This window comes from Aythya ferina (assembly GCF_964211825.1).
Source record: "Aythya ferina genome assembly, chromosome: 20".
Classification (NCBI taxonomy): Eukaryota; Metazoa; Chordata; class Aves; order Anseriformes; family Anatidae; genus Aythya; species Aythya ferina.
Genome location: NC_140318.1, coordinates 398,866 through 527,868, shown reverse-complemented (window position 1 = coordinate 527,868; position 129,003 = coordinate 398,866). Strand labels below are relative to the sequence as shown.

At 42.9% G+C, this 129,003-nt stretch overlaps 1 protein-coding gene across 1 annotated transcript; it reads left to right on the top strand.

Moving 5' to 3' along the window:
• Positions 1-20,976: 20,976 nt before the first annotated feature.
• On the top strand, positions 20,977-127,283 carry LMX1B (LIM homeobox transcription factor 1 beta). Its single transcript, XM_084494115.1, has 8 exons — positions 20,977-21,436; positions 21,816-22,002; positions 118,326-118,558; positions 122,233-122,411; positions 123,420-123,497; positions 123,901-123,967; positions 124,945-125,106; positions 126,903-127,283. The coding sequence occupies exons 1-8, from the start codon at positions 21,298-21,300 to the stop codon at positions 127,058-127,060; spliced, it is 1,203 nt and encodes a 400-aa protein (XP_084350241.1). The 5' UTR covers positions 20,977-21,297; the 3' UTR covers positions 127,061-127,283.
• Positions 127,284-129,003: the final 1,720 nt, after the last annotated feature.

Sequence of the window (129,003 nt, the reverse complement as noted above, 5' to 3'; positions counted from 1 at the left end):
GTGAAAGATCTGCTTGGCTTCTGCACTCACTGCATCAGTGCTTTTCAGTGCCAGCTAGGAAAATGCTTCACCCTCGTTTCTGATGGTGTCAAGAGTCCTTAGCTTTGCAACAGCACGTTTAGCAAAGCAGGGAGGAGAGCCAGCCCATCAGCTTACAGCTCTGACATTTATGTTTATGGGTTAGGAAAGGAAATTGGTCTTTGTGCTCATACCATGACTGAGCATTTCACCAGCAGCACTCAGCACAGCAACAGCCCTCCCCAAACTTGCTTTCCTCTGGCTTAGGCCCTTTTTGGCTTTGCCATGTGAGTTGCCCCACCACATTCATTTTGACTCCCAGCCCCTCACCTCCCCACGTGCCCCCGCTCTGGCTGCCGGATCCTGCTGGGGCAGGGTGGGAGGGGGCCCTGGGCAGGTGGCAGGGTGCGTGGGCACCCGACTGCTGCAAGCCACGGGGAGGGCAGCACCTGAAAGCTTTGGCCGCTTTCCAAAACCAACAGTATCCCCACATCTTTGTCTTCTGGATATACATATTTCCCATGTTATTCACTTAATTGCTTCTCAGTCATGTCTGAGCCATTGAACTGCTCTTGTGTTCAGCTGGAGTTTCTTGCTCTGAGGACTCTTCTTTCAGTCTGAGGGGCATTTTAAAACTGACATTTTACCTAAGCTTTTTGCTTTTGCTTGCTTTAGGATACAGGTGAGGAGTTGTACGAGTTAGGCTGACCCTAATTAGCCATCACTACAGGCTATGTTGTGCTTCCTTCTGAGCCTGGAACTTCTGCTCAGAGGAAGCGCCTCCTCTGTGCCTGATCCTTCTCCATCTCTGCTGCTGCTTCCCTTTCAGCACTGTGTAGCACAAGGCCATGGCTCAAGAACAGAGTGAAAGTTCTTTCTTGACAATGTGCAAAGAAGACAACCCCAACCCCAGTCACTACTAAATGCTTTGACTAGTGACTTTAGCAACACCTTAGTGCACAGATAAACAGCCTGTGCTGGAAACAGAGTTCTGCCAGAAGAAGGGAGATTAGATGGGCAGAGAAGGAAACTAGATTTTCAAACTTCACAGAGTGGTTTGTCAGTTATGAAAACTATTAAAGCCCCATGCTAGGCAGCACACCAAACCTGCCTTGTGACTGGGGCCCTGCCTGTGGTGCAGGAGGGTGCGAGGGTTGCGAAGCCCGGCACTGACGCAGCCTGCATGGGCTTGGGGAGTGGGGCCCCACCAGCTCCCTGTTTGCAGAGTGGCACTTCACACAGAGCCATAGCATAGACAATGTGTAAACTGTTGGGAAAGAAGAAAATGATTTTGGGTTGAGCGCTTTGTCTGAACTTTGTCCTTTTCTCAAGCAAAAGAAAATATTATTTCACCCTTTTAAGAGCCACACATAATAAGAGGCAAAATGTCAAGACCAATGTTGATATAAACCCCCAAGGAAAACAAACATCTATGTGGCTTCTCCAAAAGGTCTCACTTCCTCACCCTTCTCCCCTAGTTTAAACAGATTCAGTAACTGAGGAGGAAGGGGGAGGGAGGGCATCTCCCCTGGCTGCTGCTGAAGGTCTTCATATGGACCCAGTCCTGCAGCCTCCTCTGTGGGGTCCAGGCCTGCACAGAGCACCAGGTACAACACGTTCCTGCCCCAGTAAGACCCCTGCCTCTCCTGAGAAAAGCTGTGTGCGTGGGGCAGTGTGGCAAAGCCCCAGGCCCCATTTCACCACACAGGGCAACACAGACTCGCAGCAGGAAAATGAATGTCCTATGCTGCTCAGCAACATGAATGCTTACCAGTATGTTGCTGCTTATAAGGTTGCTGCAAAAAATTCCTCAGATCTTACTAGAGGCTCATCCCAACAGAGGAGATGAGCATGCTGAAGTCAACAGACCTATTTGGACCTGTTGGCTTTTTCAAGGAGTTACATGGAATTAGAGCTGTTTGGCTGCTAGCACTGAGAAATAAAGATTTTGTTATACATGTATGTAGAGTGATTCTATTCTTCTAATATCTTTAGTAAGAGGTAACAGTGAGGCAACCTGGAAGGTGTGCTGAGTGCAAGATATATGTGATGTTCCTGGAAGAGCTGGACCTGTTTACCAGAACCAACAGAAAAAAAAAAAAAAAAAAAAAAAAAAGCAGCCCCTGCAGCTGGAGATGTCTCCATTCCACATATATGTGCAGCTAGAAGGGATAAGGGACAGTGGACCCTGTGGATTGTGATGGAAGAACACAGCTGGATCCTCAGCGCACATCCTTGCTGTGAGCATGGTGCAGAGGAACCACCGCAGAGACAAAGCCATTGGCTGTGAAATCAGGGACTGGCCTCTTGCAAGAAGATTGAAGCACACTGAGGCTCTGACCCAACAAAATGAGCATGGTAGGACTGTGGTACAAATACATGCCAGGAACATTCTCTTGTGATGCTGGGTGTTCAGAGGGTAAGGGTGCAAAGGGTGGAAGCTAGCCTCACAAGCAATTAGGGACATTTCTTGATGTTTCAGCTAATGTAAAAAGCTTCAGGTCTGTGAAATCAAGAGCCATCATCTTCTATTGCCAAAGCTGAGCTACAGCCTACAGTTATTAAACAGGAATCTCTAAATGTGAATACATGTGCCAATATTAGTGACATTAACCACCTGAAATGCTGTGCTGCTCTCACTGGACATGAGCATGGCCTGCTTGTCCAAGCAGCGTGGGCACATGGTGCCACATGGTGGCACATCCTTGCTGATGGCCCCACTTCCAGCCATGCTGCGAAGGTCCTGAGGCATCCTTCGTTCCCACTGTGTTCATGGTTCCCTTTGAGCTCTGCACCCCTCAGCATCCTGATACTGCAGAGGGCCTGGTTTTATATGACATTTGTGCCATTGTTGTGGACAGGTTCAAGCCATTCCAAAGCTATTCAGTGTTTAGCCTAAAATATAAAATTCCCAGTGACAAAGTTGTTACCAGCAAGCACAGGCACAGTAATTTCCACCCACAGCAGCAATAACTGTCACATGATGCCACACAAAGTACAGAAATTAATAATTAAAAGCCTTGAACAGGCTTTGGAAGAGCTGTGTTATTATGTGCATCAGCAGGAGGATAAATCACAAGTAATTCAGAAGTATATTCCCAGGTTCACTCATAACCATCATGGTATTTGGAGTCCCTTTGGGAGCAATAAACGACATAGAGTCCATATTATAAAAATAAACATGAACTTAAGTGGCAAGGATTCATTTAAACCGAAAGGAAAAAGACTTTACTACTTGCACCATCAGTTTAACATAAGTAGAGCAAGTTTCACTTTGGAGCATATGCCCAGTGCTAGGAGAAGGGCACCACAGTGCAGGGAAGTGGTTGGCAGTGTCTGCTTCTTCTTGAAGCTGTTTACCCTGATAAGAACTATGTCTTTTCTTCTATGTTCTGCAAAACATGAGCTCTCAAAAGCTCTCTTTGTTGTTCCAATTTGAAAATAAAAAGGCAAAAATGTGGCTATTTCCCGCTCCGCTTTCATTCAGCCTTTTCTTAAAAGAGTATGACCCAGCCCCATGTACAGTATTGGGGTTTTAGCATAGGTGTCATGGGATTTAATAGTGCTTTAAAGTCCCAGTTCCAGGAGCCATGAGGGTATATGGGACTCCTAGTGTTTAATTTAAAATGTGAGATTCTAGTCCCTATGCTTAGAGCTAAAAGCGGTCGATATGACTATGACTACTCCAAGAGCAGGAAGAAAACTCAAGCATTGCTTATTGGTCTTAGTGGTTTCTAGTCGAATGAATTTTAAGAGCTTGATTTTTATATGTATATATATATATTTATATTTTATTTTTTTTTTCCTGAATAAATGTTTCAGCATTTTGTCCCCAAAAAACTTGCTCAGGTATAAATGAGGACAGGCTGACAGGCTTTTCCAATATCATGTTCCTTTTATTTTTATTTTTTTTCCTTAGCAATAATAATATCCTAATAAGAATGTCCTGCAGCACAGATCAACAAAATAATGATAATCAAACAGTACTACTAGATAAAATGTACAATTTTATCACCTGTTTGATTGTTTTGCACAGAGGTAGGGAGCAGGGAGGTTGAGGGCAGGGCGGGTGTATGACTTGGCTCCATGGTTAGATTCTTAGCAAAGTGGAGAATTAACTCAGAAGAGCCAGGGAAAGACTAAGTGCCAGCACTTGTGAAAGCAGACTGGCATGCACATCACAGGAAAATTACCCAGAGGCTTGAGCTAACAAGCCTTTCTCTGGCAAACTGCTGAGTGACTTCAACCCATTCAGTTCAGTGGGAATTTTGCCTGGGCAAAGGCTACTAGATCTGGCCTCATGTACACTCTTCACTATTTCTGCCCACAAACACTGCCTTTTCTCAGATCTTAACTGTGTCTTGCCTCTGATCTTGGGCTCCTCCTTACAGGCTCTATTTCAGTTGGCTCTGTAAATAAATACAATTCTGATGTGTGGTCTCACAGTGGATTATTGAATGGGATCCAAAATGCTTTTCACCATTAAGAAGCTAACTTTCCTCTGGGTTATCATACCCTGTAATTCACTTCACACTTCTGATGTAAAAACCCCGTGGGGTAAACATACACAATCACTTGTCTTTCCCTTGATAGCATTTTTTTCTAATCTCTTGAAAAATTAACCTTAAAATTATTATTGATGGAAGACGGAGCATGTCTGGTTATGTGCAGCACAGCTCTGCAGCCATGTGCAATCTGCTGTAATATCAGTAGATGGAGCTAAGTGAGAAAAGAAACAGGGGTTTGTTTCTCTGATGGTGCAGGTTTAGCTCTTGATTTGACCTGATTAGAAAAGAATCCCTCATTTAGTTTCTGATGCTTTGAAAGTAATATAGGGAATAATTACATGTAGCTCTGCCAGTGCAATAACCAGTGGCAAACAGTGACTTCTGCAAAAATAAAGATTTGGAACCAGTTTATTCTGCAGGATGATATGTACAGGAGACAGCAAAGGGGACAGTTTTATTATTTTTCTGGGAAGAGAAAGATGAGTAATCTGTGAGGGTAGCAATAGGGTTTTGAGCACTGGAATATTCATTCTTTCTCAGTGAGCCCTAGAAGGTTATTCAGCTGGACTTTAATTATCCTCATCATCTCAGAGCTTGATGTGACAGATTTGGGAAGTAGATGTAGAGAATCGATGCAGTATCAATGCTGTCATCAACAGTCATAGTCTTTCCCCAGAGAAAATTGCTTCTTCGGAGCCATAGCAGCAGGTGCAATGGAGGTGAAATTCATCCTCTGCAGAAGGCTTGCACAAACTTGCTATGGAGATATCTGGTTTGAACAAACTGTGGTTGATGAATGACAATGAAACATTAACCAATCAGTTTACAAAGCTGTGGCATGCAGGAAGTATCCTCTGCAAAGCCCTATTCCAAAAGGCTTAGGGGATAAGAATGTAAATCTGAAAACTCTTAATGCTGCTTGCGTTTGTGTAAGTGCTCGCATATCAATTTATACTCCAAAGTCATCCGTTATTTTTTGTCATATTTTGTGATTTCTGGTAATCTTTTCCAACTTCATGACTGTGATTTAGTTTGACTATACCTTCTTAGCAGCCCTTTTCTTTCATTGTATTGACCATAAGAAAGCATCAGATGAGAACCCAGGAGTAGCCCATGTTACTACTGTGCAAGATGTAATACAGACAATACAGGGATTAAAAAGCAGGAAAGCTATGACTGAATTCCAAGAGCTGTGATGCCTATGTGGACATATATGCCTTTTCTTTTGCTTCTTTCTGCTACAATATGACAGTAGTAGTCTGTGGAGAGAAAGGATCATAATTGCTTGAAAAACAGCGGAATTTCCTTTCTGAGGTCTTTTCTGCACAATGAGTACACAATACGTAAGTACCTGTTATACTAAAATGAAAAGCCATGTCCACATTGACTATCAATCTAGTTCATTGAGAAAGATGTTAGAATGACAATGTTTTGACCAAGGCATATTTTACAATATGTACCACTCTGCTTGCATCAATGTGTCTCCATGTTTGTAGAAATAAAAATCCTTACTTAGAGAAATGGAAAACCTGGGAAAAACAAACAAACAAAATCACAACAGCCAAACAAACAGAATTTCTCACAGAAATCTGTTTTCTATGCGGTGTGTTTACTGAATTAATTGATGGTTTACATGAGTTCTCTTGCTCAGTTCTCAGTTGCACCTCATTAAGAAGGAAGTGCCCCAGAAGGGCCCAGTCCCTTTCACTCACTGACGGATGCTGCTGGCACAGCTCTGCAGAGTTGGGTCTGGTGTGCTTGGGTGAGATCTCATCAAAAAAAAACAGGAACAATTGCCCCTTGTGAAACAAGGATGGCAGGGCAGAGTGCTGTTAGGGAGCAGAGAAAAGGACCATCAGTATTTGCAAGCCTCTGAGCAGCTCACAGCCGTTTGTTAAAGGTATTGTTACTGGCACTGAAGTGATAAAGGAGATAGTGTTAAATCCTCCCTGCAATTCAAAGAAACAGAGACTATTTCTTTGTTTAATGTATCTAATTATTTCTAGCTTTTGTTGAATGTTGCTTGCTTATGTAGATGCTGTTCGTTTTGGAAGTTGCTGGTTTTTAGTGGTCAGCAAACATCTCTCTGTATATTTCTAAGTCCTTGTGAATGTTATATGGTAATAAAGAAAGGCAAGGTGTAATTTAGTATGGTTTTCTTGTTTCTGTATTTGTTTTATTTTCAGTATCTGAAATTTAAAATCTTATTAGGAGCCTTTCTGTGTAAAGAATAGGGAAAGCAAATAATGTTCTGAGCTTTCTCTGCCCTTCCTCCCTTCCTGAGCCTGACTTGTATGTGATAAGGTCAGCACCACTTCATATCTTGGAATCTTGAGGGCAAAGGCTGGCCCGTATGTCATAATTACCATAGAACATACTTTTACATCATTAGTATATGATCAGTGGTACCAGCAGATGATTTAATGAGGCTTTGGAAAATGCAGTTTATATAGTTAAATGAGTTTTTAAAACAGAACCTAACTCAATCTATTGGGCTCTTTGTTTCTGTGTATTCTGGTGATGGAAGAGTAATGCCAAGGGAGGAACCCACATGTTCTTTCCCTTTTCAGGTTCCCTGGAAAGAGCTGAGGGTATAAGCATCAGCACAGGTGGTTGCAGAGAGGTGAGTGGCTTGCTCTTCGTGGGTTCTCTTTTCTGCATGCTGGAGCCAATTGCTGAAACAAATAATCTCCCTTAATGCACATAGGGTGCACACAAAAATACTCTATTTCTTCCAAAAGTATTCAGAAGACACATAAAAATAGAGTAGAAGGGCAGAAAAGCCCTCTAAAATTTCAGCTTTTTTCACAGTCCATTACTGCAAATAAATCGTGCCTGTTGTGCTCAAATGTAACATTCATTCAATGTAACTGGGGAGGAAAAAAAAAAGAAAAGATGCTTTACAGTTGTAATATTTATATGCTAAGTGTAGAACATTTGGATAATTACATCCTCATAAATAATGTTGTCAGGTCCATTTCATTTTAACTGTATTGTATTGTTGTTAAATGAAACAAACACCATATTTAAATTTATTTCCCTTGCAGTTCCATTGTTCAGCTTTACTTTGATTTCTTTTAAAAGACAAAGAGAAGCACATCCATCCTATACACCAGGCCACAGCCAAAATAAATGCACATCAAATAAGTTTATTTAAACAGACATGCCCATAAAATGTTAACAAGACACCAAATAATTACAGGAAAAGGCTGAAGTCCAACTCTGTACAGAGTCCAAAGGTCTGAATTGTATTTAAGACAGACATCACATAAAATGCGTATTGACAGTATAACACCAAGTCTCTATCATCAGTGATGCATCCATTTTTTTCAAGGCCAATAAACTTTAATGTGCTAGCAGAGTTGTATCCAAATCACATAAAATACCCTGCCATAGAATGTATAGAATAGAGTAAAATAGGTTTTATGGTTAAAAATATTATCCCATTATGTTTTTGTTTTTCTCACTTCCATTTTGTGATAGGGGCTAAGTTATTTACTACATTATGGTATTTTAAATGTTAGTGTTTGTACTACAGAAAAAAACACATCCTTGTCATCTACAAACAAATAGTGTTTGTTTAATTAAATTGGGCTATGGGTTATGCTGATGGCTTCAGGTTCCACAGGGCTTTCTCAGTGGTTAGTTCTGATCATGAGCCACCCGCTCTGTGTGCAAGTCTCCATTACATAAGATGCAATCCCCTGTGCAAGTAGGGAAAGTGCTTAAGTCTGGGGGGGGAGGGCAGAAGGGGGGGGGGTTACTGCAGGATTTAGGCTGCTCGTAATGCCTCTCATTTTTGCTGATTGGTAGTGCTTGTTCATTCTGTGGTTTTCTTTTGTGTATTGTGGTCTAATGTCAGCTTGGTCAAAGCTTAAGAGCCAAAGAACTCATGTGCACTTGAAGTCTCTGGGCTCTAAATAAATGGCTTATTCACTATTTCAATTTCCTACCTATGGAAAGGGTTAAAATACTCTCCCCTTAGTAGTCTCCTTCAGCTGTTCCCTCCAGTGGTCTGCCAGATGCGGATGCTGCACAGAGCATGGCACAGCAGTATGTACTCTTCCAAGGTATAGACAGGAGAGAGAACATTGCTGTTTCCCTGCTTGTGGATGCACAAGGATATGATGTACCCAAGGCTGGAAGCAGACAGAGCGTCTCTGCTAAAGCCAGGAGTGACTTGGGTTGCACAGTCAGAGACCGTCCCTTGAGTGCAAATGCTAATGTTTGCTCTGGCTCCATGGTCAGGGGCTGTCCGCCCACTTCTCTTTCGGTCTGCACTAACTCCATGTGGAATGCCCAGCAAAGAAGCTCACAAAAGCTGAATTAATGTTTTACCCTAGAGGTTAAGAAAGTTCTTACTACTTCTGGCTGAAAAAAGGAAAAAAAAAAAAAAAAAAAAAAAAAAAAAAAGGTTTAAAATCCTATGCCTCTAAACCACTCTTGTGGTGATCTTAAAGATAAATGATGTGCTTTTAACACATTGGCTTAGTGATATGGAAATCAAATTCCTTTCATTGATTTTTGAATGCTCTAATGTTCTTGTCTCCACCTGCTGGTAGAGAGAAGATGATCTGCAGGTCTTGGCCGGATGGTGCTAGAGAAACTTTCTTGCCATTTTCATTTGCACTCCAAGTTAAGAGTCTGATAGATATTATTTGCATGTACTAGTCTCTGTAGATACTCCAGGTGTATTGGGATTGTAGGATGCCTGGAATGTATATGTTGGCAGATGTTCCTTTTACAGTATTTCTCTATAGTGAAACCAATGCTGTAATTCAGTCCTTTTTCTCCAAGATGCCTATATCATTTTAGAATATATAAACAAGTTTTAAATTGTTTTCCCTGAGCACCAACAGGATTAGAACAGCAGTTTCAGAGGTGAAAGGCCTGTAATTAATACAGCATGTCAATCAAATCCCATCAGTGAAATGCATTTCATTAATATTTGTATTTTTTTTTACTATTAAACCATGTTATAAACATTTTAACAGTTCACATCTGTCTCTCATAGAACAATTGTAATTGAAATTAAAATGCTAGTTTTCCAAGGTAATTATATTTTAGAAGTGTATAGTCTTGCTGGTGGACACTTGATGTTTCCAGATGTACATCTCAGCACTGAAAGTTCTGTTTGGACATCAGTAATAACTGCTCTGCATGTCTTTCACCTGACAAAAAGAAACAAAATGTTATCCTTAAAATTCCTCCCCACTTGTAACATGTTTCAATCTTCATGGTTCCTGTTATCTGCCTCTTCCCAGCCTTTTTCTAGCACCTAAATTCAGAGTTTCAGATTGTCTTTGTCATACCCTCCTCCCTCTACCTCTTTGCAGAGAGTTCAGTCCTTGAACAGGAGCTGGCTATGGCAGAGTTTTCATCCTCTCCAGAAATAATGGGGGTTCTGGTGTCTTATCTGTCCTTGGGTGCTGGATCCAGAGATATTTTTAAATGACAGCAGTTGCTTCACACTGAGAAGTGGCTTCTCTGGCAACAAGAGATGCTCTAAGAGTTCACAACGACATGTTAATGTTGTGCAAATTTTTCTTTCTACCTTCTCTGGCAAACTGAGCATGAAAATACAAACTGTTACAGGCTTTACAACTGTCCCTTCCTATTTTAATAGCAGAATCTTAGTACCTTCTTTTTATCTTGTTTTACTAATTAACCACACTTTTCTTAGAGTCTTTGATTGCAACTCCACACAAAGTCAAGGATAATTTCAAGCATGAATGATGCAAGGAAAAAAAAAAAAAAAAAAAAAAAAAAGGAAGTGTGCAATATGACTTTGAAATGATGTAATTGGTATCTGATGCTTTCCTTGCTTTATCACATAGAGTGATTTCAGAGAAGAATGAATCTAAACGTGTACAACCCTGGATCCTGTCACTTCACCAGCTTTCATAGCTGAGGAAAATGGGACATGAGAGTCCCTTTAATATACTGCATTAGTCTCCTGAGTAACCTTATAATCTGTAATATAAAGTATAACTACACATCAATACACTCAGTCTTACACTAATTTTTATGACCAATGGGTTTATTCCTTGACACTAGCAAAAATCAAACCCCAGGCACTCATGCTGTTGATATTGAAGAACGTGAGCCTAGCTGTTTGTTCTGGGAGGTCCTATCTCAGCAGGCACTGAGGAGCAGGAGCCTAGCTTGTGCTTGGCTCCTGCCCAACACAGGGCAGCTCTCCTACTGCTGCCGGGGCTCTTGGGAGCTGCTGCAAATTGTGAGTTTCTGCTGGAAGATATGCACAGCTGGGACTGGAAAAGCCTGCAAAGGCAGCTCATGGGAGTGAGCAAGGAGGAAGGCTCTCTTTCCTTCACCCCACCTTCTCTCTGAGCCTGCCATGCTCAGCATAGCTCTTACATGTAAGTACAGGCTGAAATGCTGTGCTAGATTGGGATGTTTTCCTGAACTGAGGTCTTCTAAAGATATGGTGGTCACTTAGGCCTGTCGAACATATTTTTCCACTTTAGTTTAATAACCCAGTTGCTCTAATCATAATGTTGCATCCCAAATCAGAAATGTAAATACCTTTATCTACTGGTTTATATGACAGGCTTCAACCCTTAGCATTAAGGAAATCCTGATTTAGGAAAGGGGGTAGGGGGTGAGGGGGGAGGATTAACTCTCTGTGGGTAAGTGACTGAACAAATCATAATTCATGCTAGCGAAGTCACTGCTTCAGAAGTGTAAGATCATCATTTGAGGGGAGAAGTAGGGGAGGGGATGGCATGTATCACCCAGGTTTTCAAGTGATTGAGACTGTGACCAAATGCATTCATGTCCATTGAGATCACATTGAAAATCACTTTGAAGTTCTCCGTCCACTCTTCCACTTCACTGCTTTTTAGTCCCTTTTGACCCAGGTTGAAAGGGTGCTCCAAATCTGTAGTAAATGTGACTGCTTTGCCACACTTTTATCAGATGACCTGACAGTTCTTGGGGAATACCTCTTCTCCCCAGGTATTATACAAATATTGAACTCCACAGATATCCAGGATATCTCTAGGGGAATAGGGAAAATGACACTTCGGCTGGGAGCAGTCAAACCAGCTCCGTTGCCCTTTGATTGTTCTTGATTTTCTACGTGCAGAGCTACAGGACACTGGAGTGTACAATAGAGCCGTTTCTCTACCAAAAATAATGCAGACGCTAGGCGTTCCTCTACTCTGACCAAGAGTAAGAATGGTGAAATAATTAGGGGAGCAAATCTGTGGTGCGAAGAGGAGTGTCAAATTGGCTCATCTGCCATTGTCCAAATGAGGCTAAAGCTGAAAGTGTTTATTGTTTGTGACAACCTTTGAGCCTTGAGATTAGCTGATTTCTTTTAGGACAACACCATGAGAAGTGGCAGCTGACTGAATGAAGAGCAATCCCAAACGAGTTTATATACACTTACGTTCTGAGCTAACAAGAAATAGTAAGTTTTGTGCTTATGAATAACGGCGGGGTGGGAAAGTGGGGGAAGTGTTCTCCCATGCCTCCTGGCTCCTCAGAGGGACAGAACCATGAGCAGATAACGTAGTTGAGGAATACGGTGAGGGCAGCTGTTTTTTTTTTTTTTTTTTTAAAAAAAAAAAGTATAGGGCTGGTATTTGCTGATCGAAGCCCTGACTTCTAATAAAGACCTCCGAGGGCTGCTCCAAGTCTTGTCTTGCCAGCATCCAGCATGTCAGATAAACGATAAACAGAGACATGCAAGAGAAAGAGAGAGGACAAGAAAATGCTGCCAGAAGAGCCTGCAGCTTCGTGTGCATCTTTACAGTGATCAGTTGGCATCAGGTGAGAACATGTCATGTTGTGGAATTACATCACGCAACTGCTCTTCATGACAAACTGCCGGATGTGTGTTACGGAGTTTGGAAGCAGTAGCCTGTAAGCAAAATGGATATGAAATGGAGAGAGGCGGGAGCAGCTCCGCCGGCACTCGGGATTGCACAGTGGAGCAGGGAACGGAGTCTTCCCCACGCAGGTTCTCCTGCCTTTGGCTATTCTGGGTTTTTGTTTTGGCATTTCTCCTCTTTTTGTGTGGCACACACACACCAACGATTTCTTCCCCTCTTGCTGTACTGTGTGTGCTTAGAGTCCCGAAGCAAATATTTCCACCCCTGCATTCTTTAATGACAGTGCAATAATCACTAATATAAACCAGAAAGGAGCTCTCGGCTTTGCTATTCAAGGGAGTGCACAGACCGGCAAGGTTAACAGCACTATTTATTTGCTCTCTTTCTGGTATTTCCCCATTTCATGTGATTATTTTCTATTTACAAAGCTAGTTCAGGAGACCCATGGCAGAAAAGCCCGACCAGATAATGTAACACAACTGCCTACAACTTATATTTTCTGGTAGCTATTAATAACTTGCGTAGAAAGTTATACTATCTTATATACAAAGCCCTCTCTTTCTTCTTCGTACGTTCGGTCTTCATTTTGCATTCCTCCCCGTGAGGAGCAACAAGCAGTGCAGGAGTGCCGGTTGTGGCCATGCAAAAGGGGAGCCCCGTCGAGCCCGGCGCAGCTCCGGCAGCGCTGGGACAAGCTTCGGAAGCGAGCGGCGACCGGTGGGCGCGGAGCTCCCGGCGGCTCGGGGGTGCCCCCGGCCCGGGCTCGGCGTCCCGCCCGCCCCCGGGAGGTGGGCGCTCGCCCCCGCTGCGCCCGGGACGGGACCGGCCGGGCCGCGGGCTCCCGAGCAGAGAAGAAGCCGAGGGGCCGGCCCGATCGCCCCGGCGCTGCGGGGACGCTGCCGGGCCGGGCTCCTGGACGCGTCCTGCCGGCGTCTGCGCGGCCCCGAGGCAAGGCCGGGCCGCGCCCCCTCGCCCCCGGCTCGCGCGCGGTGCCGGCACCTGGCGGGGCTGCGGGCGGGCGGCAGAAGCGCCCCGGGCTCGGCGGGCCGGGCCGCTCGGTCCCCGTGCTCGCGGTCTGGGGCCGTGCGGGGCGGGCTGAGCGCCGAGCGGTGCGGCAGGGCAGCGGCGCAGCCCGGCCGACGAGGCCCCGGCGGCCAGGCCCCGGGAGCACGGGAGCCCGGGCGGGCAGCGGAGCCGACTTCGGTGGTGCACGACGCCGTCGTTCCCGTGCTCCGCCGAGCTCGGTGCTGCGGGGGAGCAAGGAGAGCGGCTGAGGTCTGCGCTCCTGTAAGCCAGAAACGTTGGTCGTAAGCGAGCGGCTGCCCAGCCAGAGCAGGAAACGGTTTCTCGTTGTTGGAATCTTTCTTTTCCCTGAAAATCGGGTTTTATTTAGATTTTCGATTACATGTGTAGAAGTGATTCCGCGGTGCGTCCGCAAAGCCGAGGAACGGGCAGTTCAGTCCGCCCCTCCAACGGGAGCCCGCTCCCGCCCGGCGGGCAGCATCGCCGCCGTCGGCAGCCGCATACGCGCCCCCGGGACTGCCGCACGCCAGCGGAGCCCCCGGTGCCGCCTCGAGCCGTGGCGCAGGCGGCACGGGCCAGCCTCCTGTACCGGGAGCCGGCAGCGCTGCGCGGCGGGCGGTGCGACCCGCTGCTCCCGGCGGCTGCCCCCGCGGGCGCCGAGCCCGGGCGGCCTGGCGCGGCCGCTCCCCCCGGCACAGGGCGCTCCCGGCGCGGCTGCCGCGGTACCGCCCGCCCGTCCGAGTGAAGGCCCGACGGCCCGGCCCGGCCCCGCGGTCAGCGTCGGCCCGGTGCCCCCTCCCGGGCTGGTCCCACGCACCTGCCGATTTGCGGGAGAATGAGCGGAAGATTCAGGGTCCCCTCGTCCCTTCCCGTCCCTCCGACAGACCCTGCTGGACGTACGGTGCGATTCACGCCTCTGCAGGAGGGTCGGCTCTGTGGAGCGGGTCCCGTTTTATGACTGTGGAGGCGGCTGCCCTGGAAATGACCGGTCGCTACCGAGCGCATCCCTCTGAGAGGGAGAGACACCAAGACAGGCAGCTCCGGCAGCCAGGTTAGGTGCGCGGCACGGCTACCTGGGGCGCCCGGGGCACCTGCCGTGCCCCCGCCGAGGGAGAGGCCATCGAGCTGGGCACGGCCTCCGCCGCGCAGGCACAACTCGCTCCCACGGGGCCAGTGGAGCTATGGGCCACGCCAACACCCCCGGCACTTTGTGGCCGGCGGCTGCAGAACCCCTGGGACTGCGCCGTGGACCCCGAGGGGGAGTGCGGACGCTTCGAGCCCGACTTGGCAGCCCGGGTGGGGAGCGACCGCCGCCCCCTCCCGCTGCCGACCGGCGGGGCCGGTGCGGCGACCCCGCAGATGAAAGGCTGCGCTCGCAGGCGCGCCCCGCGCCGGCAGGCCCCCCCACCCCCCCGCGGGTGCACATGTCAGAGTTCACAGACCTGGCTGCTGCCTTTACAACACTGAGCTGTAAAAGAGCGGATATTAAACCCCTATAATGGATCCAACTCCAAGGAGAGGTTAAATTTCCCAGTGAAATGAAGGTATTTGCCCTGAACTGGGGAAAGAACCCCCGCCCTCCCTCGGGCTGGGAAACCCGGGGAGCCATCAGAACCTGGCGGTAAACTCTGCCCCCAGCCCTGCACCTGGCACCGGGCCGCCGCCGGGGACACATGTGCGCGCCACGCCGCAGCCAGCCGGAGGTTCCTCCTGGCCCGGCCGCCCCGTCGGGCCCGGCCGCTCGCGAGCTCTTCCCCGAGCTCGCGAGCGCGGCTCCCGGCGCGCAGAGAGCCCAGGAGGGCGAGCGCAGGTCGATGGAGCGGAGCGGGCGAGGTTCGACCGGGGCCGAGGACCGGTTCGGTCTAATCCGAGTCGGAACGGGAATCGGGAAACCTCGCTGGGACCCGAGCCCAGTGTCCGCCGCCGCTGCCCCGGGGGCTGAGCCGCCTGCCCGGCGGGTCTGCTGGGCCGGATACCACGGCCCCTCCGCAGCGCGGCTGCTGCGAGCCGGGCAGCGCTCGGGTGAGGCGGTGCCTGCCCGTACGGGGAGCAGCTCCTTGGCCGGGGCGAGGGATGCGACTGCGCTGGTAACGCGGGTCGCGGCCGGCCGCGGGTGCCTGAAGGGCTTCGAGGGCTGGAGCCGAGGCGAGTGCGGAGGCGCCCGGGACGGCGCAGAAGGGCGCGGCCCGTCCCGGAGCTCCCGGCGCCGGGTGAGCCGCTGGCCCGCGGCGAGAGGGAGGACAGCGCGGAGCCGCGCCTGTCGCCGGGCCGGATCTAGGCGCGCGGGGCCTGGCTCGGCGCCTCCCGCGGGGCCGTGTCTGCGACGGAGTGAGAGACCGGGCAGCGAAGCGGCAACGCTCCGGGACGGTACAGCCCCGACGGGCCCCGGCGCCCAGGCCCGTCCGCGGCGCCCTCGCCCCGAGGGGCGGGCGGAGGGTCCGAGACCGCCGCGCCACCAGGCAGCACGGCAAGGCGCTCCGCCGGCAGAGAGGGGACGCGGAGTCCAACTCTGTCTGCCGCACTGCCCTCAAAAATCCACTTAAAAAAGATGAAGGCACATGCAAATGTGTGGCGCCTCCTTGCTTGTGCCTTTAATCATGGTAAATTGACTATAGTTCCTCCAGGCCCCCCGAAAATGTACACAGCGCGCACCGCACCACAGCAGAGCTGGAACTCCCAGCGCGCCGCGCACATTCACACACGCACCCGCTGACTTCCCCGGGGCTTTCTGGCGCTGCTCTGAGCAGCTCAGACAGTCCATGTGATCCAGCTTTCTCAGCAATTTTCCTACCCAAAAGCTGCCGTGAAGGGAACAGCGCACAGAGATAGCATCAGGCTGCATATATCAAAGAGACCCTGCTTAATTAAAATACCGGCTCGCTGCTCGCCGCCTTCCACAGAGAACAGCCTTCGACCGCGGCCTGCCGGCCCGCTCTCGCCGAGACGGCGCGGGGGTTCCCGGGGCTCCCTCGGAGGGGTCGGGCCCTTTGAAAGGCTGCGCCGGCACCGATCACTGCAGGCCCGGGGAGCGGGCCCGTGCCAGCTCCAGGCCACCCACCCACCTACCCACCCACCCACCCGCCGGCTACACCCCGGGCCACCTGGGCACCGGCCCTGCTCCCTAGCACTGCTCCGGCCTCGTCGCTGACCGGTCACCTGTTCCACGAGGCTGCCGGGCGAGAAGGGTCCCTCCCCGGGGCCAGAGCGAAGCCCCCACCCGCTGCGGGCCGAGCTCCATCGGCCTTGGCGGGCCGTCCCCGCCAGCTGCCCGCTGGGGACAGGCCGGTCCCCGGGGAGGGGCGGCTGCGAGGCGCGGGAAGGCACCGCGTGGTTCACGGCGATCGTTTGTTTGTGCTATCGAGCAACAGCACGGTAATTTATTGTTATTGTTATTAGTAACTACACTTTGCAGCTCGCTTACATTTATTCTTTCGAGAGAGGGAGAGCGGGCTGCATCACTCATCGCCGAGCGCACCCGACATGCACTCTTCCCGGGCTGAGGAGCCGCTCCGCTGCGGCTCCCGTTCCGGCGACGCTGGACGCTGCAAGTGTCCCCTCAAGACGACCCAGACCCGTCGGCGGCCTGCGGAGCCGGCCCGGGGGCTAAGGCCGTCGGGGAAGAAGCACCGAACGGCGGGGTGGCGCCCCGGGCGCTCCGTCGGGCTGAGCCGCGGGCTGCAGAGCCCTTCTGGGGAGTGGCCGCTGCTCGGGGAAGGGCTCCGCGGTTCTCCTGCACCGATGCGCCCCCGGTGCGCCCGCCCCGAGCTGTGCCTGCCCGCCGTGCGGCCGGGCCGGTGCGCCACGAGCAGGGCCGGGTTCCCTCAGCACCGCCCGCCCGCGCCGCGGGACGGTCTCCGGGCACCGACGGTTCGGAGTCGGCCGCCTGCGAGCGGCAAAGGCCGTGGTTCCGCGGAGCAGCGAGTCGCGGAGTACAGCTGTGGACAGAGAAACAGGACAAAGTGAGACGGAGCCGACGGCACCTAGTGCAGCCCCGCGGCACCCCAATCCCCCCATGTCCCGCGTCCGCATCGCAGCAGACGGGGCCGGTGGCCGCTGCGCCCGGGCCCACGCGCCCGGTCCGACGAGAGGCTGCTCCGCACCGGCCGGGGGTGAGCAGCGCGGCCGCCGCCTCCCCGCGGGGCCGCCCCCGGGCCCTGCGCTCGCCGGTCCCGGGCTTCCCGGGCTCGCCTCGCCCCGGCTGACCCCGGCCCGCTCTCGGCCCGGCCCCGCACCGCCCGCGGCTCGCCCCGGCCGTGCCGCCGCGCGCCGGCAGGGGGCAGGCTGCGCCCGAGGCCGCCCTGAGCAACCGAGCCGAGCCGAGCCGGGCCGGGCCGGGCCGGGCCGAGCCGGGCCGCGGTCGCAGAGCGGTCGCCGTCTCCAGCGGACCGGGGAGCCCTCCCGCAGCCGGAGTTCAGGCCGCGCGGCCAGGCGGCACGCTCCGCAGTGGCTCGGCAAAGTCCGCACCCTGCGGAGCTCCCTCCGCAACCCCGCGGGTTGTGGACACGGCTCCAGGGGCAGCGGCCGCTGCGCGTCCCGCGCCCCGACGGACCGCACGCACGCACCTCGGGGAACGTCGCGCTGGGCCTGGCGGGGCGGCCCGCACGCACCCCCCGGGAATGCAGAAAAAAGTACGGGCACAGACGGGGCTGCACCCACATGCACGCAGCCAGGATGCGGAGACACACACACCCGACCAGGGGCTACACGCTCACGCAGAGAAAACAGAGAAGTTCTCTCCTTCTTCTCCTTCCTCTGTTTCCTCTCCTTCCTCTCTTTCGTTCAGACCGGGGCCCCTCGCCGTCCCGAGCACGCACACGCAGCGCGGAGCACGGCGGGTCTCACGCACACATCTGCACACTCGCGGGGAGAGGGTATCGCCGCGCACCCACGGCCGAGCCCCCCCCCGGGCTCCCCGGCGCTCGGGCACACGCGTGCACGCGCCTAAGCAGTGCCGACGACGAGGGAAGCAGACGGGAGCGCCGCTCCCACGCGGGCGGTCGCTGCTTCATCCTCGGCCGCAGGAGCTGTGCGAACCCACGCGCATAACTGCAGCAGCCACGAAGGTTCCTTAGGTGGATTCAAACCAGCGTTATTTACTCCTATACCCTATTCTTCCCTGCCTTGTTTAGGAAATACAGAAGGGTGACTGGTTGCTCAACTCTCAAAATTAAAACAAAACACCTCAAAACAAAAAGATTTGTCTTGCAAATAAATACGGAATTAGAACCAAGCCACGGGGAGGAGGGGTTGTGTCAGGCTTGGTTATGTTTTATTTCTGTGATGGTTTTGCGCGTGGGTGTTTTAATTGTATTTTGTTTTTCGTTAAAAGCACTTTATAAACCGAATATAACACCTCATCGAATTGTTCTCGGGGTAACAGGCAGGGATAACAATTATCCGGTGCAGTGTTCGTACACACACATGGCAAGAAGTAACAAATCTTTGGTGTGATATTTGTGACTAAAAGCCCACGAACAAAGATTGAATTATTGCTGTGGGTGCGAGTTTGGGAGGGTTCCCGTTCCTCTCTCAACGGTCCCGCCGCAGAAGATTGCTTTTTTTTTTTTTTTTTTTAAATTTGAAGTTACAAAAACTATTGCGGAGAGGACAGAGGGACTCCCATTTTCCTCGCAATTGTCAAACACAGTTTAACATAGCCGTTGTGTGATGGAGAAAACTGAATACTTACACGAAAATAGGAAGGGAACATAAAAAATTAATGTAAACGAGAAGCTTTTTTTCTCTGCTGATTGAACTCTGAAATCTAAGCAGCTTTTATCTTGATCTCAGAATTAAATAATCATATATTATTTTTTCGGTATTAGCTACAAAGGTTTTCAGATTTGTATTGTCCCGAACAAAAATCAAATAAGCTCTACTACTTATAACCCTTTCCAAAATATTTGACTAAAACATAATCATGAATTTCATTCAGAGATGTTTCTGTACGAAGAGAAAGAAGGCTTTGCCTTAAGACCCAGAAAAAAAAAAATAGTATTAAGTAATTCAAGTTAACACTTGTCCTGCTTATTAAATATCAATATTTTGGGAGCATTACAAAATAAACTGTCTTCCTTCAGCAGGGTCACAGCATATCACGGGTCACATTAAGAAACCTGGAACTGAATCCTTTCCAGACTTTTATTTCTTTAGATTTAAAATTTTAACGGTATCAGCAGAAAAGCAAAAACGAAAGGAAAGCCCCAAACACGGTATTTCAGGAATTCTCTCTCTAGCATACAGAGATCGGTGGGTATCGATTTTCTTATATGTCTCTTTCTGAACAAAAAAGAATAGAAGAGCGCAGTAAATTAAAATATGCTTTTTTTTTTAATTTATTATTATTTGCACATGCATATTGCGTGCAAATATGCAATTATATATATAAACAGAGCATATACGCGTTCAAATACTTTTGCATTTAAGAGAACGAAACAGTACAGCACATCCAAAGCTCTCTGCAACCAGTCGCGTTAAACGGTATTTACACAGTACGTGCGGGCACAGCGCTCCCGTGCGCGCTGAGCGTTCCCGGGCACCGCCGCGGGACGGTCCCGCCGCCCTCGGTCCGGGCGACGGCCCTGCGGAAAGGAGCGGAGTCACCGGGCGCTCCCTCGGGCCGGGCCGGGCCGGGCCCTCCGCGCCCGCATGCCGAGCCCCGCGGGGCGCCGCCCGGTAGCCCTGCGGCGGCCACCCGGCCCCGCGCCGCGCCGGCCACCGGGCCACTCCGCGGGCAGCCGGGGCGCAGGGCCCCAGCCCCACGCTGTAGCGGAGCCGGCCGGCAGCGACGGGTGTTAACGGCGCGGCCCCGCGCCCCTGCCCCGTCCTCGCCAGGTGCCGGCGGGGACAAAGGCGCGGCCCCGCCACCCGGCGGCTCTCGCCCGAGGGCTGCCCGCGGCCGCCCGGGCCCCGCCGCCACCTGCCCGAGCCCCTGGCCGGCGGGCCGCCCGCGCCGCGGGGCCGGGGGCGCAGCTACGTACCCCGGGGCAGGAGCCAGGAGCTGCCGTCGGGCCGAGCTGCCGGCTGTCGGCCGCCGCCTGGCCGGAGCGGAGCCCGGCGGGGGCTCGGGGCGCCGCTCGGGGCCGCTTCTCGGCGGCCGCGCTCTCTTCTCCCGGCCGCTCGCCCGAGTCCCGGTCCCGGCCCCGGCCCCAGGCCCGGGCCCCCGGCGGCGCGCCCCGGCCCCGCGCGCTGCCTGCGCGCCCCGCGGCCGCCCCGAGCCGCCCCGGGGGTGCGCGGAGGCCGCCCGCCCCGCGCCTCGGGCGCCGCCGCGCTTCGGGGGCTGCGGGGGCCCGCCGGGGCCAGGGCACTATTTGACGTCGAGGAGACGGATCACCGCGGCGCAGCGATACGGCGCGCACCAATGGAGTTCAAATGTCAGCAAGTTTGAGGAGGGGTGAGGCGCCGGGGGGTGTGTTCCTCCGCCGCGGCCCCTTCTCTAAACGGCGCGGCTCCTCGGGACGCCGCATGGCACATGGGCTGCGGAGCGCCGGGGAAGCCCCGCCGCCCCGCCCGGCCCCGCCGCGCCGCTCCGCCCGGCCCCGGCCCCGGCCCCGGGAGGGCCCTCCGCGGAGGGCGTGGGGCTCCGGCGCTCCCGGCGAGCAGGTGACAACGCGGGCTGCCCTGCGCCGTGTGCGGAGCATGTGCGCGCCTGTGTAGCACGGGCTGCCCCCATGGGCAGCGGCGCCGGCTCCTTCCTCTGCCCCCCGTCTCTGGAAGTTCAGGCAGGAAACGCTCCTCATGTCTCCCAGATAAAAATAAAAGCGACTCCCTCCTCCCAGCAACAGAGTGTCCCAGAGCTCGGCCAGACGCGGGGCTGAGCCGGCCCCGCCGCCCGGCAGCCCGTCTCCCCCAGCCGCCCCGGAGCGCCGGGCAGCGCCGCCGCCTGCCCCATGGATATTGCAACAGGTCCCGAGTCCTTGGAAAGGTGCTTTACGCGGGGCCAGTCGGACTGCTCAAAGATGCTGGACGGTATTAAAATGGAAGATCACCCTCTGCGCTCGGGTCCGGCCACGTTAGGAGTGTTACTGGGTGAGTTGCTGCTCGTTTCTCGGCTATGCCAAAAAGCAAACCCTGCTGCTCCCCTGGCTCCGCTCGGTGCCCGGGGCTGCGCTCTGACGGAGCCCGAGCCCGGCTGGCTGCGGGCTGAGCAGCCTCGCCCCGGGCTGCAGGCGGGCGCGGAACTCTCTAACTGACACTTGTGGGGCGCAGACCTGGAGACGGCCTCGCTTGCCCCTGCCGACGTCCGAGGCCGGCCGAACTGCGCTGCCCGCCGCTGCCCGATTCCGGGCGCCGCGGCGGGGCCGGGGTCGGGGCCGGGACCGGGGCCGGGGCCGGGTGGGAGAGCGGCGCGGGGCCGGGGAGGCGCGGGCCCGTCCCGCCGCTTCACGCTGCTCTTTGCCGTTCCCAGGGTCAGACTGCCAGCACCAGGCCGTGTGCGAAGGCTGCCAGAGGCCCATCTCGGATCGGTTTCTGATGAGGGTGAACGAGTCCTCCTGGCACGAAGAGTGTTTGCAGTGCGCGGTGTGTCAGCAAGCCCTCACCACCAGCTGCTACTTCCGGGACCGAAAGCTCTACTGCAAACAGGACTACCAACAGTAAGAACACTCCGTGCGTCCCGCCGGCCTGGCCCGGCTCAGCTCGGCCCGGCCCGGCTTGGCAGGGCCCGGCTCTGCCCCGCGGTGCCCGCCGGCGGCGACCGAAGCCCTGGCAGCGTGGCCCGGCCCGCCTCGGAGGCACGCTGCGAGACTCGGAGCGTGTTTCTGAGCGGGCCGCCTTTGGCAGCTTCCCACCGCGACCGTGCGAACGCCCAGAGCCCCTCAGGGACGGGGGGCAGCGCCCGTGCCGCGGGCCCGGGGCTGCTGTGGGTGGCGGCCCCGGCTAGCGGGGACCCTGGCGCCGAGGCGGAGCGGCCGCCTGGAAATTAACGTTGCAGCGAGCGGCGCTCAACGAGCGTTGAGCCAAAATGTCCTTCCGAAGGGGGAGCTGCCCGCCGCGGGCTTCGCAGCGCTTGGACCCGTTGCGGTCCGGGGTCCTGCGGTGCCGTCGGAGGGGGGCGGCGGCGGCTCGGCTCGGCGCGGCGCGGCCCGGCCCGGCCCGCCGGAGCTGTCGCCACCTGGGCTGCGGAGGCACCGCAGGGCCCGTCCGCCCGGGGTCGAGCCCCGTCTCGCCGGCGCCCCGGAGCTGCGCGGGGCCAGCCCCGGCGGCCGGCCCGCGGTTAGTGCCGGCCGCGCCCGGCGCCGCGCAGGGAGCCCGGCGGCGCGGCGCCCCGAGCGGGCGGTGAGCGCCGGGGTCCCCGCGCGGGGCTCGTCGGGGCCGTCGGGGCGCACCCGTCGGGGCGGGACCGGGCGCGGGGCGCCCGTCGCCGGCTGCCGAGCCGCTGTCGGGGCGCGGAGGGCACGCGGGCGGCCGTGCCCGCGGGTCCTGGCCGCAGGGTCTGGCGCCGGCCGAGCCTCCACGGCAGAGCGAGCGCGGCGCTGACTCTTTCCTCCCGCGGCCGGGCGCTCGCCGCGCTTTATTTTATTTACACTTTATCCCCCAAATGTCAGGCTTTGTCGGGAAAGCGGCCCCCCGCCGCGCCGTGTCCTTGTGCGGAGACAGAGCTCCGGCCCTGCGTGGCGTTTGTCCTCTCCTGCAGAAGCCCACTTCATGCTTGTCACCGAAATTGAGGATCCTTTTTGTGCCGGGAGGGGGGCGAACATGGGCACTTCAATCACTAGGACATAATATGGCTCTGCTAGAAGTCTGGCAACAAACAAAGAACAACAACTATTGGTTTGCATCAACTTTTGTCAGGCATTCAGCAGGCTTCCAGAAAGGCCTGAAGTGGCTTAGTGGCAACAATGTGCATTTCATAGCTACAGCATGAAAATCCATCTCCATGGAAACTGGTAGTAAATGCTAACATGACATGCTGAGTATAAATATTGTTAAGGTTATAACTCTTGTATAAATGGCCTAGATAAATGTCCCCCTGTTTAGGAATTACAACAAAACGTGTTATTTCATACTGCAGCCCTTACCAGCAAGCTATTAAAGAATCTTCCACAGTCCTGGGTACTTCACATGAAAGTAGACCAGAGTTTGCCTCAGCTAGTTTGCTGCAGTCCTGCCCTTGTGGGGACTGAGATTTTAATGATATTTGTATTTTCTCTTGCTTGTATTTGGGAAGAACCTTCACATACTTTGTCTTTTACTTCTACACAAAATGAAATACAGCCGACTAGCTAGAGTGGTAGGTCGATGAAAAAGTTTTGCCAGTGTAGGTAGTATTACCTTTGATATTTTTGTTAATTAAGAAAGAATTTAAAATAGCATTTAGGCTACCTAGAAAAGCATTATTTGGCAATGTAATTATTTATGTTTATTATAAACAAATGTACCACTTTGGTCCTATCTTTAGTTTCTGTAAAATAAAGGACACTATTTTGTGAGTTAAAAAGCAAGATAATAGAGTACTGCTTTGTAAAAAAAAAAAAAAAAAAAAAGTTACTGACTGAAAATAGAAATGTAACTGGTTCAGAAATTTCCATATTATCAAAAGTGTCCCATTGTATAGGGGGAAATGGGGTAACCAGGCTGACGAGCAATAAAAAGATATCAACATGTTAGCCTTTGTTGAATCCCAGCACCTAGTGTGACATTACATGATAGCCTGCTGTGTGTGCCCCTAAGGACTGACAGCAGAAGTTGCTCATGGAAAGGGGAGGGGAGACATGGTAAATCAAAATTTGTTTTCTCTGAAATTTTATTAGCCCAAAAGAGCAAACGTGAAACTATGCTGAAACTGTTTGCATGCTTTCCCTGTCTGTAATGTTTTAGGCTTAGAGAAACATTCTTTTATGATAGCTAAAGTATAGAAATATCTATAAAGACATGAAAACTATTTTCACGGGCTGTACGATGCAGATGATGAGTTTTATCGGTAAGAGTGTGGAGGAAGGAGTGAAGCCAGGAGCAAATCGTGCAAGTCATCTCCAGCATGCTAGTACAACCGTCATCCAAGACTGTAGCGTACCATGATGTATAACACCTATGTGCTAGGCAAATGTGCTTTGGAGTGCAGAGGTGAAACAGTACCAGTACAGAAGAAGACAATATCAGTAAAATCAGGTGCTTTCTGTTATCCTGAATCCTATTTACAGATCTCTAGAAAATAAAATAAGAGGGAGAATAGAGATTACTTAAATATCTTAGTTACTGAAATTAGCTTTAAATAGATTTTTCTGTATGTAGTAATGTAATTTAAAGGTCAGATTTCTCCAGAACTCCCAGGACTATAATCAAGTGCTGTGTGTATATCTTTGGAAAACTGATGTCTCGTCTTTCTAATGAAAGCAAGCTTCTGATGGGTCAGATATCAGACCTTAAACCTTTCACTGGGTCAGGAATGATTACTGCCCATCCTTGGATGAGGGCATTTCACATTATGGGGGGAGGGTAAAAACATTTTTTTTTCCCTAATAAAAATGCTGGCTATTTGAAGCTACCCCTATGCTTGGAATGTTAGAATAAATCCTGGGGGAGGTGGATTAGTGGCCCAAGCATGGTTTGAAGTAGTCAGAGGTGCCTGATAAATGTAATTTATTACAAAAATATCATTGGTTTATTGTGGGACCAGCCTCTACGCTATGCATGAATTTTACACTCCTCTTACAGAATGCAATTCAACTTTTTTTTTTTTTTTTTTTTTTTTTTTCATGAGTACATACTGATCTTTTGATTTTACGTGAAGTATTTATTTTGCTGAGATGTAATATTTTGAGGGTCACTGTACATTTGATTGCAAGGCTTTTAAGGAAAAATACAGAGAAGTACAATGGCACCAGGAAAGCTGACTTTTGCAAGCCTGCATCAAACAGAATCTCTTTGATTTTAATGAGAGCTTTGCCAAATTGCAGTATTGTTGCACATTTGGAACCTCACACGCACTTTTTTTTCTAAAAAAGAAGTTTTCTTTCTGATAAAGTGAAGCCTTCAGAGTGAATGTTTCTCAAAGAGGTGTTTGGCAGTAGTTACTTTCAGGTTATTTGCTTAAATTAATTTATTTATTGTATCTCTCATAACACTGCTTCATGCTACAAGGCATTAGTAATTAGAAATATTACATATCTTTTTCATTTTCATTTCTTTTTTTTTTTTTTTTTTTTGGTGTGTGTGATTATGCTTTTCTGCTTTGTTTTTGTCTCACTACTGAGTGTTACATAATGATTTTCTCTAGTTATTGATGATATTTAAAAATATAAATTATATGAATAATAATTACTTCAGATTACGTTTTTACGTATGTAAGTAATAAATACAATTTCTAGAAAGTTCCATATTTTTCTAGCATTGAAAATAAAGGCTGTGGAGGGGGTCATTTATTCAAGGAATAGGGTAACAATCACAATTCATATTTCATAATTTTTCATCTATGCATTTTAATTTTTGCCCAGGGTAAGAAAGAGAAATATTTAGATTTTTGTTAGATTCTTCAAGATGTGTCAGGCATTGTTTTAGCGTCATTGTTGGATGCTATTAATAAAAGTACTTTCCATGTATTTCTGGTACATATTGATACTGTTCTTCATCTTTCGGTCCTTTCTTGGCTGTGACTCTACTTACTTTTTATGTAAAATCAGCATGGAGCAGCATGTACCTAACAGAAAGGAAACAAAATGCTGTGGAACTTCTTTGCTGTGTGTAAATGTTAATCTCTCTAGATTCTGGAAATTCTATCACGAGTGTAATACTGAGACTTATGTTTCCCAGTTCTTTTGCATTTTATATTCAAAATATAAAAGCTTCCTATTAGTAAATGTCTCTAATTTTCATGAATGTTATTTTTCTTCCAGAGAGAGAGAGTGAGCATTTCTGTCATGAGAGCAGGCTGTGGAATGTAGGCAGAATTCGTGGTACAAGAGGTGACTTGAGCTCTCAGATTCTGCTACACGCAGAATGGGTAATACTATTTACTAACAGGAAGATTTTATTTGTTTTCAGTTTTACATATTTTTTAAACTGAGGAACACCAGATTTATTGTTATGTTCATCAGTACAATTGTTCATCATCTGAATTCGGTAAAATTTTGCAGAGCAGTGGTGTCCCAGTCCACTCCATTTTCGTCTTGTATTAGACTGTCTCTAGTCCTTGTGAATGTGTCATTAGGAAATAGCATAAAACTGATTGAAACTTAGCAATGAAGAGTAGCACAAGCACATACCCAGGACATAGAGTAATGATTAAAGTTATGTCATCCACTAAAAATGCTTTTAAAAGTGTCTGAAATACTCTGGCATTTTTTTTTCTGAAAAACCAAATGTTCCTGCATTATCAGACGTATCAGCCCAATTAAAATGTCTTTGTAAGATCAGGCTTTACTAGCACCTCAAAACAATTCCAAAAGCAGGAGTGTTACAGAAATGTAACTTATTTCTGCAGATAACATCAGCAGAATAGCCAGAGATTGGGCAGAACCCCCTCAAGTCCCCCCTGTGTCAGCAGGAATTCATCTCCTTGCAGCACGTAGAAGAGGTTGCAGAGGAGATAACTGCACAAGTTTTGAAATGGCACTGGACCAACAGAGCCAGCAAAGAGAACGGAGTTTGGTTAGAAGTTAGGCTGAATAAATAGTAGCAGAGATATGGAGTGGAATATGTTTTAAGAATTTGGGGATATATTTTGGTTTCCTTCAACAATCATGGTAAACTTACTGGACAAAATAATTACAACAGTTATATATAAATTGTACTTATCCATGGTAGAAAATGATAGGGAAGAACTTTTTGCAACATAGGCAATATGCAATTAGATTAATAAGAGGATAATTTATAATATCTAACTTCCATCCTTAGAAGAAATAATAAACGTGATACACACTGTGAAAATTTCTTCACTAAAATATATAATAAACAGGAGTATTTTGTATTCTGCTAAGAAATCACATCTATTATTTGTTGGCCTAACATTTTAAGCTAGTTCAAAGGCATACATTACACCTTTTCAACTATTAGTAATATATCATGATGAAATGTCTGGATTATAATGTATTTTCTTAGATCAATTACGTTATTAGTGTATTTCACTTCTAAATGTATATCTTCCTTGCCTCTGTTGTGGAGCAGCCTATAAAGCACGATATGTCTTAAAGCACTTACTGCTCTTGTGATCTTTAAAAGTTGGGGCATATTTAATAACAGTTAGAGCCTGCTTAAATTAATCAGATAGTTGGGAAGAAATTTTCAGGGAAAAAAAAAAGTATTTTTTCATAATGTATCTGTTAGTTTTATTTTTCATTCCAGACAAAATCCACAAAACTCAAATATATACTAAATCTGTTTTTCTTCCCTACTGTTCTTGAAACAAGAATTGATTTCATTTTGTTTAATATCTCCTTCTACTGGAATGAAGAATGCAGCAGATAAAGTAAATTATTAGTCATGAGCCTGAGTTCCCTACATACGCACAGTACAAGTCAGTGGGAGATTAGAGTGCACAAGAAAAGAGGATGGGGCCTTCAGTGGGTATAATGAAATACATACTTAAAAACAAACATGCTTGCTGTCCTGCATTGTGAATTGAGTGTGTACACGCAGTTAGGCGCAGAGACATACACACACACACCTCCCACCCCAGTACCCATACACAAAGAAGCTCATAGACTTCTGCTGACATGCTCAGTGGGGTAATTTTGGGGGGAAGACAGGATTAGTAAAATACTTATGCTCAGTGGGGTAACTTGAGGGGGAAGAGAGGATTAGTAAAATACTTCATTTTTCTTATCATTGTTAGGCTGAAGAGCCGAAGAGTACATTTTATGTTTGGTTTACACAATACTTTTTGGGCTGTTGGTTTTTGTGTCAGTTTTGGAAGAATGTGGTGTGTAAATATAATAGTAATATTTCAAGATTTCACAAATTGCATAATGTTCAGATTCACAAAAATACTGAATTTTAAACCCCAGCAAAATGGAAAAGAATGTTACAGTATTTTTTAAAAAGGGTGTTTCAGGTCAAAAGACATACTTGCAGGAAAAAAAAAACAACAACCAAACAAACAAACAACAAAAACAAACAAACAAACAAAAAAGCAGGGATAAAGCCTTCTTTTTGTCTGCATTATTTTTTCTTGTATGATAAGTCACGTTATTGCTCAAGTAAGGTAAGAAAGCAAGCAAGTAAATAAATAAAACTGTGAAGTGAATTGTACAGTAATCTCCAGTAAAGGTAAACAAGCCGTATATTACTCTTGGATGGTTTAGTGTGGTGGAAAGATTTTTTTTTGGCATGATTTGTGGATGATTGCATTACTCAGGAAGCAAAGATTGACTCATAATGAAATGACAGTGTCTTGTTCATTACAAAATATCAAAACTCCACATTAGTTCTGAAACAAAGAATAAGGTTAGATGTATGTAACAGTGCCATGTGAACCTTGACAGCTGAGCCACTGGCAGCCAAATTCTGAAATTAGAGGAGTTACCATGGATTTAGATGAGTGCAATTAAGAACACAAATTTCCTTTCTTTAACTGAATTGGATAAAAATATCAAGTGAGCAGGGAAAGATTATTCAATATACACCTTGCAGACCTACGTAATTGTGGTATGCTGTATCTAACGCTGTTACTTAAAACAGATTTTAGCTTAATAAAAAATGTTAGATTTATTTATTTATTTATTTTACAAAACAGAAGTGTTTTCTGAATTAAGACACTGTAAACATGTAACAGGGAGATAAGATTATTTTGCAGAGAACTTTAACAGCACTGGTAATGTTTAGGGATAGAGACACTACCACTAGTAACTAAGTAAAAAAAAAAAAAAATCACATGAACAAATTCATATCTAATGTAAAATAAATCCTGAAAGTAAAGTTAGACTTCTGAATTCAAGAATATAGAGCATGAAAGAAAAAAATGAAAAAAAAATCAGGTAGAACAAGCTGACCTTTGGTTTTAAATATAATGTTCTTTGGAGTTTATAACATGCATGCTAAAATAGATCCAAATATGTGAGTCTTGCTTGCCATGTTCAGCAAAAGTATTCACCATTTCTAGATGCTTCTTTAAATTCAAAATAAAATAATAAAATTGAGGCAGATTTTATTATTATTATTATTATTATTATTATTATTATTATTATTATTATTATTATTATTATTATTATTATTATTACTACGCTTGCATTTTCTTTAAGTTCCTGAACTTGCTTTGGCTAGACTGATACTCCTCAGATGAAATTTTGTCTTGCTTTTGTTTTACCTTTTGGTATGCCTGCAATTGCTTTGAACATATGTTGACAAACTTGTCCAATTGCTCTGACTAAAGCAGTCACAGAGATCAGATTCAGCCACTGGCATCAGCGGGTTTTATAAAAAGTAAGGCAAATTATTATGCTAAAGTGATGTGAGGAGCAGATGGGGATTTCTGTTCCCTGGAAGTGAGCAGTCAGTTGTCAAAACTGCAAAATAGGCTCTGATTCTTACCAAACAAATTACCAATAACAAATATTGTCTCCTTTTATACAAACAACACATACATAGACTATGTGTTGCCATTGCCCTTTATTGGATATTGAATGCACCTTATAAGTAGAAAGCACCATGTGTGGCAAATTATGCCGTTTTAATGGAGATTATATAGGAGCTAACCCTTTAAAGTATCTTGTATGCAACATCAAGTATACACTGTCTTTAGAAGATAAAGTGTTCAGATCAGTATTACCAGAGGAACTCAGGATCTGTAACAACTTTTCAAGACTGAGATGGAAATCTACCAGCCCAGCTAAAACCTACCTGCATGTTTCTTATCGCGATGCTCAGACTGAACAGAGGGAATTTTACTCTCCTTTCAAAAACTATTTGCCGTGGGCAACTGAACAAGGAGACATTTGCAAGATTGTATTACAGTAAAGGAATTGTTAATATGATTAATTCCAGTTTGTTATTTTGTTGGTTTTGAAAATTTACAGTGATCTTTATTATAGATACAGCAGAACTGATACAGCACAGTTTGATTAAATGCCCTTTAATATCACCATAGACAAGGAATAACATATTTCTTAGGAACTTTATAAAGGTTTATACTCCGGTGTTTCTGTAACAAGCCAACACATTTACAGAAGACACTTGTCATGGAGGTCATTTGCTTTGTTTCCAAAACATACTAAGTATTTAATTTAATATGCAAAAAAATTTTCCTTTGCAAATGTTGACATAAACTTGTGAACATGCAATTCCTATTGACTTCAATGAGAGCCATCCTTGCTCATCAAAGGATAGAATTTGGCTCTTGATTTTACTGCAATCAGTATATTATTTATAATGTACAAGCATGCACATGCACTCTCCCAGTAAGAGCTAATAGAATTTATGTGCACATGCTGAGGACCAAATCCTCCTGGTAGCTGTTTAGGAAGTTTGTTTTCATGTGTTTGTTCCTTAGTGTAACCTGAATCAGCATTCACTGATTACAAACACAAAAAACAGAACTAAAAAAAGAATAGAGGCCTTTACATAATCACCTACACCAGTGCTATTTTTCACATTTCTTACTATTATTATCATCATCATCATCATCATCATCATAGGAAGCAAGCAAATTTGAATTTGCAGAAAAAAAAATATTAATAATCTCCTAAAGCATTTATTACAACCAGTGATTACTCATTGTTCCATCAGACTGACTCAAACATTGCTACTTCTTGCAGTAGTTTCTCTTCGAAATTTAGCACTAATGCAGTCCTTGTATATTAGAAAACATGTTTCTTACAGAATGTGCATGTGACACATGTGACTGCGAATAGTGTTTGTTCTTCAGAGGTCAGGCTCAGCAGAGCTCTGGGCATCGCTGACTTCCACAACCAGCGCTTGGGTCACCAGGAGCTCTGCAGGACTAGACCCTTAGGCTGCCATGTGATATGTGCCAAAACCCATTAGTGAGAAAGGTTACAATTGTCATTAACATCCATTCCACAGAACAGTTGTTTTCAACCTGTGTGATCCTATCCTTCGACATAATCAGCTTGCCTACAGCTAGCATTTTTCTATCACCTGATAGAGCCTACTCCTTTAACTTCCCACTGGAAACAGCTTCTCTGATTCCTTATTTTCTGTCTTATGTCACAACTTTAATCCAGTTTCATGGGAAGGAGGGTGTTTGCTGAGGTTTCTTTTGATAATGCATGTGAAATGAGACAAGTATTTAATTCTGTATTGTACAGAACAGGCTTATTAGTAAATCAGAATAAAGCACGGTAGGAAACCAGGAAACTAAGTGAATCGCAAAACACACAAAAAAATGCAAAACAAAACACTGAAATGACCACAGAATAGGCAAGCTGCCTCCAGTTGGTAGAAGCTTTGGTGCAGTAGGGTACAGCTTTATGTGGTAGTCTGGTAGCTCTAGCACTACCCATAAATATTCAGGATATTCTGCAGACATTTCTTTGTAGTTAATGATCAGTGTTAAGCAACCTCTACTGCAACAGCTCTTCATTTATATATTTTAGCAGTGCTGTGCCCTCAGAACTGTGGTAGATCTTGGCCAGGAGCAGGACAACCTTCCTGTCTCTGTGAACCTTGTAGTGAGCTTTTAACCTGATCAGGAGCCACAAAAGGGATGATTGCAGATGCTGCGGGGAGCTGTGGGAGGACATTGAGCTGGGAGGAGTGAGTGATGCCTCCAGATACCCATGGTCCTGCTGCTGCAGCACAGCCTGGAGCTGGCTGGGCACACAGCCTTGTTTTCGCCTGATTTATTTCTTCCAGCAGCTGGGGATGTAGGCTACCTAGTTCATCCTCCCTGTCAGTCAAATGATGTATTCAGGGTGCTGGAGCTGTGCTTGAGCTGCTCATGAACTGCATATAGATCAAAAGACCCCAGCTTGGCTCCTCCAGGCTGCGGCAGGGGAGCGGGAGCCGTGTGGGCACACAAGTTAGTGCACACTGTGCATTTGGGATGCAGTCACACATGCTGTCTGTTCAGAGGTGTCTGCATGGTCATTGGGATGTTTGTGTTTCTGACTCTCCGTGAAATAAAAATGATCCTTCCTCCCCTCTGACCTGGATATTAATAATCATGGCTTGCCAACTGAATTTCCTCTCTATGAAGGTTTGTACAGGCAGGCTTGATTCAGTACCTATCTGTTGCACTTTTGGAGAACAGTCCTCATGCTGCCGGAGCATGTAGCAGGCTGTGGCTCTCGCTGAGGTCAGCAGTGCATTCCTGATGCAGCTGTCACTGGCACATGAAGTGCTCCCTGCATGAGGCTGCTGATGCTGCCAGGTCATTGGCCCCCACAAGGGCCTGAGCTGGCGAATCCTCCCTCACAGGGCTCCTTAAGTAATAGCTGCTTAAGGAGCCAACTTCCTTGGCAGGCAGTGGCTTGCAGTATCATGTAAGTCCAGTCTACCTGACAGCAAGTATCCAGAGAGAGCTTGGTGGAGCTGTTCACTTCAGTTTTTAGGAATGGGGCTCTTCACAGGCCAAAGCTGCCCCAAGAACCTTGTTTGACATTGTGAGTTGTCCTCGCAGTTGGATCTTGGCATGGGCTTCATCTGGAGACGACAAAGGTTTTGCACATGGAGCATGACCCCGTGGGTCAGCTTCCCCTCGTGCTAGAGCTGATGAAGAAAGTGTGATGGGGCCCTACACAAATGCTCATACCAGCAGTAAGGCTTTAGAAATCCATCCTTTTCCTTCACTAAATGGCTTGACAATGACAAGCTCCTATTCTTCACAACGCTGGTGGCTCTGTTGTCCTTCACAAGCTGCTTGTCTTCTCTGTGCTTATGTGCACTGGGGAAATGGAAATGTAATAATTCTAGTGCTTCAGTCAGCTTCTGATTATTAATGATTAGACTCCAGAGTCATAAAGGAAGAAGATATAGAGACAGAAACAGCAAAACCTGCCCCTGTGCAGAGCCAGACTGTCCCAAGTCCCAGTGAATGAGTTTTGCATCCCACACGTAGCTCTCTTGCAACTGTAGAAGAAAAAAATCCGAAGTGATTCTATTGATAGTAACTTTATGACTCGTTAATATGTTTTTTGTTACATGCAAACAATCACAGAGACGCAGACGCGGGAGAATACATGCCTTTCCGTGTTTTTAAATGGCTTTTTCTCGCTTTTAGGTTTTGGTGCTTTAAACACCAAGTACTAACAGTAGGTGGTCAAGGAAGACTCGGCGAAGGTCAGCGAATCAACGCCGTACGGAGCAAGCCCCCAGGCGGGCCGCAAGTAGAACTTGCGTTCGCAGCTGGGGAGGGAGCGGGGCAGGGGCTGCAGGACCTCTGCTGCCGCCAGCCCTGCGGCGGGGGGTGCGGGCCCCGCCGCGCTGGGCAGCGGGCACCGGGGGCGTGCTGCCCGGCGGCTGCGCCCGGCAGCACGCGAGGAGGCAGCAGGCCGCCCCGGCCGCCGTCGCGCCCTGCCGAGGGCCGCCGGTGCTGCGGGCGGCTGTCCCGCCGTCGGCGGCCGCGGGAGGGCCGCGGGGCTCGGGCTCGCCTCTCCGCGCGCCCCCATCCTCGGCGGGCGCCGGGCCTCGTCCCGCGGCTCGGAGGCGGCCCCGAGCCGAGCGGCGGCCCCGGCGGGGCGGGCGCGGGGAGCGCCGGGCGCCGCGCCCCGGCTGCGGCGGCTGCGGAGCGCGGGCTCCGCGGGGCCCGAGCGCGCTGCGGGGCCCGGCCGCGGGGTGCGGGGTGGAGGGCCGGGGCCGGCGCCGGGCCGGAGGCACCGCCGGCCCCAGCCGCCGCCCCCGCCGGGGCGCGGTGCTCCCCCGGCCGCGAAGGGAGCGGTCCCGCGCTCCCGCTGCCGCCGCGCCCGGCGGCGACGCCGCTCGCCCGAGGACCCAGCGCGCTGCGCGCCGGGCGCGCGGAGGCTTCGCAGAGCCTGGATGCTGGCTCGCTCCCCTTTACACGCGCTGCCGAGAACAACTGCGTACTTCGTTGCGTCTTTTCCCCCGATTTTCCCGAGCTGCGAGGATGCTGTGCACACATTTCACCTTACAATAATCGCGAAGGGGCGACAGTACTGGTGTGGTATCCGCGTGCAGTTTATGTTGGCGTTTGCATTGGCACTGATCCCTGCACCACATATGACAATGACCTGTGTGCGCTCTGGTTTGTACTTGTACAAAGACAAGCGATGCTATGGTTTCTTACAGATGGGACACAACGATGGGGGTACTTGTAGTACAAAATACAGGTTCTTATTAAGAGCAATATATGAAGCATTACAAAATTACAAATGCAGTAAAAATATTTGAGGGAATAAATGGAATGTGAGATGTTGCAGCAATGCTATCACTTCTTGGCATCATGGGTTTCAACCTGCCTGGCTTTGTGGTTGGAGCTGTAACACACAAGCGAGCCAGCCCATAGGAGCAGAAGGTGTTGCTGCCAGCAGCCACATTGTTCGTGGAGGGACACAAGTATGGTGCTGCAGCTGCTGCACCGTGGTTACTCCTGGTTGTCACTGCCTGGTGGGAACCACGGTGGGAGGGCTGTGCATGGAGGACGTGGGGTTTGTCTCACAGCTGCAGCTTGCCACGTGCCCAGCTCTGGGGGAGGTGACGCATGTCCAGCTGCTTGCGGGGGTCTCCGAGCTGGGGGGCACATCCCATCTGAGCGGAGCAGCCAGTGCTGGCAGGGTAAGCAGCTCCTGTTAGCTTGGCCCTCAGAGCCACGCTGCCTCAGCCTCCCTGCCCGTGCCTGGGCCAGTTCCCCAGCATGGCTTTGTGGGTGTGGAATAAATTAGCCTTGATGGCGCCTGCATTAATTTTATGTGGGAGAATCCCCAGCGATTCCAGGGCAATTAAATGGAGAGGAGCCTTGCCCAGCACAGCTTCCTTCCCATCCAGCCGCCACTCCTGCTCAAGGAGATGGGAGGGCTGAGTGATGGGCTGCACTTGGTGCCCTGCCACCTGCCTATTGGCTGCAGTCAGAGCAGGGTGGTCCACGGCCCATAGGGGCCACGCTCCTCAGCTGGGGCAGGCAATGGGACTGCACAGTGGCTGAGATCAATAAGCTGATGCTTGTGTTACAGAAAGGATGTAGAACAAGCCCAAGGCAAGCTAGCTGTCTTTCTTTCATACAAGTTCCATGAATACTGGTTGTCTAGTATAACTGAAGCCTGTTTGTGGCTTTTTTTTTTTTTTAACTTAAAAATTCAACTCATATTTTGGCAGGGGTTGTCTGAGTGTGTAGCGGATACATTCAATGACAAGAGCTCTAACAGTCAGTTTGTTGGATGCCACAATTAAACCTCGGCTTTTTCTCCCAGCCATTTGAAAGCCAGTGGCAAGTTGTCACTCAGGCAAGAATACATACAAACAAGGTCAGTGCATAGCCCCCAGATCCTAACAATGTGATTTTCATCACCTTACCAGTCTTTGGGGAGTCTTCAGCTCCCATCTGGAAGTACCTTCAACCCTTTCCAGCTACGGATCTTGAAATAACGAGAACAGAGAGAAAACCAAAATTACATGGAGTTTATTGCCATTTCAGAAGGGAAAAAGTGTTTGAAAAAGTTTATTCAGGAAGCCAGGGGAAGTTAAGTGGGAGACATTTGCCATTTCATCAGTCTGTTGGTGATAGCCATTCATGTCATAAATGGCTTGTGTCATTTGATGCCAAAAATAACACAATTTTCCTCCCCAAAGGCCTATAGGGTTTTTTTTTGCAATAAATGTTTATTTGTTAATAATATAATTTAAACAGCCCAGTCTTGACCTCAAGTCTCCAAAAGAATCCATCTTCTCTCTGAAAAATCTTACATAGTTTGTGTAATTTTTTCTGGGAAGGTGTAATTGATGGTGCAGTGAAGGGTAGTGTGTTTGCTTTAACTACTGCAGCTGCGTGGATTAACTGTTTATAAGGGCCTACTGTGCTTTGAATGGCAACTTTCTTAGATTTCAAGCCGTAATTGACAGCACTTCCTAATGGTTTTGTGGATTTGCTTAAGTTTGGTCAGTAAAAATAAATTTCTGCATTTAGCTCACTCATTGTTCTTTTCTCCTGGCTGTTTTGAAATCTTTTAAATGTTTCTTTGTGATAATTCTGTTTCATTGGTTAGCCTACAAAGTGCAGCATTTCAAATGGAGATGACTGATACAACTACCTTGTAGATCTGAGCTTGGGTTTGGTCTAGTTCCACATCTTGTGTTAATTTCAGAAGCAAATGTAATAGAAATTTGGGTACATAGCAAATAACCTGTATGCAAATATTTCTGACAGGTTTTCTCAATTTAGTTATTTGGAGTCTCTACAGTTTAACACAGAACTGACAGGTATGAAATAGATGCAATTAAATATTTGAAAACTTAAAAAAGGATTTTGTAAATATGCTTAATGTAGAAACTATTACATTGAGGAAAAAATAGTAAGTCAGGTAGTTAATTTATACTATCTTACACTGGTTTGATATTGTCTTCCCAAAAGCTGGAGTTAGACTTCCCCTGGCAAAGCGTTTGTGGAATGTCAGTGGTATGTGATCTGCAGCCCAGTAATCTAACAATTGTCTTTTCATTAAATTACCAACTACCATTGATTTAACCAATCATGTTTTTGTTCTACTATCTACCACTCTGATCCTTCTCTCTTATGATTTTTATGTAAATTTTTACTAAAAACAAAAACAAAAAACAAACAAACAAAAACAACAACAAAAAAAAAACAACAAAACAAAGTATTAAGGCACTTGTCAGATTTTTTGCTCGTTCTTAAATGCAAATGGGGTTTTCTTGAAGAAATACATAGGCCTTATTTTCTTTAAGAATAACTGACCTATGGAAGAGAGTTACATATTTAATTTCTCAAAGCATTTCAGCTTAAAGTGCTAGTTTGTTGTCAGTCAGACAGGCACTTGGATAAAATAAGGAACAGTATGTATAAAATGAATTGTATTTATTTTTTTCTTTAAACATTTTGCATTTGTGAAGCTAAATTATTTGGATAGTATGCATGCTCAGGTACTTTATGTAAAACTTACTTTAGTGGGACTCTGTGCTGCTAAATGGCACTAGTAGTTAACAGAGAGTATGTTTGCAATGCATTAATTGCGACAAGTATATAGTGATTTTAAAAAATATATTTTTTGAGAAGCACAGCTTCTAGCTTGGCTTGTCATCCTGCAATAATAAGGTGGTTAATTTTACCCAGTTTCTTCAGCTGTTTACAAGATAAAGTTACACACACAACTAGTTGAAGAACTAGGGTCTTAAGATAACTAAACTGCACGGCAAATGCCAATTTACTTCCCAGAGGTATTTTCAGGGGCAATCTAAGCCACTGTAACCTGAACAACTCTCCTCTTCTGTTGCTGGAAAGGCTTGTCTTGTCTTTGTGTCCAGTTTGATTTTTGCAGGACAGACTTCTTGACCTTAAATTTAGCCTCTGTTGGATCAGTCCTGTTAAAACAAGATCAAATCCAAGCTTTCTTTCCCAATTTGAAAATATTTAGAAAATAAGTTTAAGACTTTTCACAGCTTCCTGCCATCCTGCTGCTTCTGGCACTGCTGGTGAGTTCGAGCCAGAGCAAACAGCCCTGCTGCTGCTGGTGGGGGCTGCTCCCGTGGGGCCCCATGGTGTGCATGGGGCTGTGGGGGCTCTGTGGCCTGGGGGTGTTTGCAGCCCAGCAGTAACGGCAGCCAGCATAGCTTGTCCTGTCTGAGGAGTGGAGAGGAGAGGTGCACAAGGTGTTCCTCAGCCTATGACGTGCACGTGAGCTGCCATAGCAGGCACTGCATGCAGCGGTTTGTGCCCCACTGCTGACCAGCCAGGCCATGTGGCCTGCCTCACTCATCTCCCAGTGGTGTGCGTGACGGCCTCCAGTGACACAGAGTGATGTCTGGGCTGTCTTAGGAATGTTGGGGGACCACGCATGAGGACATGAGTCCTGTGGTTGCCTGGGGGCTGTGCTTGGCATGGTCAGGATGCATGTGGGCTGCTCACAGGGCAGCCATGTGGCTGCGTGGATGTCTAGCTACAGCATGCCCAAGTACAGCTGTGCCACAGCCTCTGCACTAGTGCTATGGGTCAAGCATCCTGTCGCTCTCCTCTGTCCTCAGAAGGCAGCACTGTTCAAACCTCATGTGCTTCCTCTCAGGCATGGGAGGGCTTCCATGCTGCCAGGGCTCCTCTGGTCACTCTGGCCTGTGTGTCATGGGCTGGACCTGCCCTGCTTCTAGCCAGACAGCTGTGCTCCCTGGCTTATCCCTATGGGCACCAGTAATGTCTCTCCGGGTCCTTCCAAGGCAGTGCACAGTGACTCATGCTGTCAGCATTGGCTGCCTGTCTGTGAAACCAAAAAGAAATCTGAAATTGGCTGAGAGCAAAACAGCCACATCTCTAAGGCTAACATGGATTTGCCACTTTAAGAGGATATTAAAAGTCCTCCTTTGTTATACAGAGACTGGGCTTTGCAATTTTGCAGTCTTTTTGCCAGCTTACTTTTGCTTAAAAGCAGCTGACATAACATTTACCTTTATCCTTGTGCATGAGTATTCCTGCTAATTAATTCAGTAACTTTTGACCTTTTGTTTAAAAGATCACAATTGATGGTGTTCCTGAAGACACTGCCATCCTTCAGAATGCTTAGTCATTCATTTATTATGAACATAGCTGTAGCGTGATGGCTTGCATCTTTGTCCTGTTATATTCTTGTAATAGCTAACATTAACAAAGTCAATTGGACAAATGAACAAGAGGAAAAGAAGAAAAGCAAAGGGGCAATTAAATGTAACTTTTCATCAGGAAAAGGATTTCACTGGTTTATCTTCTAATAAGATTATGTCACCGACACAAGTACCTAGAAGCCCTTGATTGACAGCCTCCTGTACTTTTATCAGGCAGTGTGACACTAAACCTCAGGACCTTTTGTCCGATAGAGTGAGCTCACGGAAACTTGCCATCCTAATCCCTTTATTCATGTCAAGCACAGAAAAGAAGTCCTGATCAGATGGCACCTTACAACAGTGTCACCTCCACCCCCTCATAGCTGGATGAACATTGGACATCTCCTGCTTAGTTCTCTGACTGCACTTTGCTCTGTTAGACATATTATACATTCCCACTCCTGATTGCTCTAAGTTGTGATTATTACATGTTTTTGTTGTATCATGCCTTACACTGCTATGAATGACTTGCATTTTCTGTCCTACTTCCATCCAGGGGAAGCTGGATATGTGGTGCAGAAAATCCCAGCGGGATGATAGGAGGATTCTTAGGCTAACTTTTTGCATTTTAATTTTCTTAGCATTTCTCAAAATAAGGAAAGGCCTTTAGGAAGGTATTTCCTTTCCCTTCATGCATTTAAGACTATGTAGGGAGATGAATCAATCAGCTTCTACAAATTTTCTGTTGAGAGAATGGAGTAAGTAGAACTAAAAACAAATGATCTTTTCATGAGTGTAGGGTCAACATGAGGTGCAAAATATTGTTATTGTTTAGTGGCAATTGTTAATAGGTTTAATATTTGTCCAAAGCTCAGAACAGACTTCTATGTAGTCCTCAAGGTATACCTCAAGGATACCTATATGATTTGCTCCTAAGCGTTGTAGAAGTCAACAATTCATCCCAATAGATGGTATTATAAGTTTCATAGCTCCAGCTCTTTCTCAGTTGTAGGAATTCCTTTGTGCATATCCCTGCAGTAACCTATTTCGAGTAGGGGTTCCCTGTGGTGCTTTATTTACTTGTCCAACTGTTTGGAAGTCTGTTAGTCTAAAGATCAGATGCTCTGAAACAAATCTTATTACTTTAACCAGCTCTGCAAATTCTTCTTTCTCCATTTTTATTGACTTCTCTTCAGCTAGAACTAATACATGTGCAGCAGGTGGGCAAGCATGTCTCTCAAAGTTTAGCCTCTCAGATTTAACATGAGAAACAAGAAATCTTTTTGTTTTTCTTGGAAAATGTGGGAAACCACAGGTATTTGAAGAGTTGCCCCTTTAGTGAATTTGTGAAATTTATACTGGTTGCTGCAATTTTTGAAACAGAAATCTGGGAAATTTTAAAAGAATGCTGCATTCTGGTGTATAGATTATTTTATTTTATTTTATTTTATTTTATTTTATTTTATTTTATTTTATTTTATTTTATTTTATTTTATTTTATTTTATTTTATTTTATTTTATTATTTTTTTTTTTTACTTTCGTTCAGCCTGGCACTACTGGTAGAGATACTTCAATTAATTTGCTTCAAGCTAGTTTACTCAGCACTACTCACCAGTCTTAGTTTTAGAAGGTGTGTCCAGCTCCTCTGTATTTTTCATCTTTATGAACATTTTTTAGTAAGTTTAGATGTTAAAAGTCAGTGCTAATTAAGTGTTTTAAGAAATTATCTTTCAGGAATTCCCCTTCCCCCACCCAGTCTCCTGGCGACCTTGTGCTCCCCTGTCTGAGCACACATCTGATATGCAGGAAATAGCTGCATCTCCCATGGCACTTAGCTTCAGCAGATATCAAAGTCCTTTACAAAGCGACTTGCCCAGGGTTCCTGCAGGCTGGGGCCTGTCCAGGGAGCTCTCCTCCCTGGGACACACCATTTCCCATGTCTTCTGAGGACCTGGGCAGTACCAGCCATCAGGATGGGAAAATTCCCGTCTGAGGTGCACAGAGGAGTTCAGCACTGTTTCCTTTAGATTTGTTTGTTCCACCTTAAACATCAGTGGCTTTTGTCTTACAGTGCAAGCAAATGAGAATGTACACTGCATTGTTTAAAAAAAAAAAAAAAAAAAAAAAAACAGCAAGCAAAGGAATCTGGAAAGTAGTGATGCTTCCCTTTGATCAGAGGGCTGGAACACCTTTTCTGTGAAGAAAGGCTGAGAGAGCTGGGGATCTATCTTCAGCCTGAAGAAGAGAAGGCTCCAGGGTGACCTCATTGCAGCTTTTCAGTACTTAAAGGGGTCGTATAAAAAGGGTGGAGAAGGACTCTTTACTCACGTAGATAATGATAGGACAAGGGGGAATGGTCTTAAGCTAAAAAGAGGATAGATTTAGATTAGACATTAGGAGGAAATTCTTTACTCAAAGGGTGGTGAGGCACTGGAACAGGTTGCCCGGAGAATCTGTGGATGCCCCATCCCTGGAGGCGTTCGAGGCCAGGCTGGATGGGACCTTGGCCAACCTGATCTAGTGGGTGGTGTCCCTGCGTATGACAGGGAGGTTGGAGTTAGATGATCTTTGAGGTCCTTTCCAACTCAAGCTATTCTATGATTCTATGATTCCCTTCAGCAGAGCATGTTTTCTTTGAATGCATAACTCTACTCAAATCTCAAAATCTGTATCACTTTGGTGGCAGTCTCTATAGTGAGGAAAGGACTGGATGAAGTGATCTGAAAAAAAAAAAATATATATATATATATCCAGCTAATCAGTAAGGCTGGTGAAGGACTGTCTATAAAATGCCTGTAAACTTTTAAGGTCAGTTAACTAATAGCTGAATTGTGGCAGAGTGTGCTTGGGGAACAAGTCTTAGTAAAACTGTAGACAGTCTTAAAATCAGTAGACAACTGATTTTTCAAAGAAACCCTCACTTAAATGCAAGAACAGGAGTATCTTAACATAAGAGAAATGTTAAATGCAAACCAAAAGAATGCAGTAAGAGGCTGTGAATACTTCAGAAACAATCACTTCAGAAAACCATCTGAAATGCTATTTATCTCATGGATATGGCATGAAATGTTGAGGCTCTTCACTGTGCCAATTTGTGCATACAAGGCAGTAGCTCAGTCACTCATGGTTCCTGGTAGGATTTCACGTAGTAAAAACTAACAGGTCTGTTTTATAAAGAAGCAGACAATGCAACATTTTCTGCATCCACCAGAGATAAGCAGACCTTACAGTCTGCAGCATGTCCTGCAGCTTTATAAAACAGCCCATCAGATCTGCTTGACATGTCTTGCCCATCTCTTGAGCAAGCGGGTCAGTAAGCAGGGGAGGCAGCGATCCACCCACATGAGTGTAGGGAGGTGCTGCTGCATTAGCAGCACTTGATGCTAAAGCACTCTCATTGAAAGAAAAATAACTTTTGTTTGGGCCAAAAAAAAAAAAAAGAAAAAAGAAAAAAGAAAAACCTTTGGGGGATTGAATTTCAGAGCCTCCCTGCCTTTCTCTCAGCCCCCTCCAAAGGCTGAAATGATTTGTGTGTGAGGGCCTGTGACCCAGGGAGGCATCGAACAGCAGAGAAGGGAAACATTTGGAGTTCAGAGGGACAGTGGGTCTTGATGACCGGCATAAGACAATGCAGATGTTTCAGATCAGGAGGTCACCGATGATGACAAGAAAAGGCCCCCAAAAGCCTACAGGCTTGGTTCTTTTCTACAGTCCTTTTTTATTTTCCTTGATGCCACACCTCGAAGTATTACGTTTTTAGGACTTATCATAGAAGAATCTCTGTGTTTATTGTATTGAATAGCTCTGGAAAGTAGGGTGGGATTTTAATTTCTCCCTTGGGAGTCCATTACAAGGTGTGTGCCATGGGTGTTGATGGTGGCTGAATGCACCCAGTCCTGCTGCCTCCTGTCCCAGTGGCAGCTGCAGAGCTGAGCCGTGTGTGCTGCAAGCCCTGACAGTGGCCCATGAAAGAGGATTGTCTGCAGTAGGAGTAGAGCCAGTGGAGGAATAGTTTTTGGACAAGAGTCCAACAATAACTGCATGTCCCATTGCCTTGTCTGATATAAACAGAGATTTCCTGGAAGGAGGACAGATTCTGGGACAAGGAAAGAAAAATACTGGCAGAGGGAAGGAGGAGGAGAAATTGTTCAGGATCCTAATCCAGCAGTAGGTCTGCTGAGTGTCTGTGTGCCAATGTCCTTTGTGTTTCTGCACATGGGAGAATTGGAGAGAAACCTGAGCCTTGGTCCTGATATGTGGGCTCAGCCTGTGTTAACAGCCAGTGAGAAAGTACCTCAGCACCACAGGGCTAGAGATTAGTTCAGATTTTATGTCTGGGCTGTGCTGTGAAAACAGTGTAGCAACACTATATACGTAATATTTACATGAGCAACAGAAGAATGGCGTGGCCTGCGGTGTCCAAGCTGGGGAAGCAGTCCCTGATTGTGGCTGGTTGAAGGCTTACCACTCCAGTAACAGCAGACAGCAGCACTGCTGTGTTTAGGTGCGTGCTGATGTCTGTGGGCTCCCCAAAGCCATGGGAGAAGTCATGTCCATGCTGCCTGCTGGTAGCACTGGGTATGGGCTTGCTTTACTGGGTTCATGGAGTCTCTTCTTCACCAGTAAATCCCTGAATTACATGTCGGCAGGGAGGAGAGAGGAGAAAGATGTTAAAAATACTGTTTGCTTAAAAAATATATATAGTCTTTTGGTTTGAGGGGGTGCAGAGGTTGTACAAGGTCCTCCCTGCATCTTGCTAGGAAGAGGAAGGATCCCCATGTCCATTGCATGCTGCAGCAGGAGGTGAAGAAGGAGCTGTGACAGAGCTGGGCAGAGCTACCCCCTGCTGCTGCTGACCCCAGTGCAGAGCTCAGGCGCGAGCTCCAGCCCCAGCCTGTCACCGCTGCTCAGGGCACTGCTGCAGAGCACTGCCTGCGCCCCAGAGCAGCGGCAGCAGCAGTGGATTTACTTCTTGGCACCGCTGCAAGAGGGACTCTGGCTGGAGTGCTTCCCGCAGATGCTGCCAAGATGGAGCCTGGCAAAAGAGTTAGTTTCCTAACTGTGACAAATGCCTGCCTGAAAAAAATGTGTCTTTATTTACAAATGTTGTGTTCAATTAGCCTTATGCTTTGCAAAAGCTATCTTGTCCCTCTAACAGTCTGCCCTGCAACTTGAACCACTCCTTCTCAGAAAAAGGCTAGGTTTTTATTTTTTTTTTAATGTTTAGGAATTCTTTATTTCTGGTGTGCCACAGCTGCCCAGCTTTAACCTCTTCTGGTGACACTAATCAATATGGTAACTTCTTGGTTGTAATTCTACCACAGGAGCCCCACCAGTTAAGCTTTTCATTACCTTTTTTTTTTTTTTTTTACAGTGTTACTGTTTTCTTCTCAGGTATAGCTATAAAAAAAAGGGGGGGGGGAGGGAAGAAAACCAAAACATGGTCCCTAGAGAACTTCTAGGATGAGGGGTTATAATTAAGAAAACATTTTCCTGTTCTGTTTTGATTTCAGAAAAAAAGTGACCACCACCTCAGCATGATTTCTCACCAATGAGACTGATACAGCTTTGCCATTTGATTTTGGCACTTCCTGTTGGGCTTATAATACAAACTGAACATGGCCTTTGTTATCACTATGGTTGAAAGAGCATTAGCAAGGGCACAACTCAAGTTTTGAACATATGCTGGAACATACCCATAAAATATTAAAGAAAAGTTTTCAATAACAATTGTACTTAGAAACAAATTATCTTGGTTTTCCATTTCTGGGCTGTTCCTTGTGAAGCCAAATGGTTGCTGTCCCAGGGATAGTCTTTCTACAGCATCGAATTTGGGGTTTCAGACACAAGAGAAGCAAAATGCCTACTTTAAAATGGTGCTGAGCTAGCAACAATGCTTCTGAGGCCAAAACAGCTTCACAAAGTACCATCTCTGGTAATCAGCTGATTTTTTTTTTTTTACTTTTTTGGGTCATATGTAAATTAAGAACACATCTGCTTTCCATATGTCCCACATACACAGCTTACATATGTTTTTGGATGTATTATCTTAATCATATTTATTGGACAAAGCAAAAAAAATGAAGTTTAAAATATTTTTGGATTCATATTATTATAAAACCAACAACTATAAAGCAAATGAGTCATGTACTACACTCCAGTTATAGTGTACAATTACAGCATGTATTTAAGAGCTATATTTCTTAGCTGCAGTGAAATCTATAGGCAACAATGCTATCTCTCCTGTATTTTTGTCTAGCAGAGATCTAAAGAAAAATTAATTACACTTCTTTGACTGATTGTTATTCTGCTGAAGTATGGTTCTAATCCTTATTAACATTCTCTAAAGTCATGCATGAAATATGACTTTTGCACCACACTCTGTGGCATATGTTTTCTCTTTCGAGAGTATTTTTCAAACTATCTTCAACCCTCACTGCTGTTCATTATTTTAAGATAGGTTTAAAGTTTGCCACAGTCTCAAAACTGATCCAGTACAGAGCGTTGCAAAGGAAAAAAAATGACACATCATTCTGCTCATGAACACAAATTGCTTCTGATTATTTAGCTTTGAATGTTCTCCTCATACTGTTTTTATTAAAAGCCCCAGTATATTTACTCTTGATAGTGTCTTCAATTAAGTTAAAAAGAGTCCCTTTTCTATAGCAGTATGTAAAGAAAATAGTTGTTACAACCGCAAAATTACCGAAAAAACCTGGTTCTAGTAAAGTACTACTTCAGTTCAACAACCACAGCACGAAGTTTGCTGTTTTCTTGTAAACTTTCCAACCATTAGATAAACAGTGTCTGTATCTTCACATAGAAAGAAGCACCCTCTCTTTGTTTAAGGACAGTTGTTTTCTTACAGCTCTCTGCAAAGTATGTATGCCATTAATCCATTTATCAATACAGAAAACTTGCTCTTTCAGAGCTAGAATTACTCTTTTTGACCATTTGTGAGGTAGGTCTTTGCTCAGCGAACAGTTTTGGTAACAAATTGCTAAATGACTTAGGCAGAGCACTCTGTTTCTGTTCATTTGCCTCCTTGTGAGTGCAGTTAATTTAAGCTGTGACAAGGGGAAGGAAAGTTGTTACAAGTGGGATCCTGTGACTTCAGCACACATTGCACACAGCCAGGAATGTTTTCCTTTTCCTTTTATAAAATAATGATTTAGGAAAATGCTCTAAGTTTAGCAGTTTCTGGAGCTTCTATGCTGTTGGCTTCACAATAACTGATTTTTCTTTTGAAAACATTGTCTTTTAATGCTGTGATGTCACAGTCTAATATTGTACAAAGGCGTAACTGGACTAAACATGTCAGGAACATGTCAGTAACTTTCCATAAATTATTCCGTCTCTTTGGGAAAACCCCTAATTATGTGTTAACTCATTTTCTACTTCAGAGAAGTTTTTGTCTTGAACTTCAGAATCCAATTCCTAGGGATCTTTTCTTTCTTTCTTTCTTTCTTTCTTTCTTTCTTTCTTTCTTTCTTTCTTTCTTTCTTTCTTTCTTTCTTTCTTTCTTTCTTTCTTTCTTTCTTTCTTTCTTTCTCTCTCTCTCTCTCTCTCTCTCTCTCTCTTATTATTTTATTATTTTATTATTATTATTATTATTATTATTATTATTATTATTGGGGGGGTTACTGTATTTCTGTTTAAAATTCTTTCTGTGTGAGTTCTGACAAAGAACTGCAAGGATCTGGCAGTAATGGGATGGTAAAAATCAAAGAATGGATTAGAGGGTGTCATCTTTAAACTCCTTCAGAAAAAATCCTGGAAACGTGCAGGATGCTAGCGTCTCTGCAGAGCTGCACTCTTTCCTCAGCTAAGAGCAACTGCAGTGCATCCCTGAATGAATACTTCACATGCTCCAGGCTATAAAGCTGTTTGTGCTTTGAAGGCAATGGGATACGGAGGAAAGGACTGTTTGAAACATGTCACTTTGAACTGTGCCGGAGGGTCCCAGGGAGCTGGCCACCTCCGTCCGCCCGTGCTCCTTCAGAGGTCTGGTTCCAGGCTGCAAGCCCTGGAGCCAGCCTCATAGTCTGGTCAGGTGGCCCCACTGTGAGATGTCAGGCTGATAAGTGAAAGTAGTGACGTTCTAGGGAAGATCAAGAGTTTACTGCTTGAACTGAATCTCTTGCTATGTGTGTGTAACAGTTCAATATGGTAACAAAAGGGTTTTCCTGCCTGCAGAGACAGATGCTGCCTTTTCAAAATGTTGCTTTACATTTGAAGCCTCAGCACATGCTGTAATAAAGGCCATCCTGAAACTTCAATGGATTGCATCATGAGGAAATGCAGAGAGGAAAGGGGTTTAGGTGGATCTGCAGAATCTCTTATGAACTCATACCCCATTAAAAAAGCAGGGGTCAGTCACTGCTCAGAATCGGTGCCATCTCGTGTTTCAGATACAGTAGCACTCCTGCGAAGATGACCGGATGGGTGAGTGGGGTCTGGGACACTGCTGAAACACCACAACTTCTTGTGGAGAAAAGAAAAAAAAATTCTTGATCCTAGATTTCATGCCTAAAAGATGTATCATTATTATTAGCTGATATGCAGAAGTTACTGTAGGTACCGGAGAATATCGCAGTTGCCATACCAAGAAGTGGAAAATAACTGAATCTTCAGATTTGCATACATCTTCCTGTATTACCAAGACTTTCAGCAGGCTGATGTGAGCATAATTCTTTGGCCATTGTGCTACAGTGCTTCTGGATGCTGAAAAGACTTGCAGCCTAAGGAAGCAAATGACCTGAGGCAGTCCTATTATTTGTCCCCCTGCCAGGAGAGGCATTGTGGTAGCACTCGCTGTGTTCTGGGTAGAAAAGGGTGAGAAACATTTCCCTTGGCTTCTTATTTTAAGCTGTTGTTTTCAATATGCTTTTGCATATCTTTTCTGAAACATTCTGGTGATTAAGCTTTACTTTTATGTGTTTGTGAAAAACAGAACAAATTACAGTATTCTTATTTATTCTTCAGAGTGAATCTCACAATGTGCATTTAGTAATGCTGCTATGCTATGGTAGGGAATGGGAGTTGTCCAAAGCAATGCATGAATGCAGTACGCTGTGACTTAAGCGTACAATTCTTGTGGTTAGAATACAGAGAGTGTTCAAGAAAAAGATACAGAGTAATTCTCATATGGAAGAGAGGTTACAAAGATGTGTGTATACTTTGATTACCCATAATGAAAAGAGAAAAGGGTGTAAATCAACAGATAGGTTATTTCTTTTTAGTGATTTGCTTTGTGACAATTTTGAATGGAGGAAGGGCTGTAAATTTCTGATTGTTTTAGTACTGACAGTAGGGAGCAGTACTAAGCTGGCTGCCAACTAGAGTCATATGGACTGGAATTAATTTGTGCTTAAAATTATAAGAAATTTCAAAAGAAAATAGTTTTGCCTTATCTTTGATTTAGGTTTGTGTTATGCTAAGACTTTGTAGAGGCTAGATTCATAATTTCACATTTTTACAGTGAAATTTTTGTTTCACGGCAGTGTAAATCTGCAGTACTTTCACTGAAGCAGTGCAAAGCCTGTGTAAAGTTTATGCAACTTTATCTAGCACAGACCTTCCAGAAAAAGGCTGTCAGATGAGTGTGAGCTCTCAAGCCCCTGATAAAGATGCTGTTATTGAGTATAAATACAGAGTCGTTTTTAATAGCTGTAATTAATAGGTGTTGTTGTTTTAAATGAATAGCAACTGGCTTTGTCTTTCTATTTTGACAGAAGGGGATTTACCTGAGTCACTGGAAGACCTTCAGAAGAGTCAATGACTGAGAGTCAGAGCGGGTGCCCCAGCCCAGTGTGCCCCACCGGCAGTGAGGGGTGTCTCAGAGCAGGGGGTGGTGAGGCAGGGCAGAGGACTGCCACCGCCCTGACCTTGCCCAGCCCTGGGTACCTCATGATGTGCCAGCCTCCAGGGCCAGGGACTGCATCGTCAGGAACTTCGGCATGTACAATTTCAACATCTAAACATTTATTTTAAAGCTAGAAGTCAAATCCTTTTTTCCATCTCATTCTCCTGAAGAATGTACACACAGACAATAGTCAGGGTGTATCTATTGCTGATATAAATAATGCAATAATGTAGAGAAACTGAGCTAAGTCTGTGGGCATTATTTGTTGCTCTAGCGGAGGACTGTGAGGACAGGGGGTGGTTTCACTGTTAGCTCTGCCACGGGCAGCACAAGCTGTGCTGCATCATACTGGAGCAGACTGCAATCCCTGGACCTTTTCTGCAGACACCAGGAAAACATTTTTTTATGGACGAGGTGGGAGAGGATGATGGGGCTTGCTACTCTGTTTGCAGTGTGTGAAAGGGACAAATCCACCACACCAGGTACAGCTGGGCCCCTGTTGGAGGCAGGTAGCTTGGGACCGAGTCAAGGCAAATTCAGGTGTGTGAAGCAGTCTTGGAGGCAGTGTGTTCTCCGGGTACCTGTGCAAGGTGTGTGGCTGCATGCCTACCTGGGGCAGCACGTGGGAGTGCTTAGGCTGCCCAACTTCCCCAGAGACTCCTTCTTGCACCCAAGACCAGGGGAACCCAGGAAGGGGATGATCCTCCACCTCTGCCCCTGTGGGGGCAATGTGGTAGGCATGCTGAGAGCTCACTGAGCACACTGACAAGATCAGGTTTTGCACAGAATGCAGAGGCAGCCAAAACTTTCTCCTAAAGCACTGCCAGAGGAGGAGCTGGTTGTAATTCTCCTTTCCCGAGGCAACCAGGCATGCTGGGTGCTTGGCTCAGCCCTGCACCTTGCTCCTCACCATCAGCACCTGACCTCAGACATGCTGGTGTGGCAGCGCTGGCAGGGATGGCAGCCTGCTGGCCTCTGCCAGGTGAGTGCCCCGCTGTGTGGCACTGGCCACACTTGGACTCTCACCTGGTGTCTCCTGCTCTGCATGGTGGAGCAGATCTGCAGGAGGGTGGAGGTGGGACCTGCCCCCAGACACCTTCTAGCTGCAGGTGAGGGAATTCTACAGGGTTACTGAAGGTATGTATTTGAATCCCCTCAAGGAGAGGAGAGAGTTTAACTCCTGTCTCCCATTTCCTTAACTCAGGAACTTGCAGCCCACAGTCTCATTTTTACAGCTTACAAATGAAGGCCTCTCCATAGTACTGCATAGTTGTGTCCTAATTATCTTTTGCATTGATGTAGGATAGCATGGGTTAATGTGTGTCCCACAGAGGAATTAGTGATGTCCCATGCAGCTCCAGCAGCTGCAAGGACGTCTTCACACTCCACCAGAAAAGTTGCTCTGTGTATTTTATTCTGGGCACCTCATCTGTCTGCAAAAATAGCACACACAAATAGCATGAGCATCCAGTCTTCACCTTTCTCTTGCTAGGACTGTGGTATAACTGTCAGCTATTGGTACGAAGGCAACATCATCTTGTAGAGGATGCTTTGATTTGCTGCAGATTGTGATATGGCACATATACACATCCACATTCTTGGACACAGATGCACACTGGAGAATGAGTAGTAACATGGTGTTAAGCTCTTTCCTTCATGAGGGCTGAGAACATGAGGCTATGAGAAGACAATTAGACAGGCTGGCCTTGTGCAAGCTGGAGGTGCCTCCCCACTTGCACCAGTGCTTTCACTGGGACTGCTGCCATGCCTGGGGTGATAGGGTGCTGCTGGTGGTGCTTTAGTCCCAGGGGAAACAACTGGTGTGTACGTGTGAACCTGACAGGCTGATTCCTGCACAGTACTGAGCACGAAGGCATTCCTGAGGCTTCCTCAGGACAGGCTGAGTGTCAGCTAGCCTCTGTCAGCAGTTCCTAAGCTGTTTCACCCCCTGTCCCACTTCCAGGTGAGCTTGACTCTTACGCCCCCACTTTTCTCAGCCTGGGCAAAGTGCCGTGCTGACATGGCTGTTCTAGCTGCAGGAGGTAATCCAAAGCCCCCAAGCATTCGTGCATCCTGTCAAGAGGGAGTGCCCATGGTTTGTAAGTATTGGCATGCATGGAAGATATTGGTGCTGTGGCCTGCAGAGCTCCTGGAAGTTGTTACTTCTGCCAATGCATGCCAGCAGAGCCAGCAGGTTGTTAGGAGAGGTCCTGGTGAGGTCACCAGGGGACAGCCATCAGCCTTGTTGGAATGTGTGCTGGTGTCTGTAAGAGCAGTAAGCTGGATCCCAGCTGTGCATACAGGACTTGCATCCGTTCAACCATATCTGTGCACCCATGCAGTCAAGCAGGCGCACCCCTTTTCAGCAGAGTCCCACTGCATCCCTGGGCAGTGTTCTCTCTTAGTACAGCTCCTCTACAGCTCCTTCTTGCAGCTTAGGAACTCCTGCACCTGCTGCTGGAGCGGCTGAGGTTCAGGCCATGCAAGGCTCTAAGGCACAGAGTTCTCTCAGCCTCCTGATTTTCATGGTTAGATGTTGAGACATTTGGAGTGTCCAGACCCAAACATCATCTAGGAACATGTAAGCAGTATGACTGACATCTGTCACATGCTGTTTGTTCTCCCATGTCCTTCTCACAAGGAGAGGCATAGCAATTATTTGTCCTCTTTTGATGAGGTTCTTGGACAAGTGGTTACGCACTCAGAAAAGGCAATGTTGAGAAAAGATGGATAGCAAGAAAGCGAGGATTGGGTCAGTCCTTTCTTCTGCAGGAGATTGTGATACAGGTTCACTGAGAAAGTTTTTTCTTCTTCCCTCTCTCTTGTTCATTGACTTCACCACTATCTTACTCATGTGACACAACCTGTCTACTGACAGGTATCCAAGCACTGAGTTCCTCTGGAGACAACACATACAAAATTTAAAACTTATTTTTTCAAGCCATCAATTTTATTCTACATACAGAAGCAAATAATGTCTGTATAAAGATGTCACAGAAGGAGTTGATCTTTGTGGGGATCATAAGCAGTGGAGATGAAGTGTATCATCACTACCTCTTAGAAATATCCCTGCAACAAAGGTCCTAATCATCTTACATGTATTACTCATCCCTGAGCCTCTATTCATTTTCTCCCAAGAAGCATAGGTGAGCGCTGAAGCTCCTCATTAGTAGCTTCACATGGTGCAGAGCTCCTCAGAAGTAGTAAAATGGAGGCAGGCCCTCTGGTGAGCATTGCCTCACTGATGTACTGGGTTTCAGGGCTAGAGCGGCACAAGAGTAGAGCTGCTCTTCAGGGTGCCCAGAGCTTCTAAACAGATGAATGTGCTCCACTTTGAGAGTGCAAAGAAGTTATTTTTGTAAGTAAGCCACAAGCATTTATTAGGGCCTGCAGGCTAGTAGTTGTCTGGCTACTGCTGTAGAAAGAAGGATTGTCTGTCCAGACAGAAATAGGCATAGAGTGTCCTCCTTACTGCTCCTTGGCTGAAGGTCAGTTCCAGAGTGCAACTGAGGATGTGTGCAGAACCAGAGAAGGACGTAAGCCCTGGGAAGGAGCTTAACTTCAGGGATGGTGTTCAATGAAACCTCCCAGGAGAACAAGTCTGTGGCATCTCACTACCATTGCAGAAAAGGTACCTGTGAACTTCTCAGTGAATCCTTTAGTCTCTGGTGGTCTGTAAATAAGCATAAAATGCATGTTAGTTTTGGCTCAGTCTTCTATTCTCAGATGAATGAATTTGAATGAACTTGTCTTATCTGTGGAATCTCTCTTGAAGCTGATGTTTGCAGAGAAGATAAATGTGCTGCTGCCTGCCTGCTTGTCCTGACTTAATCTGTGATGCACTGAGCAGTGTCCTGGGGGGATTAGGAGGGCTAGAAGAGAGCTTGGGATGTCAGCCTGCCAAGACCTGGTGATGTGACCTCTATTGGTTTCTCCATCAATGATAAAGCTCTAGATTGCATGTTAGCAGTAGTCTGTCATGGTTGTGATGTTTCCCAACATGTTATTTTTAGGCAAATGTTATACATTGGTGTCCTGTTGTTGCAGCACCCAAATGAATATATGTACTAGGAGAGGAAGAAAAAAAACAAAAAACAAAAAACAAAAAAACCCACAACCCTCCGCATTCATGTGTAGGGAAGTCTGCCTTTAGACAGCAATATATTCAGGCTAGTTTGTGCAAGTGTTAAACTAGCTTGAAGCTGAGCTGTATTCTGTTTCCAATTCCCTGCACAAATTTATGATTCTGAGAGCTCGTGAAAATCCAAAGTCAGAGCAGGCTGTACACTGCAAATGTCACTAAAATGCAATTGTTAAATGTAAACCATAATGATGCTGTTGAAACTGTTTTATAATATGAGTTCTTACTGTATGTATTCAAACTTATTTAGTATCAACATCCTTAGAAGGATGCAATGTAATCTCAGATTATTTTTTTTTGTCCTATAAATGAAGTGTTTACTAGAGAACTGCTTAAGCATCTTTTAGACTAAGGTTTCATTCAAGGTGGGAATAAAATGAACTGAAAATGACTGTGGGGTGAGCAATGAGCAGTCCCCATAGGCCAAATCTCAGTAGGAGAAAACACTTAAAGTTTCTTTAGTGCTGGCAGGTTCAAAAGTCAGGGCTGGTTTCAATTAGCCTGGGAGAGTCTCAGTGATAAACAATTCCTGTGGTCTTGAAGCAAAGGGGCTAGCTGCATGCAGCCATTCTAACTACTTGAGCTGGCCCTATTCCCTCTGCTCTGGGAGTAACTGTCTTTTTGAATGAAGTATTTGTCATCGTTTGTATATGAATTCTTCTGAGTTTTTGAGAGCAAGAAAAATACAAAGCTTTCTGGTTAAGGCATTTTTGGTCTGAAAATCCCCCAGGGTATCAGCATAAAATATGCATGACGTTCATGCAATTTATTTTCTTTAAGGGGCTGGAAAATGTGAGTGTGTGCAGATGTTTGTGTGCACATGTGTGTATGACTGTATGATCCCCCAAGTTCTGCCTGAAGATAAGCTCATGGGAATGCCTTTTTTTTTTTTTTTTTTTTTTGGGGGGGGGGGGGGGGGCGGGGGGGGCGTGTAGCTTAGAAAAACAGGTGGAGGGCTGCCACTGCCTGTGACACACTGTCCTGTAGATAGACTGGTGTCTGGGAGTACTCAGTCAGGAAACCTTGTTCTCCTCTGTCCATATTATTTCAGGAGAGGAGACAGGAATTTCAGGTCATGCCAGCTGTGTGTGTGGCATAGGAGCCTATTCAAAGCTCCTGGAGCATCTCCATATTTTGTGGTTGCTCACTCTGACAAAGCCCATTGTTACAGTACTTCTGGCAGACATGCTAAAGCATTGCAGTGAGGAGATGCATCATTTCACTGGTGCTTACACTTCATTAACTGTTGAGAAAATAGTTTTGGGTATTGTACATTTTATAAAGAGGTAAAGTGAGACATTAGGGTTAAAAATACTATACCTCATACAAAAAGATAATACGATCAATTCTTAGTGCTACATAGGCAAGTAGTAAGGTGATAGATTCTGTGGTTGTTGCCTTGAGCCTTGCTCAGAACTGATGCCAGTTCCATTTTTTTCCCAGACCTGCCAAGCCTGTGGTGACTGAATGTGCCTTTGCACTTTCAATTTATTTTCAGGTGACCGGAACAGCTCTCACTGATTTGATTGTTTGTTTATTTAATCAGCACTATCTCTGCATTCAAATAATCTTGAAATAAACTCCCCAATACCAAATTTTGTGTCTTACCAATTCTCAGAAATCATGGTGCTGAATATATTTTTCTAGAATCACCATTACCACATTACCGTTCTAAGAACATTGAATAGTCAAATCCAGGGGAAAAAAAAAAAAAAAAGCAATAGCCCACATTCTGGATTTCTGGATTTATTTCCATATTTTGGAGCTAGCCGGTTTGCTTGTCTGTAGTCAAAAAAGTTGAAAAGTCTGAAGTTGCATGGAATACCTTTTCTTCATGATCCTGGATAACTCTATTTAGACTTACTTATTGTTAGATTTATGGTAACATGTTTAGGTATTGGTTGAAGGATTATGTATGATTATAGATCGCCAAATGTTCTCACTAAGTAAAACTTCTTTATTTTTAGCCAAAATGCTAAGAAGCACAAGCTTGCCTTTTCTGTTTGAGAATGTTAGTATTTTCCTTTACTGTGGCCAGTACAGCAGAACCTCTTCAAGTGAATCTTGGTGAAAGAAAGAAATTTTTGATGAATGTTTTCTGAGCAACAAAACAAACTGCATGGGATAGTTCAATAAGCCCCATTAAATCATGCACAGTACAAATCCTTTAGAGCAGGAGGATCTATTTTTATCATGTGAGTTTCCATAGCAAAAGCTGATTTAACTCCTTGGGGTGAAGTTCACGCTAGTGCATGTCTCTGTGGAAGATCAAACTCCCTTTAACACATGGATGAGGGACCTGCAGAAATTTTACATTTGGAGTGGAGAGCAGATGTCCGTGCACAAACATCCAAGATGTGTACTAAGGAACCTCTTCATAACTATGATACCTTCACTAACAGTGATAAAATTTCAGAAAACTCTGCTCAGCAAACACAATAGTAGCTCATCTGTGAGCAAGAACTTTTTCCACTCACCATTTCAGAGCAGAAGACCTTGCATGGAGCAACTTATGAACTTTGTTCTGGGGGAAAACAAACAAAACAAATGTGGTAGCACTTCAAACAAACAACAGCAGCACTTCTGAGTGCAGTTCTCATAGAAAAAGAGTATTTAACAGGGAAAAAAATTCTTGCTTTTCACACTTAGTGGTCAGTCAGACTCCTCTGACATAGGCAGTGTAAGCAGCAAATAACCTTCTGTGAGTAGCAAGTGCCTTGTGCCATTCACAGGTGATATGGTACAGACCTCACATGTACGCCTTAACCCAGAATTGCATAGCAGCTGGAACTGCCCTGACTTTCTCCAAAATGGGTGTTTGCTGTTCAGAAGGAAAACTGAAAACTTACAGCCATGAGACCCTGCTCTGTTCCCAGTGCTGTGTGTTCAGAGCAGTATTTGTGTACACTTTCAGATTTATGGAAATTTGCATTTTAAGAAGGCCCTGGTATAGCTGAGGACATTCTGTCTCCATGGCAATGAAGGTGATGTCACAGGTGCAACATCATGTTCTCAGCGCAGCAGCAGATGGGTTGAGAGAAAACAAGCTCATCAGGGTTAACCAAAAAGAGTTTTTGCAGCAGGCAGCCATAAAATAAGGTTTTGTGTAGGACTTCTGTGCCATCTCCATTAAATGATGGATGTGTTGACCTGGGATTTGTGATACCCAAGTCTTGTTGCCAAATCCATCACGGACTTGGGCCGCTTGCAAGGGAGTGGCAGGATTATGTCACTGGCAACTGTGATTTACAGGGTGCAAACTGAAGCAATTAGGTTCACCTGGACGTGCATCAGTCGGGATCCGTCCTTCCCTGAGCGGTCACCGTCTTCCCTCGGCAGTTGCGGCTGTTGTAGCCGTACTGGCTGGCGCTCGAGACCCCGCGCCGGCCCCTCCCGCCCGCTGCTGCGGGGCCGGGCGCTCGGCCAGGGGCGCTGCGCGCAGCCCTCCCGGCGGGGCCGCGGCGTGCGCTGCGGTGCGGCGGGGCCGGGCCGGGCCGGGAGCGGCTCCGCGCTGCGGCGGCCGCCTCTGCTTCCTCGGCCGGAAGGGTCGGCTGGGCCGGCTTGGCCGCGGAGAACATCCAGCAGCTCCTTACGCTGCACGAAGCTCCTGGAAAGGATGTGTCCGTTTCTGAGGAATTCGGGAGTAAAATCCTTCGCAACAAACTGGAGGAAACTTCCCTGAAGTTCTTCCAGGAGTGAATGTTGCACCCTGCAGTTTTTCCTACAAAAGCTGTATCAGCTGAATGGATTCTTTGAATCACAATTCCTTTTTTTTTTATTTTTTTTTATTTTTTTTATTATTATTTTTTTTATTATTCCTTTCAACTAAGCTTTGCAATGAAATCTTCTTACAGCAGTAAAATATTACATATAAAGGTGAGCTGTGATACTGCCACAATATCTGAGTTACTGAAATATGATTAGGTAAAATAATCTGACTGAGAAAACCCTGTTTCAGGTGATATATTCTCTCCTTCATAGTTTTAACATCCATGTGCCAATTCAGCCTAAAAATAGACACTTAAAATGTTTGCTTCAACTCAAAAGAAAAATAAATTAAAATAAAGCTGGGTAGCTTTGTAAACAAATAGCAAACTTTGATCTGAATTTGATATATAGTATAACAACACAGAAGTTAGAAGATAATACCTCCAGCATGATTCTTGTATCTCTCACTGAAATAAGGTTTGGGTCTAAACTTTTTTCATGTTAAACTTCTACTGGAGATTATCTTCAGCCAGAAGAAATTATTCTGAGAGTTCTGCTTAGAAGCCCTGGAATACAACCTATTTAAAAAAAAAAAAAAAAAAAAAAAAAAAAAAAGTTATACAGTGATCTAAAATCAAGCAAGATCTTCAGTGAATTTAGTGTAGGCTTTATTCATTTTAATATGCACAGAATTCATACCAACTTCAAAAATTTGATTTGTCATGTATAGATCAAATTCAAAGCAACATGCAAGTTCTGGTGTTAAAATGGCTCGGGGTGTCAGTGTTGAGTTGTTCAGAGTGTATAAATCATATGTATGTGTGATTCTAGGGCTAGTACCTGGGGATTTGCTTGATATGATTATACACACTGCTCTGCTCACTTAGTTCATTTCATGTCTGCCTCAGGAGCGACCTCAGGAGGCGTTTACATTGATTATTTTCCTCACAACAGCCAACACAGTTCAAATAAAGCAGACTATGCATAATTAAAGGCATCATTGCTTTCTCACTCAAAATAGTAATGGGGCAGTGGATCTAATTTCCTACTTAACACAGAAAGGCTGGGCTTATTAACTACTCCTATGATTATTATTTACTAAACTCATTTTAATAATGACCTGTTCTCCCTCTCCCCCCTCCCCCCCCCCCCATATTTTTCCTTGGAAGACCCAAGCTATTCTGCTTGTAAAGTAAAAGCATGACAGGGCAGACAGCTGATCTAGAGAGAGGCTAGACAGAGCAGCATCATGAAAGACAGGACATCCATCAGGAATCACAGGGCTGAATCTTTACACTGCAAGCAAATATTTATGTGTACTGCAAGATATGCTCCAGTTAGTGTTACATACAGGAGAGTCAATAAGAAGTGGGGGAAGAATAAGCTCCTGTGTTAGAAATACCCAGGGAGATCCTTCCTGAGCACAGTGATCAGTTTAGGGAGGCAAAGAGGAAAACTCATTCTGGAACAGCTCATCTTTGATGCCCAGTCTGCGCCCTATATTTGTCCTTGCAAAGTGCTGTTCTGCTCACCTTGGGCAGGCTGTAAGCACAGAGCAGTGAAAGGCCTGAGGAGCTGTTCCTTGTTGCAGGGAGCACCCTGGCGCACTGCATTGTGGGCACTGTACTGTCAGCACAGCCCAACGCAATTACATTTGAGTTTGCTCATGTGGTGGACAGCTGTGGTTTTCTGACAATGCGGTGGTTAGTGTAGAAGACGCCCACTTTCAAAGCCAGCCTTGTATCTGTTTTTCCTGTGGGAGACATTTTTAGCACTGCCCCCAGACTCTGGCTTGCATGCTTCAGAGGTCTGTTGTGTTCTTATTTCATTAGCAAAATAAAATCTGCACCTCCCAGTCCATCCCTCTGAAAAGTGAAGAAGGAAAAAAAAGTTCATACACTAACAACACTTGTGCCACAGAAAGAGAAAGTTGGATGATGAGGAATGGTTGAAGAATTGTGCTGATGGCATGGAGAAGCAACTGATGCAGCCTCATGTCAGGCAGAAGTGTGTCTGTCGGCTGCAAGCCTTGATCCAGATACCATGCCCTCACAGCAGGAAATGATTACACCACGCAAGCCCTTGCCCTGGGATTCCTGCTCAGGCAAGACTTGAACGTGGTGTCAGGCTCTAAATTATCAGTTCTCCAGAAATAAATTCTCAAAAGTTAAGGCATTTTGTAAGCTGGTCTTCTTATCATCTGGTGGAATTACTAGCCCAAGGATTATTTGTTTACCTAAAAATGCCAGGAAGTTTGGAGCTAAATTCTGTGTGAGCCATAAAGCAACAAGCTGAGTGCAGGGACTCGTAGTGAGAAAATGTTTGGGCATTGTCTTGTCCTCACCCGTTACTGATTTTGTCCAATGTTACATATTGTTGGTGGGTGCTCTGAGATGGAGCTGGCTGACTGGTATGCTTTTGCAATACGTGCTCCTCTGGGGACACAAATAACAGCAACTTTACGGCTACCTGTGCATGCTCTCACATGTTTAAATTGTTCAGATTTTATGGGAAAGATAAACATTCACCAAGACAACATGTTGTTCCTGAAATGTAGGTCAGCCTATATCCTGTAATCCTTGAGGAAAAATCCTTCAAATCTCATTACTCTTAATGAACGAGCACCAAAGTTTTCTTATTTCAGAAATAAACATCTCTGCGGAAGTTAATAACACTTCCTGTGAAACAAGAACATTACTAGGTGCTCATTCCTGTCCTGTCTCTTGGCTGGTCCTACACTTGTTCACCTAAGTCTGTGCCAAAGCTGGCAAGTTGCATCTGCTGGTACTGTTTGAGGGCCAGGGAGATGCATCAGGCCAGTTTGGAGACTTCAGCCTTTGCTCTGGGGTGCAGTCCACCAAACATCCCTCTGCTTCTGACCTCCCCAGTGGGACACTCCCCAAGCCCCCAGGAGGGCTGCTGGGGCTGACCTTCTCCCAGACATATTTGCAGCACAGGATGTGTGGCCAGGCTGCGTTCTGCTGGTGCATGGGGTCAGGTCCCCAGCATCCACACCCCAAAGGGCCAGGCTGGCTGCTACGTGTCTGGGGCTGGGCACAGTGGCATGGAGGAGCTGCCATGCAGATCCTGCTGTGGGCTGCCCATGCCTAGAGCCTGTACTGAAGGCTCGTGGGTCATGTCCAGAGCTGGGTCCCCTGGGGTACCCTTGCATGGGTGCTTGGCACAGCTGGCACTGTGCTGGTGTTGTTCGGCAGCCTGTCTCACAGTTTGTTGGTCCCCAGCCCTCCTGAAATGCAGACCAGAATTGGATCTGAACATCTCTGAATGGAATTGAACAGTTCACATATGGGGACTGAAAATAAAAAGCCATATAATAATTAGTCCCACTTTTTTTTTTTTTTTTTTTTTTTTTTTTTTTTTTTATAACTTGAACAAACCAATTAAAAAAAAAATAATAAAGCAAATGATTGTAAGAAATAGCTGAACAAACTTCTGGAAAGCAAGTCACAAACTCAGATTGCTCCATAGGCTGTTAAATATCTGACAAACTTCTGGTTAGCTTTAGCAAAGACCAACGACAAGTGGGTTATTGCCATTGTAAATTGTATCTAACAGTTTAATAGTTGTAATACCTGGTATGTTCTTTTTAATCATATATGTCTGGAGTGTTGCAGAACAGGGAAAGCATCTGGAACTGTAGCAGCTGAAGTAGAAAGTTGTTTTTCTGTTTACAATATGACTTTCTGCTCATAAGAACATTCTTAAGTGTGTGGTAAGTGTGTGCCTTGTGTGTGTGGAGGCTATATATTTAGTGTGTGGAAAAAGGTATATTTTGTGTGCAAATGAAGATACTGGTGGATTAGAAATGAGAAAATATACAGCAAGCAGAACCCACATTGCTTTCACTGCAAAAGGTTTGTCAGCTGGAAGATGACTTTTGTGCTCTGCTGACGACATGAGATTAGGGCTGTCTGGCAAGGCTGTGTTGTGTTCACACAGCTCGGACTTGCTGAACCCAAGCTATAGCAGCTTAAACATTCTACTAACACGGAATGGGGAGGGCTCTAGGAATTTAAACTGTCCCAGGTTTCAAGTATATGCCTATTTAAACTCTCTTTATAGAGTAACTTGTGTGTGACTGGTGAAAAGTAAAAGCCATGGGGTTTAAGGAGGTGGATGGTGCTTTTCAGCAAACTGAATTGCCGTAGACCTGAAGGATGTGTCAGACAAGGCAGTGAGACAGATCAAAAAGAGTTAGATAAAAATGGGGTATCAGTGAAATAAATTAAAATTTATTTAATAATTGCAGTATACTCTGCTTTATATATGGGTTTTAGTTCAGTAATCTGTGGTCCAGCCCCAGCACACAGCTTTCCTGTGGAAGACTTCACTTGGAGTTGAGCAAAGCATGCTGCTCACCCATGAGTAGGTGTTTCAACATATGTCCCTGCATGCCCCTTACCTCAGGGCAGACCCCAGGGCACAGCTTTTGCAGGGCTTCTTCCTGCCTCCCTTTAGAGGACAAAGAGGGACAGGACTTGCTGCAGACCTTCCCTTTGCAGATCCTGTGATTTGTTGCTAATCTGCCTTCTACCCTTCCTGTATGTGATGCAGAGCTAAAAGCAAAAACGTTAACACAGGACTGTTCTAAGATGGAAGAAACAAAAAAACAAACAAACAAAAAAACAACAACAACAACAACAAAAAAAACACAACAGTAAAATAATTTCTGTTGTGACTGCTTGCTTCCCTCCATCCTTCACTTTCAGGTGTAGTTTTTCAGAAGTATCCTGCTTCCAAAATCCAGATCTCTGTTAGGATCAGAAGGACCAAATCTGTTCTCTCACCCATTGATTATACAAGGAGGTTGGTTTTGTGCACAGTTCCCACGCAGCATTTTCAGGAGTGGCAGAGTATCCCATAAAGGGTATGATCCATTATTCCATATGATATGGACACTTCTGTATGTGGCAGGAGGTTGCAGTCCCCTGGCAGACATCAGTGCCCATGCAGTCCTGTGCAGGGAAAACTGTTACAATCCTACAAAGAGAGAGAGTCAGAGCTGAGATTATCACCTTAATCACCATGAAACTCTGTCAGAGGCTTCTGGTCATTGTCCGGTAAATGAGATAAATGAGAAGTAGACATGGCAGTAGATGTTTTGGTAACAAGTGGAAGCTGGAGGATTTATCAAAGCAAGTTGCCTCCTGTAGTACAGCTTTATCTCAGGTGGCTGCCCGTGTTCAGTGTTGCCAGATTTCTTTCTCTCCCTTCAAATGAAAATGAGCTAGAAGTATTTTTACTTACAAATGTTTGGAAGAAATTGTGGTGAGGAGAAGGGAAGGCCCTGTGTTATATCCTTTTCTATGGGCAGATAGAATGGGGTCAGTGAGCCTTAGTTTCAGACTGAGATAACTTTTTTCCTTCTATTTTTATGCATGAACCTCTTTACAATTAAACTCTCATAAAGGGCCTGGATAAGTGGTTACATGAACGCTTGATTCCTGCACCTATGATTTCATGTAATTTATTCAAGCGAAAAGCACTGTCATTGGAAGGTAGAAGAGATCTGTTGTCTTCACTAGCCACATTGTCCATTTCCATGGATGAAGTTACATCAACACTGATTTTGACAAGATGTGCACTGGAGTTGCAACAAATGCAGGGGTTGTAGACTAAAGCTATGCATCAGGTCAGTGGAATTGCCCGTGGCCATCTTGGGCTGTTGTACTTCATACCATTAAGAAATGCTGATATACCATTTTTCTGAAGTGGTTTATACAATACTGCACAATTGCTTTGCTGTTGGTTATTGTTTTCTAGCTGGTATGCTAATTGTGACACACTTCTGTTTTGATTTGGATTATTTCTTCCAACCCAGTAGGAAGTGGTGCCTTGTTTTACTGATCATAAGATGTGGCTTGGGACACTCTCAAGGTGTTCGCATAGCTGAGGTGCAGAGACACCTACCTCAGCTGACTTTTTAAAAGCATATTTTCAGTGCCTTATATTGGACAAAGATCAAGATGTATCCTGTCACTTAATCCTTGCACTGTCTTTCACTATATAGAACTGACCAGAGTACATAAATTGTCTAAAATTTTAGGACAAACAGTATCAGCAGTTATCTAACCTCAGGGAACTGCTTGTATAGAGTAAGATGTAGTTATTGAGTCTGTGATCTGCTCAGTCCTAAAATTATTCCTGGGATCAAACAAGTGGAATTGACTCATAATAATATGGGTCCCGGTAGGCCTAAATAGAAATTGGTTTTCTCAGATTCTTGATTTGTGTTGGTGTTAAACACAATCACTGACACATCATTTGTGTCTGCAGATGTTGACATAGTACTTGTGAAGACCTGAAATGCGGGTAGTCTGCTCTGTTTGCAGCCACGTTGCTTTGTGCTATCCTAGTTTTCCAGCTCACAAAGGAAAAAATAACTGAGATTTGTCTTGTCTTGGGCTGACAGTATAGCCAAGTGATTGCCAGTCCAATTTGGCAGTTTTTAATCATTTTATCTCTGTTCTCTTCTCTCTGGGGAGACAGTCAGTGTTTAGCAGTCTGCTCAGAAAGACCTTGGGGCTAGTTTCAGCGGCAGTGGCTCAGAGCTCCGATTATTAGCTCTGCTCTTAGGAGCACACTGAGATCTTTCCCAAGGGAGTGGTGTGAAAAATTAACACAGGCTTAGAGCAGCAGTGCAGCAGCAAGCTATGTAACTGTAATTACTCCATTGATATTCCTCACACAATAACACTGTCATCAGTCATTTACATAAACTTTTTCTCCATGAAGAGGGAATGGCTGCTTATAACCCTATTGGGTGCTTCCAGAGCATGCATTATACATTTTATTTGCTCTAATTTCAGACTCAAGGCCTGTAGGAACAGAGACAGGAAACATGCAGTCTTTTTGTTGTTGATTTTTTTTTCCTGTTGTAGCAGTATGTGCCAGTCCACATACATGATTGTGCAAGCAGGCTAAAATGCATTTTGAGAGGATATCAGGAACCATTTCCAGGATTTGAAATGTTTATTATAATCTTAAAAAAAGAAAAAAAAAGAAAAAAAAGAAAAGTATATTTTAAATAAATAGTTTTGACCACCCAAGCTTAGTTCCAAATCTGTCTCATGCCCTTTTTGCCAGTTCAGGTTCATTAGGTATTGTCCTGTTTGCAGGAGCCAGAACTCCTCAGGACATACTTTTTCTTATTTATTTTTTTTCTTCCAAAGCTACACTCCATTGCTCCACCTGTACCATGCTCTCATGTATCTCCATTTTTCTCACCACATCCAGAGAGATTGGTTGCCTAACCCACAAAAGCTTTCTTCCTTACAGCAGGTAATTGAAGACAGTAGTAACAAATAAGTTGTTAATAAAATTCAGAGTTATCACCATCCTACCTTTTGTCAGTGATACTCATTCCCTTTGTATCTGTTTATGCAGTGTAGAAGCCAGAGCTACATAAAGCAAACTACATCTCCCCTAGGTCAGAGCCATGCAGAGATGAGCACCTTGCAGCCTGATCCAGTAGGCACTCTCTGGTCCTGATGGGCCATGATTTAAAGTGGTTGGCTTGATCAGCATATTCTGCAGTTCATTTAATACACATGCTCATTTGAGCATTGGCTAGCCTGACACAGAATTGCCCTGTACTTTCTCAAGGTGCATAGGATCATGCAGTCACTGCATCACCTCACCCAGCAGGAGAGAGAGAGAAGAGGTTATTTAGTACTGAGCTCCTTAAAAGAGCATCTTGTTAGGGACAAGATGTTCCTATCCTCATACGAAGAGTGTTAAACTTTTGTAAGATATTACACTTTCTCTAATTAAGGTCTTCAGAGCCAGATATTCCTGGGGCCAAGGCTAATAATGTATTCAGAAGAATAATAACCCTGTCTGAGCTGCAGCGTGTTTATTGATGGTGCTGGTACCTGACGGCACTGACCGCATCCTGCCTGTGCTCATATGTTGCTGTTCAGTTCTGCACAGGCCTGCAGGGCACAGCATCGCATATTGCTGTCACAGTAAAAATTCTGAGCACTGCAGCAGGACACATCTAGTGGGAAAAAAGGCGCATGATAGTCAAATTTCACTTGCTGAATATTTAATGAAGCCTGCAGTGTTTATTTGGTTAGCCTGTCGATTTTTATCGTTCTGTCAATAGCTTCTCATATGTGGCACGGTGATGATCTTTAGCAGCCTGTCCCCTGGGAGCCAAAGCGCTAAATGCAATTATGGATTTTATACCGCAATGTGTTTGATATTTCCACTGATCTAATTTGCAGTCTGGTAGTTTATTGTTTGGCATTTTAATGGCGTTCAAATGCTATGGAAAATTTGATTTCTCTTTATAATTCACCCTAACATCATTAATGCTGGTAGCTGGATGGCATGGATTTTAGAGAGCTAAATATATAGGAAAATCATTTTTTTAATATGGACCAAAACACTCAGTTTTAACTAAAAGGAAATCCATGTTCTATTTTTTCCCACACTTCCTCTTTGTCACTTTTCATTGAACATTAAGATTACTTTGAGAAAATGATCAAACAAATGTTAGACCTTGGCAAACAAAATACAGATGCAATATCTTCTGATGGAGGCTTCACTGCAGAGCTTAGAGGTCCTGAGGAGTCCTTTGGTAGAGAAACATAGTGAGAATCATCTATTGAAAAGTCTTATCAGACCATTTCTCTTTTCTGTTTTAGACTGCTTTTGTTTCATAATTAATTGTTTGTGTATTTTTTCTTCTGATGTAGCTGGCTGAAGCCCTGAGCCAACCATTTCATCAGATGCATACATTTCTCTGAACACTGTGTCACTCCTGCCAAAACAAAACAAAAACAAAAACAAGACAAACAAACAAAAAAATCCAAAGTTTGATAGTTCTTGAATTTTGGATTCGGGCTGTTGGCACAAAGAAGAGCCACGCAGAACTGCACGGGGCTAGGTGGCTTGGGGAAGTTAATCGTAGTGTTATTTTACACATCTACAACACTTTTATTGTGCAGTAACTCATGAGTTATAGGTCCTCTGCAATTGCAAAATAAATCCTTTAATTAACCACCTAGTCAGTAACAATTTAACCTCCTCGGTGTATCTCATAAACTACATTAGCCCCAGATTTATTTAGAATAGTGTTGTACAAGTGTGATATATTTACATTAAGAATATGCCCTTTGTTATGTTACTGGAAAAAGAAAAGAAATCTGTTTTATATGATTTCATCCCTGGCTCTTAATGAATTTACTGAGAGTTTCTCAAATAGAAGCAAATGTATTTTTCCAGAGTAGTACATGTATATGAAGACAAGCAGTCAGGACAATAACCATTTCACATACACAGCTTCAAGTTTCTGTATACATTGCTTCTTGTTAAGGGCTATTTTACAGACAACAGTGTTGAGAAACTTTACTCTCCCCACATGTCCAGTAAAAGTCAAACTATGCAGTGACATCTTGACAAGCAACAATTTTTTCTTGAATGCTGAAGAGTTTGTTTCTGTCTTTCAACAGAGGTGTGAACACAAGGCCAGTCAGTGTAATAAATCTTACAGGCTGCCAGAAATAGAGCACGCTTTGTGGTTTATGAGTTTAAGAACATTAAAGAGGTTCATGAGAGTTCCTCTTTTAATGTAACCAAGTAGAAAAGCTGACAAAAATAAGAAGTCAGAAAGGAGACTGAATGAGGTGCCAAAAGCACTAATGAATGGGCATAGAACAATCAGCTTTGTGTTTCATAAAAAACTTCAGTGGTTGCACTGGACTGATGGACCTTTTTGATTTCTGGATGAATTTCACACAGCCCCACTGATTCTCAGTGTATCTTTAGAGCATGGTAGCATAGCCATTGCTGCTTGTGCTGTATTTGGCAACAGCAACAAAAGTTGATTATATTTGTAACTCACCTCATAGTTCTTTCTAGTATTAACATATTCCCCAGAAGGAATTTTCCCTAAAAAACAAAACAAAACAAAACAAAACAAAACAAAAAAAGGGTATTTTCTCTGATTTTGTTAGATGGCAAGAGCAATAGTGATCATGTAGAGGAGAAACTCTAAACTACCATGTTTCCTTGCATGGGGTCAAAGTACCTCTTGGGGCCCTCATTTTGTCCCATAGTGATGGTCAATGCTGTTGGGTCACAGCAAATTTGGGTGTTTGGTTGGCCACTGTTCACAGGGGTTGCATGGAGGGTACCGGGAGTTGAGTAAATATCTGCTAGACCCTTCTGGAAGTGCACCTTTCAGGAAGAACAGTCAGGGATCAAATTGGATTGGCTCCAAAATATCTGTCACAGGTAGTGGTTACTCTTCTGGCACTGCAACCACCAGCAGAGCTGGAGCCTGGACAGCAGCAGCGGTATTTCAGGGAGTGGGGCTGCTGAGCATGCTGTCCTGCCCAAGGCTCAAGCCCATGCAGACCCCTTGCAGCAGCGTGTGGTGGTGCCTTTGGGTTCTGCTTGGTTATTCCAGTCTGAGCAGGTGTCCATGGTTGGTTTGACAGGGTCAGACCCCAAAGTAAGCCTTCTCACTGTGAGATCCACCAGACTGGCCCTTAGAAAGCAAGCCCACAGGCTTGATCCTCCCCAACTGGGAGCCTATGTCCTTGGTGAGGCTGCACCTTGAGTATTGCGCTCAGTGCTGGGCCTCTCAGTACAAAAAGGACATGGAGGCCCTAGAGTGTGTCCAGAGAAGGGCTGTGAAGCTGGCGAAGGGCCTGGAACACAAGTCCTGTGAGGAGCGGCTGAGGGAAGTGGGATTGTTTAGTCTGGGGAAGAAGAGGCTCAGGGGAGCTCTCATTGCTCTCTACAACTACTTGAAAGGAAGGTGTGGGGAGCTGGGGGTCAGCCTCTTCTCACAGGTAACAAGTGATAGGACTAGAGGGAATGGCCTCAAGTTGCACCAGGGGAGGTTCAGGTTGGAATTTAGGGGACATTTCTTCTCAGAAAGAGCAGTCAGGCATTGGGATGGGTTGCCCAGGGAGGTGGTGGAGTCACCGTCCCTGGGGGTATTTAAGGAAAGGTTGGACATGGTGCTGAGGGACATGGCTTAGTGGGTGACCTTGGTAGTAGGGTGATGGCTGGACTGGATGATCTTGGAGGTCTTTTCCAATCTTAAACACTCTGACTCTATGATTCCATGTGAAAGGCTGGAGAGGAGTGGCAGGAGGAGACCGTGTAACAGGCAGTCATGGTTACATTGCTGTGAACAAATGAACAGTGTCTGCTGAGTACTCTGAAATATTCAGACTATAAAAGCAACAATACTCACTGGAAACAGGCCAAAACATCACACAACTGTGTATACTCTAGCAAATATAAATTAATAAAATCAATCCTACTATCTTATTCAAGCTCTGGCCTATGAGAAAGCCAGGCACAAGGTCTCTTAAGTTGATGTTTTTGTTTGCAAGAACTAAAGCTAGTGTTCTGTCACACAATTGATGAGAAACCTAGTTAGCAGGAAGTAAAAAAACGCCACCAAGTTCTGGAGAGAGACAAGCTAATGACATAAGGCCTAGCTCTCCAAGTGATCTGTTAGCAGATGATAGATGAATGTGTGCCGCACTCGGCAGCGCCACCAGCCTTGCTCCATTCTTGAATATCTGTCAAGATGTTAAGTGGACGACTGCAATCAGCAGTGAAATAAGACCTGTGTAATCTGATGTTCCACTTAGAAAAGAAAACAAAATTCCTACCACCTAATATGAGACTACACCAGTCAACACACAAAGGCCTTTCAAGCAGGCTAGGTATCTGATAAAATCTTTACACCTCATTATCATTTGTAATTTAGAGATATGGGTACAGCTGTATCTACAAACAGTGTATGATGACATTTCCAGGGATTTTTATCTGTGACTGCTTCCAGTGAACAGCTCCTCATTCATATATGTACTTTTATATTCCTTTTAATGTGTTTTTATTCAAACTTTATCTTTCCGAGAAGGGTAGACTGCCTACTAAAAATGTCCCTTTGGTAAGAATTTATGTAAATTAGCAATAAAGACAGTCTTCTAGTTCTTTGCAGTGGAAGTTTGGTTTTGGTTAATTCAATTTACAGTCAAGTTGTTTTCTACAAGATGATAAGAAATGGAGGTGCTCTTATCTTAAGGTGCAAAACAAATTCTACCTCTTAGGGAGAACCTGAGAGAAGCAGCAACAACATGAATGTTAAGTGAAATGCAGTTTTGAGTATTTAGAACAGGACAGACCAGAAACTACATCAAACTGTTACTCTTTAATCTGAACCTTCCTGATTGTTTTCACCCACATAGTTTGGATTACAGAGGATATTAGTAAATGTAATTGAATGCACACCAGTTTGCTGTGAAAAGACAATCAGCTGTGTAAGCACCTTAGCTTTCTCAGCATTATAACAGAGGTTTGCAGGATGGATACTGGGGCCTGGGAAAGTGCACCTAGAGAATTAACTCCATGTTTCAGCAAAAAACGGAGTGAAGTAGAAATGATCATACAGCTCAGTCCTGACCAAACATGTGCTCGATAACTTGATGGTACCAGGCTGGCTTCCAGCCTTGGTTACTTTCTTTCATACACACCTTAGGGATACTGCTTAGGGGGAGCACTCTGCATGGCCAGGAGCATGTTCCTGGGTGCAGAATACTGCTTCACCTTCACTGTATGGCTGGCGCTGATGGTGCCCCACCCAGAGCAACCATGCTCCATCTTCCCCTCTGTGTCTGGGCTCCTTTCCAAAGGAGAACAGGGTGCAGAGAAGGATGGCTTATGTCCAGGTTTTATCCCAGAAAGCAGCTGGGGCACAGTTGAGGCACAATATGGGGTTCAGCTCTATCGAGGCACAATGGAACTCACCATAACTGTAGAGGCACAGCTCCCAGAAGCAGCACTCAGCTCTGTGCTCGTGGCACAGTGCTGGAAGCCATGCTTGGCTTCTTGCACAAGTAAGCCACTTATTAATACTGACACAGTACCTCCCCTTCTTGCACTGCCCTGGAGCACTGATGTTACTCTGTGGTTCTCTGGGATATACAATCTCATTCCTCAAATGGGTACTTTTTTTTTTTTTTTGAGTGTACGTTTGCAGAAAATATAGGGCATTCCCAGAAAGAAGGAGGCATGAATCACAAAAGTCCTGCTTCAGTCTCCTCCTAGTCCCACCTTGGTCTGTGTCCGGTGCTGTAGGAGTCAAGATATGACCTTCTGCCACAAATGTTGCATGTGAGCAGCACAGCACCATCTGCACTGGGAGCAAGGAGGCACAGCTCTGTAAAGAGGTGCTGAATGGTTGGCCCAAAGCCAGTGAGAAACCTGTGGGAGAAATGGGAATGGATCCAGATGTCCAGATATTCCTGTTTGCATGGCTCCTTATCTGTGGCAGAGGTAGCTTAAGAGTACACTTCATCCACAAAATTGTGTCCAGTCAAAACTTTTGCAGTACGGACTGTCTCGGCACAGCCTTCAGGCAGAGGGGTCCTGGAGACTGGGACCCTGGTGGTGTCCACATGTTTGTGAGGGTTTCTGAAGTGACCTCCCACACAGCAGCCACATTTGCTCTTCCTGCTCACAAAGAGGTCCTCTTCTTCCTTGCTATATGTCCAAAGGAGCGTATCCTGCAGTTAAGAAGTGGGTTTCTCCTTATCTGCAATCAGAGTTCAGGTACCAAGAGGGCACAAGACAGATCCATCAGCAGTGTACACAGAGTACATTTTAGTTGGGCTTTATGTTATGTGTAGATCAAATGACATGTAGTTTTTGGAGATAAATTAAATTTAACAGTTAAGGACAAATATTCGTATGACAAATACATGGTCATAATTTCTAATAACAATGAAATTTTAAGTGGGACTGAATGACCTGTAATAGACAACTCCTTTTTTTTTTTTTTTTTTTTTTTTTTTTCCAAGCTACTTCGACAGCTTTTTGCTCTTTTACTCTCCCAGTGTGAGATGACTATCATTTTAGGATTATGTTAGTAAATAAAATGGAGAGATTGAGAAGGATGAATTCCACAGTGTTCAACAAAGATCTTAACTTAAGCAGCCACAAAAATGATAATTGTTGCTGTTATTAGAAATGTCATGTGATTCCAGAAGAAAAGATATTAAAGAATGAACACCCCCAATAGCCATGCAATATTTCTCTTCTCCCTTCTTGCTGCAGAAACTTCCATCTTCTCTCTCTGTCCTTTAAGAAGAGGCATGGGCCGGCACAGTGGAGTTCCTCTGTATTGACCTGACCCTTTATGGATGTATCATTTAGAGGAGTACAGATGTGTTATGCATATTGTACTATGTTCCTTGTTACTTCAGCATTGCTTTTTCTTAAATGCAGTGACTTATGTGGCACAGCTCGTTTCTTAAAAGACAAGAGTACTGCTGGTGGCATACAGATGATACATTACATAGCCCTTTTGCAATGCTTTCCTTTTCTCTGTATCCTAATATTTTTTTGAGTGTGTGTGATATTTGTTGTTGTTTGTTTATTTTGAAATTTGGTGTAACTGTCTTTCATAGTATCTGGCTGGGTGTCCTTAGACAGAGTTAAATTTAACTCTTAAATAAATTTAACTCTTAGATAGAGTTAAATTTAGATAGAGTTAAATTTATTCATAGAGGCTCATGCATTATTGTGTTTTTGATGAAAATAGTGACAACACACCAATGTTTGTCATTGCTGCAGAGCAGTGCTTACCCTGAATTAAGGACTTTTCAGCTTGCCAGTGAGGAGTCTGGGAGTGCACTGGAAGCTGGGAGGGGACACAGCCAGGACCAGTGTCCCCAGCTGGCCAAAGAGATATTCCATACCATATAGTGTCATACTCAGCAATAAAAGCTGGGCTATAGGGGGAAGGGGGGACACTTGGAGTGATGGCATTTGTCTTCCCAAGAAATCTTTACGTGTGATGAGCCCTGCTTTCCTGGAAGTGGCTGAGTGTCTGCCTGCTGATTGGAAGTACTGAGTGAATTTCTTGCTTTGCTTGAACACGTAGCTTTTGCTTTACCTGATAAACTGTCTTTCTCTCAAGCCATGAGTTCTTGCACTTTTACCTCTCTGATTCTCTCCCCCATCCCACCTGGGGAGAATGAGCAAGTGGGTGTGAGGTACTTAGCTGCCTGCTGGGGTTAAACCACAACAGAATTGTAAGACACCTGTTGTACAGCCCCTCTCACTGTGGGCATGCCAGAACCTTACTGTTTCCATTGTGCAACTGTAAGGAAAAAAGAGAGACCTAAATTAAACTGAAAATAGTGATTGAAATACATATACTATGTTTATTGTATAAAGAGACTTTTCTTGACCCCAAATGTATCTAAGCTGTCTTGGGATTAGTGTGCTGATTATTATTATCTCTAAAAAAAAACCTGAGAAAATTAATAGGAGGGAAGATTGTTTGAAGAAGACAGGAATGGAGGAAAAGAGGAAAGAATGAAAGAAAAAGGGAAGGAATCGAGGGTGGGAGGAAGGAACAAAGGAAGGAGAAAATGCAGGTTAGACAGACACAGTTAGAGATTAAAAAGATGTAGACACTTTCTCAGGCACCGTGGGCTGCAGTCCTGGGAAGGAGGATTTGTTTTGTTTCAGCAGAATGGGTTACTGGTATTCTATTACTGCTCTCTTATGATATTTAAAGACTTGCATCCTTCCTCAAATCTGGGCTGAAGATATTCTGTACATTGTTTCAGACAACGTAGTACCATGATACTGCTTCATGCTGTAGAAAATTGCTAATGCAAGAAAACAGAGCCCCTTTAAAAATCAGCTAATGCTTCATTATGCTTTCCTGGGTCCCTTTTGACCCTGCTCATAAGGAGCAACACTTCCCACAGAATAGTTGCACAGCAGAGAAGCTGTTTGGATTTCTGTTGTGGCAGTTTCCCTGAACCCTCCCTGCTATTATGTGCTTTTGCAGCAGAAAATAATGCTAAGAAGCATCTCTTACGGTAACTCAACAAAGTGCTGTATCAGAGGATTGTACCTCTCCAGCAAAGCTCATACTACTTTGGGAGAACGCAGAGGAAAAAAGTCTGTGAGATATTCGGTGTGCCTTTCGTTCCCCTTGTCTGCTCTCCTGCAGTGGCTGCTCTTACTGAAGGAGGAATGCTCGGGGGGATTGAGAGAAGGGTTGTCAGTGGATGCTGACATTACAGAATCACAGAATCACAGAATTTCTAGGTTGGAAGAGACCTCAAGATCATCGAGTCCAACCTCTGACATTGGTGTGTTCTCTTTGCAGGTGTTATTTGGCCATTTAGTTAGTCCAAAGTGATTCACCTGAGCTACAGCAGTAAAATTAGAAACTGTAGCTGAAGGAGTAATATATGTCATCTTATGCTAGATGATGTAGTTTTATGTTGGTTTGGGGGAAACAAACAAACAAACAAACACACACCTGCCCTTTGAAGTACAAGAGTACTTACAGTCGTACACTGACTGGGAGCCATGTTCCCAGTCATTAAGCAATGAAATGCATGTTACGTAGCAAAAGAAAAGCCAGTTGCTATCATTCCTAATAATATTTGTATTATGGCAGCTTCAGAGGGCCTTGTCTAGATCATGGCTGGGTGCTGTCCTGAAGATAAAAGCTTAGACGTTGAACCTTAAATTGATGTCTTTGAATCTCTCCAATTTTTGATAAACTGCAGACAAAAAATACATGTAGAAAGACTACCTAAGTTATCAATGAGAAAGTACGTCATAGTATGCACATCATTTAGCCCATCAGGCAATAAAAATATTTATTTTATTAATAGTTGTTTTATTGTTGTAAAAGAATATTCAGTATATGCATAGATATGTCCCAGGCAGAAAGTATAGGTATTCCTATAGGAGAAGATGATTAAAGAATTCTCTACTTTTTGGGAGACTAGAAGTTCACTGAAACAGACTAGCCCTTCTCAGGAGGACAGGAAAATTAGTGCAGCAGAAACAACTATAATGGTGATTCCAAAGGTGTTTTTATCTGTCTGATAACCTTAACAAGCAGGAATACCTCAGTGATCATGGATAACTTACACAAATAGAGATGAGGGAGAGGTGATCTTTAAGATATATGTACCAGTTGCCATTGCTGCTTTAGCTGTAGGCAGAGGTTTGAAAGGAGCATAAGAGTACTTGAAACCAGCGTGATATTTCATGCATTTCTCAAGGTAATGTAACGGAGCTCCACATCGTTGAAAGTCAGGCAACATAAAAGGTACTTGGACCTTTCTGAAAGGAGGGGGGAAGCCTGTGGTTGTGTTGATAGACTTAAGCCCCTTCTAGCCTCGCTGCAGCTGGGTAAATCTCCCTAGGATTGGGCTGGCTAACAGAAATATTGGCATTCCTTAGTGCTGGGTGAGTGAGTACAACTGATTCATTTCTTTGCTCTGCAGCGTAATTCTAAGCAGCTTCTTTTTAACAGAAAGGATCAAAGTCCCCAAATGAGAATGTGGTGAACTTGATACTTCTCCACAAGCCCAATAGGCATGGACAATATACATTCTGTAACCGAAACCTTTTGGGGTTTGTGTAATACAATACCCTCTCTGTAACCCCCACCCTTTTTCTACATCCTCATGACCCTGCTGCAGCTAAGGGACCGGACAGTAGAAAAACATGTCAAGCATGAAAAGCAGCAACTTGAGGGCAAACATGACCCCTCCGCTGCTAGTTACTGAACTTCTGAAAGTACGTCAAGCAAGTAGAATCAGCTAAAAAGGGAGGCCAGGGACACCTCATGTTGTGCAAGATGGGAGGTTAGGTCTTTGCTCTTTAGAACTAAAGTGTTTTGTTTTAATCATGGGGAGAGCTGCTAGCTTGGCACAGTGTGAAATAGATTTAGAAATCCTGAGGAAGGAGGAATTTCTCAAAACAGTAAGGAAAACAAAAGTCAGCAACAGGGAAGAATTGGCCAGCATTTTTACAACAGGAAATGTGGAGGATACTGAAAAGAGAAAATTAATGACACAGGGAGTATGATTCTGTTAGCTGTTATTATTGACACCTCATCATTTCTAAACTATAATGCCAGCTAAGTCCATGTTTCACTTGACACTAACTTAGGTCACCTTACCCAGAGGAAAATAAATATTAAGCAAGTGATCAAAACTTTATAATAAAAATTGAGCACATCACAAGAATCTCCTTTGATGTTGGAATCTGACAATATGGCTTCTGCAAAAACTCTTTGGGTTGATTGCACAAAATATTTTGCTGCATTTTATTTTCTGAGGTAGGATAAATGTTCCATTATGAGCATTGGAAAATGCTAGCTATACCTATTTTAAACACAAGCGTAATGTTTATAGCCCATAGAGGGATAATTACAAAGTACAAAATCACAGATTTTATAGCAGATTTTCCCACGAGTGCAGTTAGGAAAACAGTATGTGTCATGTAGCCAATTTAGATAATGATTCTGATAAAGATAAACTGAATTGTTTATGATAAGTAATTGGACCTACAAAGGCCCAAATGACACAGTTGAATACACAGGCTTAGAAACTGCACAGGCCAATTGTGCAGCCCTGGATCATGTGCATTAGCTCCTTCTCCCCAGCTGTATTACTTCTGCCCAGACTGTATTTGGCTGGGTTTGATCTTCCAAATACAGTTAATTTTTCGAGGAATATTAAAGATTTAAAACAGATTTTTTTTTTTTTTTTTTTTTTTTTTTTTTTTTTTTTGAGACTCCAAGGCAGTGGCTTTTGTGCATCTGTGCTGGAAGGAACTGTGTGTCCATGGAACAAATTAGCAGATTCATGTTTCTCAGATGGACTGGGAGACACACCTGAAAGCCTGAAAACATGAAAAAAAAAAGCCCCGGAGTTCACAGTTCCTATAGAAGTCCTAGGGCACATTCAGAGCTGAACCATAAAGAATACTAGTCTCGTAAAATACAGCATTGCTTTACCACAGGCAGGAGATTACTTGTTGAGTAGATTATCTCTCTTGAGATAAGACAAAATCCTTCAGACTTGAGTAGAGTATCCTTTCTAACCTATTAGTATATGACAAGATGCAGTTTGGGCCCAGTAAGCCTCTATCAATCACAAGATGAAGTAAAGCCCTAATTATCATTTAATTGCTGCCTTCAGCTTGAACTGCCCTTCTTCACAGCTTTCTGCATCCATTTGAGATTAGGTTGCACTGAAATGAGAACCGTAAAGGGCCTGGCAAAGGTGTGAAATTCCCTGGGTAACTGAATTAATGACAGTGTGCTCCTGCTGCTAGGGGGGTTTCTGTTCTCTATGAAGACAGAATGAGTGAGGGCAAAGGGAAATAATGGGGAATTGGCAACGATAGCTCTCAGCCATTTGTTCACAAAAGGAATGACATAGAACATGCTGTTTTGGCCAAACTCGAGAGGAACAAAGGAAATACAACTCACAAACATTTGATTTTATGCTAATTTTGTGGAACTATGTTGTCAATTTTGTTGAGTAAGAAAATGTAATATGTCCTTGTAGGCCAGAGCAGTTGAGCATGAGCTGCAGATTATAAGCATTGTTAACCATAGTTTTTCTTTTCTATGGTATTCTACCATGACATTTTGAAATTGATTAACATATGGGGTCAGAGTATTTGGGGTTTGGTTTAGTTTTAAAGCAACACTTGTTGTTTTCATATGCCCTGCATGGCAGGTGTGTTTTCTAAGTAAACTGCAGAAGCAGAACAGTGTTTCTCATGATGAAATTCTACCAGCAGCCCTGGCACTGACATTCATCATTAAGACGCTTGTCTACACTATGTAGCTTTACAACATCAAATCCAGTTTCAAAGATAATTACAGGCCATTAGTGCCTGACACATGGAGTTTAATAACAGAGGGTAAATATTGTGGTGATCATTGGAAGTGCATATATAAATAGATAAACACACAAAACAGAGTTGTCTGGCTTTAAAAATGAGTTCCTTAAAACTGGTATTGCCTGAGAAACAGGCATAGTTGGAACTGGTCACTTAACCTCTTTAGATGAAAGACATAGTCCTATGAATCCATCATTTTACTAGTCTGCCTGGCAAGCAAATGCTACTCTTCCTAAACTGGTATTGCATTCCAATTTTTTTGTGCTGTAGAAAGGTGAACTGTGCAAACCTAACGTGGTAGGACATGAGCAGCCCTTCATTGGTTTCCAGAAACTTTATGTGTTTCAAAATAAATAAATAAATTAATAGCTTGATGAATTTTTAAAATAATACTTTATTTTTATTATTATTTAAAATATATAATAATAATATGAAAGTGTTCCCAGCAGTGTAATTGGAATTCTATTTTCCTGATATTTCTTCATTTTAATTCCTTGCAAAGCCCTTCATAATGACAGTACTCCCTACAACTTACACACATTCATTTATCCACTTAATATCAAAGGAGTTCAGAGTCTTCTGTATCTCTGCCTAAAGACTCTCCTTTCTTACCCATGTGGTTTTACAAGGTAATCACAGAATGGTGGCAAATAGAGGTAGAAAGATTTCAACTTTAAGTAAAGGGACCTGCTCAAAGATGAGCCTGTTTCTTTGGAAAAAAAATATCTGGATTTACAATCAAGAGTGGTGTTTGTCAGGTGGTCCAGGGAAGGTGCCATGCCTTTTCTGATAATGAAGTAACCACATGGGTTTTGCATAGCCTGCGGTGCAGTAACTATGCTTCACGAAGCAGTGGTGCATCTCCTTTGAGCAGCCTTCACCTCAGTTGCTCAAATACTCCTGTAGTTAGTGGCCTGGAGTTGGTTCTAAGCATAAGAAAACTTTTATCAGAGTGTATAAATCACTATCTGTGCAGCATGTCTTTGGGCATTGGGATAGTCAGCTACTTAGAGCACAAGATGACAAAATTTGAAGAAGCTCTGAGAGTAAAACTTCTGTTCTTGTAAAGGAGCATTAAGTAGGATTTAACACGTTATGACAGGAGAAGGAAGTAGACTTGCATGTAAAGAACTCCTCTAGAAACAAAATAACCTTGGTGTTAGAGCTTAGGAGATGTCTGAGTCCTCTTTTTTAAGGGTAATATTAATTTTATCTAGTAATTGTCAAAGTAACAGTGGAAGGGAAAGGATGGAACTGAAGAGACCTTTATCTGCTAGAGACTTCACTAGAGCTGGTTGATTTTTTTGTTTTCAAAATGTCTATTATAACCTAACAAAGCTTATTATGGCTATCTTGCTGTATTTCTCAGATGCTTGAAAAAGCTCCCATGCTAAGAGGTTATATAGAAGGATTTAAGCCAATGACAGTTTTTGCAGCTCAGTTATAAATCATATAAAAATTAACGTTCATAACAGGAGAGCTGTTATTGCCTTATCCATGGAACTGCAACATTCTGTTAAGGCATTTATTAATGTATTATAGCAAATGACACCTTAGCTGCTATGGCTGTAGAATATGTGCTTATAAACTACAGCAGTTTATATGTGCTTATAAACTAAGCAGTGCTTGACAAGCTATCTCCACAGCTAATGGAGAAATCCTAATCCTTGTTATGCAGGAAAAGACAATAGGGCATTAAGTGCAATTTGGAACCAGACATCTCTAAAGAGAGGTACTGGAGCTTAAAATAAAATTCAGGTCTTTTGACTTCAGTTCTCTGCTTCAGGTGCAAGTATGGGCATGGTTGTTCAAGACCAGCTGAAAAGTCTGTCTCCTTCAGTATCCTGACTCTAATAGTAGTTAGAGGATTTTAAAACAGCATGTTCTTCTCTCCCTTCTTACACTTAACAAATCTAAGCCAAGTACCAAGAGTTTTGAGGGTGCCCAACAATCTAAAAATAAAGTACTTCTTTCAGTAGCATACTAATTAAGAGGTAGCCTCTTTTTCCCTTCTTCCAGTCATGAAATTAAATGAAATACCATAAAAAGCAATTAATTCTGATATTTTTCCTCTCCTGTAGTCTTCTAGTCACAACTATACCTTTTTTTCCATGTTCTTCTCAATAGCCACATTCTTAAAACAAAGGAACAAACAAACAAACAAACAAAAAAAAAAAAAAAAAAAACAACACACAAACATACTTCAAAGAGAAGCAAATCAAATCATATTCCTTCTGAAGTTCACTTTTGGGAGCATCAGGGACTTAACACTGAAATGATAGGGAAGTATGAGCTGACAAAAGAAGAACCAAAGACATAGGACAGGATGTTTCTGAGTGAATTGCCCAGTCTGTTAGTATGAACATCCTCACTTTGGAAGATAATTTGGAAAGTCCTCAGAGCACACCTAGGGGGAAAATTGGATAGGGCTGAAACATGCTATCCTGGTCTGTGCAGCCACTGATGTGACTGTTAAAAGCAATGTTAAGCATGCCACTGGATGTCTCCAGTTTATTCTGTCCAGCACTCCCTGTGCAGTCACTAGGTTTTTTTAAGTGTCTTGTTTCACTGAGTCTGACTGCATGAAGCTGATTTCTGGTTTGACAGAACATCTGTGGGAAGGGCAGTGATTTGAATTCTGTTTGCCAAGCACTGAAAAAAAATCAAATTTTGATCAAAACAAGAAATAAGAGTCATGTAGTGACTCTGGCAGGTAAAAATAGCAGAAGACAGATAATTATTTCACTTTTAATAGACCACACAAAATTATACTTGCTCCTGGAAAAGCAAAGATCAGTCAGCAGTTTTCAGACTCTGTGCAGTCTGCATGGGTCTTGCAGGGAGTCTGTCCTGAGAGCTTCTCCATACCCACAGTGCTACCACACAGAAGCAGGAGTTTAGATCAACCCAGTATGCTTTGAGGCCTCTGTGTAAATCTCTGTTTTTTATTGGAGAGAGAGAGAGAGAGAGAGAGAAAACAAAACAAAACAAACAAACAAACAAACAAACAAAAAAACTTATAATGAATGGGAAATTACTGTTGCAGCTTTTTCTCACATCCTCTGATCCCTGCAAGCTTTGAAGCTGATGGTTTATTACCTCAGAGCATTCACTTCAGGTGCAGCATGAGCCCCATTGTGTTTGAGCTGTAGTTTGTGTTAGCCCTTTTATCTCTCCTACCTTACCTCAGACTTTGGGAACTGTGGCTGTTGCACTCAGAATACTTCTCTGGGGATCACTTTAGCCACACAGCAAAAGTCTCATGCAGAAGTGAGAAATCCTTATCCTTCTCTGGGATGTACAGCAGAAGCTGTTGATCCAGGTAAATTATCCTAAGCTGCTCACAGGTACGCAGCATCACCCGCTTGATGACCAGCTGGAACAGTTTGTGCAAGTACGCCCTCCAAGCAGGGTGGAACAAATGCAGCAGATGTACTGGGGCTGCAGCGCATTTGGCTTCGCTCATGTGGCAGCATCTTCCCTCCAAAGCAAGCAGCCTGCAGGTGATGGTACACTTTAAAGCAGCAGGCTTGGTTCAACATTCATTCAGGCTTTCCTGATGCCATTTTATTTTTGGAAAAATAACTTCCACCCTGGCTGCATTAGCTTTCCCCCTTGCAGACTTTGTTACCAAATACACCCTCACCTGTGTACCTGGGCTGTGAGGGCTGGGTAGTCAGGGTAGAAGTCTACTTTGTAGGGTCTGGTGCTCTGTAGTTACATCCAACCAGAGCTTTCTGTAGTTATAGATCCACAGATAAAGGGTTAGGATGCTATGTCCTCTTTTAGCAAAATAGCTTAGTCTAGACTTAGGAGTTATGTAAATTTTAGCTAGGCAGAATGAATCAATATTTTAGGAATATTTAATAAAATTTTAGATCCCTTTAGGACTTAAAAAAAAAAATACAGTATCTTGAGAAATTGTGTAATATATTTTATTTTTAATGAACGTAAACTGTGTGGCACAGACCCTTGTTATTAATTCAGAAGATATTTTTGTCTTTTAAACAGACACTTTATTTTAATAATCAACAGTACTTTTCCATAAAAGATCTTAATGTAGATTTTTAAAATTATGATAAAGAGGAAGTAAGAGAAGCTGTGAAATGTCATTCTACAAGCTGGTGCACTGGCATTTCAGATGTGGGTTTTGTACAGTGGTTGTCAGGCCTCCTGCAGTCTCATCACTGGGAGACGCAGGTCTGTGCAGATTACAAGATGATGATTCATTGTAACATGTTTTAAAATTGAAAAGTTATGTTTGAATCTTTTTACACGCAGAACAATGGGTTTGGGTCTAGTGTTAAAAGCCAAATAACAACTGATTTTTCAGGCTAGATTTTATGCTCATGTGTTTATTTATTTATCTGTGGCCCCAGTGGGGAAAATGGTGCTTATATACAAGAACGAAATATGATCAGAAATTTTGCTTTTAAAAAAAAATATATATTTTTTAGTTTAGCAGGTACTACCATGTCAAACTGAGAAATATTTTTAATGTATTTACATATCCATTGTGCTATTTTTTCAACTTTAGCTCCTGAAGGTGTTTTTAAGAATTGTTTATTTCTCAATAATTCTGATAGAAAGTTTTCTTAGCCGGCATTTTTTAATTTCATCAAGAGTAATTTATTTTACTCAGGGTCTGATTTGCTTACAACGATGAGAACATTTTCCCATCCTTTTCCTAAAAATAATAAAATAGACACCATTAATGGTGAAAAAGGAGATTACATTCCCAAGGGAAAAAATACATCTGTGGAGATGAGTTTCATTAAACTGTTAACTGAAACAGTGAATTTTCAAATTGATTCCATCTTTAGCCAGTGTAGTCAGCACTCTCATGAAGACTGTGTTTATGGAGCATTCTTTATTTAAGATAAACAAAACATAAAAGGAAGCCTTCTCGCCCTCTTTTGCTTTATCTGGGTCAACATCTCAACCTCTTGATTAGATTTGGAATCTACTAATTAGATATAATTCATTATCTGCAAAAATGAGATCAGAAATCAAGAGCTTCGTCTCAGAATAAGGCGATCTTTCCCCTCATCCATCATGGCTGTAAGTAACCAATTTAAAGTCAGACAAATGCATAACCAGCATTATTACCTTGTCATAACTAGTTAGGGAGAAAGACCTGGAATAAGCTGGCATTATAAATGGTTTTTATCACATTATTTTGCAGTTATTTGTCAGCCAATTTGCTTAAGATAAATGTAGAACAATAATCAGATTCTGAAAGTGAATCATGGTCAAGATTGTGTTAATTGCAAAAATACTTCTGCAGGCAAAATTTTTCTGTAGTAGGGCACAATTTATAAATTTCCTTTATGGAGAAATTGTACTGAACATATCTCTACACTTGGGCTTGAAGATCTGATTGGCCAGAAAATAAGAGGTCCCCTCCTCTGGAAACACAGTGAAGTCTCACAACAGTCAATAAATAGGGTTGCTTTGATAAATGACCAAAGGAAAAAATCAACTTTTTTTTTTTTTTTTTTTTTTAGAAAAAAAATAAAGCATACTGATCTTAATGCAGTATGCCTGTGTAATTCAGTGAGTATTATAACAACATGGAAGAGGTGCTGCAGCTGTGGGAGGCTTCTCAAAGGTGCAAACAGATTCCTAAGGTTGCATTTTTGGTAATCACAAATGTCCGTGCTGGGCTTTCTTTGATGGAATGAAGCACAGGTTAAGTCCCACCTTCAGCAGGATTTTAATGTGAGAGCAGCTTTAGAGAGCAACCACTATGTACCTCCTGGAGCAGAGGTGGTGGAAGGTGTAAGCCCAGGGACCACAGTGGAAGCTGCAGTGCCACCATCTCTTGCACAGCTGTGTTTTTTTCTGTGACTTCAGTAAACCAAGATTTAAATTCACATTTAAAGAGGCTAACTGAAGGAAATATAGGGACAAGGTTTTAGCAATATAAATTCAGAACAACCCTCTCTGCTATACTTTCATTTAGACAAAGAATTACTTCAAATTTAAAATCCTGCTATAGAGAACAGGATCAGGCCTCAGATTTTTCTACAGAAAACAGGATCAGACATGAATTATTCAAATTTTTTTAATGACACTTGGAAACCACTCTTAAAATTTAGGGACTTGAAATGTAGCAGAAGGTTTTGTCAGGTTTGCCCAGTGAGGCCCATAGTCCACACTCAGTGTCATGGGCTGTTATTCTGTGGGGTCAGGTAAGGAGCTTACATTAAGGACTATTGTTCCTTCTTGTCAGGGGCAAAAAGAGTCTTCACACATCTTTTCCTCTGAGAATAAAAAATATTCTGTTTAGCTATAAACTGAAGCATAAAAGGGTATGGTTTTAAAAGCAATAGAATTACTGTAGTGTTGTGGGGTAGGAGAACACCAATGCTGAGGTCTAAGGATGCTGTGTTATTCAACTACGGTGCAATGCTGAAATGCACAAAAATGCTACAAAGTCAGCTGATCTGATCACTTGTAATTCCAGATTTTTATTAAACCTGATTTTTACCACATAGATAGGCAAAGGCAGTAACTTGATATTTTTGATCTCAGTCACAATACTCTATCTAGCAAGATTTCAGCAGTAGATATTTACTAAATTATTTCTTATACCAGATTTTCACTGAAAAGCAGTTATGTATTTTATGTACCATTAGCAGAGCACTGTGTAGGCGTACCTTGCTACAGAAAAATAGGTAAGGAATGTTTACTGTCTGGGGTTCTTAGGTTTCATAAAGACAAGTCTATTTAAAAGTGTTAATATAATTGGAACTTAAGGGGAAATGTAGCAGGAAAGGGGAGAATTGAAAATGACAGGTCATTAAAACCTGAGTTATTCTTCTGTCATCTCAAAGTGTAAGCCATCATTATGCAAAGTAAAGAGGGTTTATTTTCCAATTTTTTCCAAATTTAAATGAAAATTTTGTGCCTTCTGTTAGCCCATGAGTATCAGCGCAGTAGTTATGTAGACTGAATCTACTATAGAGTTTACTGTTGTCATCCAGACTTCCATCCTGCTGCAGCCTTTAGAAACAAAAGCAATTCTAATCAGATGTTTCTCAATGCAGTGCTGTGTTAGTGCTTCTGCCTGTAACACTCTGCTTGGTATACATTTGTGTTTCCAGATAAATGCTTTCTGAAAGGCAAAGGAATAGTTCCACCTGATTTTTGCATTCCAGTTTCACTTAAGGTGGTTGATCAAATGATCAAATGGCAAAATTTAGATGAGTTTTCCTTTTTTTCTTTCTTTCCTTTTTTTTTTTTTTTTTTTATCCTTCTGGTTAATGCAGCTTAAGTTGCTGCAGCATGAAAAGACTTGACAAACTGTTAGCATTAATGTACTGAGCATAATGAACACCAACCATACAGCACACGGTGCTTGTCTGCTTATTGGTGAATTTAACTCAGTTTAGTTGGAGTGTTACTTACATGATGGAGATGTAGTCCTCACAGGGATCATTTGAGGGAGGAATAATGTATTTGTCTAAAATTCAAAACAAAACAAAACAAAAATATAGCACTACTAGCTGTAGTAAATTGTATTTTAATAATTATCGTCAAGATAGTATTTGGCTTAAGGTTAAAAAAGAGGCACTTCTGGAAAATAGGATAAAAGCTTGCCTGGAGCACAGCCATTGGGGCTGTCTTTTTCAAGCTATACTGGTGGCAAGACATTCACTGGAGCACCTGGGAATAAATTGAGTCTGTTGGGAGGAGAAAGTATCTACCCTCAGGGCACGTCAATGGAAATAGAAGGTGACAATGAGCCCAAGGCCTGCTTGGCCATATCACATGGGTCTCCTGATTCTATTGAAGGTATTGCACAGCAACCTGCCCTCTGAGCAAATTTGACACCTGGGAGGTTTTCTATGCAAGTGGGAGGTGTAGGACCTTTACCCTCTAGCACAGAACTAGTGCCGTAGGCAGTGGGACACTGGTGGTGTTAGAATCTCCTTATGTCTGTCATTTGTACCCTGAACATTGAATATCTTCCTCATTATTCATCCTACCACACTAGAAACAGCTGGTCTTCAAGGGAAATTACCTAATGAATCAACAATAAGGCTATTGTGTAGGCGTGACATTTCTGATAATAAATTATTGCTTTCAGGAGGTTGACCACACTCATCAGGGTTTTGTGAATTACAAATTCAGCTGCCTTGTCTTATGCTGTTTTACATAAATGACAGCATAAAGTCGTAGTATTTGACTATAAGTTATTCCCCCAACTTCTAGATCTATATTGTAAAATTTCCTTCTTCACTTGTTCAGAATAATATTTGGCATTTCCAACCAATGCATTGAAATTATATTAATTGGTTTCAAATCAATTATCTTTATTATGTGGTATCTATCTTGGAATTAATTGTGAGCTTAAACATTTCTATATCAGAACTGTAAATAGGCTATAAAAGAAAGGGCTACGTTTTTTATTTCACTTAGATAAACAATGTGTTTATGTTTTTTATGTGTTTACACTTGAAGGAGTAGCTTTTCAGAAATTCAGAAAAATGGTGTGTAGAAAGATCTAAATATTCCCTTGCTAACTTTCAAAAAATATCTGGTTGTAACTGCTTAATTTAGAAGTATTTCGCCTATATTAAATATGCTTCAAGGATTATTATTTTAAAGCATGCTTCTCTTTTGCTTGCAAGTGTTATTTGCCTTTTACGTTGTGTATACAGGCACATGATTTGTCAGTGATTAAAAAACAAAAGTCTTTGGTCCCTGTAAACTGAATGCAAACGATACTGAAATTCAGTCAGTATCTACAACAAATTGTATGTTTTATCTCAGTGGAATTTTGTGGAACCAGTTTCTTAGCTTTTAATACTATAAGTCTTTTCATAAGTATCCAACAAGTAGAAAAGGACAGCACTTTCGTTTTTTGCCAGATTTCTTGGGGGCAAAATGCATACTTGCAAATATGAATGAAGTGGGTAAATCAAGCTGGAAAGGAAGTCAGTATTCTTATGCAAGTAGCGGTGGAAGTTAAAAATGAGATCTAAGGGACGGAATACATGTTCTAGCAAGTATACTGGATTTCAGAAACTCACAGTAACTATTGTTTTACTTTTTTCCTTTTCATTGGTAGTTGATATCTTATGTGTGGACAGTGTTGCTGCTTCTATCCTCTACAGAACACGTTCTTAATTTGATTCCATAGGGCATTTTAAGGTTGCTATATAGGGCTCGCTCACTCTAGCACCAATAATTTTTTTTTTTTTAATAATTTGGATTATCAATAGGAAGAAAACCACCACCACCACCACCACCAAAAACTGTGTCTACAAAGTGTTTCTTCCGACACTTCCTACCTGAAAGATAGGAAACCAGTCTACTTCAGTTTTACAAGAGTGGTTAGAACTCTGACATGTGTCTGAAATAATGCCCAGATCCCTTCTGTCCAGGGTTTTCTAGGAAGGCTACTTAAAAGTAGAAGAGCAAAACAAACAGTTGTTATCCTCACATCACCACCATCAAAATCCTCAAAACAGAAAGTCCCCAGGAAACCTGTGAACTAAAATCTTCCTCTAGGAGGATAGCACAAAATCTTGACTTCACTTGAGAGAGATGCCTGGAGGCAGTCTAATCTAACTCTTAAAACAAAAGTACAGCAGACAAGAGCACTGGCTGTGGTTCTCTGCTGACCCCTTGGCCCTGGAGGGTTTTCTTAAGCCTGCCTTTTCAATTCTGTGAGAACTGTTTTCTTTTTACTTTGTGCCCAATTTGAGGTACACAAAATTTCACTTGTGGGAGGACTGAGCACTCTTACCAGCTGTAAGTGCACAGCAGTATCAGAAGTCAAGTTTCTTGTGCCCTTTCCATATAGGAGTTCAAACCAATGGAACATCAACAGCTTCAGTCATTACCTTCCTGCGCTCTCACTTTCCAACATGCAGAAAGTGTCCTGCGTAGTAGTTGAATGGGCTTAGCTGTGTGCTCTCTGAGGGAAGGAGGCAACTGCTCCAGTGCCAGGGGCTCATTGCTGTTGTCCACCACAGACCCCAGCACAGTGCCATGGCAAAAAGTGCCCCTATCCACTGGAAGGAGAAACAGCACCTTTCTGCTGGCTGCTTTCCTGATGCCAGGGATCATGCCACTGCCTATTTATCTGTCCCACTGCATGGGCTGTCCCCAGCTCCTGCTCAAGAGGTACCCCTGTACCCTGCAGCCTGCCTGCTCTGCTCAGTCACTTGCTCTTGGAAAGCATCATCCTATCAGAGGCTGGGGCTATTCAGCCTAAAGAAAAGAAGGCTCCAGGGTGACCTTGTTGCGGCTCTTCAGTACTTAAAGTGGACTTCTAAAAAAAAGGTGGAGAGTGACTCTTTGCTCAATCAGATAATTACAGGACAAGAAGGGGAATGATTTTAAACTGAAAGAGGGGAGGTTTTGATTAGAGGTTAGAAGAAAATTCTTCACTCAGAGGCTGGTGAGGCACTGGAACAGGTTGCCCAAAGAGGTTGTGGATGCCCCATCCCTGGGAGGTGTTCAAGACCAGGCTAGATGAGGGCCTGAGGAACCTGATCTAGTGGGTGGCATCCATGTCTGTGGAAGGGGGCTGAAACAAGATGATCTTTAAGGTCCCTTCCAGCCCAGGCCATTCTATGTTTCTATGATCAGGCCTTAGTAAGAGTGAACAGGAGACCTTGTCGAGACATGATTTTTGTCCTGTGATGGTTCTTCACATTGAGGATGATGGCTGTGCAGGTCTGTGGCCTTCAGAATTTGTCTCACCCCAAACACCAGCAGTTTGCAAGCAGACTTCCTGGTATTAAATCCCATAATAGGTTTTGTCAGACCGTGTGGTAACAAAAAGCTAAACTTTATAAGAAAAGAGGTGACTTACTATGACCCTTAAGCATACTATCTTGGCATCAGTTAGTTAATTGTGTGTTCTAAGTGTGCTGATGGGGATGAGTTAGTGGTGGGCCAAGTGGATACTTGTGGATATGTTGTGTTTATAAAACAGTATCTGTAACCCATGCCAGATATACTAGGCAGCCAAAGGCAGATGTACTTATGCAAATGAAGCTCCCATGAGAAGTTCTGAGCTTGTGAGCTTCTTGTCCTGTGGGTGTTGTCCCTTAGGAGGGGTCTTTCTCACCACCTTTTACTGTTGGTCCACTGTGCTTCCATTCTGTTCCTATTTGCCCCGGAAGGAGTGTTTGTCTCCTGTTCCCTCTGCGAACATTTTGGCTGCATGAGGTACTTGAGCATGCATGCATGGGGAACACACCTGACAGGCAATGGCAGTGACCCATGTTTACTGTGAGCACCAAAGCAAAGCACAGGTTTGGAGGGTGAGAGTGAATTTGTAAGTACTTGAGCATGCTGTCTGAGGGTATTTTAAACATTTCTATTGTGCTCTCCAAATTGCTGCTTTGGTTTGGTTAAATATCATTACTAACTAATCAGGACCTGGTGATTTGCACGAGCACTATTTAGTCATGCTGCAGAGATTAGATGATTGAAAAAAGTGGAAAAATAATTTAGAAACATGATGAAGACTCGTCATACACAATTTTGGATTGAGACTATGTTAATCCAGAAAATTTAGCTAGATGCTAGTTATGGCCAAAGTCCTCTCAAACTCTAAAATTTTCCTTCAAATTCGTTTAATTTCTGGGGGTCTATTTTTGAAAGCAAGTGCCAGCTGTGCACTTTTTTCAGAGAATGGAAATTCAGCTGAAATAAACAAAGGTGTTGTAATTGTGTCCCATTGTCATTTAACTTTCCCCACCAGTCTTCTGATAAAGACACGTTGTATTCAACAGCATACAGACATAACAGCAGTTCTGTCTCCAAAATCTGGCTTTACAGCATAAGGCCTGTTGAGTTTCCATGGCAATGGCCACAAATTCCTCCCCAGCTCTTCAAAGTGAAAGACATATTTGTTTTGCTAGCGCAACTTTGTAGCACAAAAGCTCTCTTTTTTTCACATAACACCTGCTAATCTGCACTTGGTCCCTTTGAAGCCTCCTGCTGATCAGAAATTCAAATACATTTTTGCATGCTAATCTTAGTAGTAATCTAGAGTTTGTGTCTTTCAAGTTTTGTCTGTGAAAACAGTTTTCTTTATAAATCGCCAAAAATGTTGGCCCTGCTTGCTCTCCATGGCAGGATGAGCCAATAGGGAAATCACACTGTCAACGGCTTGGATGTTGATTCTCTCAAGGTACAACACAGCTTGGATGCTGCTATCAAAAAAGGGCTTTTTAACCACCCATTCACTCTTTGTGAAAAGGAGAAAGAGAAGGGGAAAAATAGAGGGGGAAGGGCTTTCATTAGCTCCTTGTGACCACAAGCACATTGCCGTGTGTGGCTGCCCAACTGCAGCACCACCAGGCTCACAGAGGCATAGCGCAATGCTTGCAGCCTTTGCTCCTTCATCTGTCATTTTATGCCTTATTCCTATATATGTCAGCTCGACAAAGGAATAAGTGTGGCTGGAAAGCTGACCGAATGCATGTTTGCTGCAGTGCTTTTCTGATGAATAACCAGGTAGCTACAGTGCTGAATGTGCAGCCTGTGTGTTCCTGCACAAGATGTGATGGGGAGAGAGCAGCTGAGGCACTGTGCACACAGCACGGAGACACCGGATGCGTGCTGTGCCAAAAGTGGCTGCTGGTGTGGCTGCAGGCATCCCTCGCAGCTGGGTGCCAGTTGTACTAGGTGAGGCTGATGGTGCTGCCCTTCCTTCTCCCCACCCATGGCACAACGCTGGAGCCTGCGCAGTGACACCTGCTGGGGCAGGGCACCTAAGGCTGGGTGAGGGTCCCTGTGCTGGGGGCTGAGGCCTGGCAGGGGTGGCCTCTCAGAGGCTGTGAAGGCCTGATGCAGGGGGAGACTGTCACCTGTTGGCCTGTCCCAGGAGTCATAGCTGTAATGCTTCAGGGATGCTCAGTGGTATCTTGCTTGCATCAATTGTAAAGGATTCAAGTGGTTTGCCCTAGGGATAGTGCTGTGAGTTGATGATCTACCTGTGTCTACCAAGTACACTAACCCTGCATCCCACATGTACTCCACCCCCAAACCACTTTTAATTCTCTTCCCTGTAGTACTGCATCTGCGAGTACCTGTGTGAGCAGTCTGGCAGCAGCTCACAATCCATGCTTTGTTACTGCAATGCTCCTTTGTGTCCCAGAGTCCTGAAACAGAAGAGTTTTAGTTTCACTACATCTTGGACATGGGTAAACCTCTGTGGCATGGTTATTTTGAATGAGCGTTTCCTCACAGAGCTTTACCTTTTTTATTTTATTTTATTTTATTTTATTTTATTTTTTTTTTTTTTTTTTTTTTTTTTTTTTTTTTCCTGCTGTTTGAAGAAAAAAGAAAACCTCCGTGGTAAACTTCTTAACTAATACTTCAGAAAATATATTTTTTCTCTGGGGGGAGAATAATGGTTTTCCCACGTATGAGACATATTACTTGCTCTGTACTTGCTGAATAGCACAGGAAATCGTTCTGTTAAACAATTTCTCTCAGAAAGCCTGAACTGCAGTCTGCAGGAGCCAGCAGACTAATTTGCTCTGATTGCCTACCTGGACCGGGCAATCAGCAGTGCTCTGTGCTGTGCACACAGCACGTGGGGATTTCTGTCTGTGAGTTAAACCATGCAGCTCCTCCTCTATATTCTGAGTTTCTTTAAAAAAAAAAAAAAATCATAAAAATCTTCATTTATGAAAGCTTATAGTGTATCTCAGGGATGAATTCATGCTTGATATTTCATACAGGATCAGTATCAAAATATTTGACAGAGGTTTTTCTGTTCATTTCAGCATCTCAGTGATATTCAAGCTCTATTCTATTCAAATTCTCTTCCAGTCTTTATGGAGAAGGGTCTGAGTGCACAAGGAGGCTATGATTTCAGCAAGCAGATAATGTAAGCCTGTAATATAAACATTGGATTAATTTATTTAGGCTCTGTGATCTGTCAGACACATTGAGAACTGTTGGCAAAGGTCTAGGGAAGTTCCCACTGCAGCTACAGAGTAGATGGGATGCCTTTCTGCCCTGCTCAGCTGCAGGATCTGTACACCTGGCCCTGGCAAGGTCCATCCTGTCACCTTTCATGGCAGCTCAAACCTCTGCATTGGAAGTCATACGCCCACAGCTTGCAGAGCCTATTAGTTCACCATCATCTGTAACTTACAAAACAAACAAAGCAAACAGGAAAACAAGACCCGCAATGTAAATCTCAATCTGCCTTTATTCTTTTACTTTAGGTTGTGTGTCTTTAAAGGAAAAATGCTGACAACATGATTGCTCACAAAAAGCCTTTTGAGTCAATGACAGGAGTTCAACCAAAGTTGGAAAAACAAAACAAACAAACAGACAAGCAAAAACACAACAACAAACTAACCTGAGAGCTGCACTGATTTTCCTCTACTTTTTTGCTTTATTTTAGTTTTCCAGTAGTTGAGAGAATGTTCAGTATACCTGGTGCTTTTTGCTGTGAGGCTTGGGTCAGAGTGTGCCTTTGTCTTTGGAAGCAGGCGTTCACTGCTGTCTGACTGGTGAGAATCTGCGGGAGCCTATGTTTGCTTTCTCTGTAACTGTTACTCTTCAGTCTGGTGAATGTAACTTTAAAATGATATTATTTGGACTGAAAATTGCAGCCAGGCAATACGGGCCTCATGCATCCAGGAAGGGCTTTTTCCCCTTCTGCGGTGAGCAGCTTCAGGATTGCTAACATCTGCAGGCCACTGTGCTTGGGAAACTCCCAGTTCCCCCATAGGCAGGACCAGTTTAATGCCATAGTAACCTCTGCAACCAAAGCAACAGTCACCTCACCTTGAAAATCCTTCTGTATGGCAGAAATCTTTTGGTTTCCACGCACTCTCATCTGTTGATGGGATGTCATTGCAGTAATACTGCTGGGCTTGTTCAGTGTTCAAGATATGAGATCCTGGCAGCTAGCTCTGGGTCATCATCAGGATTTCAAGCCTAATAAATCAAAAGGAGTATTTTTTTTTTTTTTTGGTGAGGACTGTGCCTGGTGAAGAAGAGCTGATGCTATATATTTTTCTCCTCTTTAGGAATCTTAGTGTCTTCTCTAATGCAATGGGCAATGACCATGTGCTTCTGCAAGCAGTTATTTGTAATTTTGGTAGGAGTCTTCCTACAAGGAAATGTAGTCTGTTAACTGAGTGTATTGAAGTAGCTTTCTACCTGAGTACTTGCACAGAAGGAGCACTGTGAGAAGGATCAATGGAGGGACAGCTTCTGTGCCCTTCAGAGACCATGAAATACATTGGTATCTTTGCATTTGCACGTGGTAACTGAAGCACCTTTATTATTCTGCAAAGTATGAACAGCAGTTTACTGACCTTTACAGACTTTTCCAATAGTGGCTGTCTTCCCTTGAAATGCAGAGAGCTCAGAGTCTCGAGCTACTGAGGAGCCTAAGACATGGAGCTGCAGGAAATATCCTGCCAGTATCTCCTCCATTCCTAAACAAGGGGAAGCCCAACTGTGAATGCACCGTGTACTATGAGATGCTTGTGTCCCACTGCAGGATCATATTTCCTGCTTTCTCCTACATTGTTTGCACCTCTAGCTTCTACTTCCAGTGACCTCACACATATCTAGAACATGCAGTCTATCTTTTACCACTGAAGCTGATAGGTCCAAAATCTTGATGCTTTTTTAAACATACTTATTTTTTTAAAACTAACTATATATATATTTCTAATCTTTTTTATTATAAAGGGTTGATCGATACAGAATGACTTAACACCCATATCTGCAGTAGTGATAACATGCTTTTTATTGCCTCTCGTGCTGTATCATGCTCTAGTTGCTCTAGCCACTACCCAAGAGAATACAGTAAGAGTTCTTAAACCTTAGGGGCTTTTGTGATCTTCTCACTTGCTATTTATAACTCATTAAGGCTCAGTCATGATATAATGATATTTCCCCCCACGTTGTATTGATCCCAGTGGGAACGGAGGGCATTCAGCATCTCACATGATCAGCCTCTTCACATCCATGTCTCACTGCTCGTTACAGAATATGAGCAAGAAGACGGAGCACTCCTAGATTTTCTTATTCAGACTCAGTTCAAGCTTCGGCTCAGACTGGAGATTTGCTGAGTAAATAGTCTCAACAATAATCTCAGCCTGATTCCAACTAATTAAATCCTGTACAAACATCCCTCTCTGGGCCAATATAGCAAAAGACAACGAAAACACAGAAAACCAGACATAGCTTTCCTCCAGATTTTGCCCAGCCCTTTAATCCTGTATCTTTTGAAAGATAGTAACGTCCGTAAGATGAGGGGTCAGCCTTCCTGCCCTCAGCATCAAGCAGTGGAATTTTTCAATAATGAACAGCTGGGTCACCAGCGACACAAAAGCTGCTGTAATATCCTGTAGGCTTATGGGGCACAACAGAAATCCCAAAGCAAATCACGATGTACACAGAAAGGGACCGTCCTTTTCTATTAAGGAGGCCACTTCAAACCAGTCTCAACACCACCTTTTCTCCAGCTTTTTGGAGGCAAGATTATCCCCTGCGTTTATTTAAACATGCGTTGGGGGGCAGCTTTGATTGCCTTTTTAGAGTCAGAGAAGTTAAAGAACACAGTTTGAAAGGTCTTATTACCAGTACTTCATATGCATGTTCTCAGCTGAGATGTGTTTACAAACAAGTATTTAGATCAGAAAGAATAGTAACACTGCATCCTACCCATGGTTAGGTTTTGCACCAGTTTGACAAAATTGGTTTTATTAACCTAGACTCCAAGTGTGGTGAGAGTTTTTACCAGAGAGCGGGGGTTGATTTTTTTTTTTTAATGAAACCCCATGGAATTCATGGCATTTTCCAGAGAAAGAAAAAGTTACATTGCAGAGCTTTTCCTACAGTACTCAGTAAAGCAAAAAGTAAACCAGGGCAACAGGACCAATAAATAAATAAATAAATAAATAAATAAATAAATAAATAAATAAAACTTTTTAATATATTACAAACATCAGTCTGAAATGTATGCAAGATATGTTAGAGATTCCTGATTAAAAGCAGTTTGTGTCAAGGAAGTTACCACTTGCAACATGTAGAACATCTGACAGTGATTAAATGGAGCTAGCTATTAGATTTTTCCTAAAGAAACAATAGTTAAACATATCTCCACAAGTATGAAACACTTTATGTACTGTATCTGGTACACCTCATTTAAATTGACTTAGATGGAACAGACATGCTAAATCTAACTAGTAGGTTATTAAGAATATAAACCTGGTGCCCAAGAATTTACAATCAGTTATATGGGAGGTATCCTGACTTTTCCTTCTTTTCCCAGGGCTTTCATTTACTAAGCATATGCTGTAAAGATGTCACATTTACCGAAAGGGACAAGTTTAGGATGTTTCTTGCAAACAGTTTTAAGTTACATACCTGTAGCCAACACATCTTGCTATTCTGTACAGTGCTGTACAGAAAGTCTGCCATAAGCTTCAAAAAATGTGTTAAAGGAAGAATGCACATTAGGAAGAGTAAGTTCATAGTTTATTTTTCAGTTTGCTTACTAGAGACTGTGAATTTTATCAGAAAACATGACATAAAATTGTTTTCTACAAGACGGCAAGCTCTTCAGCCCCATTAAACAACTTGGAACATTGGGAAATATGGTTTAAATGATGCATATCATACTTCTAATTTCTGATGGGTAATAAAAAGAAGAACTTAAAGATTCATCCAGCCTGGAGTATTTGATAGTTGCAAATAGGCTGAGTGCTGAAAGTAATAATCATTTTAAGAGTTCCATAAGAATGCCTTTTTGATTCTTTCACTTTTGGATCAAGAGGTGTATTTACAAGGTTACTGCCAGGGCTCTACTTACACTTGGATGCTCTAATACACATTCATGATTGCATAGGAAGAACATGCAAGTAAGAAGACTTTGAGATCAGCATTTGAACCTGATTTTAATTACAGATTTTTCTATTATTTTGTGAGATGAGTGGGCAGAATTCTTAAAGTAAACCACTACAGTGCAATTAGCCCAATCAAAATTATGGTTTAGAGTGTGAAAATCATATAAATAGTGTTCATTCTGTTTTTTTTTTTTTTTTTTTTTTTTTTTTTTTTTTTTTTTCTGTATACCACCTACAGTGAAAGGTTTAAAAAAAAAAAATAATTGCACTTTCAACAGCTAAAGGAGGTTTGCTTTCCAGGCTGGCTTTTAAAGCCCTAACCTGTCTTGTTCACTCTATCTGTACAGTCAAGTCAGGAATTGCATTCAGCTCCTCAAGAGCAGAAGAATGCTGAGGGTCAATGTTTAAGAGGTGGGAAATCGTGTGAGCAGTCAGTCCTCCAGGGGTTGAGAGCTAATTTATAGTTAAGTCCAAACTTCTCCAATTTGCATAATATCAAATCTAATTAAATATTACTGAATAGCTTATATTTCTTTTATATAATCTAAGACAAGCAAAAATTAAATTGGAAAATATTACTTCAAAAATAGTGAGAGAAACATTGAAGAAAATGTCTTGAGAACAGGAGATGTTTTGCTACTTTTTATTTATCTATTTCATATTTACAAAATCGTTTGCTGAGTTAAAACTCTATCCTGAGTTGTTGCCAAGTGATAGTTTGCCTCATGCACAAAACTGTCAAGAGTTTGGTCTTTTTAACAGGAATCACAATGTCACTGGAATTCCAAGGGCTGATCTCAGTCAGCTGGAGGATGGACTTAGAGATGTGGCATGTTTTCTTCATGGGGTGCCAATAATGGTCATGCTATAAGGAATGACAGATTTAAAGGTACTTGTTTTCTTGTGGTTGGATTTAGTTGAAATGATTAGGGCTTGAAGCTTTGCCAAGAGTTTGCTCTTAATCAAGAGATCATTACTACAATTAGGTGATAGTTTTGACTGATACACTCTGTGAAATGTCAAGTGTGTGTGGGAATAAAAGAAACAACAGGGCTAACTGGAGGTTCTGGACTGGGTGTTCAATTCCATGTATATTTATCCAGTTCTGTTTCTGCCATTTGATGATTGATGACCAAAGACAGATTATATAATAAACAAGAAAAAATTAGGACTTGTAGCAGTGTTCTCTGTATGACTGTCAGCAGGACACAGCTACCAGATGAGCACCAGAAATGAAGCTGGTATCTCTGTACCAGGAAAACAGTGGAGCAGGCACTTGCACAGCTGCTGGTCCACCCTGTTCACTAACTCTAAGTGATTCTTTAAAACAGAAATGTAGGAAATCTCTTTCCTCAGCCTTGGTTTTACCATACTGATTGCTTGGTTAGATCAGTACTATTAGTCATGTTCATTACAAAAGTGATCCTAGTTTGTGCTGGGCACTGCACAACAAAGAAAAGCAGAAAATTTCTATCACAAAGAACTTTGCCTTTCCCAACCAGGCAAAGGCTGTGGAAGAAGGTGTCTTGTGAGCTGGAGAAAAATACTGCATTAGCATCACAGTGCTTTACAGAGTGGATCACACCTGGAAAGGAAGACAAGAGGGGACACAATAGTGGGATGGGAAGGTATGATGCTGCATAAGGAGGTAGAGATTTCTTCTGAATAGTGTTATATGGTAGAAATTTTAAAAGTCAGACCAGAATCCTTGTGCCTGTCTGAATTGTAGCAGATGATCCTTAAATAAAGTAAATAAATGTCTTCTGTGAGCAATTACTGACAAAGGTGCAGGACTGGGATGATCCATGCTCACTAATAGTGGACTTGCAGACCAGCCTGCCTTAGTGATCCCTGGGCACAGCTGCAGAATGGCCTGAGGTTCTGCACAGCCCTGAGAACAGTGGAAGTGGGAGCTCCCCGTGGTGAAGGTTATGTGCTCTTACCATCACAGGACTTGGAAAGGAGTTCATCACGGTTTAGGTATACATACACACAAAAATACCTCAAACTTTATAGACCTTTGCAGTCTACAAAAGTGTACAATGAAATACACTATGCATATATTAATGGAAGCTGGAAGCAGGTTCCCCCAACATGTTTGTGGGTTCAAAGTGGTAAGCTGTGCTATCAGCAGCTGCCCTGTCTTCAAAAAAGTAAACTCTCTGGGATGTTTAAATCATCAGTCTCACTTGTCCTCATGAGACAATCTCCAAGTCACCAATAACTGTTTTCTTGTATAGCCCTACCTCAACCCCTCACAATGTGATAACTGTCTCAACCTAGCTTGAGGTCCATATCTGATCTTCACTGCTTTTTCTGTCTTTGCGGATAAGGCATTTATACAGAGAATGCTGTGATCACTCCCACCAGAAATTTATAGGTCTTTCTCTGAGTTTTATTTCCCTCCTGTATTGAGCATGGATGGTGGACGGGCCAGAACAGCAGATAAACTGGATCCCCACCAGTTAAGAGGCACAATAAGTGCCACCATCCAGATGAGGCTGTACTCAGATCTCGCTGGAGAAGATCAACAGGAACAAATGTAGACAGCTCAAAGCCAACCATGCCCAAGCTGTTTCTGTGCTGCTGTCAAGTTTCATTTATTTCTTGGTGAGAAAATATGAGCTGGAGTTGCTCAATGTCTAGGAGCTGTCTCACCTGCTACCTGTATGCATCATCAGGTACATACTGGGAAACTTGTCATCAAAACCCCTCTAGCCCTCTGGGAAATGGGATTGTCCACAAGTGGTGGGTGAAACAGTTTTTGTCACTGGCAGGCTACAGTGACTGTGTGGTTGGTGGAGCAGGAATGAAGCAAATCTCTGATAGGATTTCTGGTGTACAACAAGGATTCATAGCTGGTGTCTGGAAGGGATTAAAATTATGTGCTGTGAAGAAATTAATCCTGTGCTTATTTCTGAATATGTGGAATGCATGGACAAGGCTGTACATTTATTTTATTTTTATTTAGTTTTTATTTTATTTTCATTTTATTTTCTGTGAAACACATAGGTTCAGGAAGAAGAGTGTGGTGAAAAAGTAAAGTCTGTGGCACTGATTTATGATCATGATCCCTTTCAGATATGTTTTTCCTAAATGGTCTTTCAAGAGTTGAGGTATTAGGATTCAAACATTTTTCTTTTCATGTTATTATTATTATTTGGGTTTAGTAACTTCAGAGCTTCCAGTGTATTAGGTGACACCTTGCCTGGGTTAGCAGTGTTATTCCTTCAAGACTAATATTTTCATCTGTTGAGAGTCTACTTTTTAAACAAAAAATCCATGTGTAGTCTTTTATTTTTTTTCTGTTGATGAACCACTAAGTTCAGCTTCATTGTGAGGCAAAGGGTGGTGTGAGTTTTCAACAAGCAATGGTTGGATATTCTTTATCCAAAAGAAAGCCTATTGCACTTTGGCAGTACCGTGTTTCATACTGGCAAGGAGACATTAAACAAAAGCACTTGATTGAGGAAAAAGTGGAAGCTGCCAGCAGAGATCAGATGACAGATATTTTTGTTAGGAAATAATAGGTTTCTCTGATTTCCTGAGAGGTTGAATACAAAGCCTAAAACAAGGGACAGTGATGAAATCCAGGAGAATTACCTCTGTGTATTCTGCTGGAAGAGAGTAAACAAGTACCTATATGCCACCCAGGTACAACAGGCAGTGTTTGGACAGCTGTATTGTCCATTGAAAGGTGCTGCTTGATAGTGGCTTGGTGATGATAATGCTAGTTTCCTTTAAGGTTCATATGAAATTGTACATCTCTATTGAGATAGCTGTATTAATAAACCCTATACAGCACAGAAGTTGAATTTTCTGATGCATACCAACTACTAATGTGGAACACGGTCCAGTGAGAATTCCTTGAAAAACTGCATTTACTGCTGCAATAATAAGGAAAGGTCACTTTGGATCACATTTGCAAAAGGTCAAACACTGGTGGAGATAACAGACTGTACACACAGAGCATGAGTTTGTAGGTTCATTGTAGTTCCATCTGCAGCCACAGCTGAAAACCAACCAAGATTGGATGTGGAAAAGCATTTTTTTTCTCTATTTATTGATTCTGCAGTGGGAGAGGGATTGTTCATGTAGTGAGGAATGTCTCTGGGCCTGGTAAAAACTGTCAAAAATAGGAGAAGTATTTTTAAATACATCATTGTGCTGAGCTCCTCTAGTATTTCTGTTCTTGAGATGCATTGGGATGAATGCATACCTTTAAGATGGTGATGCTAACACAGTTGCATAGAATAGCTTGTTTCATGCAATATGGCACAAATGCAAAATGTATGCGTGCATGCCTTCCAGCTTGACATCTCTACTATAAATTTCATAGGCAGAGGGAATTATTATTCTCAGTTTCATGGGAAGTTTTCAGTATGAAATGGTTGGAGTTGAAGTGCTTGCACTGGGCTCTGCATTCTCAAAAGTCATTTCTGCAGCAATATGAGGAACACCTCATTCAGTTGCTGCTGTCGTTTCCATCTCCCCCTAGAGCCCCACCAATAACTGACAAACCTCAAGCACAAAGATAACGAAGTTTGTATGAATGCTGCATTTCCAGCTCTTCTCGGCCAGATGTGGTTAAAATGTTGCAAGCTTATTATCAACATTGCAGCCTTCTGCTTTAAAGAAAATGCATTCCTGGACAAGTCCCCATAATTGGAACAGTCCCAGGAGGAATTACCATTTCCATACGCATAAGCTGTCTCTGCATCAGGCCTAGCAGAGGTGGTAAGAAAAGGGTTTGTAGGACTGAGGATCCCATCTAAGAAACTCATATCAGTCATCTTGACCATCTTGCAGACCAGCCTCTATAGTTCTTACATAAATTATGTGATCCACTGCTAGGTAGTTCAGGGGAAGTTAACTCAGTTGTGATGGATTTGTGTTGTTCTGAATGATTCTGCTGATGATATTTATTTGTGTCAGGACACAGTCCAGAGACTCCCAGAGAAGTTTGTAATGCTCTTCCCTGCGCAGAGGGTAAATGATGGTCTTCGCCTAATGAATTTATGTTCCATTGTAAGTAAAGCATGTCCTTCTTTCTCCAAATTATCTGCTATCAGTTAAGAGACGTGAGAAGTATCATTTATCTTTGAAAATGAAATGTTAGGACACATGTCACAAGCTCCCAAATGCTTCAGTGAAAGAAGGCAGCATATATTCATGGCTAGAGTCTGCCCTTAAATCTGATCACATTCTCTGTTGGCCCCTAATTCCATCACTGTGACCCTCACAGTATAAGGTGAAATATAAAGCAGCAACTGACAGTAGTTACTGCAGCTGCCTAAAACCTGGCAGGCTTTTACTGAGTACACAAGAGCATTTGGTACCATTTATTGCTAGTCTCTGAAGGATGCAGAGTGATCAGCGTTCTTGGAAATGAATGGACTTTTCATGTTGTTGATTTCATTTTTCTGGATGGACACAGCACTCCTGAAAGTGAGGGATTAATAGTCCTGGCTAGATGCAAGCAGACTGCAGCCAGCACTTCGCACTCTGACGCTTGAATCAGACACTGAAAATATAGAACACAGAAACTGGTTTCCAAATATTTGACAGAAAACTAACCAATGAAACTCAGTGTTGTTCCCATTTCTAGGCTGCCAGCAATATCTAGTAAATTTTCCCAGAGAATCGCTGCTGTCCATGGCATGTCTTCAGCATTACTCTTTCTTAACCCCCTTGTTCTGTTTAAGATTTACCTTTGCCTCTGGGGCAGTTTGATGTTGCTAAGCAAAAAAGAATAGTTGTCTTTCAGGCATGTTTGGGATACTCATTGCATTCAGGCTGCTAGGCAGACACTTTAAATAGCTTCAGAAGCTGAAGTGCTGACTTGGGCTGCTAACTCTGGCATTCAGTTAATTTTTTTTGTACAAAATGCGGCAGAGGCTCCAAGGAGGCATCACCAAACAGTGAGCTCTGGTGTTAAAAGTCTGTGAGAGAGGGGCTCTTTGTCTGTGGATCACAGTGAACTGCAAAAGAGCCAGGAGCTTAAAACAGAGGCCCAAAGGAGAGGGCCTTGGGGTGGAGGCATTGCAGGTGCCAGGCTGGGGACACCAGAGCACCTGCCAGCAAGCGCCGTGGCAGGAAGCAGTGCCGGTGGTCTCTGTGCTGTGATTTCCTTGCCTGCAATCGGCAATCTGCCCGGCACTCTTCTGCCGGTGCAAATCCAGCCAGCAGTGACATCAAAGCATGCATCATCTGATGGTTTTCCTCAGTTCAGACATGCTTCCCCATGTATTTCCAGCACAGAAACTGCAGTATTAGCATGTACAAGGTGATCACTCGTGAATATGTAATTGCCATCCTGCATAGCAGTCCTGGTGCTATAAAGAACACATGTCTCACATTTCTACTGAAAATGGTAACAGGTACTGACACAGATCAGCTCCACCGTTTCAACTCTAAAGGTTTCTAGATGGAATATTGATGGATTTGGGCTTAAGAGTAACTAATTAGCATGTAGGATTCCTCAAAAGGGTTAACATGGGATCTTTTTAATTGTCAAAAGAGTTTCAGGCTATTAGTGTTGGCATATTCTTCAATAATCTGTTTTATTTTTACCTGCTGGGAGCTTAATTAAAAAACAAAGAGGCTCAATTTAAAGCCCATTACTATGCTAATTTTGTAAGAACTGGGCGGTGATTAAGAAGCTTTAAAAAGAGGAGTTTAGTTTGCTCTAGGGAATGGGTTGCAGGCAGGTTTTATTTCGTTTCATTAGCTAGCTACAATTATTTATAAACTAAATGGAAATGATATTAAAGAGTAATGAAAAAAACAGCATTTATGTATTATTAAACAGCAGAACTTTTTTTTAATTTAGCATTGATGTGTGCAGAGCCTTTATTACTGCAACTTGCAGTTAACGCAGCTAAATGCAGTTGTTAAATATAAGAGGCTTTTTAAATATGCCCATAAATACAGAGCTGTCTGGTTTGCTTTTCCTATAGATCACTAGAGTAAGTTTATAAAGATATCAACATGACAATAACGATGAACTACCGTCTCTTTAAAAAGAAAAAAAAGAAAAAGATTTTATGAGTCTTTACGCAGGAAAATTTCTTCACAATAAATTGCAAAGATGTATTTTTTTATACTATGTATTTAAGTATTTTTCATATGTTGTATAGTCTAACAGTGCCACAAACTTTCTACTGTCTTTTGCTGTCATGTAAACGCAAAATAATACATGCAATTACAATGGTGCAAAGGGTACCTAGGAGGAGCAGATGTATCAAATGAACACTCAGAAGCTGAAAGCCAGATGAGCACCAGCACAGTTAAAGCTGGAAATGTTTCTGTGGATGAAGACTGTGAAAGGGTTGGGGAGAGCAGCCACAGGAGAGCTTGGCTCTGGCCTAGCCATATGATGGGGACAGTGGGAGTAGGGTGTCACAGATATGGATATGACCAGAGGCAGGGAGAGGCTGCAAGATTGGCAAGAGCAAGCCTAGGAGAGGATTTGTTGTCAGGCAGCAATTTTGAACTGCATTCCCAAAACAAGAGGTATCTGTGAAGATGTGGGCAGGGAGGTGGTCCCTGTATTTTCCAGAGGAACTAGTAAAACTGGTGCTTTCTACGGAAATAACTCTTTCCTATAAAATGTGTAGTTATCCCAGCCTTTGTGGCATGAATGATATTTGGTCAGCCTGACTCATCTAGTAGGTAACTTAATTCAGCATTTGAGTTCACACTGCAACAGTCATTCTGGTCTCCTAAAGGAGCAAAATCTCAGTGACACAATGACTTAGTGATGCCACTGCAGTGCTGAAACCCTCTTCACCGCAGTGTGTTGCCAGAGGGCTCTCTTGCTGCAGCAGCAATTGGGAGCAGAAGAAAGCCTGGGCCAAGTGTTAGATGTCAGCATTCACCAGGCAGAGGGTCAGGAAAGGCGGAAAGGTGGCCAGAGGTGATGCCAGCCCAGAGCAGCTGGTGTTTAACATCTGGATGGATCTGTGACTGGCTGCAGCATGAAGCCTCCAGACACAGGTGGCCATGTTTACCCACAGTGTCTTTGCTCCCCTCACAAGGGAGCATCTGCATCCATGCATCTGGTCTTCAGAAAGCCTTTCCTCTTCAGTGTGCCACACAGAATGGGCACTCTGTTTTCCTTCTACCCACAGGAGACAGGCAGCTGAGCTTAGGACTGGCCTGGGGCCTCTGTCTTTCTCAGCTACGGGAGCTGAATCCTGGCTGTGCAACTGTCATGTGTGCAGGCATATGCCATGGGCTGGGTCTCGTACAACTGTGCTGGCTGGAAACATTATGCGATTCCTGCAGGGAGGAGTTGCACAAGCAGTAGGAGTCTGCAGGCAGCCACACAAAACAAGCAGGATTACAAATGGAGCCACATCAGGGGACTTGGAGAGTGTTGCAGGATTGTAGTAGTGAGACACCAACCACCTTAAGCTCTGTCTGTCCTGGCTGTATGCTGCTTCAGTGTCAAGAGTGCAGCACTGAGCAGTAGGCCTGCACTGTCTGTGCTGGATTTGTCCTGAGTGCAACCAGGTTTGGAGTTCTGCAGGAGACCAACACCTAGGGCTGTCAATTACTCTGCAGATCACTTCCCCAGTGTCGCCACTGACACTGATGCTGTCATAAGCCCTTCCTCAGCCTCACTTGCATGTTACTTAGGCCCTTATTGACTGCTGGAATGGGATGTGCTTCTCATACATTTTGCCTTGCTGAGGAGGTTGAACCTGAAACATGACAATGGCTCACAGCTTCAGCACTGGGCTTAGCAGGGGATGACAGAGAACTTTCCCTTTCTACTTAAATGTCATCAAGAGACCCTTTTGGGGTGCCAGAGGGGGTTTTCCATGAAGGTGACCTTAGTCTGGGCCTTGGTAATTAATTCCACATACAGTCTACTGTTCAGCTAGCTGGTGGAGTTTCACCCAGCTGTCTCTTAGCCAGGGACAAGAGGTGTGCAAGGCTCACTCTGGGCTCCCCTGAAGACAGTGGTGGGTCTGTGGGCCCTGTGGGCACTGACTGCCCCTGGGGCATGCATGCTGCCCAACTCCTGCCACGTCCAAGGACCAGTGAGTGCATTCCCATCCCTGCATCACTGCCTGCCTCAGAATAGCAATGCAGTAGTTGCTGCTAATTTTAGTCTGTATTAATACATGGGGCCAGGAAGTCTGATGTTTGTGCAACAGTTATGTATTGGTGTCCTTGCTAGGGGGTGGCAGACTGCAGGGTGGTGAGGCTGGGACAGCGCCTGGAGTCGGTAACCCCCCAGCCTCTAAGAGTCAAGGTCCTGCAGGAGCCTCCACCTGCATGCCTCGCTCTATGGCAGAGGGCGACAGAGGCCATGCCAGCATCCAGGTGCAGCACAATACCTCTTCACCACACTATCAATTACCTTTTTTTATTTTGCAAACACAAAACCATTTGTGCAATAACTTTTAAAACTCTGAATTGAAGAATATCATTAAATGATTCTCCCTTCAGAGTAAAAGCTTGCTTTAAAATACAAGCAGAGGAGAATGTTTTGATGTTTGTGCTACTTGTAGATGTAAATAGTGCAGTCAGATGGTGATTGTCAGCATGGACCACCATTGCTGAGGTACCCACGAAAGTTAGTAACAAGAATTCAGATTTCTCCATGCAAGACCACCACACTATGAAAAAGGACTGCATAAGAGAAGCAGAGATTGAGTATGCATTAATGTTTTTGTGCTGGGACTGAAAAGACTGTAGTCCTTGACTCTGTCACCAACACCAGAGAGAAATAAGGAAAGTTTCCTAAGTCCAGGTTTTCAAAGCTATGGAGGTGCTGAAGCCATCAGGATTTGGACTTCTAAGCACTTACGGCGTTCCAGGCTATAGAGACTAATACAAACCACTGCAATAAATGTAAGTCTTTTAACTTATTTTAAGAACTTGCATCAAGTTCCTTTTCTGTTTTCCAAAAATCAGCTGTCAAAGGAGATGAAAATATTTTGTCCTTGTTATAAGTATAGGCATTTGGCACAGAAATAATCCTTTGCTGTATTTTGGCCTAATGTAGTGGGTGCCTGATCTCTATTGAAGTTCTTATGTGAAAGCTTTTCACATCGCTTGTAAACATTATAACCAATCAGAATTAGGACTGCACTGAAAATCTCACCTCTGGGTAGAAAACAGCCACCTGACAACAGAACAGCCCTGGAGCTGCTCACAGCACCTGGCTCTCAACACACAAACTTCAGATTCTTGAGGGAAACCTGAGGAGGTTTGGAGCTATATATTCTCTTTTGATCTGTGTCTGAAAAGCTCTTTTCCCAGTAAACACAAGGATCATATGCTTTTCTTGAATAGCTGCTACTGGGTGCTACTCCTGTCACCAATGGCTTTGCTTTCCATGTACAAGCAATTTTTTTTTTTTGCAGTCAGAATAGTAGCTGTGTTGGTGAACAGCAAGTCTGTGCTAAGAGCTTACAAGTTGTTACCTGCTCTGCGTCCTGTAGAACTGTCATATCCTAGCTCATAGCATGTCCTTTTTGCTTCATCAGCATTTAGCCCCAACAGTGCATAAGATCTCTATAGTCAACTTCATCTTCTTTCAAGCTGGTGGTTAAAAATAGGAAATGATCTTTCAGCTGGAGCTGCTGTGAGGGTTCTTCATGAAGGACATCCCAAGGGAAATTTCTGATGGAGCATGCCCTCTTCCACTTACCCATTTTCAGACAAGTCCCTTTCCTACCTGCAAGGGAAACCTTACTTGGTGAAGTAAGGGTGATATAATCCATACTAGGAAAAGAATGGAGATAGATTCTCAGTAAGGAATTTCACACTGTAAGAAGTTGTGTTTTCTGTTTTTTTTTTTTTTTTTTTTTTTTTTTTTTTTTTGTTTTGTTTTGTTTTGTTTTGTTTTGTTTTGTTTTGTTTTTGCTTGTGTTTGACTTCATCTGAGAATTTAAGGGTACAACAACTGCCATTTCAATTTCACTTGTCAAACACTAACACTTCTTTCTTTAAAGTTTACATTTTTGGGGTCAGGATTTGCATATTTCCTGTGTTTTGAAAGCATTTAGTAGATACTATTGTCCAAACAAAGACCTTAAAATGTAATGTGAACAAGCAGGGATATTTAAGAAACCCCCCCCATTAGTGCATTTATTTGCCTGAGATCTAATTTAAGACTGATCACAGTAGTAACTGGACAGGAAACAGAAAAGAGGTAACACTTCAAGAGTGAGCAGTATGACAAAATGGGACTATTTTCCTTTATTCTGATGATCCACTTCCAAGTCTACATTCAAGATCTCCTGTTTTCCAAACAGAATCTGTGAATTGTCTAGGCAGTCTGACTGCTGTCCTCAGGTTTGGGCTTTTTCATAGTATGTATCTAATTACAAGAGAATTTCTAACTGTAGAGACATGTTTCATGACAGAGCTATTGCTGTTGGTTCTAAAAGTTATTTTATTTTATATTTTATTGTTTTTGCTCCCATTTTAACTTTAATTCTATAAAAGCCTTATACTTCTCACAGCAAAATGACTGCTGGAGTATCTTTAAGTTAAACAATTATTACAGTCATCAAACTGATTTTTGATAAAAGAGATAAGTTATGAGAAGTGTTAATATAAAAATTAAAATTATTTAAAGCACTCTGCATATCTGTGGCTCAAATATCTACAGAAACCAGCAGAACTTATGCTGTAAAAGTCTTTTGTGTGGATCCTTAGTATGTAACAAGGTACAGCATTGTCTAGCCTTTTAGGCTCTGTCAAATCAAAGTTCATCATGTTACTTCCACGGTCACATTAGGGAGAAAAGCCTAACAGTACAAGTCTACTGCTTCTGGGAGTAAGCTTAGTGTTAAGCCTAGCCATAGAAGCATCTCTTGAAATAAAGGTCCTACAGCAGAATAGTTTAAAATTTTCTTTCGATTTTAAACAGCAAACAGGCTATCCAGGATCCCTGAGGTCTTAAATGTCCCTTGGCCTTCTTTTGACCCTGTATACACCTTACATTCTTCCTTTAATGATTGACACTCAGTGGGTATGTGCCTTCAGGCATATTGAAGTTGTAGCTGCTGCTTCATCAAAGCAACTGTTTACAGCTGGTTTGAGTTGGATGCCAATAAACAGTATTCTTTTTGTCTCAAAATAAAAAGCAGCTTAAGTCTCTAATGATAAGGATTTTTTTCTTTGTGGAAGGAAAAATCAGATAGGTAGGGACAGCCAGACACTCAGCTTCACAAGTCACTTTATACTTACAGCTAAACTGCTTTTATCTCGTCAAGTGAGTGGGCTATAGATTCTTATCATTGTGGCAGAAGTGATGAGGGTAACATCTTTAGTTGGAAATCATTGGCAACATGTGGAGAAAGCTTAAGATGTTGTCACACTTTAACTTGGTCCTGATCTGTTCAAAGGCAGTTCATACTTTCTAACTGTGCCAGCAGGTAGTGAGAGAGAGTTAAAGACCATCAGAGTAAAATAGATCATGCTTTTCTTTGGAGAGTTTATGACTTTCATAAAGTAGGTACAAAGAAACTGCAGCAGTAACTGTTATTTTCTAAATGAAGAGCTTATGTTCACCCAACCATATTTCATTAACTTGTACACCCAAGCTTCTACAATTCCTGCCTGGTTGGTGCAATGCTAGAAGCAATCTTAAATATTTTAATGCCTATTGTCAGTGAAATGAGAACAAGAGAAATGTGTAAATTAGCTGTGCCCCTTATGTGTGGCCACCTGACTTGTCCAACATAGCAGGTAGCAGGACATAGCCATGTACTGGATTGTTTTCTGTGGAATTTGCAAAATTTCCAATGCAAGCTGTTTTGTGACTTGTGTTTATGTGAGTTGATTCTTTGAAGGAACAGTAGAAAATAGATTACAGACCCCTCAGTGAAGCCAGACATTTTTAAAGTCTTCTTCCTTGTGAATGAAGATCCAGTCCTAGTACAGTTGGTACCAAAGTCGTGGGTTTTTTGTGTTTTTGTTTTTGTTTTTGTTTTTTCTAGTTCTTGAAGCAAAAACTGATACAGCTTCTCATCCTATATTTATCTTTAGCAGATGATCTTAACCTCAGAATTATGGGTAAGCAAATTTCTTTCTATTACAGCAAATATTAGGTTTAAGAAAATAAATAATAATTCATAAACTTTGAAGAAAGGACAGTACAGCCAGAGCAGGATTTTTTCAGCCAATTATTCAACAGCACACCTAATTTAGGGGGAACATTTATGCAACTTTCAGAAATACCATGGGACATTTCAGTGCTTTTATAAAACAATTTCAATCAATACAAATGTTCTTACTAAAAGGAAGGAATGTCATATTGATATAATGAGGTGGTGATTTTGTACACCTCCTCCGTAACAGGCATCTCTATTTTTTTCCTCTTTGGATGTATATATGCATGTGTGTACTATACACGCATACACAAAACCAAAAAATAAGCAGTATTGTCCAGCTTTGTCCTACTTAGAAGTTTTCATTTAATTAAAAAAAAAAAAAAAGTTAATAAAATGTTTAGACAAACCTTTCAGTCTTGTGAGATTAAGAGCATAATCGTCTTTGCATGCCTAATAATGTTGTTAGTATCTTATGGGATTTCATTTTCACACATATAGAATGGTCCTGTGTGAGATGTTTAACTGCTGGAGTAACGTAAAACCTGTGTTAAAGTTCCAGGCAAAAGAAGGATCTGGGCATGCTACAGGGCCTTACATGTTGATGGTGATCTTCATGTATGTGTTTGGACAGTCTAGTATACCAAATACAAATACAGATGCTGTTAGCTAAGTGTTTAGGATTTAGTATTTAGGGCTATTGACCATATTTGGCCTTACAGAAGCTTGTAGATTTTGGTAGCTCACTGTTAATCAAGAATTCAGTTTAGAGAGTAAGTAAAGTAATCATTCATACTAGAATAATTAGACAAGTATGTTCATTTACATAAAAAAAAAAAAAAAAAAAAAAAAAAAAAAAAAAAAAGAATCAGCTATTTGGAGCCTTCAAAATAGCCTGTATTGAAAGAGCTGTGTATTTTGTATCATAGTATTAGTAACGTGTAACTGACATGATGTTAATAAGAGTGACTCCATATTACAAGAATAAGTTATCCTTCCTAGGCATTTCTGGACACACCCTTAGTCACCTTAGGGTTTCTATGTGTTTGTTATTGTTTTTCATACCAGTGTTCCTTCTCCTTTCTCAACAGTTTTTTTGACCTCCTGGAAAATGCCAGTGGGCACTTAGTTTTGCTGATTTGTATTATCAGATGATTGAATTTTGTAGGGGAAGGACAGTAAAGATTGCTGGAAAAAAAAAAGTTTTCATCCATTAAAGGTCAAGCTAATAGAGCATGATTTACAGCAGAATATAGTGGGGACTTTTGTAAGACAAACAGCAACTTTTCATGTTCAGATGGGGATTCTTGGGTTAAATTGCTATCTTTGAGTTCTGAACTTGGAAAGGTATTAAAGTGGAATTAAACCTTTACACAATCCGGCTCTTGTGTCATTCAGGATTTTTTTTAGTTCTGTTTAATTGTACATCACAGCAGGGTTCTGAGTGACTGGTGCTCTAAAGAAATGAGGGGTAGGGTTAAGTCTGCAGCCCACTGCTCTCTGCTAATCCTTCTTGTTCCTTGAAGAAGGATTTACTTTTGCTGCCAGCTTGTGAAAGACTTTCCTCGTCCAGAAGAGATTGTTGTGGCTTTCCTGGGGAGGTGTGGTTGCTATAGCAGGGAGTCACGCCTGGGTATTTTCTCAGACCCTACTGAGAATGGGCCAAAAAAGAGCCGAAGAAGAGTAAAACTGGGGATTAAAAAGTAGAACAATGGGAGACAGGAAAATAGGAGTGGGAACAAATGGGAATTACAGCACCAAAAATAATGCAAAGTGACAAAAAGAGGAAATAGAAAAATAATAGCTGACAGTCTGACTGAAAAGAGAAACACTACAAAAGAACAATTTATTTTCAAGAGGCAAAGAAAATAAAAGGGCATTTGGGAAATAAGACACAGGCCAGTGTGTTAATTTTTTTAAAATTATTATTATTAATTTATTATTATTCTTACTGTGTTGCAAACATATATGCATCAAGTATTAAACAAAACTATTCCCTTTATTCCCTTTCTATATCCATCTTTTTACTACAATCTATTTATCCAAAACAAAATATTCCTGGATTTTTAACTGTGTTTACTTATCTGCTGTTAAATGATATTTCTAATACTGTCTATCCCTACAGACTAAGTGTAGGATAATTCTGGTCTTTCCATATAAAATATAGATGTTTAGATAATAGCAGAAGAGAGCCAGCTCTCCACTCAAATTCTGTTCTTCAACGATTCCCAAAGGAATAATTGCTTTCAGGGAAATGCCAGTGGGCACTTCTTTTTGCTGCTGTTTACTGGAGACAAATTCTTCAGTTTCTGCCATGGCAATGCCCCTGATATAAATACCTGGTCCTGCTGCTGCAGGGGCTTCGGCCTCTGCCATCATTCCACCACAGTTACATCCTTAAATTGCATTTGCCAGCTCATGGATATGACATGAAGAGCTTATCTTTAGGATTTTCAGATGCTGCATTTTGGTCCTAAACCCCTTTGCACTACAAATAAAAGACAGACTAATTATGCAGACATCTGAACTTTTTCATCTCAGTAAAGGAAACAGAAATTTTCATTCAGACTAAGGTTTGTCACATTGCAAATAAAATTTAAAAAGAAGCCAGTCCCACATCTAACAGCAAATCTCTCTGAATGCCTTTCCTGCACCCTACTGCTTTATATATAAGAGAGGCTGGGAGATGTAACAGATGAAACATTTTGTTTATGAAGTGTCTATGTTTTGTTTTATTTCACATGTTTTTGCAATATAGATAACAGATTACACCACAGAGCTCTCATTGCCTTGTGCAATAAAGATACTATAAAGCCTTTCTGGGTATTAATAATAGATAGTGTTGATGAGTTTGGAGAAGCTGGCAATAGACCCCCCACTGTAAAGACATTAACACCACAGGACTAAGGTATCTTTCCCTTGCAAATCAGTTTCTAAATTGGCTGTGCTGATGGGTTTGGGCACAAGCTCTTGTACAGCATCAGTGCAGCAGGCACCGGAAGTTACTTTGTTTTGTTTTGTTTTGTTTTTTACTGGCAAATGATGTTTCTTCCTATTAATGCTCTTCGTTGAGAGGAAAGGCCCTATGTAAATTCTATCCCTAAGTTCTTGCCAGCCAAGAAATAACTTAGAAACTACATTTGAATTGCTTTGACATTACTATTTTTTTTCTTTAAAAGTGAAGGCCAAAACAGTGAATCACCAACAGTACAGTTTCCCTGCTTATAGGCCCTTCAGCGTCAATTTTCATATAAAATTATATTAGACAAATTTCACTTTGTTGTTGGCAATGTAAATTCAACGGAAACTGTAAATTTAGTATGCTACTTAGAGAAGAAGAAAGATAAGACTTCTCATCAGACTAGTGAATATTCAATGCACTGAAGAAAGTCCTCACAGATCTGTTTTATGAAATAAGGCCTCCACTGTACACAGTTGAGCCATTTCACGCACTTGAAAATCAAAGAAGTTGTAGAGGTAGGGAATAAAGATGGATTTAGTTTAATATGTGTAAATAACTGAATGTGAATCCAAAGAAAGAAAAAACGTAAAAAATGCTGGTTGTCAATAATGAACTTGCTCAGCAAAGATCCAGCATAAATAAAAACACCCCAGCACCTATTACGCTTTTGTAGCACTTTGATATAATTAATGTTAAACAAAAGCACAACAGAAGCCTGTTTACCCTGTTTTTAACTCAAAGACAAAATAACATTATTTCCCAAATGTTTGCGCTGCATAAAAGTATAATTCTAACAAAATCATCATATTTGTTAATGTATTAGGCTTCTAATTGCAGCCCTGACTTTACCAATTCAGTTGGAGCCCTTAACTTTTATAACAGTTTATATTCTCCAGAACAGATTAGGAGAAAATTGCAGCCATAATCTGTACAGTGCAATTGCCATGCTATAAAGAGGAATGGGAGAAGCTGGGAAGAGCAATTGGATTCCCAAAGGTGGAGCACAGTAGAGCAATATCAGTGACTTTGTAAATGAAAAATTGTTTTAATTCCCTTCTAACAGCAATAATTCGATTCTTCATAAATTTTTCCATCAAAGTGTTGTAAGGAAAAATGCTATAAAATAGAGCTGCATGGCAGTGATAGAAGGCATTGAACAAAGTGGTCAATTAGGGGATGAAAATTAAGCAAAGAGAAGAATCCATTCTGTCACATTCTGCTTGAAGCAAGAAACTCCTCTGCACTTTACATTTTATGTTTTACTTTATAGTTAAGGAAGATGCAACTTTTCCATTCATTCTGTCCCTACTTCAGCAAGTTGCCTTTGCATGGTGATGTTGAATTACAGGTATTCTTACATGTTTTACTGAATCCATTAGTTGCATCTTTTTAATTCATCTTGGAACTGTGAGTTCAATCCTGGAGCCATCAGCAGGAAGAGCCCGAGGGGCCATGGAGTGCACCCTCCCTCTGCCAAGGGCTGCAGCTGCAGAGGGGGCCAGGCCTAGGCTCAGCACCTTGCGTGCAGGCAGCAAGCAGTGGCCATGCAAGGGGCAGCTGTAGGGAGAGGAAACTCACCTGGGTGGGAGAGTCTTCAGCAGCTGTGCCTTTTGCAAGAGCAGAGGCTGGTGGTGTTGCTGGTCCAGCCCACAGTGCTGCAGGGCACAGAGGTTCTTGCAATGCTGTCATCCGAGTGCCCAAAGCCTTGGCAGGTCCTGAAAATGGACCAAATTCTGTTCCTGTTCACACAAATGGGACCACTTCCTTTTATTCCAGTAGGAAAGAAATCTCAAGCAGAGGGTAGTATTTTAGTTGCGTGTCTTATGCAAGTCATTGTGTGGGTCAGACCAGCTGATGAAGCTGCCAGCTGATGAAAGTTCAAGGGACCAGTGTTCAGTGTGCAGAGCACCACAGGACTGTAGCTCTCTGGTAACACATGGGCTCAAGCTCCTGCCAGCCTCAAAGCACATGCATGCATAGCATGGGACTGCGTTGTCTCCATCATTATTTTATCTGCTAGGTTACTTTTGGGTGGCAGTACAGCACTTCATGTAAAAATACAGGTCAAATGTTCATGGGAAAAAAGGTACCTCGGTGCCACATTTTAATCAAAGTATTCACTTGCACATTGTGAAGCATAGCTTTAAATGCAAGTGTTCATCAGTAGGTGGTATTCTTAATACAGCACCTGTGGATAGAGGCTTAATAAATATTTTCTTCAGTCTTCCATCTAGAAAAAGGTGGTTTTTTTTGTGCGTATGTTTTAGGTTCTCTCTCTATATTACCTTTTTTCTAGAGACATTTAAATTTTCCATGTTTGTACATTTTATTCATTATATTAATACTCAGTGAAGTGGAATTAGTTTTCTTTTACTGAAGATTAATCTATGAAGTAGACTTTAATAAACTATGTAATTATTTTTTCTGCTATGATTTTAATCATATTTAAAATGAATTTTTATTTTTATTTTTTTCCCAAAGCATAAAATTATAATATTTCTGTTCTACTTTGGTGCACTCGAGATGTTTTTAATGTTCAGAATTTAGTGTAGCCAAGCAAGTTTTTCTTTTTTTATGTGCACCCATGAGTTGTAAGATGCTACAGAAATGTTCAAGTCCTATTCTTGAAAAAAAACATGCATAGTATTTCCCCTTTCCATGTCATCTAAAGAACAAAGAAGTATCAAAATGTTTTTTGAAGAACAAGTAATGGATGTCATTCATTAGTAATTTAATTTCTTCCCTTAATTAAACTTAGTTTTGTGAAAAGCATAATACATTTTACTTCATTTCTAACATACTTTTTTTACTATTGACTACTTCTGAGTGCCAAGTGAACTCCCAGTTGTATATATAGGCATGATAGGGATGTCATATAACAGCTATTATCAGAAAGAAAAGCATCAGAGTTTAAGACCATATCTACAATATTTACAAAAGCTTATTACCATCATCTTTGCATATTTATTAAGTAAAGAAAAGGCAGGTATCTGCTGTGGTTTCTTGCAACACATAATACCAGAATAATGCAAAGGAAAATGATTTAACATTTCAGTTAGATGGCAGCATCTGTCCTCTCACATATATCAAATTTGACTTAATAACTTCCTGTTTACTGCTTCATGGCAGAAGTCCAGTAAATAAACAACCTGACTGAATTAGTCTATTTTTATACCTCTGTTCTATATAACAAACCTCTTGAACCACACTTAATATGAACAGCAAATTTCATATTGTACATTGATATCACTCAGCACAGATTAAATTAGTTATAATAAAACAATTAAAATGTATTTGCCAACAAACAGGAGGAAATGAAGGACCTGTGTGAGCAATAGAAAGGTAAAGGGTGGGATATTTGGATGTTATAAGAGTAAACAGCAGAACAGTGGTTTTCAGGAGCATAGCAGGGTCAAACTTACAGCAAGATAGCTACGCAAGAGATAATAAATCAGTAGTACATACTAAACACCAGATGGTTGTGCCCATGCAGGAAGGCACAACGGATCATGTAACTGTGGTTGTTCCTAAGGATTACTGATTCATCCTGACTTCACAGGGATATTCTACCAAATAAAATCTTTATGGCCTCTTCCGCTTGTGAACATTTTCATCTACTGTTTAAAGACAGGACCACATGTCTTACTGCTTTCATTGCCCCTAAAATATATGCAAAATTAATTTGGTACGTTCACCCAGTTTAAAATAGTGAATATTTTTTGATATCTAGTACTGTGAATTTGCTTCACAGTGATTGTTTCAAATACTTGAATGGACAAACAGGCCATTGTTCCAGGCTTTAGCTCAGCTGAATCCCCTAAGTATTTCAGGCATAGAGACAAACACACTTAAAAACTCCTAAACTTATTGAGTTGTCTTTCAAAATTGTCCAGGCAACAGAATTTATTTATAAAACTCTTGCAATCATTGATTCAAAACAAGGTTTTCTTGTTCTGCTTTTCTCTTTTGTCCTCTTTGAACAATTTTCTTTGGAATGTTTTCGTTGTGCTTAGGAGTCAGAGATTTCCTGGGGCTTCTAATAAAGGCATTTGATTTCCACTCTCCACATACTTTAACAAGTCCAAGGATTTTGAGGTTTGACGTTAACTTAAGAGAGCTGGAGATAATCAGCCAGGGGGGGTAAAAAGCCAGAGTTATGCAAATTATTTGTAAAAAAAGTATAGAAAGTAAAAGAAAAATTTCTTTAAATATGGTTAAGTAAGACAGTCTTTGTCTCAGCGCATAATATCTGCATGCTCCCCATCAAATGTATTGCTTTGATTAAAAGCTGCAAAGGGTGATCTGTAAAGTATTCCTGCTATCCTACACTTCTCAACAGGTTTATTACCATTCGTTTATAAAATGAACAGTCTAATGAGCAGTGTTTTAGGTCACAGATATCAAAGACTGGTCATTTGTCAAGATTAGTTTCCTGTTGTGAGACTGCCTTGTGCAAAAAAAAAAAAAAAAAAAAAAAAAAAAAAGGTGCATAACCCTGGATTACTTTCTGGAAGCTGAAAAAATACCAATAAACACTTTATAAGGTAAATTAAATGAAAATTTTATAATCACAGAATTAAATCCACTACAGTTCAATATCTGTGACTGCATGTTATAATGCAGACAGTATCTGAGTACAGATTATGATATTTTATTATGTTGACAAAGGACAATTTAGAGATATGAAGTTCATGTAGTATTGTCAGACAAATATAACTGTTAATTTGAATGATTTAATACTACATTGACAACTATGTAATTCTTTATAACTAAAAGACTGCATTTGGAAACATTACTGTGGAAGCACCACCTTTCTAGCAATAGTCAATTGCCAATAAGTAACATGAACTATATTCTATTTGTGTTGGCCATCTTTTACTTTGAGGAAAAAAAGAGAAAAAAGCACTTCATAAAGCAATATAACATAGAAGACACTACTCAGGTAAACAACACACACCATAGCACAAGGATAAGAAGAAAGAATGTTTCTATGTTCCACTTAGAAGAAAGGTGAAGGGGCAGTGTATGCCTTCCTACTTAAAATTATTTCTAAACATATTATGTTTATGTTTTGAATTTAATTGGATGGTGGCAGATTTTGCAGTTTGCTTGGGAGAAAACTGAAGGCTGTTGCTGTCTTAACTATTGCAATACACCATTTATTGCAATATTCGTCCAACCCCAGCTTCAGAGGCCCTGAACCACTCACATGCTGTCCCCTCTGCAAAAGAGCTGTAGCAGGCCTTCTGTGCCCTGGCTCCTGCAGCATTTCCAAGGGAAGCTGCCCTTTCTCCTGCACTCAGGTGGCAAAGCAGGAAGGTTTCTGTCTGCTAGCTGCTTTCTACCTGGGCTCACCTTGTGCTGGGGTGCAGTCCCATGGCTGCCACCCACACAGGGCTGCCTGCTGGTCCAGCAGATTTGCAGTATGGATGGTTTGGCCCAGAAGGACTTACTGCGTGATCTCTTGGAACCAGCATCTCTGCTAGTTTATTCTTTCAAAGAGAAAAAAGTCCTTATGCTTTCAGTATCTGTCAGAGTCTGGCTTCTGTGGTCTGCCTACAAAGGAGCTTGGTGGAGCAGACATCCTACATTAACTCTTTCTGTGGAAAGCCTCCGTATGAAGTACACTGATCACTCAGCATTATTTTTATTAATAGCATGACCACAGTGCTGGAGTTTTATCATCATTATCACAGCAGTATCACAAAGAGTTTTAGACAGATTACAGTGCAGGATCACGGTCACTTTCTGAAGTTTCTTTCTAAGATTTCTCATACCAAGAGCACTGATTTGAAATGCAAATGAAGTCAGGAACCTGGAAACTGTAGAAACAGAAATGGCAGAAGCGTTTCTCAGTCAGGCTGTTACATCTGCAGCCCATCAGAGCTGTTACCACATGTAGGGTCTGTCCCATCCCTCCTGATAGCCATCCATTGAATTTTACTGAAGCGTACACAGGTTAACTGTCACCCTAGTATAAATGAACTGATGCCAGTTAGGGGAGCCGGATGCCTTCACACCAGATTTGCTAATCTTCAGATTCTTTAAGTGTGCTCCATCATCACAACAGTCTTCAAACAAAAGATACAAGCTTAATTAAACTGAGTCAAATAGGTTTAAGCAGTTAAATAGAAACAACTTTTTTTAAGTGCTTAAAATCTGTTTGCTCTTTTTTTCCCATTGTATTTTAATCCTTTCAGATATGTTATTATGCATAAATAGAAATACTTCCTGCATAGGAATTTGCTAGCTAAGACATTGTAATATTTTTGTGATGCTTACTAGTTAGAACATAAAATCATATTTTCCTCTTATAAAGTTTGTATGTAAGAGCAAAAAAACCCAAACATATAGGCAAATCCAATAGACTGCAGGAAATCAAATGGCCTATATACCAGCAGTGGCTGTGGGTCCTGCACGGCATCAATTTTCCTTTAATGGATTTAATTCATTATGTACCCAAAAAGGAGTTGCTAAGTGTTCCTTGTATGACTTGTGCAATGCATATCTGTCATGTTGTAGCTGTGATTGTGCAAAGATATACACCAAACCAGCAAGGTTAATAGAGTAGATCTCTTTAATCAGATCAAAAGATACAAATGTAAAAAATACACAATGTCTTGGGCATTCCACCTTTCTTTGAATGCAGTATGCAAATGTATTTACATTTTCTTTTCCCTCTTGCCCATTTTGTGACGCTACGCTTTTCTGAAAAGCTAGTGGTTGCCATTTTGCTGTATTTTCTCAGTGCAAACAAAATGGAAGCTTTGGAGAACTCAGTAGCTACCACAGACGGTGCCTTCTAAAATTGATGATATTTGCCTTTTATTAAAAAAAAAAAAAAAAAAAAAAGTGATAATTTTGAGGATGAAAAAGAAAGCAGCATACCTCATCCTAAAAGGTAGAATCTCCTTTTTCCTGTGAATGCATTGGTGCAGTTGTGTTAATTTTATTTTAAAAAATGTAAATATTAATGCACCTTGCACTTTGATGTATTGCCATAAGAGACACTGAATTTCAAATTACCAAAGCCACTATGTGATACAGGGACATAACTTAGCTATTCATCTTTATTTGAAGCAGCCCTCTTCCGAAAAGCTCACTTAGGGAGATTCCCAGTTGCTATTAGAAAAGCAAAATAAAATTAATCTAAATCATTCAAACTTTATCTTAGAAAATTAATGATGGATGAAAGAGGGGGTTAATAAAGGTTTAATAAGAACTAGTCTGGAATATAGCGTATATTCCAGAGCCTGTGATTATAGTGGTAATTTAGCAGATTGTATCGCTGCCTGTCTCTGCCAAAGGATGTTTCACACCATTTAAAATGCACAGTATTCTCTTTGGAGACAGGTTGGTCTGGAATAACTCAACATCCAAAGAAAAGCCATGTTATTTCACTCCTCTCTTTATCAATTGCATGTGTGTGATTGCATGTGTGTGTCATCTTCTGCTAAGCATTAGCAATAAGCTTCCATGCTTTTTTCTGTGTTCATCTGTTAACCTCCTCAGAGACAGACGATACCAGAAAGGGCAAGTCATGAAATCTATTCAGATTAGGTTAAAATGCTGATGTCAGAACTCCTGTGTAAATATATATATATATAAAACAAAACAAAACAACAACAAAACAAACAAACAATGGAGATCAGCTTTTTGTTTTGTTTTGTTTGCCTTCTTCCAAAAAGTAAATTAAAGTAAATTTGGTTTTGAAGAAAGTTATCCAAACTCTGAGAGCACCTTAATGTTTCTTATCTTGAAGAGGAACAAAACAGTGAGACAAATCTCTAATCCAAAGTGACTGACACTTGAATAAAATGCATGCTTACAGTGTTTCCAAGACTAAGGATGCAAGTTTCCCAGTGTACAAAAGTATTAGGCAAGCTGATCTGTAGTTAAGTTGAATAATTTGTTGTATTTAAATTCATGCAGTGTATGATCTGACATTCTCTTTGACTTTACTGCCTTTCTTACAGGCTGTTTGCTGCCAAGTGCAGTGGCTGCATGGAAAAGATTGCCCCAACAGAATTTGTGATGAGAGCCCTGGAGTGTGTTTACCACTTAAGCTGCTTCTGCTGCTGCGTTTGTGAACGACAGCTGAGGAAAGGGGATGAATTTGTTCTGAAGGAAGGGCAGTTGCTCTGCAAAAGTGACTACGAAAAAGAGAAAGACCTGTTGAGCTCTGTCAGCCCAGACGACTCAGACTCAGGTGAGCTTTCCCACTTCTGCCCCAGATGGAAAAAACACAAAGGTTTGTAGAGCATTTTTACAGAGAAGTATATGCATTTACACATCTACTTTCTCTATATGCAGATGCCACCCATGCAAATGACATCTCTTAGCAGGCACAGTTGTAAATCCCTAGTCTGTTCTCCTTAACTTAATTTGCTGCTCTCTTAGTAAAGGACAAAAGTTTATTTATTTTATTTGTTTATTTATTATATTTTGGAATACTCTGAAAAATCATGTTTTTTACTTTTCCCATTTTTGTAGCTTATTGTTGAAAGTATATGTGCAGAAGATTCCCTGAAATCAGAGCAAATTTTAGGTGGAGGAAAGTATGCCTACACTTTAAACGAGGTCTTGGATATTTGAAGTCAGTCTGATTCACATACTACAATCTCATAGAAAAACACAATCTTGACCAAAAATAAATAAATTCTCTCTTCAAATCACAGGCACTAACTTTAAGGGAAATGACAAGTACCACATACACATACTGAAAAGAATCTGAAAGAAAAAAAAAAAAAAAGGGAGAGAGAGGAGAGAGAGAAACGGGTTTGTTCCAGCAATAGCATGAGTGGTGCAGACGAAGCCACTGTGGCTCACACGGAGAGGATGTCTGCATATCAATTCCTGTTAAGGCAGGCAAGGAGACTCACACACACACACACAAAATAAAAAAAATGCAGTAACTTGGAGACCATCTCTGAATGATTTCAAGTACAATATTTGACTCTCCTTATCTCCACCCAGACTTCTTTCTGGTAGTATGTCTCTTCCATGCTTTCTGATCATTTGTGTTGTACATGTTATTTTGTGTTTGAGCTTTGTTCTTGTGTAAACATAGGAGGCAGTCTACATACTGACACAGGATAGCTGCTCTATGGTTTGTGTGCTACACATGGTACAGAAGTGAGGCATGCAGAGCTTGCCTGTTATGGATTGTCAAGGATGTCTCCTACAGGTCCTACACTGTTCCTGATGAGTGCAAACTAAAGGGGTTCAAACTGTCCAGGTTCCAGGGATGACAGGTTCAATACCTCACTAAAATGCACTGCTGCTAGTCTACAGTGTGAAGTAACCTCTCCCTTAATTGGGACCTAGGGTTTGAACAGTATGATTACAAGCCTGCACCACCTGGCCTGAGGACTGAGGCACCATACTGTGCAAAAAGAACTTTCACCTTTTCCTAAAGAAGGAAGTAGAGTCCTCACAACTGACAGCAGCTGATGGGTGTTTTCCCCAAGTTCTCTGCAGCGAGGGAGAAATAAATACTTCCTGTCCTCCACCCACTTCCTAGGGGAAGTTTTGAAAGGGTGAGAAAAGACACTTGCTGTCTATCTGGGGCTGAGAGCACAGTAGTTCACAGGATAAACACTTCATGTACTGGATGTGGGTTCTCCAGTCCAAAATCCAGTGTATCTGGCTGCTGTTACAGTGAGGACTGGGTGTGAAGCTCAAGCATTTCCAGGAGAGACAGGATTCCTCCTTCCTGTGCTGTGTATACTCACGAAGACTGGAAACTTTGCATTGCAGTGTGCTCTGGCTGAGTTCAAGACTAGAGACAGTGTGTATGTAGACTGCTGCCAGTCATCGTAATTGCTCATTTGTTTCCCAAGAAAATGTCTAAGAAAATCAACAATTACCATTCCATTAAGCGTACAAATAATACAAATGTTTCCCTGTAGTTTGGGAAAATACATTATTCCAAATTCACTAGGAATAGTAATTATATTTAGTCTCTAATCTGAGAGCCATATTCACCACATTGCTCAAATTTATATTTTTGTGTCATGAATGCTGTAAGACAAAGGTCACTGCTGATTCAGCAGGATGTGCAGGATCAGAGCCTTTCTAAATCTCATGTCACAAGGTTTGTACTTTGTGAATCTTCCTGAGGTGTGTGAGTTTCCTACTTGCCTTTTAGTGTGTTTTACCATCACCAGCTTCAGCAACCTGCTGAAGACTGTCTGTATCCAGACAAACCCCTTCGAGAAGACCAGTGAGCAAGGCTGTACCCAGTCCTGCAGTGATGAGTGTGGTAATCCTGCTGCTGCTCTGCTGTTCTTGTCAGCAAGTGTGAGTGTGCCACGCTGGGACTGTTGGTTGCTGTTTGCCAGCTGCCTCTGAGGACTACATCTGGCACAGATAGTCCTTTACTACTAGATTTTATGTTTTGTGATCAGATGGGCAGTAAGATGCCAAAGCAGTACAAAATAAATTTGGTTTCAACTTCATTTTCCCTTGGCACAAGGGTTAGTTTCTTACTCCTGGATATGCTTTTTCACCATTATTCTCTGTTAGCCAAGCCCAAACCTGAAAAACAAGTTAACAAATTAAATGGGATGTTTCATCTCCCATTGTCGAATACATTGAAAACATAGATCTCACAAAAGCCTGTGTGAGAGCAAATGATCTCACATACCCCTGGCTGAGTATGTGTCCTTCCCCAATCAAATATTTATCCATTGGACACAAAAGTAACCCTCCAATGAGCAATATTAATCCTCACAAACCTTTCCTTAGAAATGGCATGCTCAAAAGTTAATAATGTCATGGTTATTAAAATGACTGAACTTCTCTTTAATCATTAGGAAAAAGATGCTTATTAAAGTAAAAGGTGATTAGATTGCTAGGTACATAATAATCAGACCTTAAAATGAATTAAAGTCTAATTTGTTAATTCCCCAAACGCCATCTTTGAGTATATCAAAATTGCAGCATGTTTCTTAAGGCTGAAGTCCCTAGAATAGTGTAATAATGTTTTCTGGAAGAAAAAAAAACAAACAGTAGTCTGGTAAAATAAAATATACCACGTTGAAAAGTTTTTCACATTAGAATTCATACTTACTCTTCAAACTTTACCACTGAGATTGAAATTTCCCAGTACAATACGCTAACATGCATCATATCACCAGATCATAAGAATATTTAGAAACTAACTACAGAAAATACAAATAATCTATTTATTCTACACAAGCACATCTATATTTATTTGTATTTGCCAAGCAAGATAAATTTGTGCATGTACATGTAGACACATTGTAATACCCAGAGAAAGGATACTGATGTTTTCCATGGGATGCAGAAATGAGAGGGCAAAGAATATATTTAATATTACCTCCAGAGCTTCAAAATATTCAAAACAATAACTGGAATCTATGCTATATTTAATGAAACAGAGCTTAAGATATTTTGGGAGTATTTGCGTTTACACTGTTTTGCTTCCGTAGCACCTCTCTGAAACTAGTGCTCTAGGAGAAGATGCAGCTATTCTGTGAAAGGAAAGTGTTGGAAAGCTAGTTGGTGTGGTTGCAACAGTGTCAGCAGGTGAGCATAGATCAGACCAGGAAATGCTGGAAGGGCACCAAGTCTATCAGTGCCCAGTTCCTGAAGCACATTCTGAGTTTCCACCCCCTGATTAGTCCCATGCCCTTAATTTAAACTTAAGCTCATTCTTCTGCTTTTGTGAAATTTGATTTAGGCAGTGTACACACATTTAAGAGAATTTAAGTAAATTTAATTCTTCAAATAAGCATAGGATAATAGTTGAACCTGCTGACAAGTTTGCAGCTGAAGAGTAGTTCTCATACATGTTGTTATCTTGGTGGAACAAGCACGGTTCTATATTCTTTTTTTTTTTTTTTTTTTTCTCACCAGTTAAAAGTGATGATGAAGATGGAGATGTTAAACCCACCAAAGGACAAGTAACCCAAGGAAAAGGAAGTGACGATGGGAAAGACCCAAGGAGACCTAAACGACCAAGGACAATACTTACTACACAACAGAGACGAGCATTCAAAGCATCCTTTGAAGTGTCTTCCAAGCCCTGTAGGAAGGTAGGTGCATCATCAGGGGCCACCAGTAAGTTCTGACACCAGGCCGTGATGGTGACAGGGTTAGGCCACAGGTCCACACAGGCCCCTGCCCCTTCCTGGGCCAGCATCAGGTATCTGTGGTAAATGTAGAAAACCGGGCCAGCATATGGCAGTACTCACCCAAATTCCTTCTTATCCTTAAGCAGTTAGTAGCTTGGGATCAGCATAATGTTATTTCTGGGTACTCAGAATGTAACTGAGACCGATTCCTGTGGAGCAATGCTGTTTGCTTCTTGTAAAACATGTAGTAGTCATGGACAGCCAGAGCCTGGATAAACAAGGGTCTTTGTGTCCTTCTTTCCACCACAGAGGGAATCACTGTCCAGCAAGATGGGTGCAGAATCCTAGTCCCACTACTTGTCCTTCCAGTCCTGTTTTTTTATGAAAATTAATCATGGTGTTAATCTCAGTTACAGCAGCTAGGGAAAGGTATGATAAAGCTGATGAAAATCAAATCTTGGTGAAAAGCCACCTAGGTAACATTTCCTCCTAAATTTGATTGGGAAAAAATGGAGTCAGATCCCCAAAATTGTCATTGTTGGAAAAAGTAACTTTCTCTTGCAGATGTACAAAGTATGTCTCTCGGGACAGTGCAATGTGCCTTGTTGCCATTTTAAAGTATCAAGTTCTACTTAAAAAATATGAAAAGTGTTCATACTAAATTTCTGATTTTTATACAGAACTCATTTATGGGTAAGACAAAAATCATGAAATGAGTTAATATAATTTTACACAGCTCAGAGCATTTGTTTAATACTTGTTAAACTGGTAGTGATATGAAGGGCAGAACTTGCACAAACTGCAAAAATATGAGGGATTTTAAAAAATTAATTCTGTACCTGAAATTTTTATTGTAAATACAAACGTCTTTCTCTTAACATAACTTACTAGATGTATAATAATAATAATAATAATAATAATAATAATAATTTGAAAAAAAATTATGTCATTAAATTTTTCTTCTTTTAGGTCAGAGAAACACTAGCAGCTGAAACAGGACTCAGTGTGCGAGTTGTCCAGGTCTGGTTTCAAAACCAAAGAGCAAAGGTAGGTTGTTTGTCGTGTTTTGAAATGTAGAATACAAATTGTCCTGCAACAGAGATTCCTTTCTCCTCCCTGAGTTGTTGTACATATCACAAAGATCCTAGGGACTAAACTATACACATTTTTCATTCTCTGCTTTCTACATCCATAAGAGAAGGGCCACTTTCAAACACAAACATTAAGTTCTTGTCCTCAAAGCAATACAAGGTTGGGAGTAAATTTTGCATGCAAATATGAAGTAGAAACTGAAATGTTTAAGCTTAGAAAATAAACTGAAACCACAGTGATGTATGTATGAATATAAGTGGTCTGTATTTATTGACTTAATATTTGCAAAGAATTTTGAAAGGAAAAAAATATTTCATTCAGACCCATGAAATTGTTCTGTTCTTCCTCTTTTATTCAGATGAAAAAGCTAGCACGAAGGCATCAGCAGCAGCAGGAGCAACAAAACTCCCAGCGACTAGGGCAAGGTAGGGGATTTGAGATGGAGGTAAAGCAAGGGGAAAAGAATCTTCAAGATTTCTCAAAGTGCCATTCCCACATGGGTGCATAATGTCTTGGAACAGCCATACATGGCATTCACAGCTCTGTAGGTAATGTGTGCCATCATCTGTGGAAGCACACACAGCAGCTGTGTCCAAGTGCTTGCCATGGGTTATCCCAAAGTTCTTCCATGGGGCCAGACCCTGGAAGTGCTTACACAGAAGCTGTTACTACCTTCCTAAAATAAATATGCAGTACAGAGGAGCTTTCACTGGAGGAAATCTCCAGGAGGCCCACTCCAGGGAGATCCCACAGTTAGCTTTATTTTCTCATGAAAAAAGGGAACCATGAATGGCTGGGCATCTGCAAACTGCCTGCAAGGGCATCAACATTGCTGCTGCCCTGCTGTGCCCCAGATCATTCGGCAGGACTTGCACAGAGGTGCTAGGGCTTGTCCTGCTGCTTCATGGATGCTGCTAAGGAGCAGCATCTCAAGGCCTTGCAACCTCATATCCTCTTCTTTACACAGAACATCAAAACTGTCCTGGTGTTCAGGATCATGGTCTGTGAGCAGCACATGGGGCTGTTCTGCATGCTGTCAAGGAAGCACTTACTGATTGCTCAACATGATATCCACTCCAGCTTAGGGAATCATTGTACCATTGCTGCATTAGCAGTATTAGGCTGGCATCAACAGGCATTAGATGTTATAAGGGATATGCCAGACACAGGAGACTTTGGGAAGTTATGGTCAAGCACCCAGGAGCTCCATAATTATGTAGTCAGAGATTACAAGTCTTTCAATTTACTGTTGAGGGTTGTACTCTCAGACAAGATTGGGAATGCTCCTCTGAATAGCACCTAGCTGTATTCCTTCTGATCTCATGTTCAGTAATGCCACCAATACTACTGTCTGCAGCCTCTGTTGCTAAGCAGTGACTGTGCCCTCCTGTGTCTTCTGCAGAAGTAATGTCTAATCGAATGGAAGGGATGATGACATCTTACACACCACTTGCACCGCCACAACAGCAGATTGTAGCAATGGATCAAAGCAGTTATGGCACAGACCCATTTCAGCAGGGTCTTACCCCTCCACAAATGCCAGGCGACCACATGAATCCTTATGGTAAGGCACGCATCATTCTGCTGCATCAGAAATAGCAGGGTTCATATGCAGGTTCATACTCCAAAGGTTCAACAGAGTTACTTGCTTTTATAATTTTTTTTTATTTTTTTTTTTCTGGGATTTGTACCAGGGAGTTTGTACCAGACAGTTTTGTGTGTATGTTTTCATGTACACATAAGTGGGTAGAAGAGAGCTTATCCCAGGCTCTGGACACCCTTCAAAACTACTTCAGAGTATAGTTTTGATAAATGATAAAAACAAGCATCAGTACCTCTCCAGCTCCATTTTTTTTAAATCACTATCCAAGACATCTAAAAATAAACAGAGACAAATTGTATCTCCCTCACAAATTTTTCCCCTTCCTAGAGGCTCTGGGAAAGTAATGCTTTGAAAAGTTGTCTGCTAAGGATAAGTAATCTATTTATTCCAGAATAAATGACCACCCCTCTCAGATCCCTCAGATTGGACGCCTGGATTTGTTAAAGAGCAATTCTTGAGCTACTGAGAGGTATATCACCACAGGACATTTCTCCTGCATACATAGGATATTCTCTGTCCAAACTCAAGATGATGTTTTGGTTTGATAATTTCCTGCCCATACAACATCAAGTGAATAGGTACGCCAAATGCATCACAAGCATTAAATGCCTAATAATTGATCCTGGACAATTGCAATGTGGCATTTAAACAAAACTTAAGAGGTTTTCTTGGACTGTGATTATTGGCCTTGCTATTGCCCACAAGGGCCTGTTACATCAGACTCATTTGTATTGACCAGGAGTACTTCATTGCAGAGTTACATGTGCACATCACTTTCATGAGCATGAATTGCACAGACCAAGAAATCTGGCTTGGGTCTGTGTCATTACTTTTTTCCACTGAGGCAAGTCCACAGTACACACCAGGCAATTTGGTAAATACTGTAAGGAGCTGAAGATATTTGAAGTGCAAATGAGCATTAGACAGCTTGTGATTTTGTTGCTAACAATGTGCTTGGCAAATTCTAAGCAAAACTCATTTAGAAGCATGTTCTGTGTTTCAAAACCAATGCAGGATTTAAAAGAAAGCCATTTTAAATGAAGGCATAAGGAAAAAGAACCATTGTAACACTTTCCTAAAGCTCACATTACTTGAGCTAGAGCTCTTTCTGGTACCTTAAGATACAAAGTAAGCTGAAATTCTAGTTGCTAAGGGAAATAAATGGTGCTGTGTTCCAAACCAGCCCCCAGCGAGTGGAATTTTCTGACAAGAAAGCATGTTTACAACTGTAGCTCATTTGAGGCCAGGGAAGTTGGGCCTCCTCCTGGGTCCCGTCGTGTTTGTTGACCTGCCTTTTACCTTGTGTGTAAATGAAGACCATTACTGGTTATGGTCCTCAGGCTGCTTTTTCCTGTTGTTGGGCTCTCAGCGTCTGGTCCTCCTTTCCTCCATGGAGCCCCCACAAGTGCTGAATCCCAGCTCAAGGAACGCCAGGGACCTTCTCCCCTGTCACCGTTTGCTTACATTGTCAGCCAGGACTTGCTTTGGTACTGTTGACTGGGGCATAAACTAGATACTGGTAGTTTTATGCAGTTTTCTGCACTTCTAAGTGGTATTGCTGACAGTTGAACTTTGCAAGTTGATTGCTAGCCTTTCTCTTTATAGGTCAGATGCTTAGAGCCAACTTATGTTAACATGCCAAAACAAAACCAGGAGCATTCCATTTTGCTGCAGTGTGCAACATATGAGCATCCATGTGTACTATGTCCTTCTTTGACTGCACAGAATACCGCTTAACATATACATTTCATTTACAGGAAACGACTCAATTTTTCATGATATCGACAGTGATACCTCTTTAACTAGCTTGAGCGACTGTTTTCTTGCCTCTTCTGAAGTTAACTCCATGCAGGCTAGAGTAGGAAACCCCATTGACAGGCTGTACTCTATGCAGAGCTCATATTTCGCCTCATGAAAATAAAAGAAAACAAACAGCCGGCGTATATTTAGCCAGTGACTTTTTCCAGTGCAGACTCTACAGCCATATGTTGCCCAGCTCTTCCTTCACAGTGACTCCTGCCGCCTCTGGACTGCAAAGAGCATTTTTAGGAAGACTATATCTGTGTGCATATATGTATGTATGTATATATATATGAATACCTACCTAGTTACATACATACATATATAAACAAAACACATCCACTGGTCCCATACCCTTGATTCCCAACTTGCACCAGATCAAGAGAGAAGCGTGGAAGGACAGAAGACCCTGCTCTTCAGCAGCCTTTTTTTTTTTTTTTTTGGTTTGAGCTCATCGATATAAAGGAAATGGATTTTGCAGAAAGCTAGACCTTTTCCTCCTTTCTCTCTCCCTTTCTTTTGGATGTTTAATTATTTTTTTTTTTTTTTTAAGCCACTGATACTGACATCAGTCAACCACATGAAAAATAAATCAAAGAAACTGGAGATTCCTCCCTTTTCTTACTGCATGATTCATACTATGTTGTGGATAAATTGCCATTTGAACTGTGAGAAGTTAATGTAAATGTGACGTTCAACATTTGTTTCCTTTCTACATTTTTTTACATAATCTAGATCTGCTGATTAGTTTATAGCCCTTATACATATGATACTGAAGAAACTGGTTAACAGTTATATTTATGGAGAAAGCCAGTGATTTTGTAATAAGAAAGGTCTATGACTCTGGAGAGGAGATGCATGTTAGGGACAGAGGCATTTAGGTTAGTATTGATCTTTATTAATTAAAACTAAAGGTGCTTACAAGACAGAGTTTTATTTATTATTAATTTTTTTTTTTTGAGTGTGAGAATAAAACATTTACTTTTGTTTGTAAGTATTCCAGTGCCAAATTCCAAGTCTAGGCTATGATTGGCAAACATGTTGTTCATTCTGTTTATTTCTGTTTTGCATGAGGCATAAATGTGCTATTCGCCATTGTCCACCTGGAATAATTAAGCACTCCTTTAGTTAATTATCTTGCTTCAGCAAGAATCTATGATATACAGTTCTAGCCTGAACCATCAGAAGTCCTGAAATGTGCAACAGCTAGGAAGAAAAAAAAAATGTAGGAGAGAAATCACAATGGGAGGTTTAGATATACTGAGCTGAAATCTAAACAGAAATACTGCAAGTTTCATGCTGATTTACTGTATTTACAGTAAATACTCCAATTAACCTTTTAGGGGTGCAAATGGAAGAACAAGAAATGCATAAATTGAAGGAAATGTCCCAGATGAAGTTTGATCATCTCAGATGCAAAGTTTGAGCATATGTCATATAGGTTTTCATAGGGCATAAAATATCATAAATAATAATAGCATAGTTATAAATATTGCCTGGTGATAATTATAATGTGGAGAGGCAGACAAGTACAGTCATGGTTCTTAGTGGAGAAAACTTCATGGGGAAAATTTGCCAGGGTAATATCAGTAATTATAGGGTGTGTTCAAAATAGAGCTCATGGGGAAAGATTGGCAGGATAGGCCCTTTCTGAAATAAATACCTTTACTATATTGACCATAATATCCAAAACCAAGCCAAAGTGTTGGTTAATCTGATTCCTTTGGATGAGGACTGGCAGCAGCTCAGAGCAGCAGCCTCCTGGGAAGGCACAGAGCATTCCATTTGCACGAGTGCAGACACTCCCTGGGACTCTGACCCTGGCCAAGGGGCGCGATTCCTATGTGGGGAGGGAAGGAGTGCCCACTGCACCCAGCCCCAGAGCTCCTCTGCCCACAGAGCTTGGTTCTGCTGGGCAGCCATGTGTCTCTTTGCTCAAGCAGCAGGGCTCTCCCTGCACCCCGGAGGGAGTGATGGCATGGGTAGGTGGTAGGTCCAAGGGAACAGGTAAGATCATGTTCTTCTCCAACATGAAGATGCAGACTGAGAGCGTCAGAG

Bases quoted from the DNA above. Each gene is read 5' to 3' on its own strand.
- LMX1B (XM_084494115.1), top strand. From the start codon at position 21,298: ATGGATATTGCAACAGGTCCCGAGTCCTTGGAAAGGTGCTTTACGCGG. The intron at 22,003-118,325 runs GTAAGAACACTC...CCTTTCTTACAG, and splicing joins TGCAAACAGGACTACCAACA to GCTGTTTGCTGCCAAGTGCA. The intron at 125,107-126,902 runs GTAAGGCACGCA...TTTCATTTACAG, and splicing joins CGACCACATGAATCCTTATG to GAAACGACTCAATTTTTCAT.